At 37.2% G+C, this 130,803-nt stretch overlaps 1 protein-coding gene across 3 annotated transcripts; it reads right to left on the reverse strand.

The window, feature by feature from the left end:
- Window positions 1-3,260: 3,260 nt before the first annotated feature.
- Window positions 3,261-95,137, reverse strand: SYT14 (synaptotagmin 14). Of its 3 annotated transcripts, XM_074817975.1 has the most exons (9): window positions 95,049-95,137; window positions 83,348-83,395; window positions 68,317-68,481; window positions 61,699-61,917; window positions 35,571-35,839; window positions 33,184-33,633; window positions 17,183-17,372; window positions 14,032-14,088; window positions 3,261-12,901 (listed from the first exon to the last, which is right to left on the reverse strand). In XM_074817975.1, the coding sequence occupies exons 1-9, from the start codon at window positions 95,059-95,061 to the stop codon at window positions 12,588-12,590; spliced, it is 1,725 nt and encodes a 574-aa protein (XP_074674076.1). In that variant the 5' UTR covers window positions 95,062-95,137; the 3' UTR covers window positions 3,261-12,587. The 3 variants fall into 3 exon arrangements, with proteins under 3 accessions (XP_074674076.1, XP_074674075.1, XP_074674074.1); XM_074817974.1 differs by lacking the exon at window positions 61,699-61,917; XM_074817973.1 differs by lacking the exons at window positions 14,032-14,088; window positions 68,317-68,481; window positions 83,348-83,395; window positions 95,049-95,137 and adding an exon at window positions 66,092-67,040.
- Window positions 95,138-130,803: the final 35,666 nt, after the last annotated feature.

A 130,803-nucleotide genomic window follows, 5' to 3' on the forward strand; every position in this document is an offset into this window, starting at 1 on the left:
TTATCCTGATCCTTCAGTGACTCTTGTTGATAGCAAGAATCACAAGAAGGCTGCATAACTAAGGTATTCGGCATACATATTCAGCATGTTTAAGCACAAGCAGAAGAGCATTCTTCTGAATATAATACCACATGCAACAACTTCTATATAGTAATGCTTTAGAGAGAGTATTTCATACTATCCGTCAAGAGAAGAAAAGACGTACATCGGGTTTACTGATTAACTGAATAGTATGACAAGTCATTTAGTGCCTGGATATATCAATGACATGGAGGAAAATGGGAATTCTGGCAATAAGGGCCAAGTAAATCAGCTGAGGCTACAAAGCCAGTCTGCATCAAACGTGAAATTAAAGGGTATTCCTGATTCCCTGTCTCATGCTTAGAACAACAAATATCACCACGCCCTCGCCCTGCTTTACTGACAGGTATACTCAAGAGTCTGGGAACAGCCCAACTATCATTTCCCAATCAATGCTACTGCTTTACAATATATACTGGTGCTGCCGATGACAGTAGTTTGTCTTCTCTGGCAAGCCTTCTGTGAAGAAGTTCAGTTAAAAAACCATGTGCTTGGAAATAAGGAAACATATAGAACGACTTCATCCCAACTGTCGGCTTGGCTGTACACAGAACAGATGGTGAAGGCTGAATGGTTAATGCTATTTCTTAGCCTACTGGCCTGGCTTGTGTGCTCCAAAGTGCTCTACACTGCCTCAGGAAACTGCAACAAGCTTGTGTGATGATTTGCCACCAAGGGTTACTTAGATCTAGCTACATTTTCATGACCTTTAGCCTAGCTGACTGATTTGGAGCTTTTTAAAATAGCTGATTAAAGGGCTTTTCTTTTTCCTGCCTTTTTTTTTTTTTTTAATATATATAAATATGAATGATCTCTATGTTCTATATCTCCCTGATTTCCTAAGAATGCCAGACATTTTCTGGTGAAGGCATTAATTAGCAAAGGCTTGTGTGACTGACATTTTAGTCTATTGGTACTTTAGGTCTTTGCGTAGGCAGATGAAAATGCTGTGATATGGAAAATGCGTACTTAACTCTAATAAACAAATGGGGTACAAATCAGTCTCCTTTGGTGTGTTTGAGCCTGCTCCCTTTCTGAACTGTTGAACCACTGCAACAAGAACTGATATGACAGGATATAACTTAAGCTTTGATTATTGACTGATTATTACCTTTTATTCTCTTATTTGTTACATTTATGAAGTTGAGTTGGCCTGGTATTCTGAATTTCTGTTTACAGCTAACCTTTAATTATGAACAGTGGGCTACAGAGATTGAACTATCTGCATCGCAGTTCTTGAAACCAGAACTTTCTCAACGAGGAATGAAAAGATGATCTGAAGTTTTTTTATTTCACACTAGCAAAATCAAAAGCAGAATGTCTTTTTTGCATAATGCAATGAAAGAATATGAAAGGCTATGAGGGGAGATTTTATTCTGCCTCTGAAATATACATATTAGTTCAACATGATCTTACACAATTTGACAAGAAGATTTTCATTATTAATAAGATGAAATGTAAGGCTTCTAATTAAGTGGAAAACAAACCAGTGTAAACTACACTCAGAACACACAAACCTATTAGGGTTTTGAATTTAATAATAAATCATTTATCTAAAGCCCAGCTGATTTGTTACATGATCTTACTTGATGAGAGTTTATTTCATTTCTGCAATTTTTGCTTTCTTCAATCCTTACTATTCTTAATGCTGATACAACAGCAAATTTGTTTTTTAGAACCTCTGTGCTGAAATGTAGCTACTCAAAATGATTAGCAGGTAACAAAATGCCTTAGTAATGGTCTCATTAATTTTGGGGAAGTAATTGATGACTAAAAGGAAATGTCTAACATGAATTGAACGCTAAATTAGAACCGCACTGCTGGACTGTAAAAACAAAAATACTAGAGAAAGAAAATGCATGCTATGAATTTCAGCAGGAAAAATGCTAAATAGCCCTTACCCACGGGAGTTTTTGGAAAAAAGGAACTAGTGACTTCAAAGCAATTTTAAATACTATCTAATGCGGAATTTGCCACATGAAGACAACTATTCAGAAAAAACCTTTGACAGGTAAAGCTGTACCTGCAAAGAAGTGATGTAACTTGGGTTTACCTGTCTGAAGCAATTACTGTTGCACAACAAATATTTAACAACTATGAGCATTACATGTAATTCTGCTCAGCTACATGCATGAAACATGGGTGACTGAAAGGTGCCACACATGAATCTGAAAGCTGAATTTGATTCAGAGGTGTATTAACTCTTTTTTTCTGTGATCTTTGAGTAGACAATGACTGTTCATAAAAGATGAACTATCACCATACATATAACACATCTATTTCACTTATTCTGCCATGTTTTCACAGCTTCATAAATCCTCACTTTTAAAACAAATAACTAATAATTCACATTAAAACCTTTTAACAGATCTCATATAACCTGGAGAAAAACATTTGGTTTTGTTTTGGTTGTTTTGTGCTGGGTTTTTTTTCTGATAGACAAGGGTACCAAATGTCTTGCGACATCTAAAGAACATGGACACAACGTTAAGTGCTCCTCTTGAAGTTTCTCAAGTACTAAATATATACCAGTCTCCATATGGAATGATGTGTTATTTTTAAGCGTATAGCCTTTTGAAAATGCCAGCCTTAACAGCAGCAAGTAACACGTCATCTTATTTGTAGAAGTCCTAGGATTTGCACAGATGATGAGTCCAGATCATCAGGATCATATAGCAAAGAAATGTGCCCCTCTCCACTTTCAGCTGGTAAAAGTCACTGGGCTATGCTCCTTTCATCTGCAGAAAAGGGAAGACACGACAGAAGCTTTTTATATTCAGTCTTCCTACCTTTAGGATAGGAAAAAATGCTTTAATTGTTGTAACAATTCTTTTTTTCATGTACGCCCATATGTATTAAAACGTACATATATTCAGGCACATCCTAAAGCAGAGCTGCCATGACAGCCCAGAAAGTTTTTTCTAATACATACCACAAAAATCATTAGAGGATAGTATAGAAGACCTAAGCTGGACCACAGTAAAATTGTAATTGTTACTTACGGAAAGTGTTCTTTCATGTTTAAATCAAACCTCAATTATTTCAGCCTATTTATTCTGTAGAAAGTGGAAGAGAAGCATAAATATGTTAGATTAGATCTTCTCTGAGAAATATATGTGGGACAAAGAAGCAGAGGGAATCGCAGATGACCCCAGAAGGAAATTGTATAAAGTCAATCAGAATGATCACCTGAGTGTGTCTTTATTTGCCAGTATACACATCATATTTGTCAGAACGTTATCACACTGGTTAATTTAAAACTCTCTAAGTAGAAGATTCATGATATCAACAAAGACTGTGAGGAACAGAAAAGGAACTGGGGAAACTTAGGAAATTTGGAAACGGAGCCAAAAAGTGTGTAAGGGCTAGGATTAGTTAGCTGGCCTAAATTAAAAAAGTTTTTCTTCTCTTTAATGCAGACAGCAGTTCAAATGGTTCACCAAGCGTTACTATCTTCCGAACAGTGAAGCCTATTACATTTTTTTACAATCTAATGAATTCCAAAGGAAAGTGACAACAACCAGTTTTAAAAGTGATTTTTCCTTTTTTTCAAATACTTTCCAGCAGTGAAGTTCACATGCAAAAAGCTGATTCCACGTACAGAAAATACTTTGAAATAAGCAAAGGATATCCATTCCAGTCCTCAAACTGACAATACATTTCACAGAGTAATCAATACAAATAGAGAGAACAAACAAAACACAAATCCACAGCTGCAAAGCTTTAGATATGCAAAATGACCATTTTAATGTTGTGACAGATCCATCATTTGAAAATATACTATAGCATGTTTTAATCAAACTAACATGGCATTAAAGTTACCTGTGCTGTACAGGTAAGTATAACTTAAACCAGCTGGTGGCATTCTGCCTCTCCCCAAAATCAGAATAGTAATGGCATGCATGTGCTGAAAGTCCAGCTTTTTTTACAAAAAGAGAACTGACAACATTAAACCAACCTTGCATACTGGAAACCCTCAAGATTAATATACAGTAGCACAAAATGATGAAAGTAGTTTTTTGCTAGGTAATAATAAAGAAAACAAAACAAAACAACAAGTATCTGGCGACACACAACTGGAGATACTGTAGATACAATGTGACACTTAATTACAAATCCCTCTGGGGATTTACAATCTGACACCCAATATGCAGGATCTGCACATTCATCACCAGGACTCCCGTTTTCACCTGCTGTGGACTGAAATGCCATGAAGCATATGCCTTCATCTGGATTATGACAGTTTCAAACAAAGTCCTAAGACTTTAATAATCTGCATAAACAGTTGCAAACAGTCATTTGCTCTAATTATGTTACTGACAAAATGTAAAAAAAAAATATTTTTTAGAGAATTTTAATTACTGCTTATTCAACTTAAGAATGTAGCAGAGAAGCAAAGCAAATCAAGGAATTCTGAAAATAGGGGTGAATTCAGTCATGGACATTAATTAGGGGCTCCAAGGTTCTGTACAGAAATTAAAGTATGAAAACAAAATAAGCAAATTCAAGAAAGGAAATGAGCACTGATATTTCACCTCTAAAAACTTTAGCAAAAATGCTTTTTTTAAATTGCATATCATTAGGAGCATGGTTGATAACGTGACTGCAATAGACCATTTTCTACAGCCTTTGATATATAAAAATAGTTCTTTTGACTTCTGTGCCAAACAGGACTTGCAAATATAACCTATTCCCATTAAAACTGTGCTTGGTGTCTTAAATGTTTAAGGCTATACATGCACTGAAATTTAAGGAATTTCAAGTTGAAACAGTAGTTGAAAACTGTGTTATATTACATAAACTACACAACAAAGGGATACTGGTAGGAAATGTACATACAATGCAGCATGAGTCTGTTTCTGTAAGACCAGCATACACTAGACAGTTATTATATAATATCAGGACTTCAAACACAGAAAAACTGAATCTGTTCTCAAAGTTGCACACTTCAGATTTAGGTATAAAATGAGTAAAACAAGCTACTTTGACAGCACTGGCCGACTTATATTTTTGCTTGTGATGGGAATTTGATCAAGATGCACAAAGAAATACAACTCAAACACTTTGCTACTGATACAATAATGCACAACCAGTCAAAAAAAGAGGTATCTTGAATTCTCAGCTATGAGTCACATTTACAGAAGCCTATTTTATATTTGTTCAAAAAGATCCGTTATATCATTTCTGTCTTTAAGTAACAGCAAGTCCAAACATCATTTGTCCAAAGAATTAGAAACAGACTTGGTTCTTTGGTTAACACCATGTGACTTACATCAGACACAGGAATCAATTAAGAATAAACAGTCATATGAGGAGGTTTCTTGGAAAGGGGGGCAAGGAAGGAAAGGGGAAAGCTTCAAATTCAAAGAAATGCATTGTGTTAAACTGAACTGCCGTTTGAAACCTCCTGTACTAGGAATAATCAGGTTAAGACATCTCTTCAGTTGCAGTGACATTGCTTATACACCATAACTTTAGTTTTCCTACGTATTAGTTTTATACAAAAGAAAGAAGGCACCGAGTGCATCGGTGGCATACAGGCAGTATAAAAGTATGCAAGAAAATGCTACATACTGTATATTTCATACTTTTTAAAAATGCCGTGAATGTGTGCTATCTCTATGCAATATAATGCTTCACAAAACCAATTCCTTGTATTCCAAGAATGAATTAAAATGTGAAACACATTTTTAAAATCTTGCTGATAACAGCACAATTCAATATTTCTATTCACTACGATCAGTTATTAGCTTATAGTCACTAGAAAGCAAATTCAAAATTACTGAAGATCAAGGGAACTATAATCTGTAACTATACTTCTGGGACAGAGCCAGCAGCCTTTACTGATGACAGATGTCCTGCTAAGGATGGAGAGGAGGCTCAGTTTTACCACTGTTATTCATGTTAATAGTGCCTTTCTCTGCGTCCTCCCGGAGAAAGAGAGGGAACTGCTTACAGGGAAAGGTACTACACAGCATGAAAGACATGTGGTTAAACCAGGACCTGAGTAAAAGGCAGTAGGTTCAGGCCCTTAGTCGTTATATTAGCACTTTAGATTGTGTAACAGTGATATAGCTTGCTCATAGAGCATTTAATTTTACATTGTTAAATCATCTTATATAAAAATAGGTAAGAAAGCTCTGTAAGAAAGTATATATACTATATAAGGAGAAACATCTCCTTAAAAAAAGCAAAGAAAGGGAAAAATTGAATAAAAGGTTTCTCTAATTACACTTTTTCATGAAAATCACATTAAAAACAGTTATTGTAAATGAAACAGTACTGAGCACTAATGAACCTTGTGGTTTACTGGAAAGGACAGCAAACTAGCTGTATAGTAAAAAAAGATCATTGTTCTATCTCCTTTTTGTAAATATTCCCTAATACATTCAACTGCTTAGAAATTTCTTAAAACGTCATAATAAGCCGTTTGAAAAATTTACTATCAAAGCTTGTTCAAAGCCCTGCTCCTTGCTTGCACTATGGCCTAGAAATTACATCTCAAAGCTATGATAATGCTTCCAGTTAATTCTGTGAACTCATTCAAACTCATGCTTTGGAGATGAACCAAAAGTTATAAAGCAATCCACTTTAGACCCTCGGCATACAGTGAATGTCCACAGGGGAAATGTCCACAACAAAAAAAATTAACTTGATACAATGGGCAAGACTCTTGTCCTCAGATATATGAGAAAACAAGGATGACATTAATTACATCCCTGAATGTCCATGAGGTATTCCTTCAGCGGTATACTATTACTGCTTCTACTCTCCTGAGCAGGGTCCTTGGAGACAGGCAGCTTTTGGAGGCTTTATGCCAGCTCCACCAGTAGATGCTTCCAAGGAAGTGAATGAATTCTTCTTGCTATTAGGCGAGCCTTGCCCATTTTCTGGGCATAGCTGTATCCTGCTCTTCATCCCTACAGGAGCAATACTACCCAGTTTCCTGACTCCTGGCACATTCCTCTGCGTAAGGATCTTATTTCTGTATTACAGCAGCATAAGCCTGCACGGCAAAACCTGATCCAGCATGTATCAGACCCATTTATTCAGTCACACCATGTTACGTATGAGCTAAGCTTGCTAGCATTAATATAACTGTGCCATATGCAGGTAGGCATAATACAAGCAGATACATTGGGTGCACAAGATTTCTGCATAGTCTGCAGAAAGCAAGAAACCCTGCTTGAACTTAAGCAGGGGCAGTGATAAGTTCTTAAGGCTAAACTAATCCATGTCACTGTAGGCCAGTTGGTACTCATCCTAGGCAAATAAACAGCACCTACCCTGCTTCCATCTGTAAAATACACTAGGTTGGAAGCCATGGAATGCCCACACAGGCCGGTGCTGCTTTGAATGTATAAACTCCCACAATTCACGTCACGCTTTCTCTGAGTAGGGCCCTCCAAGGGCCACACGGCTTCAAGAGTGGAATTTGAGTCACTGTTGCTGCCACTGTATGAAGCCATCTCTAATTTTAATGCTCTCACTCCCAGATGACAACTCTTCATCAGGCATTGATTCACTGACAAGCAAATGCTCCTGTGACTTTCCCCTCAAAAACTACCATCAGAACAAAGTAGTCTGAAATCCAGCTGTGATGCACTACAAAATCTGGCAGTTGAGTTAAATAGACCAAAAATACAGAACATTCTTGATGGCTCGTTCTAACAATAAACTTTGCTGAATGTTCCAGTTAAAAGGATCAAGATGTTTGGGGATTGCTTCAACATTTTTAATATTAAGTTTTGAAAATATTTCAGAAGCTGAGGAAAAGAAGAAAAAAAAAAAGAGATAATGATTAAATAACAAGTTTGTGACAGCATCCGGATATTTTTTTTTTACCTCCATTCATAATCGAAATCCCATTTGATTGTGTTGCAGGTGCCATGCTGCACCACTGCTCTAACCCACTGATCCTATTGCACTTCACACCTTCAGGGTCAGGGCTCCTCTCATTAACATTAAGGGCAGGCAAGCATGCACATCAGTGTGAGAATTAAATGGATGTTTAGCTGTTACTGAGAATTCAGCTTCAGAAGGAAGTCAGTCTGCCTTACAGGTGACAAGCCATAATTTTAAAGACTGCTTTAAACAGGACAGCTTTTTTTCCTCCAGAAAAGTGTGATGAATAAGTGAACGGCTCAGTACAACTCCCAATTAAATGAAAGGGCATTCTGCTGTTAGTTTCAAGGTCGAACAGCTCAGGCCAAAATGTTTCCCCTCAAACCTCGTTCTCTGATTTTACTGAAGACTTTTTGTTAGAACTTGCATGTGTAAGAGCAATCTGTATTAAATTCCTACATTAAAGTATCTCCCTCAAAGAAAAATACTTTCTTCTGCTTCACTATATTAAAACATTTCAGAAATCTTAGGGAGTTGGACAGGTTGCAGGAATTTTGCACCAATACCTTACTGTAAGAGGTGCAGAGTGCCCTTGACTTCTGAGGTCCAGGGACTGCCACAGACAGCTTCTCAGGGTGCTGGGGAGTTTGCAGGAGCAAGTCGTTAGGGAGAAAAGAGAACAAACCAGTAACACAAACACAAATTAGACAACAAAAAAAGTTGCTCCAAAGGTGTGAAAAATGGGAAGATACTGATGCTGGCAGTGCATCTGCCATCAGGAATGGTTGCAAAAATTTACAGGTGAAAGTATTTCCTACCGTGAGTGCCATAAAATCTGTTTTCAGCTCAAGTATTCTCTTAACTGATAAACAATGTTCAGCTCCAGTAAGAACACACACAGTCATTCCAAGGGCTCACTGTATTTCAAAATCTAATTATTAATGAAGTTAGAGGACTTTAATTGGATTTAGAAATTATGTCATATTTCTCCAGTAGCAGCACTTACACCTTGCCTAACTTCTGTCTCTGCAGTCAGACCTCACAGAGTGGTTACAACGTGGATGTCTTAAGCCCTGAGCATGAGGCAGCACCTTGGGGACCAAGCTTTGAATCTTACCAGTACTATCCTCCTTCCCTGTGCCACCTGGCTGAACGGGGAACAGAAGCATGGCTCTGCTGTCTCCTTGCCTCCATGTATGTGGGAGACAGTGATGTCCTGCAGACGCTGTACAACCTCTCATCCTTCTGCGCAACGATTTTGTGCTTGCCTGTACTGCCCTTGACAATCTTGCCCTTACCACAGAAAGGAACTAACCAATTTTTCATATTTATAATACCTTAAGAAGACCTATGTGAAATGTTCTAAACATTATATCAAATAGATCATATGCAGAAAGGATGCAATATTTTCAAGAATAGAATCTGTAAGAACGTCACTGTTCTATAATTATTTAAGGCTACACTGACAGGAAACAGATTCAATTCAAGAATTGTATCTCTACATGGTATATTGGCACATAGCAAAGTAATTAGTTTGATAAACTCTTCCAAGCACTTACTGTAATTTTGAACAAAGGTGAACAACAAAAAGCTATGGAAAAAAAAAAAAGCACAGACAGCTCTGAGGAAAACACAAATGCCTCTGATTTTTTTCTGATACTTTGTTCTTTAGAAATTCTTCTCCATGCCTAAGACCTAACTGAATGGCCAAAAACATACTGTATGTATAAGTCCTTATGCAGGATTTAAAAGAACCCAGTATCTAAAGGCAGATTTCAAATACACAAGTATAGGTTTGCATAAAGCAATAAGAAAACAGAATTACAAACAAATCATAAGAATGGGATCTAGGGAGAAAAAATAACATGAAAGCTATTGATACTATAACTAACTCATAAAAATCCCAGGGCAAATCCAATTACTGGTGTGACTGGTTTTGCATGGCAAATCCATATTATACTGCCTCAAAATTTAACATTCATTTGCCTTCTTTATACATTCAGTTCCCAGCCTTTGTACAGTATAAATCCAAGCCAAACCTCTTTCTGTGAAGCACAGACCGGACCCAGATACCTTGGGAACATGATCTAGAGATTCCTCTTCCCAAATGTGCCCAACACAGACTACTATAAATCTCTGCTGTGTTTAAATTAAGATTTCAGTGCCTTAGAAATCTGAATGGTTAGATGTAAAACCAAAGCAATGCAACCTAGTTTAGTTTGGTTCCATAAGAGGTTATTTGCTGCACCTTCCAAACATGACTTCTTCATTTGTTTAGTGGTGATGTTAAGTATAGTCTCCACTGGAATTATTTTGCTCAGTTCTTACTGTTAAATACTGTGCATTATTTTACAAAGCAAAACCTGTACAAAGAGACAACTATCAAGAGACAACTTTCAGCTTTAGAAAAGAGCATCCGAATATCCACAAACAGAATGAGTGAAAACACCTCCACATCCACTGAAAAATTGCTTTTGAACAGCTTCTGAGTCAGTGTTTCTATTATATGGAAAGCTGAAAGAATTGGGAAAATCTGAGAATTTTCCTTATGCATATAAAATTAATGTTCATTTTTTTATTAAATTCTACACTCAACATTACATTTCACAAACTGAGCAACAAAAAGGACTGAGAGAGACAACTTGTATTGTATTACTGCAAGACCATTCCTGTTTAAAGAAAGTTTCTGCATTATTGGTATTTAGTAAATAAAGCTTCTGTAAATGAAGCAGCAGCACAATACCAGGAAAAAAAAAAAGCCTGTAATAATGTTTTAAATCTTTAAATCAACAAAAACTGAAAGTCTAGCTCTGCAAATAAACCCCTCAAAAGGCACCAAATAAACCAAGAAATGGAATTACAACATCCTTTAAAAAGGACTTAATGAAATTGTTAAGTAGTGTGAGAATTTGAGAACCATATGAAATATCTTTTTCATAGCATACTCACTGTCTCCAATCTCACTGTACTTGACTGTCTGTATATGCTAAAGCCAGGATGGTTCAAAGGTATTATAAAGAAATTCAAGAGAAAAACATATGTCCTAAGGAGAATGCTCTAGGCCACAACTAATTCTCTCAACAAAATCCAAAACTTCATTCTTCTACCCACCAGTCAGTGAGGACCCATATTAATAAGACACCACCATCATTTATAAGAAAAAAAATCACTTGCTTTCCATACAGCAACAAATAAAAGTAAATGAAACTTATATTTACAGGCAAAAAGAATATTTTAATTGGGAAGCTTTTTAAAAATATGTTTACTCAATAATCCACAATTTCAGTAATATGAATTAGATTCAGCAATAAGTAAATTAGTGTGATTCCAGTTAAAGTATTTGGGACAAATAGGAATCTCAGAAGCACTGATATTTGCCTAATTTTGGTGGAAGCCATGAGTGTTTATCTGATGGCAAATTTTTTGGTGATACCGCGGCTTCTCAATCGTGTTGTTAGAAAGCTGTATTTCCCAACTTGAACATAAGTAAAGCAAACTTCTATTTCGGGTGTGAACATTCACTCAATTGCTGGCAAATCACTAGAAAAATACCTTACTGATGTTCTCTTCTCCAAGAAGAAAGGTAAAAACTCCTGGTCTGCTCCCAACTTCCAACAAACAGCATATGGTAGTCCCTAAAACAGCTCCAAAGAGACTGAAACGGATATCTACTTCAACAAAAGCCATAGTATTTCACATTTGTTCAGAGCAGTTCAACTGTTGCCGCTTCCTTTACAGTCTTTCAACCTAACTTCCAACTGCTGACATTTTAAAGAAATCCGTATTGATTGTTTAATGAAAATATATTTTAGTAAAGTCGTGCTCTATGAGCTTCCTACATTGGAATACATGAATACAGGAAGTGCTTTCAACAGAAAGTTACATAGTTTTACAGTACAACCTGTCTAAGGAGATTTGGAAGGGACCAAACTAATGATCTGGTCTCTTTGGATTAGGCAGAAGTACAGGCAAGAGGGAAAACCCCAATTTATGCCATATATAGAGCTTGCTCCTGTCACAGATTGAAGAAACATTAGTTTGATGTCAAAGTTCACCTGATGCCCAAATGCTAGTATTTTTCAAACCAACCGCATATCAAAAAATGAAAACTTACTTGCACTAAACTCCTGAAAAGAAACTCAGTGTAAAACAACAGCATATTAATATTTGCTATATCACTAAGTGTTCTCCACCAGTGGTGTTTTTTTTTTTCTTTCGTTCTACAGATCATTAACTTTTTCTCAAAGTGCAAATTATTGACCTTTAATCTGAATGCAGGCAGGTCAGAAGCTACAGTATTAGAGCAATACAAAAAATACACAAGGAGGAGTTTACATTAATTTGGAGAACCTTACATAAAATGTTTGAATTGAAAACCACAAAACAAAACCGAACAAATACAGCATCAGGTGGATGGGGAAGGAACTGCTAACGTATCTGTGTACAGCAAGGCTTCTCTGACACCAAGGAAGTGTCTGACACTAAGCGAAGATTATATATTAAATCCCACCATTTTGCATTTGTGCATTCTTTACGATGGAATGTTGACCTCAATTTTTGTTTTTTACTTCCACAACAAATCTGTTGCTTGTGACGGGGGATGATCATCATCTTGAGAGACCAAACTCCCTTAAAACCACAACTGCACTTTAAATCGTCCATTATGATTCTAGTAAAGTATGCCATCTACATACTTGCTGTCCTTTAGATTCTTTCATTTCAGTCCAGTGATTGAGTTCATCTTCTCCTGAGCTGTTGAGACCTAAGGAAATCCACCCTATCATCTCTTTTCGTTTCATGCTGCGCTTATTATATACAGACAGTATGAGCGTCACATCTGAAAGCTGAAACAGTGCCACTTGGAAAACGAAGGTTTCTTTGTATACTGGATTTGGCTGTCCTCGGCGGATTGAAGTTTTGCATTTGGACATTTCTTGCCCCATCGAGTTCAGCAGTGTTAACTTAACATATGTATCTACAAAATAAATCATATTTTGGAATGTCAGATATCTTAGAACAAAAGTTTTAGAGAATGAGGTATTTAGAAGGTACAAGGATATGGTGTATACCAGGCTGACTGAACAGAGCTTAGTTTGGACACATGGAAAGATGACAAGTAAGCAAAATATCACAAACACACTACAAATTAACTAGCTTCAGTACTATGTAAATGGGTTAAAGGTATACCTCATAATCCTCTTCCCGTTGTCCCCCCTTATTTGTTCAAAACAAACTTTAATTGCATTAACACTTAGCAAGCTTCAACTAGCCACAACACTGTAAAGCATACCACTGACTTTTCAGAGAATAAGAATAAACAAAGTGGAATGAAGGCAACTAATGAAGAGAAAAAAAAAAAGATATGCAGTGATGATATCAAAACAGCCAGAATGAAATGCTTATGAATAATCTCTGCATGGATGTGGTTCTCACTTTAGGCTTTTCAATTTTATTTACTTTTAAGACCAAAATATAGCAAAATGCATTCAAAGGTAGAAGTTTACACAATCCAAAACCCCTCTTAATTCCTAGATTCATGAAGGAATACATTTAATACACCTTTAAAGAGAAATAAGTTTTTTCATAATTCAAGATGGTTGCTTAAAACATAGTTTGTACAGTGCTCTTGGGAAGTACATTTAAGAAGCTGGTGCAAGTAAATGTGGTTAGCACACACTGGGTGTTAGTATTTGGGTGTAAACCCTTATTCTTGAAGCTCTGTTTTCATTTGACCAGAAGCACCAAACAATGCTCCCGCAGAAGGATGCGCATTAAGGTAACTGATTTTAAGAAATATAAAACTGTATAAAACAATCTAGTGTTTCATTCTTTATTCCAGTTATATTCATGTTAATGAATAATATTATTAAAAGATTGGAGTTTATGTAAAAAGAAACACATCGAATATTTTCACTTCGCAGGTACGCTGAAATCCCAACATCCATAATCAGAGATAAATGCAACTTTTGCATGAGAGTGTGCCACAAATAATAAACATATACTTTTATAAACCAATATGGTAGGCAGCCGTGGATAGCTTTACTGCTGGCAAGTTTTCTTTTGCATGAAAAAGACAACATCCAATTAGTTTCTACAGGAACTCACCTCGGATTATATAAACCTGTCCACCTATCAAGTGTTTTAGACAACAGAACAGTCCGTCTGACAACAGGGGGTGGAAAGCAGTAAAAGAAATAATGACCAGATGTCAATAGTTGGGTGAGAGAGGATCAAAGGTTAAAGTTTAAGAGGAAACACTATTCACTGGAGTGGAAGAACACAAAACCTTGGCAGCATAGATCAGAAAAAGGATTGAACAGAAGGATTGCTGGGTAAAATTTAATGAAATGAAAATTTTGTGCAGTTTTTGTGTAATCTTTAACAAAAATTACACCACTTACATAATGTGTTATCTTAGCACTAATAGCTACTGGGTTTTAAAGCACACTCAACATAGAAAGAATCATGCAAACGATTAGGTTATAAAAGACTGGGAAAAAAAAAAAATCACTGTAGCCTTTTTACCAAACCTTATGCTTTTTCATGCAAACTCCAGCATAATAAGAAAAACTGCACACAATAATAATACTTCATATATTAAAAGCAATAAAATGAAAAATCACTGAACTGAAAACTAAGCTGGCTTTGCCTTAGCTTTTATAGTTACAGATATTTGATTGTAATACTTTAGTTCTTGAGTAGTGATGGACTTGGGCACGAGAATGATTGATCTAATCTCTAAAAATAGCTGAGGGATGCTTACATCTGAAATTCAACTACGTCTCTCTAATCAAAATGTAAAGATCTCACTTGTTAAAATCCATGTATTTATGGATTTAATGTGCGTGTGCATGCATACACATACATGCATTTAATGTGCAAAAGCTCGTACCCCATTTCAACAAAATTTTAAAGAATACTAAGAAGCATCTTTTTCTCAGACAAAATATTAACTGTCACACAGGGAAACGAAGACACGTTCTAACATCAACTATTATCACCTGCAGGATTTGGCCTATTTGCCTGTACTCTGTTGCTAAATGAGTTACTATGTAACATATAAATATACGGCAGAGGAGCATGTACTGTGAAGAAGCAGAAACGTAGGACTCGAGTCATATTGGCTGCAAAAGCGTTTCACAAAAATTGCATAGGTTCACAACCCCTAGACTACAGAAAGGATCGCATGTGGGAAAGAATAATTACTTCCATTTCTATCATAGTTTCTCAGGACCTGAATGAAAACTGACCTGTGCATGTACTTTGCAGTACTTCTCAGGACTCTGGACCACTGATGGCCCAAACAACAAATTTGATCAGAGCATTTTACCATCATTCCTAGAGGCCTTAGTTTCCATTTGGTAGAAATGATGGCACACAGAGAGGCTGGTATGTGTCCGCGATGTACTTGACAGGGAGTTAGGAAATGGCAGTGGTATGGACCTGAGTCCAGGAGTTCACAAGAAGGTGCTACCACTGCTGGGGGGGAGGGGCACAGCACAAAACATCCCACAGGAGAAATTCGAATTCCACAATATTCTGTGCACAGTCTTACTGGACCTAAAAAGTGCATTAGTTTCCAGCTTTCTAGAAACAACAGAACTCCAAACCCGCATTCATCTAAACAGAACTGGACTATCATTATTACGAATATCAAAACTTCCCCCTATCCTTCACAGGGAATGACAAAAGGTAACACACAAGATCTTCCCTCTAAAAAAGGTCAGACAGAACATGGTATTACAGGGCTATATGCCATGTTCTATGCCTCTTTCTTGCAATCTGAAACAGATTTTTGACCCCAGTGACACACACAACCGTTAGCTAGACAGCATGGGCCCACAGAGCACATTTTGGGAATTAACATACCAGGGAATGAACAGATCTGTCTCAAAAACAAGTACTGAACCCCCGTCTAACTTGCATATTCCAAATATTAAGAAAAACTTGGCTTTCTCCAGAGATTCCAGAAGGATAAGCATAAGCCACCTACCGTTTTTGCTTTAAGGGAACACATGGTCCCTTCTCTTCAGGTCTCCTCTCCTGTTCATTTCTTCCCCCACCCCAGTGTCCTTGGGCCTTCCTGGCTTTCCCCACTATTTCTACACTTTGTCTCCAAATAGGTGACTCTGGGGCAGCTACCTAATCATATAAAAGTATTAGAGATTCTTCTTTCACCTTCCTTCTCTGGCCATGTTAACAAAGTCTGGCTCCATCAGTGTGAAAAGTATAGAGAAAGCAAAGCAGAGTAAGGATGAGCCAAATGTAATTAATAAAATAAAACACGGGTCAAGAAAGAAAGAGGAGAGCATCAGCCTCCATTCGTTTGGCTTACTTCCTGAACTCTGAAGACTAAGTGAGATGTGCAAACCACTTATAAAATGTTGGCAGCCTGCTACATAATCTAATAGTGCCAGATAACCTGCTAGCGGCATACAAATCTGGGGATTAAGAAACAGAAAGAGGGACTAAAACCTGAGCTTCCAGACAAAATCAAGAGGAACAGGTAGATATGTCTGGCCAGACTCATCGTCTAAAAAACAATAAAAAATAACTTTTTAAAAAGTTAATTACTGAACTTTCTCAAGCTATATCAAAGAATTAGAGACAGTAAAAACATTCTGTGTGCATGACATTCCATCTGGCTCCAGTGTAGAAGTATATAAAGTTCACAGATACTTCAGACAAATGTATTTTTGAACAAATGCTTGAATACACAGTTCAAGTCCTTTCTGATGGTGAACATTCCTTCTGCACAGTAAATATGTCAAAGGTCTCAATTTGTTTCTCCGTTGTCTTCACTGACATTCCCAAGTTATATATATTAATACCACATATGCACAGACACATAAGCAATTAAAGACTGCAGTATCAATCTCTCTAGGAAGAGCAATAACTGTTCAGAGTGTTTATATTAATATTAGCTGGCATGTACTTTCTCTTTAAACACTAACTTTTTATTCTTGGCCTGTGATGTGAGGCATTAGTAATTTAGCAATTAATCATTATGATAAAGGTAATTTATTAGTCAGTCATCATGAAAAATTAAAACAGTCTTGTCAACTTACAATTAATATTTTGAATTTTAGATTTTGCTATTTCCCAACTGACTAGAAATGTAAAACATGAAACAGATTAGTTGATGATTGTTCTATTTCATTTTGATTGGGTAAAACTAAATGATAGGATTGAAGTCCTTGCTACCGAGAGCCCCACCAGTACAGAAGCATTAGGATGAAAAAAGATTTTCACTCACTGGGTGGTCTGTTCGCTGCCAAGTTTTTGAAGTGGCTGCCTTTTATCACTTCTGCTGATAATCTTCCAGTTGTAGCATTATAAAGGAGGCCAATGAGGATTTCTGGAGCTGAGCCATGTACCAGAGACTGACAGGAGGAGGTACTTTCACTGCAAGACACTTCTGACATGCTCATTTGGGAGTCACAACCCTATAAAACAGATAAAAATATCTACGTATTTTATGGAATGATGTTACTGGGAAGTCAGTTTTCAGAATAACACATAGAAAATTAGGAAAGCAACTTTACTGACAATAACAGAAGTTCCGTTCAATCACCCAATAAGAAATGTACATCCTTAATATATACTGAGTTGACACATGTTAGAGGTAACAAAGACTAAAGCGATTTGGAATTAAAATAATTCTTAATTTTGTGTTTCTGTTGCTTCCTAATTCAGGAGAAATAATAGCAGAAGCTGAAGAGCAGCCTTTATGGTCCCTATTTACTTTAATTGCTAAGGTAAGACCTGTAACATGATTTGTCAACATCCTGGAGCACATTAAACCTTGGATCTTTTAATTTCCAAAAATGGAAAACACTAGTGGAACTTTGAAGATAATAAAATGCAGGAAATTCTTATTCATCCTTTGTAAAGGTTGTTCTCTAGACTGAGAATTTATGAGTAGCAAAATAACAGAACACATGCAAGTAGAAAAATGCACTGTCTAGAATAAATTAGCTTACAAGGAATTTAATTGATCTAGGGATACAGAATTGCAATAGACCCTTTGTCTTGGGTGGGAAAGGAAGAATGCCATCCTAAAGCTCACCAAGTGATGCTTTAACTTCCACCTGAAAGCTTCCAAAAAATTCAGATCTCTTATGCATTCTTACCACATCACATCTTTGACAGGAGATTCTAATATTAATTTTCATCATTTTAATCCCTCATTATTGGCCTTAAAAAAAGAAAAAAACGATGCTTTCTTTACGTGGCCATGCTAATCATAACATAGTTCCTACTTTCATTTCTTGCTTTCATGAACTGGCACATAGAGTTGCAGCACTGAAAACAAGAAACTGGATGGAATCTAGCCAATGTCACAGCAATTTGCTTGGTAGCCGAGAAGAAACTTCTGAGAGAATCATAAAGGGATGTACTGATAATTCAGAAAAAAATGTAAATTGGATCCACAGATTTTTCAAATATGGCTTGACTCATTTGGGAATCTGGCAGCACTCTTTCAAGGAGTTATCATGATTTTGTGAAGCTGATTCTTCCAGATTCCAAATGTCTCTATCATTTCCAGCAACAGCTGACACGGGTGCAAGATCAGTCCTAAAACCTAAATAGCACAAATCCTCATCAAGATAAAAGTTAACTTTAAAAGCAAGTAACTTAATCTGACATATAAATGCATTACAGAATCTCACATTAGAGAAGACATGATAACTACTAGAAGAAATGATGAACCTACAATAATATCCCTCATACTGACATTTTAACTAGTTCTTCTCTACAGAACATTTCCAAGAAGTTTGGCAGATGTTTCAAGCAGCAATCCACTTCCTCATTAATAAACATTCACTTTTGTTAGCAAATATATCCTTACTACTAAAGAAGGACCTCAACAAAATTCCCTGACTTCCATTCCCCAAGCTGAAAATTCTGAATTTTAAATCTTTGGTTATTTCTCCAGAAGTTCTTTATTCAATTCTAAGAATAAATTTCAAATGGGCTGCAAATTGCTGAAAATGAATTACAAGTATACATTCATTCTCTGATTTTTGGCACTCACGAAACAGGAAACTTTTGATTCCTAACTTCAACAGTAGAATACAAAATGGAAAGTTTAAAAAAAAAAGATAACTTGATTCAGCAAAGTATACTGCACGCTTGAAAACTTCAGCCTGTCACAACTGCAGCTATGACATAAGCTTTCTGGTCTTTTGAAATTGTAACACTTTATACCTATGGTGCTTATTCATCTTACTATTTTGTCGGGCCAGAAATTTAATGACAGTCAACCTGACACTGTTCAAAGCTTAGGTCTCAAGTTTCATTCTGATCATGCTGCAAGTCCATAAAAAAGACATACAAAGCAAGCAGATAGGTAACACTCCCCCCCAAACCCTCAGAGGGCTTTGACATCTGTACTGAGAGAAGGTAATGATAGCACCTTTTCCTAATTGGGACATATTTGTGCAATTTACTGATCTTCTAATAGCGACTCAGTGTAACTCAGTTTGTAACAGTTAAACTGATTACAATGGGTATCAGAATAATGTTTAGAATGCTAAAAATAGTAAATAGGGAACGAGTGATGACTGAGTGGGAATGAGTCCTGAAGTACCTTGAAAGGGAAGACAAGTAGCTTCTGTGTGATATAATAAAGAATGGGGAAAACAACTGAAAAATGAAACAAGTGTGATACTACAAAGCTACCTAAGGATGGGCTAGAAATATAATTCCTTTACAGCAGAATCCTGAGTGGATGTGAGAAGGACAAGACTGTGTTTGACAAGGCCAGAGAAAAAGATCTCACCAGCTGAATGGTGGGATGAGAAGACCTTGGTCATGCTTCAGATCTGTAAGTGGATGGAAATGCAACTAAGTGGCTGTACCTTAGAAACGTTGCACAGAAAGAACTGGTAGATGTAGCCTTGATGAAAATCTGGACAGAGGGTCTAACTTAAATGTTTTGCTACAATATTTTCTAAAAATATTTTGCCTCTTATTTTGAGACAGGTGGTAGGTTTGAAATAAAGAAAAGCATGTTGTTTAATCCTTAGGGTATAATAACCTTATGAATCTCCTTCCTACAAAATGCTCTGGTGATAGAAGTTTAAAGACATCAAATAAAGCAACCAAATTCACTGGAGAAACAAACTAAACAATATTTTGTTTCCCATTTCATAGAAAAAAAGACTCCAACCCATTTTGTTTCATGCTGACCCAAACATATTTTAAAAAATGCTTTTCAGTTATGAACTGGAAAATTCTAATATAAAAGAGAGACACTAAGAAGAAAAACGAAGCAGCGAGGTGTGAGGCAGATTAGAAAACAGACTGATGTTACTGAGTAAAAACAGTGTTGAACTACATAAGCCAAAGTATAATCTCTGTGTCTACTATAAGGGAGAAAACAAGATAATTTGGGGGCAAGTAGGTAAAAGACATAAGAAAAAGGGGAAGGTGAGGTTGCATTTTAGCAGTTTTCTTTTGAGAGAAAACAGAAAGATCCTATGAGGAAGAGAAGAAGAAACAGGAATCAGGAAAGGTAACGAGAGCGCTGAGATCAGCAGGGCTCAGATCAACAACTGTAGAAAGACTTTTCATTGCAGGACAAAGTTAAAAATCAGGGATATTGAGTATGATTAGATGGCTCCTCAGAAGTATTTTCTCCAGCAGAGTTTATTGTTCACACTGTGGAAATCCATTCATTGTTTTAAGTAAGGTGTTCTTTGATAATGACGTCTGTTGGTAAGTAACCTGATTGTGTGTTAAATCTGTAAGCTGCACTAGAATTGAAAATAACAGTTTTTCAAGTCTCTGTTTAGAGGGGTTTTTTTCTGTTTACATAGTCCAAATTCAAGAGTGCTAACAAACTCATCAAGAAAAAAGCAAGACAAGAAGTTACATTTTTACCCGCTCAAAACACAAGCTTCATGATCACGTGCCAAATTGTAAAATATTAACACTGAAATTGCTAATTGGTACAACATGAATATAAACTTAGCTACAACGAAGTTTTCATCTCATGACAACATCACAGTGCTACCAGATGCTTTTCATCTCCATACAGATCTGCATTCAATCTATCTGTAGGCCACTTTAATACTGCAGCTTCACTGTGGGGAACGTAATATTTAGACCAAAAGTTACTATTTGTTTGAAATAATCTGTCTACGTAAGTTTATTTTTATAACTCTCCCCTTTCTTCCTCTATAAACACTGTGTGGATTTTAATAAGCATGGAAAAAAAGAACTAAGGTTCCATAATAGCAAAAGCCCTTCAAGGTCAGTGATGCACCAGAATAGTCTAGTAAGAACTGTTGTAAAATCTTAAAATGATTTTTTTAAGAGCTCTGATGAACTGTTAAGGTATTGATGATCTAGCCACAGTGCAAGGAGCTGTCTCTTGAGGTTGTCTCCAGGATATTAATGTTAAATCTCTAAACTCTTGTTGTCAATTTAGCCATAACAAAAATAGATTATTAACAGTAAACACAAGCAAAAAAAAATCAGGTAAAGTTTATTCCAAATACTTGGTTCAAAGGCTTGTCTTACTACATTAAATCACAAATCTTCACCTTTTTGATTTTATAACAGTGAGTTTTGCACAAAGGACCTAAACCTTTCCTATATACACCACAGCATAGTACTTTATTACAAAGGTAGGTGGATTTTTGATCGGCACTTAAGACAATCATTGCTTTTCACTGGCTAATATAAGTAGTATGTGCTACATTCTACAAAAACTTAATCACTAATTCTTCAAACTATTGTCCTTGATGAGTTCTTTGCATATTTTATCTAGGGAAGAAACACCACTTGTTAATAAAAACATTCCCATTAAGCAGTATTTATATTTCACATGTTGCTATTGCACAAAAGTTGGCAAACAAAAAAAGAACACTCTTTTTTCCCTACTACCAATGGAAGTGAACATACACAATGCAAATCAGACGTGAACCCCTAAGAAATATTTTCAATAGTCTTTTTCTCTGCTCTCTTATAACATAGAGAATCCTCTATTTGCAACAATGATGATACATGTAAAATGTATTTTAATTGTCTTCCTTCAACAGAATTCCATGGAAACAGGATATTTGTTACTTACATATTCATCTCCTACTGTTATTTTTCTATACCCTGAAGTTCTGCTTATAGATTCTGCTCTTAAGCCAACCGGGGTTAATCACAGGGAATAATGTGGTCATGCTCTGAGGGCAGTATAAAAGTTCGTTTTCCTCAATGCACAGGTTAAAATCATGTGTCTGTAGGCTTACGAAACAAGAACATCTGATTCTCTTGGCTTTTCAAAATATACACAAGAAAGATGAAGCCTTGCTGACAATCCTTCAGCAACAAAAATCTGATTCACAGCATGTTACTTGTCAAAATGTCTCTCTCAAATTTTAAATGTTAATGTTATACCACTAATCTCTTAAAGAACTTTTTTGCACATTATTTTCTTTTACTTCTATCTCAATACAACTGAGAGGTTAGGGAAGGAAATTTGAATCCTAGTAGGCAAAAGAGGGAACTGAATCCAGGTCTCCAACATTTTAGATAAAAGTATTCATCTCTCTTAATCACCAGCCCAGTGCTGAACCCTGAAGCTACTGTTCCACTTCGAGGCAAAAGCTCACTGAGGTGATGAGAGCACCCAGGCACCAAACAGGCTCCAGATCCGCTCTTCGCCTGGAGCCCATCCTCTACTTCCCTGAGAGCCAGAGAGGAGGAGAAAACTGAACCTATAGGCTCCACATTCCTCATTAGTGGCTTAAGCTCCTTATTAGGGGCTTAAGCACTAGATACTTCATAAAAACATGTTTCAAAGCTAAAATATTTTTTTTTTTAAAAATCAAGATCATTCCTGGGAAAGAGAACTTAAACCACCTGACGAGCTGAGCCCTGAAAATAGAGGGATGTAAAATAATCAGGAATGTTAAAGAACAGAGGTTTATAATTTTGAATTCTGGCATCTAAATCCCACTTACGTACTATACTGGATGCTTTGATGCTTTTGTGGAGATGTTTGCCTCAGTTCCTCATCACTTTCACTTCTGTTTCCCTTAATTCATGGAAGAACTCTGAGGATCTATACACTTGAAAAAAGGAAGTCCTTAAAACTATGATCCTGATAACAGAACAGTTCCTTAAACTAAACAACTGATACTGTTTCTGTATACTAATACCTGCAGGAAGTATCAACTTTTTGTTTCTAAATGCAGAACTCAAGTGTTACATAATGCTCAAAACAATATTAAATGTTTGAAATAATAAGATTCTTATTATTAATAATAAAATTTAGCAAAATAAGAATTAAATGAAGAAGCAAGTGCCAAAGAAGGTCTTTTTTGTTGCTGTTGAAAGATTTCTTTCTGTACTGTATGCCACTCTCATTTAGAGGCTTTGGCAATTTAAAAAAATATCTGATTTTAAATGGTGTCAATCTGGATGTTCTAGGGGGATTTTTGTTCGGTTACTTTTTGGGGTTTTGTTTGTTTGTTTGTTTTTTTAAAAGAAAACCAATACTTTTGAAATCATACAAAGCTACCTATCTTGACAACAGGTTAGGGAAGAAATTCCAATTCTTATCGTAGCTGTCTGTCCTGCATAGTAAAATTAACAGAACATATAGTTATCAGTATTTTGCTTTAAACTAATAACCTGAACCTGCAAACACCGAAACATATAGTTTTAGGCATCTCACAGATTCAAGTTTAGGAAAGCATCGTTATTTATGACAGGTAATAATTTGGGGTTTTTTGCTTAATAGCTTCCTTGAAGCATGTTCCAATTAAGTATAATGTGCATTTTTATTCAGGTACTTCACACTTTACAGTATTAATATCTAAATAAATTTAAATCACAAACATGAAAGTAAATATTCTAATAATATTTCCATTATGCAACTTGATTTTAGGAAGAAAACCCCATATTTATTTTTGGCATGCTTTAAAAGTTATCAGGATTTCCTATTCACAAATTCCAATTTAAAAATCTTTAGCAAATAAATACATTCAACATTGATGGTATTCACATAAAATATGGAATGGTTTTGATTATTAAACTGCTATTAATGTAGCTGAAAATGAGATTATCTGAAGTAATAAAATTCATGTTTCTCATCAGAGGCTTCTACTCTACCTTGTTTTTTATTCTTAAGAGAAAAAAAACTTCTGGATGTAGAATTTTACAAAACACATTGTTTTCTCACAGATGAAACACTGGAAAATGAAGATCAAATGAAAAACAATAATTCTTTCATTCACTACAGTCAAGGGACTAAAACCTTAAAAATTCTATATGCAGCTTTAACTTACCATAGCTACTATAACATACAGAGCTATAAAACCTCCTTAAATACATGATTATACTACAGAAATTTCAATTTTGAAGTAATTTAAAATTAATTTTAATAAAAATTAAAACCTTTGTAGATTTTCTAATAAGAATACAGTATTATTGAAATAATGTTTGTTTTCAAGCTTCAGGATATCATAATTTAGTCATAAAATTAAAATGGCAAAATAAAATGCATATATTCTTAACAATGGCAAAACAACATTTCACTTTTCTGAAATATTTTGAACAAGTTCACAGCGAGACTTCCGCTTTTCATATTTCAAGAAAATTTGCTGTTAGTACTTTCTGCCTAAAAGTTTTTGAAGTTTTCAGCTCTGCAGAGCAAAACATTAATTCTCTATAGAAAGGGAAACATTTAAAGTTTTCTATAACTTCTATTTGTCTGCATTTAAATTACAGCTTTGGCTTTCTTGCCAGATTATGAAAGGTCACTCTGTTGTTACATAGATTTAATGGGCTTGAAATTTGCACAGCAAACCTGACCAGCAGTGGAGGCAATTGGAAATGAATGGACAATGCAATTTACAGCATTTACAAAAGTGCTGTTTTTACATTGCAAAAGTCTACCAGCTTTTTATATCTCCATGGGCAAGAGGACGAAAAGAGGCAAGATGCCTTTTATTATTTAATTCTGTTTTCTGAAATAAGACATGTAGCATCAAGAAACATTCAAGCACTAAAAGCTGTCAGATGTTTGCACTAGCAATTTAACTAAGAACATCCAACACAAAATACAGACATTTTACCTGCACTCCTGATGAAGCTATGCTAACAGTTCCTACCCAGACTCACTCACACCTCCCCCTCTCTTTACTCCCTGTCAAACATGTAAGACCATGGAGATGTTACTGTGGGACAGCTTCCAAGACCACAGACTTCTTTAAATTACAATGCTCTGTCCAGATGGAGTTACTCTCTATGCTCATTGAGAAGATCAATGGCAAATAATTTAATTTTTCTCTTTTCTCTCGATTACACTTTTTCAAACTGGGAAAAGAGAAAAAGATTTGGTGACCAAACAGTAAATATAATTTATGAGTAGTCAATCTATGGACTAGTATTGGACTGCATAGACATTCATGCAATTATTTTTTCACACTGGACAAATCCATTAACATTAAAGGTATGTTTATAAAGCATTTGTCAGTTAAACTATTTTCAATTAACAGTTCACCCAGTTCTAATTTAATCTGCTAGTGACTAGTTCACCCTTTTGATTTGTTCAGGTCATGTTTAATCTCATAATCGAAGGATCACCAGGTGTTTGCAGCTGAAAGGGATCTCTTTCAGTTCTCAGAGCTACCATACACACCACAAAGAAGGGCAAGAGGTGGAAATAAACTGGATTCTCCTGGGCCCAGATGACAGCTGATTAAGCGCAACAGAAAGACAGGAGCTGTGAAAGATGCAGCTCAAGGTCAGACATGAGGGCCAAGCCTGATAAGAGGCTAACACACTGAGACTAAAAAAATCCCTTGCTAAAGGCACCCTATGAACAGAAATGCTCATCTGATACCAAATACAGGCTGCTTGAATATACAAAGAAGTGATTACTTGGAGATCCTCAAGTCTAAAATGAAGAACGCTAATGAAGAACACTTACATTATAGTGCAAAGCCCAGAAGAAGAAGAATCATCCCATAAGTAAACCAAAAACTAAAATGAAAAGTTCCACAAACATGTAAGTTATAAATTTGCAGACTAAGTAACTTCATCTGTTTGAGCAACATCTCTGACTAGGATTTCCCCCAATGGAAATAAATGGGAAGAAAACAGTGCACATACTTTTGCTGAAGGGTGCTCAAACCTGCAAACAGAACTGTTTCTGTGTTTTTCCTTTTTCCTGTTTCCTTGAAAGACAGTAACAAAAGTGAGATGATGTTTGTGTGTACACCTACATGCAAACAAGAAAGAATTCAAATTATAAGAAAATAAACTAGTTGGGAAACTCAGTATCTCTAAGGGAAACAGAAATTTCACTTGGATTCATAAGTTAAAGAATGTAATCCCACTGAATGAGTTGCTTAAGGAAGATTTAAGCAGCAGCTTGTAGTCTTCAGAAGTAGAAATTTCATGCTAGTGACAACCTTGATAATCTTTACTTGTAACTCCTACAAAGCCACTTCTGGGAAATTTACAGTATGACTATTTTCCTTACTGCTCTTTGAAATTGCAGTCCACGCTGGGAGATGATGCTTATGCCACAGAGAATGATAGTCTGAGAATCTCACAGATACCTGATGAAATTCTCTTTTCTAGCTTTATGTATTGATGAACTTTTTAATTTTTTTTTTTTTAAAGATGATCAAAACTAAACATACAGTTCTAGACAATATGTTTGTCACTGATGGACTCGCTTTCTGAGGAAATAAGGGTATTGCTCAAGTGGATTATGTTGATTTAATCTAGAACAGTCATTCACAGCCCATCATTTTAGAGACTGAAAAGCATCATCATACACTCAAAATAGTAATACCATGTCTGAAACATAGTTTCCATTATTTGCTGACCCAAATCTCAAAGATTGTAGGGATCAAACCAAGTAAATAACTTTTTTTCAAGCAACTCATTGATTAAAGGCAAGATACCAGTTTTTAACTGTTATTTTACTCGGTGCACAGATATTAAGATAGAGAGACAGCAAACTATTTATTCTGACTACCTGATCAACTGATGATTTTGACAAACAGATGAAATTTTTTACATTGCTGATTTCAAAGAATTCTCCCAGTATCCTACATTCAGGGTGATGGTAATAGATCTAATTACCAAAGTAGGAACTTGCCTCCCATCTGGGTATCAGCAAGGTAGCTGAAAATTGATGTTAAATTCAAGTTCTGGTTTTGCTAATGTGTTGAAGAAAGCCCTGGTGTTATGCTGGTACTTTTTTTAAACCTCTAAAAATTTGAAGGCCAGGTGGACTTTGATAACTCTGCCATGGCAGCAGCATGTACATTCAGAATGCTCTGACTCTCCACATTGGTCAGCATATCTCAGAAACGGTATATAAGTACCACTTTAATAGCATTTTTATTGGCTCTATTATCCATGACTGTCACCAATAACTGCAATAAAATTTTTCCTTCTTGTATCTTACAAAAAAGTCCATCAATAAAGGCTAGAAACACAAATTAATTAGAAACATGGTGAATGTACAAGCTTCAACCAAGGGCTCTAAGAAGCTCATAAGAAGTCAGAAGCTTGTTTCCAGAGAATTAGGGGTTTTTATTGGGAAAAGCTTTATACTCTTTACATTACTGACAGAACAGGAATCACAGCCCTAGTTAGCCTAGACATGGCAGAATGACAAACCCTGAATTGTGGCTTTGTAAAAAGCTTCCTGAACTGATCTTGGTGTAAGGCAGAGAATCCTAATGACAAAGATCCTTCTCTTGATTACAGTGGAGATAGCGAATAACCTGTGAAAGGGCTGAAGTACTGAGTTTAGTTATAGAGTTTAAAGCAACTTGCAAGGACTATTGCCTTTTAGTGTGGGTTCATTCAAACAACTGGATATGAATTTCTGTACAGGTTGAAGAAACATTCTAGTGCTTCTGGATTGCTTACTCGAGAGGCTTGTTCAGTCTGTGACAGAAATAACCATATCACCCTCCACAACAGTAATCAACTATCAAAACCAAGCGGCATATCTTGAAACTGGTCAACCATTTTGCTCCCGAGATGACAGAATGGCTGCAGTCACCTGAGACAAGTTGTGATTGTAAAAGAAAAAATTATTGAAAACTATCTAAAAGTATTCTACAAAGTATCAAGGTTATTCTATATGGGACTGAAACAGTCTCTCAGTCTCAATGACTAGTCCAGTGCTTCTTGGATGAACAGACTAATTATATGCCAAAATTTGCCATGAATGATTAGACATATGTACATAAGAAAAAATCAGGAGCAAATAGCACTGATCTGGAAAGCAAATTAATTCTTAACTTATCATCTGGTCAGATTCTACCTGAGTTGTTGAAACTTGCATCTGTCAGAACAGTACAGACACACCACTGGCTTTAGAGCACAGTAGCCACAGCTGTCTTTGGGTTCTTTCCCCTCCATATCCTGATTAAGACCTGAGCAGAGCAAGCCACAGCTTAGCGCCTATCTTCTCAGCTGCCAGGAGCAGCGCTTGGTGAACACCACACAAAGAGGCACACAACTTGAGGCAGTCATGACACCGAGAAGACAACAGCTGCTTCTTGCCAATACTGCCATGAAATGCTGCACAACCAGCCAAACACAGGGTGACTGCTTCATTTGCTAGGCACTGTCAAGTTCTCCTGCAGCCTCAGTAACATGATCACCATTTTCCAATCACCTAATGATTTTCTTCAAAAAAGAGTCCTCTTTGTTATTGTGTCAAAGGATTAATTCTGATCTTCCATGTTTTACACCACTAACTCAAATTCAGCAAGCTATTCCCAAGATAAGAATGTGCTCAGTGTTTAAAGATAATTGCCCCTTACTTTGATGAACATAATTTTTACAAGCTAACTGTTAGGTAGAATTCTAGTTAAATAAAATACTATGAACAAAATCTTTTGAGTCTTTTTTTTTTTTTTTCCCTAGACAAGTCTTAGTAATTTTTTTGTTAGCCATTTTAAAGTATCATACCGGTACTTAGTAAAGAGCTGTTCGTACACATGAGTTTTAGTATTTAGCTTTCCAAATACAATCCTGAATAGACTATGCCACAAGAATACAGTTGTGAAGTCACCAAGGTATCTAAAGTATAAGAATTTGCACAAAACCTGACAGCTAGACTCTATAATGGACAAGAATTCCCAAGAAATAAAAGCTTTTTTTCTGAGAAGTTTATAAACTGATAAACATCCATTACAGAATACTGGAGATAGGCCACACATGAACGGCAACATGGAACAAATGCCTTAAGCACAATGCATAAACCAAAGTATACTAGATGATTAACCATTGTCCTCAAAGTAGAGAGAGTGCACACGTGTGTGTGCAAGAGTGAGCATTTTCATACATTGCATCCATAAATGCCTTCGCTCAAAAAAATCATAATTGAAACAATTCTGACACTCTAGATATTTATAGTAAAGATATAGAAAATAATCCTTTAAGCACATATGACTGCCTACACCATCCATTCTTTGTTACAGGGATCACATCTGAGAGTTCAATATGTTAGAAACGGAGAATGTTATAGAAAGAAAGAAAAATAGATTTAATTCTCCACAGTAAACATCTTGTTATTGAAAATACATAATGAGCAATTACTAGATTTGCTTAGCAGGAAGAGGTATGCTTTGGTCATACAAACCGTACTTCCAAAATCAATCAAAAAATAAAAAAACATTATTGTTTGCTGTTATTCTACACCAAAAAGCAACCTATGGGATGGTGAAGAGGATTACACTTGTTTTTTTTATCTTTTTCAAACAGATTTTACTCAATAAACTGCTTATATGTTTTTATAATCACATAATACTGGAGGCTGTTGTTCACTGTCAGGAAAATTTTTTTGGGTGAAAAGAACAAAGAGCAACTAAAAACAGGTCCACAGGGACCTCCCGAAGAAAAACAAACAACATTGCAATAGATTCTAAACTCTAAGACGTGTGAACAAAAATTTGTCTACTATTGTATGAAAAGGAAGATTTCCTTAAAAGCATCAACAAAGGTCTTCCTAAGCAAACGATACTCACACAAAACCACAGTGTACACCCTGCTATTAACTTTTGATGCAGTGGACAAAATTTGAAAGGGACAGAGTCTCAGATAACAGCGACAACTGCACTATGGCTAGCCCATATCGGTTCTTTTGCTTCCTTCTCACTCGAACTTACGCTGAACTTGGAAGAAAGTGTGTGATAAATAAGGGGGCTGAGGAGGAATTCCCTGTTACGTGGGAGAACTGTAACAACACAGGACTGTTAAAGACAAATCGCAATAGGACTGGGGATAATAGCTGCCAATGCAAGACACTGCACGCAATGTAGGAAGGTGAAGAACAGGGTAAAATCTTGGGTGAGAAAGATAGTTTGTGAATATATTTGTAAATTTGAAGCCATGTGTAGCTTTGAAACCTATTTAAGGAACATACTAGTATGCACTCACCATGAGAGGCACTTGTCCACATTTAAGAACCAGAGAGTTGCAGGCCCCACTCGTGAGCATGCACTATGTTTGAAAGGCACTGAACTTGCTGGTCTACCTTTAACCAGATTCCCTTCTGAACAGCTTTAAGGTATAACTGAAAAAATACTGAGCTTCACAGGATACAAACTGTTCTTATGTAATCAGAAGGCAGATGATTAGCTAATAAATACATTAATATAATATCAGGCACATACAGAAGCCAATAAAATATGTTTCTGCAGAAGAGATTAGCATAGATGTTTCAATGGATTAGGAAGTTTCAGTGACAGACGGTATATTTAATATATAAAATCCATATAATGAGAAGCAGTGGAAAAAATAGGACAACTGCCATGTGTCCAAGAAATATCTTTGTAAAAAAGCTGTCAAATATAAACAGTGCTCACCAACAAAACACTCTGGCAACTGAATAAGACAAATTTAATTCAGAATTTACAATGTACCTCATTGTGGATTTTATAATTACAGATATCCCTGAACAATTGGATGTCTCCAAATTAAAACATCACTTACCTTCTCCTGTTAAATAACTCCTGCCTAGCACTTATTAGTTGGACATAAAGATTGTTGTTAGTTTATTCTAGCAAAAGGACAGTTGAGAAGTATAACCAATGTGTATAAATAGACCCAGAGGCAAACAGCTGAGAACGGTAAGAACTAATTAAGCTCAAGGATCATGCCGGCATTAAGAACAATTGGTAATAAATTGGCCATGAAGAAATTCAGGTTGGAAACAAAACAACCTGATGTTTTCAGATGAAAATTCACAAATTTGTGATCAGGATGACCTGGCTGTTTGCAATAACAAGGGCCTGAACTCAGGCAACCCAGGATGCCCCCCCCACTTCTAGTCATACACCCTAAAAACACAATAAATTTTAACACTCTTGCAAAATAACTATACGTTAAATCCTTTAATAAATCTGCTCACTGAAAAAAATATCATAATAATAGAAAAATACCTATAAACTCAGATGTGAATGAATTTCCAAAGACTTAAAAACTGATTTGCATAGTTCAAAAAACCACAGATCCTCATTCAAGCTACTGAGACTATGAAGGTTCCTTTCCAGCAACAGGCAGGGCTAAGATAAATTTGCCTAAATCCCATTACAGCAACACACTCTGGAAGATCCTTTCTCTTCCTATCAATATTCCTTATTCTTGTTCCCTCCCCCAAAAAATGAGGGATGAAAATGCAGATGTGGCATCCCTTACCATCACAGAAAATAAATAGCAATCTTCTGATCTTTGATGCCCTCTGGAATTTTTTTACTCTCCCTGCCACAAGTGCTTGAGAAAATAGTACATAAGAATAACCAATGCACATATGAGATACACCAATCAGTCAAAAGCCTGGCCCATTCATTGGCCTCCTTCACTACTTTGGTAAATTTTATACAAGAACCTATCGAAAACACACATAAATTTACCAAGTACATTTAGAATACTCAATGTTTTGTTTCATGGGGTGCTTTTTTCCCAGCTGTGAAACTGGCAAACTGTGCTTTAGGAAAGTTCATACTAGGTAGATGAACCACTTTATCCTTGGAATAGACTGATTTTTACTTCTAAAGGAATCATAAAAAAGCTGTTCTATTGACAGTTGATCCTCTATGGAAGTCAAGTTTTAGTCTCAGCTTTTAATAATTCTCATTAATATATTTTTAGTCATCAAATATGATGGCATTTTGAGTGTCTTTTGTAGTACTCATGTTCAACAGAAATGCCATTTCAGTTGATCCAAACTTTTTTTGAAAACGCAGAACAAATTAACTACATTGTTTCACCTGAAAAAATACTTTCCTTTCGCTGCCTTCTCCTCCTCTTTTTCTTTTATTGATAGTTTAAAAAACCCACAACATACACACGATGTCCAAATAAGGATGCCCTTGCTAAATCACCTTCTCTTTCCCCCAAAAGTCCATTATTTAGCATACATGCAGCTCTTAACCAATGAACATTCAAGCACTCCTAGTCTAGAAAGCCCTGACCACAACATCACAAACATTCTCTTTCTGGACAAAAGTATACTGAAATACAAAACAGAAAAAGGAGATGCTGATGACTGCCCATATAGTGATCTCCTGTGTTTTTTGACAGTGATACTGAAGTTTACCCTTAATTACTGTTGCTTTATTAAAAATATTGAAATTAAATTATTTTGGATGACAAAAAATTTTGTTCATCAGGTAGCTTTTTTTTCAGCAAAGAGAAATCCTTTTCAGTTTGAACTACTTTTCACACTATTTTTCACTTCAAACTGAACCAGAAATCAGTTATTTACTGGGTTCTAATCTAAAGTTATTAAAAACGGCTTTGTACTCTCAGAATTCCTCCTTCCTATCTCTCTTTCTTGAAAGGAAAATACCTTTTGCAACCCAGATAATTGCAACAGAGGGAGAGCACTTGCTAGTAGATCTTTTTTCTTTTTTTCTTTTTTTTTTTGTAGTGAAATGCTGTGGGTAGCAGAGTAAAGATTACACTATTAAATATATATATGTATTTGCATGTGTACATATATGCATACATTTGCCACTATATCCCTATTTATAGACTGGAAATATCTAAGTAGTTAAAAGGAAAAATATGGGCAGCTTGTCCAGGTGGAAAGTGAATGTACTTACAGAAACTCTATGGAAATTATCATTGTGCTAATACAGTGCTACGACTGTTGAAAAAAATTGAGTGGATGTGATGACTCTATAAATATACACACTACTATTCTTACAAAATTCAGGACACTGTATATCACTGCATTCTTATTCTGCCTCATTTAATACTCACAGACAGACTGTAAGAAGGTTCCAGTATCACTGGCACTGACATCTTCCCTTGAAGATTCAATTTTGTTAAGTAAAAAATCTTTTCTCCCACAATCCTCTCTTTTTTCACGCGACGTACACTGTACAGTCTAAAGCGAACTGCATAATTCCCAATCATCTCAGACTCAACGTGATTAAATTTGAATGTCTCTGTGAAGACAGGGCACGGTCCCCGCTGGATGCTGGTTTTTGCTCTCTGCTTCTTTATAGGGAGAAGAACTAGGTGTACTTGCCACGAGCTTCCACCTGTCCTGCTGTATGTGGGAATGTCTGTGACAGCTGTCACTGTCACCAAAAGCTTCTGTTCCTGTGAGTCATAGTCAAAAGTCACATCCAGTGTGCCATATTTAGCTACTGGCTCAGGATCAAAAGGTTTAGGAAGCTGTGAAGATGATCCTCGAGCTGACATATCCTGAAGAAGAAGAAGAAGAAAAGCTTTTTATTTATTTATTTATTGTATTCTATTATTAAATCTAGCGTGGAAATATATGGCTTTCTCTAAGCAATATGAAGGGACTATGATCTTTTTGTTCATTTCATAAACAAGGTAATTAAACACCAAAAGCCGGAGGAGATGGCTGACTAGCAGCCAAGAGGAAATCAAAAGACTTTACCTAGCCAATACAACCAAAAGTCAGGAGCCAATCGGAGCTCAGATTAAATTAGACTGTATTTATGATCTATTCCTCTGTGTCCCACATTAAAATGTATGTATGTTTGTTACAAGATAGAACTACCTTATTTCAATGTGAGTATACACACATTTTTAAGTTAACATATTACAGTGCTTTAAGAGCCAGCTACTGATTGAAAGCACAGTGAGATGCCAGCAAAGAATACAGGCATTACAGGACCTGCATGCACTTGCATTACAACACTGCATGTAGCTCTTGTTGCAGTCCACGAGGGTTCTATGAATGTGCCAAAAATTATCATGGCTTTAGTAATGTAATTTTACTGGAAGTGTGTAAGATGCATCTGTTTTGAACACATCTTCCAAACTTTCTGTAAATGGCACCAGACTTAAACCTGTATTTTAAACTTAATTTTAAGATTGTTTATTGTCACTTCAAATTTTGGACAAAATCTTGATCCCCTATATTGTTGCAACAGCTAGCTTGATAGTGATACCGAAACATAAAATATTTACAAGTACAGGTCAACCTACTGCTCATATAACAAATTATTCCAAGTATGTAAACCAAATGCATTTCCTGTGTATTTTCATATTATCAAAGATATGCTTGTTCATGCCACAATAAAGCTTTCTGGATTAAAAAAATGTTATGTTCTTATTTTAAAGTGGTTGCTACATAGCTATGGGAATTCATTCCTCTGAAAGTTTCACTCTTCAAGTTGTTGAGTGGCTATAAAAAAATTCTGGCAGTATTCTCAGTTCTTATTGAGTATGCTTACATTAATGACTGGTGTGACACAAAACGGGAAGAACTAGGATTAGATTTGCTGCAATCTGTTAAGGTTCGAGGGCCATATGTACACACTATGTCTTCACCAGCAATGAACTTCACACAGACTGTGGTCCTAGCTTATCATCACGTACACGTAGACAGCTAGCTACTGGACAACCTTGCAGCTGGGCCTTCCAGCTGTTGCACTAACATGCCAGGTATGCAACATCAATTTACCAGGAGGTCTACTAAGACAGAAACAGATGTTGGCACATCAAGACTGAGCCCTAATATGCACTTCAAAACTCCAGGTAGAGACAAAAGACAAATTTGTACCAAAAAGAGCCTCTTCTGCACATGACATCACTAATGTAGACTTACCCATAGATGTCAGTGCAGTAACTGGTTGTTAAAGACATTTCAAAGAAATGTGTCAGAAAAGATTTCTTCATAGTAAAAATAAATAAGTATCTTTACAGTTTATAGCAGAAAAAAAGGAAAATTAAGTGGACCAAATCTCTATATTACCATCAGCAATTAAAAAAATTCTTTGGGTTTTTTTTTTTTGGTAAAAGATGTTCTACAATATTGGGTGTTCAGTTTGAAAAGTGTTAACGGATTTTTTTATTTGTGTTGTTTGAAAAATTATGTGGAAGAAGAAGAATTCTCACTACAGTCCTTATAGTGAGATGAAGTTTTCTGAATGGTTTAAAAAAATAATTCACTCTTACTGGGAGCTTGTTTGAAAGTAAAGATACGATAAAGATAACTATAAAGAACAATCTGAAATCCTATTGTAGTACCTTCTCACAAACTAATTTTGTTTTTAATTATCTGCAGTATTAGTGTTCATATAACTGTGCATTGATCTTTAGATAAAAAAAGCTCTATAAATGTTGCACTGCATGATGTTTCAGAACACTCAACTGTTTTCATTTACCTCTGGACTAAGGACAGCTGTACTATCACTTGGTACATCCTCTTCATATCCTTTGTTATGAAAGCTTTCTATTTCGTGTCCCGTGCTTCCCTCACTTGGGCACTTGTACGAACATCTTGGACTGTTGCTACACTGGGAAAATTCACATTTACTGTCTCCGACTTCAGAAGGCGTACATGAAAGATGAGGAGAACCACTATCATCCTGGTACGGAGGCGGCTGCAGTTCATCTAGCGGAGGTGTTCTTCTCATCCTCTGAATGCAGTTCACTAAGAATAAGGGAAAATTCTTTACTTACTTTCTAATTATTTACTGTTGAAACAGTTCTGTGGAAAACAGTAAGTCTAAATATTTGGACAAAGTGTTTAAAAATCTATAAATGTCTTTATATTTCAAACTAGATAACAAAAATTACAGAAAAATATTTGTTAAAAAATAGAAATGAATGATCTCTCAGATTAAAGAGATTTAGATAAAAACAAAGTATTAAGTCACAATGGATTGTGTAAACCATATATAAATAAATATCGCACAAATATGACATGACAAAAATTCTAGGCTTGAATTTGAGATGCTTACCTTACAAAAACCTTTGGATATCTTAAGTCAGATTCTGTGCAGGCGGAATGTAGACCAATTAAAGAAACAAAATACTCTCCCTAAAGCCATATCAAACTTCTGATTACCTCCCATGCAGTTGTTCACCCAGGGAGATATTAAACTCTGAAGACAAAAAAGGTACTAATAAAGGCAGACACAAGCCTTTTCACACAAGTGAACTCTGCTCACCAGTGAATTTAACAAGCGAAGCAGCATCTCAGATTCTTTGTTACTCGTTAAGGACAGCTAAAGGGTATGTATCCAGTGTCTAGAAGTTAGACACTAGGTCCAGCCACTGAAGACAGTGGAAAAGGGATCGTGAGCTATTTTGTGTTTGGGATGAATACTTGACACTGACCATATTTGCTTCTCACACTAGACAGACAGACAAAAATGTGGTTAAACATCTCCTCGGAAAATAAACGTGATGCATAGCTACGGATATAGAAAGTTAATTCAAAATAACTGCATTTCAATTCTTGATCTCATATTTTACTATGCAGTATTACGCAGTTGACTAGAATTGGGAAAAGACGGCAAAGCATGCAGCAGCTGAAATTAAAGGAATACCATGGATAGGTAAAAACCTGTATCACATTTTGTTTACATCTTCTGTAGAGGTTTTAATGAAGATTTCAATGCCCCTCACACACAGAATTAACTTCTACACAAAAATTTCAAAGCAACAATGTTTCTGGTGTCAGACATACCACTTTCACTCACAGAAAAATCTACCAAACAAGGAAGTTAACAAAAGTATTAACAGAACAATATAAGCTTTGATTTCAGATTCATCTAAGAAACAAACTGATCTTCTTCCCCACATGACAAAGGTGGTACATTTTAGTTTCATCATCAAATTTTTGCATACAGGATTGCCCTGCCTGTGTCCTAAATTCTCACCAAGTACATCAACCTTTTATCTGTTTCAGAGGTAATCACCAGTTGTTCAACACAGCACATAAACAAACAGAGTATGCATAAGAGTTACCCTTTATGGAACAAGGCTGAAAACACAGTAATGTGGCTCTCCTGGGAAACAAACAGTCTTAGCAAAAGGCTCCCTCTTGTTCTCCTTTCCTTTGGAAGTCTGAGCTGTATCTGACTGTGGCATACTGGAACATTTCACAGCATCTGGGACTTGATGTAAGCCCAAACCACCATGGTTTCAGTGCACACTGTCCGTGGGAAGCAAACCCAGACACGTTGGCTAGAACAGAGGCAATGTGCATTGCAGATCCCCAAAGCTGGGTAACTGAAGGCCGGGGACAGGACAGCTCATTATGGAGCACATCTACTGCACAGATAAATAGAGGATAAATATCAATGATAACTGGGGAATGTAGGGCTCTTTTCTATTTCACCAGGCTCCTAATGAACTCCTCTTAGCTAAAGCTAAGGCAAATGAGTAACTAAAACACTCCTACAAGATGATACCACTGTCAGGAATCCTCTCTTCTCTGATAAACCCATCAGAGCCAGCCTACCATTCAGAGTGATTCCAAATTACTGTTACAGTGCTCCCACAAAAGCTCTTCTGCTGTAAGTTAGCCCAGTGCCACTAACTCTTGAAACTCCAGTCCCACTGGGCTGGAAAGGAAAACGGAGCAGGCAGGGAATCCTATATGCAAAACATAGTTATCAGTCTAAAACCACAGAACCTTACATACGAAAAAGAGTTAAGTGGGACAGTCAGAATCTTGAAACCACCATGCAGGAATAGTGAGAAACCATTATTTGCAAAACAGAGAGATATGGGAAAGCACTTTTTTTTTTTTTTAATATTAGGTAACTTGTGCCCATGAAACTAGATAGACATAATTTTAGAATCTAAACATATTTTAATTACAATAAAATAAAAATAAATATCCTTTGACTCTCTATACCATGAAAACAGGACTTCCTTTTCATAGCTTAAACAAATAAATATTCTAGCAAATTTAGAGCAACACCATTTCTGCTCTTTGTTTCTGAAAGGCAACAAACAGAATTAAATGAGACAGTAACCACCATGTATCTATGACTTGATTTCTTTCTTTTCACATGTAGTCAGGTCTCCAAAGTCCCAGCTTTTCCACAACCTAACGAAATGAAAGCATGTCCGGGTAACTACCAACACCATTATTGTCTTACATGAGTAAATAAATGACTGTGTGACTCACTTTTTTCACTTTGATGAACTCCATTATATGTCCCTATGGGAAAACAGCACAGGCTGTGTGACAGAAAAGGTACTTTTAATGTAGGCGGGGAAGAAGTGAATAAAAGAAAACTCTTATTAACCAGCTGTGACTCAAAAATCTCAGAAAGTGCTGAAACACTGGGGCAGGTTTTAACTATTATTGAAAGTTTAACTTGGCAAACAGAAATAGCATGTAAATTTTTAAAACAAATATCCAGGTTTAAAAACCTAAGGACACCTCTGTCTAAACAGGTATAAACTGGTTTTGAACAAAAGGTTTCTCTACATAAAAAGATATCAAAGTTTTCAAATTTATTTTTAAAGTCTCATTTTAATTCATTTCCCCCTCCTCAGTAAACGGTGCAATAAAATGATGATTTCATGTTATAGCTCTCTTAAAATACTGCAAATTTTAATTACATGAAGACATTCTAATGACTGATGATATCAGTGACAAATGGTATCACAGACAAAAGTGAATACAGCAATGCTAAATATCTGATACCAGGTATTTTCCTGAAAAATTACACAGAAGTAGCAACTACAACAATCAACCTATCAACAAAATTTTGCATATGTATCAAAGCTTAAAATAAAAAACCACTGCTAATCCATGCTGGACTATCACTCATTGTATTGGAGAAAACCATTTGAAGCTAAAGGAAAGCATGTTCTGAAGTGTTTGCATATTTACATGTACAAACACTACCTATAAATACCTTGTAACTTCCATTTAAGGTGTAAACTTAGATAGAGTTACTCTTGTGCATACTGGTATACTGTGACAAAGCCAAAATAACTTTCAAAGACCACTGAATGTGGCTAATAACATCTGCTAAAGAGTTACTCTTAACAAGCAAATGGTTACAGTGAAAACCTAAAATTAATTGTTGCATCATTTCTATGCAAGCTTCCCAAGAAACTTTCTGCTCTCAAACCAGATAGAAAATAAATTTTGCCAATTCCCCCAATGAAATTAATCATTTTAAATTACCATACCAGTTTGGACTAGACAGGGTGTAAAACAAGGCAACATATATCCCAAACCTGGAAGATAGAAATAATCACAGAGAAACCAAATTGGGTTTAGTCTGAGGTTCCTATCAGCCAGAAAATGCCAAAGCAGAGGAGAGAAATAGAAAGATCGCGCATTCAGATTTTCACCCAAACTATGTGAAAGTCGTCTGCATTCTCTAACATGAGTGAAACTCAATTGTTTGTAACAAATATTTAGTAAACTCTGAATTGAGAATATAGTGTATTGCTGTCAATAGGCAGATTTGAATAACCAAACCTTTAATGATTAACTGCTTTAATTAAATTTTCATCCATCTTTAGTGGGCTGGGAACACACTATATTACTCATATAGTAATAGTAAAGTCCTTGCTCAACAGCTGAAGAAAACAGAACTTTAAGTGAAATACCCGACAAAGAAGCAGATCAGCATTTTGCTGGTACACTCAGAAGTTACAGCACGCAAACTGCCACTAGCACATCCAACTCAGAAGTAAATAGATACCTTCGTTTTAGTACTGTTTGTTAAACAATGAAGGTTAATCTGATTTCATAATTCCTGGTACAGGAGACTGGTTGAAAGCCAAGGGGAGGTGATACAGATCTTGCCATCAACATCAAGGGACCGTCAATAAAATCTGACACAGCAACCTAGGCCAAAATGAGCATTCCTAGGACATACAATTGATAACTACGACAAAATACACAACATTTTCACTCATTTTGCTGAGTGGAATCAAGTTTAAAGATACATGATCTTGAGTTTATTATAAATAAATGCTTTTTCTTTAGGTTTTCAGTTACTATTTGAACTTTCTACTTTCAATGCTCCTCATTTCTGCCCTGTGGACCATGTTAGGCTGTACAACATTTCACCATCAAGCTGGTGATGTTCCTTTCCATGTTTACAATATTTAGACTTTGCTGTCTTAATTTTCCCAAAGGTCGTCGGCAGCAGCAAAACCTAGCTTTCTTTAGCCCGTATTTCCTGAGTAATTCCAAGAACATCCATCTCTCAACATACAGGAAAAGAAGCTATACTTGTGGTTCTAATTCCCCTGTCTCATAAGCAGTAATTAACTACACTTTTGCAACTTCAAGTTTCTCATATATATTACTTCTTTAAATATTCATACTATTGTGGGAGGCAGCATTACAACAAAACTTCTTTGGGAATCTGGTTTCCAGTTCCTTTAAAACAAATAATCACTATATTAATTAATAATTTTTGTAAGTCGTATTTTGTAATTATCAGAATATCTTCATTCTCAAAAAGTACCTTTCTTCCTCTAACGTATTGCCACATACACTATGCTTCATATTTATTTTTTTTAATCTAACATACATTTCAAGTTTTCAAGCCTTCAAGGGGTTCTATGTAAATGTTAAGACAATTTAAATAAAACATAAAATGAAATATGTGTTTAAAAATTAAAGAAACCTTTCTTATTCTGAATGATTAAATACCCTTAGAGATTTCTGATATGTAGCACAGACAGTCCAAATGGAATTTTCGTGTTTGAACTTTTCTACCATCCAAAAATATTATGTTGACTGAATTACCCCACATTACGAGGGGTATAAAATATAAACATTAAATATTGAATGAAACCTCGGGGCTCTCCTTCCTTTAAAATGAAATGCTTATATGCATTTTTGTGAGGGGGAAAAAAAAACCACCATTATTTCACAAGAAAACAAATCCTCTCTGCATTATTCTATCTCTTTTCCAAAAGAGTTATGGCACAAGTCTTGCTTAATGAAAAAAGGGCAATATAGGGGTAGTATGGGGTCATTATGGACAACAGACAAAAAAAAAAGTTATCAGCTTTCTTTTTGCATTTGCCACATTTTAGACTGTTATTCACAATTGAAATGTGAATAAGCAATCCACCAGTAAACAAGAAAAGTAATCATATCCGTTTGGGTTTTTTTTTTAGTAAAATATAGTTCTCCTTTTTTTCTCCTAATATTTAGAAAATTCCATACACTATGAGCTTGATCCCAGACTTGTGGAAATCAAAACAGCATTGCTGCCATTTACATCTGATGCCACATGAAGCTCTTAATACTGCATTTTCCTCACCTTTTAAGGCTAATTCTTCTGAATATTAATGTCATAAAAAGGTTCTCTTGTTTTTTAATAAAACTAATCCAAAATTATTGAATTATCTTTACATCCCATCCTTAAAGCTTCAAGTTTCTTCCTCAGGAAAGGTCTAAGACCAACTGAAGTTACTTGACGCTCACTAGTATTTTTTTTTGTATTGTTATTTGTCTATTTACATCATGAGCCTGCAGAACTACAGCTTGGTTTTGTTCGCTGACAAAAGAAATTTGCTCTTTTCTGCACTTACGGAGCACCTCTGGTTCACAAGAATTTATGGTCTGTTTTACAGAGCAATACAGAAAAGCACTGCTCTGGTGAAAAATTCCAACCTTTCTCTTTCCAAAATTAGCCCAAATTAGAACATTTAAACTACAAATACATTATTAAAGCATTATACTGAGCTAACTGTCAAAAGACACTCTTTTGTTTCCTTCCCAAATATTTTGGTCGTCTTTCAATGAAAATTATACATTAGCATCTCCTGAATTCATTTTCTTTCAATTTAAGTATCATTCTCTTTTTTATACAGTATTTCTATTAATTTGAATAGGAAGGAGTTCTGCTACCTGGTTCTGTATTTATACTTTCCAACTGTTCAAAATACATCTAAATACTGCTTAAACATATTGGTTCAGCATTTTAATCTCTTATTGATGCAAATGTCAATAAATCAAGCTTTCCATAACTTCGAGGGGTTTTTTTAAAATTATTTTTAAAAGGAGACTTTAAAAAACTCTTCTTTTGTGAGACTACATCCAGCCGTAAAGCTTTTTGGAAGCAGTGATCTTTAAGAATTGAAATTGTAAAATTGTTTGCCTTCTCTTCTGTAATTATATTTCCTTAGGTAAAGCATTTGTACCAAGTATGTTCATTCAACTTCTTAGGTAGAAAAACTTATTTCCTTTTCCATTTAGATGCTGGTTTCACTTTTACTGTTTTTATAAGCACACAACTTTTGTTTACATTACTTTTCAGAGCACTATGTTGGCTAACTTCATAAATGAACAGGTATTCCTCTGCATCTCTGTTCGCTTTTTCCAAGTTATCAAAATTGTTAGAAAAATACCAATTCCAGAAAGATAGTAAGTTAAATGAATTAAAATCTTCCTCCCCCCCCCCCTTTAAAATACACTAGAAGTCCTGCTTGCTGAAGGTGATTGACAACCAGCTTTGAAATCTTATGAGTGTCTTGGTGACAAGGAAATGTCTTTTATCATCTCTGTGAAAATGCACCCAAATTCGGCTATCTCACCAGCATTTATGGATGCTTAACAGAAATTCAGAGCTTAACAGCTAAAAGCTCTGAAAACTCCACCCACTGTAAACCATCTCAGGCCCCTGAGAATCCCCATTTCTGACCACTGTGCGCTTACTAGCATCCTCTCATACCTCTGGACCGTAGCAGCTGGATATGGGCTTAGAAAGTATTTTTCTGTCATTGCTATCCTTCATTTGAGTACAATTTTCACTTTATAGTTCAAATTCCAGTCCAGTTTAATACAACTACAGCTGCAGTATCAAGCACAGGAGTCAAGCAGTAGGATAAAGTGCTGAAATGTGAAAAAGATCTCACAGAGGTCTAAAATCAATTCCCAGTAAAGTATCTGTAACACACAGCTAATATTCCTGTAATGTTCCTGCTCTCATTCTATTTGTTCTCAAATAATGAAAGAAAGCATGATTAGAAAGCAAGATTAATGTGTCATGTGTAACATTTTCTTCAACATTACAATATTTTTGCAGCTCATTTCAGGCACGTTCATTTTTTATTTGACAAAAAGAAAATAATACAAAGTTTTCTAAGTGATATAGAAACCCCCTCTAAGATCTCAATAATTATTCATTTGATGATATAAACAAGATCCATTCAGCAGTATATACTGTACTTAAATGCGTTCCTTAACTATCAGAATTCCATCATTCTTTTTTCCATACTTTTAAGTAAGATACAATTAATTCCTTTACTGAGAACTCTTTCTGCAACTTAAAATGCAATAACTTCATGGTTTCTTAAAAACTGCTTCACCCTGCTAGCTGCATTTTGTAATTTTACCCAAAAACCTGTGTAAAGTTCCCTAGTATTTTAGCTGTCTATTTACTACTACACTTAACTGGTGAAAATGAACCAGGAAAGGTATTTTCTATCAAGAACTGTTTTCAGAATAGGAACACGAAGCTTGCTTTGATTCCTTTGCCTTATTTTCACAGCAATTTTGAGTGCAAAGGATACTCCGTTGGAGTGAGTCACTAACACAGAGCAGCACTACAATGATTCTGCATGAATCATTTCATGAGACCATGGATTTTCTGCCTATCTACTCAAGATATCTATGTGATTCCAATTTGGGTATCTCATAACTGTTTATATATATAACCAAAATATATATTATGGTAAAACTATAATAGAAGTTAACATATCTGGCATTTTACAGATGGAGAACTAAAGCACAGGTTTAAATAAGAGGTAATAAAGATTACTGTGAAGTAATTACTAGCTCAGAAGTGCTCATAATCACAGAAAGCTTCCAATAAAGTGTGGAACTGAAACCAAATTTTTTAAGACAAGTACCCTAGCTGTTTCTTCCAGTTTTGTTTTGGGGTTTTTTTATTATTTTTACTTCAAACCTTGTAAATTATTATTAATCTAAAATTCACCTGAATTGTGTACCACCACCAACACGGAAAACTCCAAGTCACTAGCTTCTTAAGAGATATACCCCCACAGAATTTTCCATTATCATCAGCTCTGTAGTGGAAGAGAAGGAAGACAAAAAATAAAATATTAGGGTGGGGAAAAAAGGAGCAAAAAAAAAAAAAAGGCAGACGGAGAAAGTAGGTGCAATGATTCAGAAAGAGTGATAGGTTGTTGGTATATGAACAAAGGAAAGAAATAAAAGGAGAGAAGCTTAGTAGATCTGAACAGAAAATGAGAAAAAAGCAAAGAGAGGAATAAAGAACAGACAAGATGCAAACAGGAATGAAAAATTACAAACAGGTAAAATAACAAAGCAAAAATGACAGAGGAAGAAAGGTGAAGGAAGGGGGAAAATAAAACAACACATGACATGCAAAAAAGTGGTTCAGATCTGAGAAAAAAGCAGTGTCAACAGAGCAAAGAGATAAAAGAGAAATCAGTGATGTCTGATGGGTGGGAATATCTGTATTTGTAGGTGAAAATCTGCACAACCTAGAGAACACATCTAGTTACATTCCAGGAAAGGCGAGACATATCCCAGAAGAAACATTTATTTTTATATTTATATATTAGATTTATTATTATTTTTCGTTTTGAGTGGGGAGATGGTGGTAATTATTTATTCAAATCCTGAGATTCCAAAGGACCTTGATTTCTCTTATCTGTTCAGGCACTTTTTCCCCTTCTTTCATTGACACAATGGCTCAGTTGATTTACCATTGACTTGTTTTGGTAAAATGGACTGTATTTCCTGCAGTATATCAGATTATTCCTGTAAAAGGATTCTAGAAAATTCAGATTTTTTTTTTTTTTTTGCTTTTGAAACAGCTCTCATAACTTTATCATACAAAAAGCAGTTAGAACCCAGAAAAATCAAGGATGATATCAGTTTGCAGGAGTATCCAACAGGTCAACAATAGAAGAAAACTGTCTACACACACTCAAGAACTCCTCTGAAACCTTTCAGGTATTTGTGTCTGTAGAAAGTATACTTAGAAATAATGGCACTAGTACCACTTTTGGGGCCAACTGTCCAGAAGAAGAAAGGCAAAATAGACACTGCAAGATCACAGGAAATGCATATGTTTTGAAACTAAGGTATGTTCCCTTCACACACCTGGTAAGGGAGCTACGAATTCACAGAAAAAGCATGGATTAGGCAACAGGAAGCATGTCGGTCTGTTCCAGCCACTTCAGCAAGGCCTGTAACAAGTTTCTCCAGGCGTAAAGTTACTCAAAACTAAATTTCTTTCACTTTGTGGCGCTTCTGAGACCTCCCACTGTCATAGACAAGCTGCTTTACTAGGCTTATATGTAATATATGATGTAGTTGTTGCTATGTTTCCGTAGTTGTCATAGAACGCACAAAACAGGTAATTTTCTGCACTTTGATGGGACTAAAAGAATACGAGTCTGGCTGGTGAAGATATTTTCATTCAGCTATAGCACCAGTCATAAGAGCTATACAAGAGCTTACAAGGATGAGACAACAGTGGCCAAGCTGTATACTGCATACAGAGAGCTCATATGGTCTACAGAACGATGCTTCAGCCCTCAACAAACAATAGGAGAGGAACTGGTCTTCCATGTCATCCACACATAGAAACAATAACACTGAACAGTCAAGGAGCAGAGTGCAGCATATCATTCTCAACCCATTTAACTTCCCAAAACACTAACCAGAAAATCGTGTTGTCATGAATATGGTGTTATACCTACAATATTAAACTTACTAGGTGTTGTGACAGAGTAAAAACATGTATATCCATCAAAATTTGTTTCTCATACTAGCAAAGATGTATACACCTTATTTGAAATTACTGTTTGATGCTGCTTGTTGAGTAAGAGATGTAAAGGTGGTGAACAGCAGCTAATTAGTAATCAAAGTCTGACAGCTACAGCTGCAAAATGTTTGTATGATAATTTTAAAATTGAAAATTATTTATTTCACTCTACATTAAATTAGTGTACACTCATTAGAAAGTCAGTGATTATCTTGAAAAGTACTACTGGAACATTTCAGTAGCTTTGCTACAACATCAGAAAGTATACAACATGTCTCCAGACTATTACAATCCCACCCTTCCTCATAATTTGATGTCAGCAGTTTTTAGATCTTAACATTACAATTGAAAATGTACTCAGCAGAATGATGTTTAACATGGTTCATAACCGGAATGCTAATTTTTTCAAATCTCAGCATTAAAGAGTTTAAATTACTTTATTCATAAACTACTTTATTAAGCTATATATAAAACTGATGTATAACTGATATACATGCACATTGCAACAAAGGAAATTCTGATTAAATATAAGGAAAAAAACCTTTGAAATTAGAGTGGCTATAGACTGGAAGAGGTTACCCAGAGAGGTTGCGTAATTGACAGCCTTGAAGGTTTTAAAAGCTCTCCTGGCTAGGGCCCTGAGCAGCCTGGTCTAACTTTGAAATTATCTCTCTTTCAATCAGAAGATCAGACTAGATGACCTCTACAGGTACTTTTCAACCTGTTACTCACTGATTCTACAGTATATATTAAAAATCTCAATTCAATACTATAATAGCCAAGGATGGGGATCATCTCAAATACAAGTATCTCAAATATCTATAAAGCTCCTTCTATAATACAGCAGTTTAACAATTAAAAGGCAAGTATAGCTCCTCTGCATATGCTAGTTACGTTGCTGCATCCTGCATTAAATATAAACCCACCAGCATAGTACTTTCATTGTTAAAAACAAACAAAAAACCCCACCGAAAACCACCATCACCACAAAAAATCCCCAAACAAAACCCAAAGCCAACTCCAAAGAAACAAATAATAGAAGGAGCAAAAGAGATTCAGAATACTTTGTTAACTGGTGACGTTCTACTGCAGTATACCTTGTGGCTGACTAGCTTTAGACAACATAGTATCACTGAAACCTTTATGCTGATAAAATGAACATGCCAAGATACAGACTTTTAAGTTAAAAACATCCCAATAATAGTTTACACACACACAGAGACATATATGTAAACACACATATATACATACACATGCCCCATGGCCATGTATCAGTAACAGGAACAATTTAAGGTTTATGAAATATTAAATATAATTAAGATTACACTGAGAAAGTAATATCCATTACAAAATGCTGATGTTAGACAGCAAATATTGACCTTTATAATTTATCAAGTGAAAAAGCCTTAATTTGCTTGTTATTCAAACTTTAACAATAAGTATATAGCTTAGATGGCAGAAAGGGAAAAAAAACCACCACAGCATTTGCTATCACTTCGCATTAACATTTTGACCAGTCAACAATTCAGCAGTGATGAAATGTGCAGTTTGATTCAAAGTAAGACAAGGCTATTTAAATAACTCAAAATAAGAAATGGGTATTGAAACATTAGAATTTTGATAAGCGATCACAGCTGCACTAGAATTAGTTTCTATAGCAACAGAGGAAATAATGTGGAGAATTGCACTGCAATACAAGATGGATTCCTTACAAACACTGCTGTTCAAATAGAAAACTTTAAAATTATTCACTGTATTAAAATATTTCTATTAAAATGGTTATTCAAATATCCTATACTTTGTACTTCATACATTGATCTATTTTTGTTCTCCAGGATTCAAATCTAGTCCATCCATTCAAGTTTCATATTACATTTTCACACACTCCCCCATTGCTTACCTTCCTATTTTAAAATTAATTAAAGTGACTTATTCTGAAAAATACTATAACTTCAATCTCAAACTAATCTGCATTTTCAATCATTTTTATTATCCCTACATAGCAGCACTCATCACATTTATTTTTCCAGCAGTGCACTTGTAAAACGTAAGAGAATGCTTTGCACATGCTATTCATAAGAAGCTGCATCACAGCCATAAGAATTAACATCACTATGGAACTTCTGAAACTTGTAGTCATATGAGACTTGCACTAGCTTTTATCAGTGTGCAGTCTCATGTCCTAAGCATGATTAAGAAACCATAGCAAATCTGTTAGTATTCATGGACCAAATACCCATAAGATGGTAACATAAAAGCCTTTCAGTTGAGCACATCTTTAGATTTCAAATGTTGCTCATTTCTAACACTAAGAATTATTGTTTCATTGCATCGTCTCTGATTCTAGCTATTTTTGGCAACTAATTAAAAGCATATGCCTGAACCTTTTATGTATTTTGCCCTTATAATGAGACCTATTACTCTGGCTTATTCTATCCTTTTGAGTTCCAAAGTATCTTTCGAGTTACCATGGATACAAGTGATATGCTTTCTCCCACAACTGCTTTGTGTGCCTTATCAAACACCAGAAAACTGACACAGTAGGAATCTGAGCCATCTATACAGGCTGAATATCTAACCCCTTGGAAGTGCTCCTCTTTCCCCCCCCCGCCCCCCTCAAAAAATTCAAGTATGCCATATACTAACATTTGTAGTGAAATAAACAAGCCAGTTCTTTTCTATCTGAAATCTACTACTGTTGCTCAAGGAAAACAAAATGAAAAAAGGTGCAGACATAAAGCAATTTAATCTGATCAACCCTGAAACTGTGTTAAAATGAAAATGGGAGTAGACAGAATCATTCCAAGTTTGCTGTTTATTTTGAGTTGACAGAGTTTAAGTGTTTCTAGATCAAAATATCCACTGAGATGTAAAATGCAGCAAATTTCAGCAAGCATTTCAGAAAGGAGTTGCAGAAACACTGTATGCAACTCCGAGATTACACACAAACTAGAGTAAATAAAACTCCCTTAAACAGAAATTGTTAGGCCTCTTTATACCAATTTATTATGGGCATTTTCAAATGCAAATTGCATTCCAACAAGCTGGGAATAATTTGTACTAATCAGTGAAGAAGAGGGCAGTTAGTAAACTGATTTTCCCATTATGCTTCTGTGTTCTGACCTCTCTTAAAAACAAAAGTCTCTCTCCCACTCACAGAGCAAAATTTACACAGGATTCAAAAACCGAGTGCTGATACTAACATAACCTGAAATAATGTATGAGAAGTTAAGGGGAATAACCAGAAGGAAAAATAAATTATTGCAATAGGAACTTGATATTGACTCATTCTGAACCATCTCCCAACTTTCAATGCATTAAATCAATGGAAAGACATCAGCTACATAAATGAGTGCCATGAAGACAACTGAGAACTAGAGAGCCAGAGAAGAATGGGTAGGCAAATGCTGCTCTTGCCCCTTTTCCTAGTTCTCCAAGTATTACAGCAAAACACTCAACAATAAGTTACCTGACTTGTTCATATCCACAAGCTCAGCTCTGCTTTAAAATACAGAGATTTTGAAATGTAATAGCTGAGCTAGAGACACAGAAGCATAAAAACCAGACTCTTACCCTTAATTAAAGTGCGAAGTGGTATTTTTAAAGAATAACTACCACTGTTACCATCCTTCATCAAAAGGGTTCTTAAGTTCTTCCTTTGCAGAATCCCAAAGTTGTGTGGAAATTGCCACTGTTGTTCCCTACACTTTTGAAGCCAACAGATTGTCTTTAACAGTAATGACAACTACTGTTGTCATTTCCAGAGGTTTTCTTCTTTTAAGGCCCCTTCTTGTTAACAGGAAGGAAATGGCACCAGGAAAAGCAGGTGATTCGGAGCACTGGTTCTCATTGCCAGTGAAAGGAATTTTGCTCTCAAAACAAAGATAACAGCCATTATTAAACAGGATGATGAGTTTCTCTGAAGAAGAGCATTAGACACTAGTCTCTTAACAGATTAATTATTCCTCAGTTAAAAGGGAAAATGACCATCAACTCAAAACACCTATTCAAATTTTACCAGATCTACTCAAGAATTATCTATCGGCCAAATTTTGTGTGGAAATATAATTTATGATCCAAGATTTGACAGGAAAAGAAAAATAAAAGATATCAGAGTAGTACAATCAACTTCATCTTCAAGAAAAGCTTTTAAGTCATACTTGCAAATTTTCATGCAATTATTTCTATACTAAGATGTAAGCAAATAAACACTGTAAGTTCTGGGGAAAATACATCATTATTCTCTCTCGTTATTCTCCTAATCTAAAAATAGCTCCATCCTGGCATTATGTACAGAATTGAACATAGCCAAATATGAAGCACTCCAAGCAAAATAATTTTGAGAAGGTAGTTACAAATTATTGCAAAATTAGAGTAGTTTTCTGGTTTGTATCCATCAGATCTTGAAAATAAGTGCAATAGATTTTTTTTTTTATTTTCACTCAACTCAAACTGCCACAAATGCTACATATGCAACAGAAACACTTTGGAGTATAACAAATCTTAATAAAATGTAACATAGATGGCATTGTACTTTTCATTTCAAAGTTGTCTTTTTTCCTATTAAAATTCACAGCAAAAACTGGACAAAATTCTAAAAAGATATTATCTGTTTTAAATCTTACTAACACAGTGGTTTTAGTGCTAAGGATTTAAAACCAAAGTTTCCTAAATCATTATACCTACTACCAAACTACAGACTGCTAAAATACAGAGATAACCAAACACAGATCAGACATAACAAAAACAAGAACTATGAGATACTGGAAGCCACAGAAAGTTTGAGCAAAATCAAGTAACATTCTAAACAAGATTCCTTGAAGATATGAAGAAATCAGTCTAATCACTAGTGTTAATCTTGACCAATTTAAACAAGAACAGATACTGCCCCTCCTTTTTGCCAAAAGATTAGAGTTGGCCCTGACCTTTCGGTTACGAGTGTGTTTTCTGGTAAAGATGTCAACTCTCTGCAGTAAACAACAGCAATTGTGTCACCTGTTCAAGTCACACGCATAAACTGTATTTGTTCAGGCTGAGCCTTTTCAAAGAAAAGAACATCACACCTGAAGTCAGCCTCTTGAAGAGATGAACCTTTTGTAGTTTCATTCTCCAAGATTTGGATTTTTCAGATATACATGCTCTTATCAGCTCTATTTTTAACCTGCCGCTCATATAGGATACTTAAAATTCTGAACATGTTTACATTATCCATCCAGCAGGCTAATGGAACTGCATACCAGACAGTCATGCATAATTCAAATCAATATCCTCAGGCTTGCAACACTAAGTCAAAGCTGCCTTTAAATAAGCTGGGTGTGACTTTAACATGAATAAAATGTATCTAATTTTTAACCTTTATCTGACAAATTGATATATTTGCAAAGGAATGTCATAAATCTTCTTTAAAAATTAAAACAAATACAAAATCACGATAACTGAAAATCTCTTAAAAAACACTTTTAAGCACAAAATTTGGAATGGTTCAACAAGACTGAGAGCAAAGGTTTCAAATAGAGAGCTGGGTAATTTTTGTTTTCTTTTTTTTAAGCAAAATGTACAAATATATACATAAAAACACATGCTGGCAGAATATTAAGTGGTGTAGAGGGTGAATGTAGCAGAATTCCTATTTACAAATTTAAAGATCAAGCTTTCATTGAATTGGGCATAGATGACTCCACACAGAAAATCTTATACCCACTTAAGCATGTCTGCTAGCTTCTCTCTAAGGACTGGAATCAGAATTTCCATAACAAAATAATTTTCCCTTTGAGTTTTCCTATGTGCTTTCATGAGACTGTGATTCCATCACAGCAGCACCAACACACATTCTACCTTCAGCCACAATGAAATGACCAGAAGCATGGCAACAACACTAGCAATGGATCTATTTCCAGCTTACATGTAAATACAGTGGAGGAAAGGTAATTGCAAACACATTCCCCCCCCCCCCCCCAACAACAACCCCAACACCCACCCCACCTCCCCCCAAAAAAAAGGACTTCAAGTTGCGTAAGATCATGCTTTCCCTTTCTCCCTAATGAAAATATTCCAATAATTCCTAAAAGTTAGGACAATTTTATAATACAAAAGTATTGTAAGTAGCATGTTAGACCTTATTTTAACAAGAAAAAAAAAGATGGATCTTTGCTCCATAGAAGCTACAGACACAATTTCACGCTGTTTACTCAGGATACAGTCCCAATAAATAATATACACAATTAAAGTAGTTATGAAAACAGTCATCCTAACAATAAAATACATGTTATTAGATAAAAAATGGTAACATTGTTCATCTTATACAAGGACAAAACATTCATTAAATAATTCCAAGAGAATACTTATGATATACTTATAGCATATCTATGAAATTGATACATATGCATAAGGAAAATAATCTACACTGACTAGGTAACAAAACAAAGAGTTCAGATACAAAAATAACCTGTCATTCTTCTTTTACCAGAGAGACAGCTAAAATGTAACGTGATCAGATTATAAAAAACAGTCTTAATGGTAACTGGTCTTTAACCTAGAAGGAAGAAGCACAACTGGGAGGCAAACATTAGTCTCTGACTAGAGTTAAAAATCTTTTGATTTTAACCTTTACAGGTAAGAAGAATGAACCATTTATCCACAGGTGCTATGGAGGAAGAACAGATAAGCAGATATAAATTCTCATGTAGCAAGTACCGCTCCATTCCGCTGACCATGTAGCATGACTATTCTCAGCAGGTACTGGGTGTATGCAGGGTAGAATTCCTTTTTCCAATGCACCTAACAAATTGTCTATGCAGAGATTTCCAGTCTACTGTTCAATCCTGTTTCTTAGCCACTCATTCCATGGTAGAGCCATGGGATCTCTGCAGTTAGGGTTAAGATTGACAAAAACTGTACCTTTTTTTGTCCATTCTGTGGGGGTCTTTCAGAACAAGCCATGTCTCATGGTATACATACATAAAGATCAAAGAAACTGGTCCCCTGTATCACTAGATAATACTGTAATACCAAGAAAAAAGAATGCCCATACCGAATAGCTTTTAGATCATATTAGTACAAGAAATACCCAGTTTTCAACGCGAACTCTTGGAATCAGCAAAAGCACTAAGTTCATCAAGGAATTAATCTTTTCTGCTGATAGAGTACTACCTGTTGTGTTTACATCACATATCAGTTCTACATTTTATTAATGTAGAACATCTATATCAAATACAATGCCACAAGGAACTATTTCAGCCACAAATATTTATGTGAACTTCTCCCAGCTAATGACAGATCTTGATCCTTTCATAAACCCCAGATTCAAGTAGATGAGAGACTTATTAAAATAGGAGGTTTACAATAAAATGGAAACTTTCCTGTAATTATTAATGTATGACTTACATCGCTTCAGAGACATCACACTGCTAAGGGTGACTTTCTTGAAAGCCTTCACCTCAACACAAAGGGTATTTCTTCAAAGACTTCAAAATGCTGGCAGGAGGAACCTGATTTCTGAGATTGCTTTGCTCACTTGTGCACATCAGGAAAAAAAAAAAAAAGCCGTTTTTCCTACTCTGGAGCTGGTCCAGCCAGAAAAGGAATTTTCCTGTTGAAAATCTTATCATCATCACTGACTTCGAGTTTTGTTTCTAGTTTTCTCCTCTCAGCAGTAGATGACATGCATGCTTCAACAATCTTCTTCCAGCATCGCTGCTGTTAATCATGGGGTAAATCCATGATTTCAGAACTACGCAAATTCATTCTATCAAGCACTTTCATGTGTTTCCTTCTATTATGCACAACTTTGATATCATCTATCTGTCTTTTAAACTCAAAAGTTCTCAACGCAAATTCATTCTCTCCCAAACTGTGTTTAAACTGAGACACAGAACTCCTTTGCGTTTAAATCTCATGTTTATATTTTACCACCTCCGTAATATTCCTCAAGAAAATTACAAAAGTAATAGTGAATTACACATGTACTTTCTACACCTACCTGTGAATTCTGGCCATTCCCGGTCTCCCAACCTTGTAAACGCTATACCTGTCTGGCATTCATGCAGGTAAAGAACCAGAACCACAACATAGCCTAATACACGAATTACTTACATGAAAAGTTCCTTGCTATCAGGAACTTTTCAAAAGACAAAGGGTAATTCTTTTTTGGGAAGTAAAAAATACCTGAATTCCATAAAACTGAATAAAAGACGGAGCAAAAATTAATCTTTAAATCACCTTAGTCTCTACAATGCTCAGTTGACTATATTTTTGGAAAACACACGTCATAATTTCAGATACTTAACAGAACTCTCTTCCACTATATGGAAGAACAATAGAGGACTGTCATAATGTACTAAGAAGCTACTCTGAAACTCTTAAAAAAAAAAAAACAAAACAAAAACTACAAATCGAGTTAGCTCTGGACACTATTCTGCAGATCCCTGAACTATCAAAGTATCTCTTGTACTACACAAAACTATCCCTAAAACATTCCCTTGATACAGCTATGGATGGAACTGCTACATTCCCCAGAGGCTTCAAAACCACAAGAAATTCTGTTTCTCTAATTTTTAAGGGCTTGGAACCAATGAAGACTCACTCCAATTTACCAATAAATAAGAGGCAGACAAATATAATCAGGGATCAGAACCTTGTATCATTAGTATTGCATCATTGCACTTTCTCCTGTACTCCATGAAGATTTTTAATTACTCTTAAAATAAAAAGTGTCAAGGGTAGATGCCCACATAATAGAAAACAAGCATAAGGAAGCTGAATCAACTAAAGAAATATTGTAATTTAAAAAAAAAATATCCCTCTTTTCTCTCTCAAAAAAAAATCTCTAAAAAGTGCATCAAGGATAATTTCAATTGATAGTACACAAGTACTATCAGCTGAGATACACAAGTATGGAATATCTCATAGCTGTAACATGACTCAGCTTTCAAAATACACTCTGAAACATGTGGGAAATACTGCTCTGAAGATTACTTAAGAACTGTCTTACGTTTCTTTACTGAAGACCCTTTCAAAGTATCTTGATGAATGTACTATTTGAAGCCCTAGGTCTGTGCAAAGGCGCAGGCCAAAAAGAGTATTTTCTTCCAATATGTATTATACCAGAAAAATCTCACAGGTAACCTGATAAAGACACATCACTGAAAAACAGGTGGACACCTTCTTCCTAAATACTCTTTCCATTGTATTTCTAAGTAATTTATTTAAAGCACATCAGAGCAAAAAGAAGAGAAATAACTATTTAAGTTATGATACAGTATTCAATTGAGCTTTCAGTCCTCCAGTCTGAATACTAGTTGACAGTTCTTATTTCACGTAAGCCATCTTCTTTACCCGTAATTCTTAGCATCTGAAATGTATGGACAGATAGACCAATTCTGAAAGATGTTTGTGGCCTTATTTTGCTGAATACAATACAACCATACTGAGGCCCTCGCTCTACAATTTTGAAACATTAAGTCTTCATTCACACTTGGCTTGAAAATAGATCTACTTATATGCAAGGAATAACAATAGAAACTAAACTGGAAAATATACAGTTATCATGGGATTCACCAAGTGGTCCATTCTTCCTCTCCCAGACTGTCCAGTGGCTTTCACCTTAGCTTGACAGGTCTGAAGAAGTAGGATCCTGTTTTACAGAAGGTATTTACCAAGGAAAACTCCCACAGGTTGCTTTAACAAACTGGGGAGATTCACCTGTATACCAGTTTTGAGGTGCTTATGAAAGAGCTTTTGGTGTTCATGTTGGGAAGATACTGAAAGAAAATCTCTAGATATACTTCAAGTAGTTCTATGAAGAGACTTTTCCCAAGACATGAAAACTAACAAGAGAGAAAGAAAAGGCAAAACGCTGCATAAAGAATCAGATCCAAGAGATTCCAGAAGAACAGTCGCCTTCACGTGCAAAGATTGACACTGAGGAGCAAGGCAAACATATGTCCAACAGACACATCAACATAAAGTGCCGAAAGCCTAGAGAAGAATAAAAGTGGAGAAGATAAACTACAAAAATAACATCATACTCTACCTTCACAATATGGAAAAGATGGATAAAATCCAGTAGCATATGCCTGCTAGAGCAGCAGATTCTCATTTGAGAGAACTTATGTTTTCTCACTGCAGTCTTTTAGTGCTTCCATATGTTTCAAAAAAACCTTGTGAAATGTAAGGCACTTGGGCCAATCTCAGAAATAGAGCCTCTGAACAAATATGTCTTCAGCCATGGGGCTTTATCAATTGAGAAGTTAGAAAAAAGACTTTAAAATAGGCTGGAGATAGAACCCGTGGTTGTATGGAACTGGTAAACTATAGCTAAATAAAGTACATCTGAGTATGCTAAGTAAGCAAGCGAGCTTACTGCTTTTTTCCATCATGTTGTCAGTTACTTTGCCTCAGAATTGGGATCAACCCCCCTTGCTTGCTTCCTAATCTGGAATTTTGCACAGCTGTTAAAGAGTTGATTTGGGCAAGACATGCTTTAAGAACATCAAAATTCAGCTATAAAAAACCCAAACTATTTTCTTCCCCTCTTCTACCTTGCTCATCTCATGGGATTCAGAGAATCTTGATTTCAAAAGCAAAGAAGAACCTACATCTTTTGACATCTGCCTGCAAAACTGTAACTTAGATATATTTACCCTAACATCCCTAAGTTTAAAAACCTCAATTTTTAGGAATTTAAGGGACTGCTTCCTTAAAGAAAATGTTTTGTACTTGCCTATGAAGCTTATAGAGATAACAAAGACAAAACAACTTGCCTATATAACACCTGAGTTTTTAAAGTTCAGGAAGTAGCCACTACTGGAGACAAAGAGGCTAGTTTAATCCCGTTGTACGTTTTTCTGAAACTGAAGTTATTAAGAAAGCATGGTCCATTTAAGATCACAACAATAGAGATGCTAAAAAATATTTCCAATTATCAAAGTACAAAGAATAATGCCAATTTTAAATTTAAAGTTTGTACACTTCCTTATTTAGATCACTATTTCAATTCATAATCTTGTTAGCAGAAAAATCTTATGGTGTTAATTTTGCTTTTTTGTTGTGTTTGTTTTCCTTACTTTTGTTCTTTATTTTCTGAAACAGATGTGTAATGCCACAGCCTATATTAATCCCCTCTTCCAAAATATTACAAATAATTGGAGCACATAAAAGCAACACTGCATATTCGACAGGATAATAACAGCATTTGAAATGGTAGGGAATAATACAAGAAGGAGGATGCACATGATAAAAAATGAAAAGGAAGTTTTATCAGGATATGTATCAGGGAAAAGGAAAAAAAGGTCACTTCAGGCAGTAGCCATACTTTACTGGATAACATGAGAAAGAACACAAAGAATATTGTTCACAAAAATAAGAACTCAAACTTTGAGCTGGCCCTAGAACTCTGGGCCTAAGCACAAAGACCTGGTTAAATCCACACATAGATACCAAGAAATACTATAATTCTGCAAGTTTCTCTCTTCTGTGATTAACAGTTTTGGGTCTCTTATGCAAAAGTTGGAAATTTCAGGTGTAAACCTATCTTCTGTACCATTTTACTTTGCCATCTGTACCATTTGTTTTTCCATTCTGTACCATTTTACTTTTGATGATGATATTTGTCATCATCCTGATTTTCTAATGAATTAGATTTTCCTTTAGAGATACACTGGAACTAAGGCTGTCCATGAGGAGCTCACTGCAAGAGTTATATATCTACAATAACATGGAATCTGTAGAAATTATTTGCATCTAAGCACAACATAGTTTTTTTTTCCCCCATTTAAAATATATACTATAACTCATCAAAATCTAAGTGCATCAAATGCACTATACAAATATATAAAGTAGATCAGACACTGGTCATAAGCAGGTATTTGTGAACCAAAATTTAAAAACGTTAATTTCAAAGAATGAACTGAAGTGCTACTAGAAAATTCCATCATCGAAATACACCAACAAACCCCACAAAATATATTGCTTTCTTCATTTAACTATTAAAAGCATTACAAAATGCCATGTCAGTTCTATATAAATATGCTGAAAAGAAAGATTAATATGGCCATCTAGAGGAGAAAAGAATGATGTGAAAATGTACCACACACATTTTCAGGCTTCAGAATAAAACATTTTGAGAGTCATGTAGCCAGAAAAGATGTAATAAACTAATTATGTAATTGATAAGTGAACCTTAAAATAATATGATCAGGAGTTTCGATGGTCTTAGTAATGAAAACATATTAATATTATACATGTTTTTTGCAATGCAAGCAAAACTTACAGGGTGCATTAATAAAGAAAAGATTATATTTTTGTCTTGTTAAATTTTGTGTGTGCATTGTTAAGTGCAGACACATCTAAACAAATTTAAAAAGTGAAGATTGAAGTGTAAACAGTTATTAGTAAAACTGTTTATTGACTCCTTTGAAAACACACAGCACATTGTTGCAAGATACAACATGTGACAGATTAACTGCTGCAGAGAAAATAATACAAAATTTTCCAAAAATGAAATATAATTTTCATTGTTCATATTACTCTACCTCTGACAAAATTTTTAATGATATCATCAGAGGCTGATTTACTAGCAATGAGTAGAAGGGAAACAGAGATGAGAGAAAAATGAATTCTCTCCTCTCATCACTTCACTGTAACACTATCAAGTCCTGCTCAACATATGGGCTGATCGGTGCCTTAAGCTGGAAGTACAGCCGAAACGTTTAAGTCTCAGAAGTAGAAATGATAAAGTACATATGAAGAAACAGAAGTACACAAAGTCAAATATATTGACAATTGTTTCTCATATTAAATAAAGTACATAGGAATATACTGCTTGCTCCCCCTCCACTACAAACAATCAAAAAATGGTTCTATCATTTGTCTTCACACTTCATATAAAAATAATTCAACGGTCATAAAAACCAGGTATTTAATGAAAAATTTCAGGATTCCTATAGCATCAGACTTCTACGGATTTATTTTGCAAGATTAAGGAACAGTAAAGCTTTGAATTTTTAAAAATGACACTGAAACATCTAGAAAGTTGGAATCGGACATTTTTAACCTCAACTGCTCAGTGAACTGCTTCTCTGAACACATATGAACTGTTTGATAGCGATAACCAGTCTCTCAGTTTTGACTGCAGGCTTCCCTCGTGAGGCTTCCACTTCTCTTTTCATCAAAGTTCTAGGTCGGGCAGCTTTCGCTCTGTAATGATCATATAACATAACAAGGCATACTCTGTCTTTTCCTCTGTTCTAACACATTTTTATCATTGTCCAAAGATCCTTTTATGTCTGAAATAATTCAGGAAGAACATAAAAAGTACTAGCTCTAATTATTCTAGTGTGCCACCTTCAGGTCACTGAAAAGTAAAAATTACTAGGTTGTTAATCTGTTGCCATATCCAATACCACAAAACTCTTTCTAATATTATTGAACATAATTTTCTTGAGATTACTGGATTACAAAAATGAAACAAAATCACCAGTCTAATTTGCAAGCATTTTACAGAAAACGTAGAATGATTGCAGGCTACCAAATAAATAATATTGCTGATTCTCCACTCCTTGTAAAATGTGGGAAGAGAATGCTCTCACAAGCTGCAGCAAAAGCAAAATACTAACAGTATTAAAGTTTTTTTGCAAGCAGAAGTACGTGGTTAAAAATTTAAAATTTTCTAAGTTAGAATATTTTCATAGTTTTTGCTTTAAAGTGGGTTTTTTTCAAACCCTGAATGTTCTTTCATTATAATAAATCAAATTTGCATACTAATTTTAGAGTGAATATGTGTGTGCATATATAAAAATGGGTTTTACATCCAGCCAGCTTCCTGAATGGAAAAAGCATTGAGAAGGGATAGCAGCTGGTTACAGATATCTTTAGCAATAGAAGAAAAACACAAAAAAGGAGAGAGGAAACAATTGTAACTTTCCTGATGCAATACTTGAACTTCCCAATAGGGTTCTTTTATCTTAGATTCTAACCATGATATAGATTTCCAGACTAGAGTTCTCATTCCCCAGAAGAGGATAAAAGTCAATGACTATGAATTTTGATGATCTGAGAGGATGATAAAGAAGACAATTATTAAAAAAACCAAATGAAAACAAACTGGATACAGGCTACAACAAGGCCTTTGGAACTTAAGTCTTATAGGGCCAAAGTAAAAAGCTCAGATGAGCTTCTCACTCAGAAGATGAACTAGGTAGGATAAAAAAAATTCTAAACAATTGTGAAATAGAGGAATGTCACATGTTCCTTTCAACATGAATTATTTTAGGACTATTTCAACAACTGGCCTCAATAGTTTGAAGAGAGACAAATACTTTATTCTGGGTATCTGAAAGTAGTCTTCTTGTATAATTTGTATCTGGTATTATCTGCTAATAAATACAACTGAGTCTTCCACCTCCTGTTAATATACATCACCATTCTTTCCCAACAGTGACATAAAGTATACACAAAATTAGTATTTTATCTTTCATATTCCCCCCCCCCCCCCCCCAACACTGTTGATAGATCTCAGTTAGATATAAAAACCAAGCATCATACTTCCACTATCCCCTCCTCCTTGATGTCCTTCTCCATCACAGTGTTTTAGCACCTGACATCACTTCTGCATCTCCTTCCCTATTCACTGGAACTCAGACTCCCAGCATTCCTACGATGTAACAGCAAAGGAAAGAACTGAAATTTCTGATGATCAGAGAAGAACCTTCTTACTCTGCAACTTATTCAATTATGGCTTTCATGTCCTTTGTGTCTTAACTTGGAATCAAGAATAAGTATACACTAATTTCAAATTTCAGTGGCAAATAGACTTTTATATAATTGAATTACATCACATAGTAGAAAGTTTAATTTTTTTAAGCACTTCTGGACTGTATAGAACATTTAAGGACAGATATCTTTTAATTACATGCATCCACTTTTTATTAGAAAATATCAATCACTAAAAAACCTTTGCATTTTAACATATTAAAGGGAGACCAACAAATAACTTACTATAACACAACATCTATATTAGAATCTGACTTTTAGGTAACTTCAACAAAAGCTTACTTTTCATGCTAGAAAATGGCTACACAGTTCTCACGTACAGCTATTTTCACACACAAAAAGCATATCGACAAAATATTGACAGCAAACTTCTCAGCCTCTATGTCAGGTTGTCACCCTAACTTAAAATCAAGAAATATATACCACAAAAGAAAACATCTATTGTTTACATCCAAATTTTAAGGCCATGGAAAAATTGTATTAATCTAATCTTTGTAATAATTTCTTTCTGTGATTTCAAGAGAAGAAAAGACACAGAACATTCCAGTAATGCACACTGCAATGACCATATGCACTGTAACCAATAACCAATTCCATTTACTTTGCTGTTATGACAGCTTATCAATAGTGGAATAACAGGTCTTCTTTGTATTTATAATACCACAGAATTCATCAAGAGTTACCATGTTTCCTTCCTAAATCAAAACAGTTTAAACTCCCCAAAAAATCAAATGACTAATGCTAAATTGTATGAAACTTAATATAACAAGATATCATTTGCAGTATTTCCAGAAGAATGTGCACAAGTCTGAGCCATTTTTTTTTTTTGAGCATGCACAAATATAAAAGATATCTGGATATTTCTTGCAGACATTGACTATTTGCCAGTCAAGCTGTCCTCATCTAAAACTTACATATCCAGAACATAATTCTGAAATTTGGAATAAAAGGAATGCTTTTAAATCACTCTTACCTTCATCTATTGAGGCTTCACTACTGTATCCATCATATTCTGCAGACAGGGGACTATATTTTTGTCTGGTTTCCCATATATAGTTTTTTTGCTGTCTGCCATCCACCACTGGCAGCCTGGAACTCTGGGTTCTAGACAAGGCCTCATGATATTTACCCAGTGCTTCATCTTCACTCTCAGATGATGAACCATGCTGGTCTTTACTCATATAAGAGTTGTCTGTTTGAATAAAATAAAGCAAATCGACTACAGCTCAAAATAGCATACAAGAAAATAACCATAAGAGGTTATCATTGAAGATATTTAAGCTATTTCAATTAAAATTTCTGTAATAGTTTAAAAATATAATCCTGTCGCAATGATAAGTATTACATGATTTTGTAATTGATGAGAGCTATTTTTATTTTCTAGAAAAACTGAAAGATCATTAAGCCCCCAAAAAACATAAATCTTATTCAACAGAAAATGGATCAATTTATATAAGGCAGCATACACTGAAGGTCTTGAAACCCTTCATTAAGAAAATGCTTAAAAGAATTTATGTGAAGTAAATCCAACACTGCTGCAATATTACATGCAGATACCTAACACATCAAAAAGGCAGCTCCTGATCCTCCATTCCCAGCTGATTTTTGCTATGAGCATGGAGTATAACATAGAAATGAAACTGATTTACAAAGAGAAGCCTACAACAAAATCGTCTCAGGATATTTATGTCAGTAGTGCTTAAACTCACAATAGCAAATGGGCAAATGCTAGTGAAAGATGTTTGCATGCACAATTTTATTTAACTTACAATAAACAGCCCCTTGTTCAATAACTGAAATTAATGCAGATTCTCACTACAGACATCTGGCAACAGCAGAAATTGCACAAAAGAATCTATCTAGTTAATTCTTTTATACCAGTTCTCCTATAATGGCCCACTCCTGTGGCCAACTTCTTCCAACTACATCTCAAGTATGAAGCTCCCACAAGTCAAAGATTCAGCTGCATTTTTATTTCAGTAAAAGGAAATCTTCTTCCTCCCTTTTCCAAACCTCAAATGGTTTCTGTCTAAATTTAACGTGCCATGCAGACATTCTGTAGATCTCAAACTCCAACAGGCATTAAAAGAGTTCACGTAAACTCAATAAAGGTCAGCATTACCACGACTCCATGAGCAAGACTACAGTGTATGATTTGCCAATGGATTTCCACTACCAGCAGAGCTCTGACATGTCCATAATGCTGTTTTTCAGCTCCTGATTCTGAAAGGGAATATTGTCTAACATGCTATGCAGCCACACTCAACTGTTTCTCCCCTCCCTGCTTTTATGTCCTCCTCCCAATCCCTGCCCTTGGCTCTGGTTCTGCATTTCCACTCCCATTAGTCTCTGCCTTCAGGCACAGTCAGTCTCATGCCTCTGCCTGGGTATTCTGACTAAACGAGGGATTCAGCTTACTTTAATTTAAAATGGCTGAATTTTAGGTAACTCAACCTATGCCAGCGATCTAGGCCTCTTTCAGAGTCAAGTGTTTGCCTCTTCCAACTACAGAGGTCCTTCCTTTCCACTATCAGGTAAGCCTCTAGAGCAGATGAGTAAAATCACTTACCATACAGGTCTATTTCTCCCTGGTACTCATACAGAAAAGCCTATGCTGCAAGTTTAGGTAAGACATCTTTTGCAAAGTTACATTTATACAAGTAGTACCTTATCATAAGTTACTGTCTCTCAGCCCCATACTCCACATTCCTGCTCCAAGTACCCACTTTTGGTCTCTCATGGGGGATTTCCTCTTTATTCTGTCTGTTCAATCCCAAATTCTCTTTACTTGCATCTAACCAACTACTCATGTAACCTTAGTCTTTCACCCTTAGACTCTCCACCCTCCTATAATGTTATCAGTTCTCTCCAAAGCTGTCACCCATTCTACTTCAAATCCGTCTACCACTTGCATCATATCACATTTGTTCAGGAAGTTTCTGTCCTCACATAAGTCATGTTTACTCTCAGTTCTGTTCAAACTTCCAGTGTCTTTCAGTAACTGTCAGTATCAAAAGCAGGATAAGACCTACTCTGTTCTTCCACCCCTACAGTGAAGCATGTAAGTGCACATGGGAAGGCCAGTGAATTTAACAAGCAAACGATAAAAAGTATTTACTACGCCTTTTCAAAAAACAAAGTTTCCAAAGATTTACAACTTGGTCAAACTGACATGTTTTTTCACAGAAGAACATGGGCAACTCTGACATGGGAAAAGTGCTCTCCCACATTTCAAGTACATACTTCAACATACAAAGGTGCCAAAGTATCTCAGTGAAGCAGATGTGAAATCTAATTTTTTCCACAGATAACCAGCATGTTTTCCCCATACTCTATTCCTGGAAACAGCTAAAGATTTTAAACTGTACCTTTAAAAAAAAAAAAAAAAACAGAAAAAGATATTTCAGAACGAAAGCATGCCAAATTTGATCCCAAGTATTTCAAATTTGGCACAGTTTTAAGAAACTGAAAATATGGTCTTGAAATGGAAAATGTCAGGAAACCTTAACTGCAGACAGTGCTACCAGCTCTACATGCAATGGGTATGTAATCTTAATTTAGTATTTATAGGAAAACTGGTGCCCTAAAAGACTGCTAATGAGCAACTAGATCTTGCAACTTTAGGCTATCAATTTTAATTCAAGTGTAACGGATATGGTTCTTCTAGTTGTATGGATGGCTATAAAGCAAGTTCAATTTCACTGATCACTTACTGAAAATATCACACCAAGTAGGATATATTCTGGCTAGCAAACTCACTGCAAGATGCTGCCCAGAAAAAGGAGCCTCCTTAGCTGGTACACAAAGTAAAACCAGACATCGGTATTAGATGCATCATTTATCATCACAAGAAATGTATCACAAATATGAAATTAGGTTCATTAATCAGTCTGCATAAAGAATGGAATAGTTAAAACATGGTAGCAACATGTTTGAAAGAAGTTCTGAAAGTTATGCCTCTAATAATACACTGATGTTTGTAAGCATCCAGTAGTTCTCAGTGATACCAGATATTTTTTCTCCCGTTCCTAGCATAAAAGAAAAAGAATGAGGAGGTATACTGGCATTACGAGTCATGAAACAAGACCTCTTCAGAGGACTTAAAAACCCCATTAAAGCTAAAACATACAACTATTCATGCAAATATTTTTTAAATGAACAATACAAATCTGTTTCAGTTTCTTGGGAAAAAAATAGATTCTTGCACATTAAAAAAAAATCCTCAGGGTTTTAAGCCTCTCCTTGCCACTTCTCTTTTCATTTTTATAACTTAGCTGGAAACGTGCCTAAAAGAATTCATGTTCTTATTAAAAACTATTTTGCTAACACAGGTCACGTGTAATTATTGACCTACAGAAAGCTATTATTAGAGCTAAAATGCCATTTTTGATAGCAAATATACTTTACAAATATTGTATTATGTGAAGAAATAACAGATAAGATGATAGTTTATCATATAAACATGGAAACCACCTCCTAAATCAAATTTAAATTAAGAAAAAAACAAACAAACCAAAAAAACAAAAACCAAAAGAACTAATAACTGACATTCTCAGATAAGGGAAAACACACACACTGAAAAAAAATAATATTTATATTATGAAACCATTAATTTCTCTACAGAAACAGCATCACCAGAAAAGCCTGTGTTGCTTTCTAAAAATTCACTACACAGCATGCAAGACAATTGTATAAAAATGCAAGGTTTTACTTCTTGTTCACAAACTATCATTGCAATTCCACTGTCATATTGTTTAAGACTGGATGTTGAAGACGGCACACACAGCATCCATATCAGCAACACATAGGTTTTCTTTGTAAGACTACAACTATAAGACAAGCTTCATTCAGTTCTTTCTATACTTACAATCACTTAATTGCCACTTTTCATTGAGTTTTGGGTTTTGAAATTATTAACTCGCATATCCCAGAAATATATTCTGAAGATTTACTATAATGTAACAGAAGTTTTTTTTTCTTTATCTTATCACGTTTTATGCAATATTTTTAAAATACATAAAATAAAAACCACTTTTATAGAACAAGTGTTCGTTTCCAGTATTAATTATAGTTTTCAACAGAAACCACACAAGGCACTGCAGAGAAGGTAAGAAAAACTGTATATAGAAAAAGAAAAGTTAGAACATAGGACAGGCATTTATTAATCAGTTCCTTTAAGTAATACTTTAAAAAGTAATTAACTTCCAAGAAATAGCAACATAATTAGAGAATGAAGCATGGACAACACAGACCTACTTTCATCCACAGGAAACACTATTTAAATGTATAAATTAGGTGAAAAAAGTAGGAAGTATCATAAGTTTCAGGAAAGGTTGAAGAATGCAGTTTGCTGATGGACTCCTCACCTTTTCCTGCTGTCTTCTTATTACATAGCTCTCTTTCTGATTTCTTTGAGTTTTCGTTTTTACCCACTATTGCAATTGTAGTTGACACATCGTCCTCATCCTTTGATACGGATTTTCCTTTTCTCAAAAAAAAGGTTTCAGATTTCTTTTCTTTGATTTCATTAACGCAATTGGGACGGTCATTGTGCATCTTCAAGCTGGAGTCTGATAACTTTTGCTTCCCCACTTCAACAAGCTTTGTTTCTAAAGCTTGGTGAACATTCACATCGTGCACGTCTTCAGAATCCTTAAAATCAACTCCAGGTGACTGTGGTTTGATTTTCCTATGCAAATGATTCTTAGAATTATCTGATACTGCATGGAGGCAATTATTTTCTTCCTCAGTAGATTGCTCCATTGTAAATTTATTACTTTTCAGGTTACTGTCCTCCAAGAACTTATCATTTACAAAACACTCATTTCCTCCTACTGCTTCCTTTTTAAAAGGTCCTCCTACAGTGTTTGAATCCTGAGGCACTTTTGTATCACTTAAGTGATTATTACTATCTGTGCCTTTTAACTGGCACTGGTTTTTGTCCACGACATGGTCAGATACTCCATCTTGACTTGTATCTTTTTTTACAAAATCTATTGAATTAGAATAACGAGTCTCTCTCTGTTCTGCAGTACCTCTCTTCGCTTTCATATTCGTTTCTTGAGAGTGAGTTAATGACGGTGTATGTTCCTCTCTCCCTTCCACAGGTTTACCATCCTGTGTTTTGGAGCTTTCATCTTCTGCACGAAGGCCATTTATCATGCTTGTGACTTGTTCTGTTACTGAATCAGCTACACTGTAGCCAACCTCTCCGACAACACTGGTCAGATCATCCACAGCACTGCTAAGCGTGTCGACCAGAGAAGAGACAGAGGGAAGGTTCAGATTTTGGTGGAGGTTTCTGAAAAATGCCATTTGTCCAACCTATTCTGCAACAATTTTTAATACTGAAAGGTCCTCTGTTTCACGAACAGATCAACTTCATTTCTCCAAGTTCAACTTCAGAGCTATTTGCTTTGCTATCTCAAACTCAATACATTTACCAGGGGAAGTTGCAGCTTCACTCTTTCCATTCAATATGCATTGAAAATAATAAGCAAGCAGCTAAGCAAATATCTTGAAATGAAGCCACAATCAACCAGCAAAACCATAGTCTTTCATCAACTGCAGCATCAACTAGCCATAATGAAATTCATTATTTTCAGAAATAAGACAACTGTGTGAGGTGGAAATACTTTTTTTTATTCTAACCTGCAAAGAAGAAGTTGTGAGACGTTTAAATTATGTCTTTTCATCAATGTCACGCTAAAACAAGCTTTTAACATAATAGCTGCACAAAAACACGCATCATGGAGACTTCTTCACCCCAAAAATGTTTGTTGTCTTTTACATAAGGTAAGATATTTCAGAACATGAAGACTTGTTTTGTAGCAAAAAGAAAGTTAAGATGACAGACTTCATTTCCAGGGGGAGAACTTTTTCCGTCTCCAAGAAAATTGAAAATAAAAATTTAGCTGCACCTTTTAAAGAGGCAGAAGGGAAGAAAACCTCTGAAATTTTCCATTGTTCTCTGGTGCCTGTCCCTTCCTCTCAAGTCAGCTAACAAAGCCCATTCAATTTCCACAGTCCAGAAGTAGAAAAGGGTTATTTTACCAACCCTCAATATCTTTTTTGAGGTCTAATTTTTTTCATTTCACATTATCCTTAAAGACCTTGTTCTATCAAAAATGTATAGAAATAATTTGTTAGTCAGAGATAAGACATCTTCAGTTTCTAATGTTTTACTACTTTAAAATTATTTTCCAGGTGTGTAAATGCAAGACCTTCTCCAAAAGGTCAGTGAAGGATTTTAACAGTGAAAACCAAATAACCCCATTCACAAATTTACTTGAGAACATTTAATTATACACAATTATGGAATGTTTAAAATATGTTCAAGTGTATTCTCATAATGAAAGAGAAATATCTTCCCATAAGTAAATGTCAACTCTTCAGTTATATAGCTGTTGAATTTCTGTGGCTTGTTAATACAACGGTTTCTTCCTTTCCCCATACTGCACAGTCACGGGAAAAGTCAACATTGTGTGTTTTCATCACTTGAGTAAAGTGATTATTTGTGTATTTTTATATATCCTTGTAAAAACGTCCATTCTTATAATTAAGTTTAGTACACCATATTTCAGATACTTACAAAGTTTATCTTGTGAGTTCTTTCTTGTAGTGTATCCTGAATCGAGATCTGGGAAACCACTAACATTTTCAAAACACATCTTCTTATTAATATATAGGAAAAGTAGCAACATGAGAATAATGAACACCCCAACAGCAGACAGGAATCCAATTGCTTCAGGAGATACTAAAAGAAACAGAAAGAAACACATTTTTAGAAGTCCTGTAAAAGTTTAACTCGTAAAAGCTATAGTATTTATCAGAATTGATCATTAATAAATACTAATAAAGTTCCAAATATATATGCAAGATGTAACTAAAAAACCACCATTTAAATCTGGGTTAATATTTAATCATCTTTGCAAAGAACAGAAAAGTAGTTGGTCCTAATCTAAGGGAGGACTGACATTGTGAGCAAGAGGTTCTGCCAGAGTACTGGACCCCATAACAAGACAGATCTCTGCAGAAAATGGGGATATTATCCGCAGATGCCAAAAGGCTGATGATTTTTGATGGAACATCTGAGAGCATGAGCACTGGAAGGATGCTAAGAGCATCCCCCCTTCCTGGAAGGGGCTGGAGGTTTGGCTACCTGGGCTCAGGGCCAACTCTGAGATAGTGCTGCTGGGGAGGGACTGAGCCCTTGCTGATGAGGCCACTCCCTCTGTCAGACCTGTTATGCTCAGCTCCTGACTCCTCTTACCTTCGGGACCAGCTGGCCCTCACTGCTCCCTGACAAGTAGCAAAGAGCAAAAAACAGAACAAGAAAAAGCACATAATGGTATGTTCCTTGCCCTGGTACATGTGCCACTTGCATATAAACCAAGAGAGCGCTAAGTGGAATAGAGATAAAGCATACTTAACCAAAACAAGGTAGAGGCAAAAAAGGCTGGAGTAGACTGATGTGTTTAGAAAGTATATAAAATAAGGATATGTAATTGCTATTAAGCAGATAACTGAAAGGGAGTATCGGGCATCTTTTGCAGGGCTAGAATCTTGCAAGTCTATCTGTACCTAAGTAACAGCATCAGTAATACCATTTAAAGCCAAGATTACCTTGGATATGGTTTTAGAAATACGAAATCTGGGAATGGATATAGCAAATTGGACCAATGGGGAAAGAGTAACTAAGGGCCAACTTGCTTACTTGAAAGGAGACCGGGCAGAGAAAGAGATATAGAAGGGCAGCAAAAAAAGAGGGTTTAGAAACATAAGAAATAACGAGCAAGTTACAAAAGCAGTTCAAGAACAAGAGAGGGCAGATCTTTGACAGAAGGAGTGCAGATGCCCACAGACTATAATGAAGCTGAGCTGCTTTATTAACCAAGGCTGCCAGGATGTCAGAAGGAAGCCCCTTGGGCAACTCACCGGACTCTCCACTGGGTCTACATCTGAAAGACTTGATGTGAGGAGTTAACAGTGACAGAAATGCAAATTTGTTACTAAGTAGTGTGGGAGGTTAAAGTGAACGGTTATAGAACTAAAAAGTAACATTTGGGTGCAATTTATAAGAAAAAAGTGATAGAACTCAATAATTGCATGCAATTAACAATGGTGTAACGCATTATAGAACTGTGATTCAGTCATATGTTTATTAGTTAATTAATCTGTTAACTGGTTTATTAGTAGTGTGCTGATCAGTTAATAAACACTATAGCCTCTTATATCAGTTACATCTCAAACCTGCATTCTAAAGAGGAAGAGTAAAACCTTGAGGTAACAGACACCTTAACACTTAAGAGTGGTTTTTGTGGCCTCAACACACAGATTTGCATCTTTCAGGACTGAACACAGATGCATTCATCTGGATGAAAGCTAGGATTTCATACATCCCTTTCTTTCCTCTTGTCTTTTTTGCTAGACTAAGTGTCCCTCTACTCACTACCATAAATCCCACTCTTGGGGGTTGAATTTTTTCTATTTATAAAAAAATTATGAAGATTTATCAGATTTATGAATTCCATTTGCCAAGATCTTGGCACTTCACTTTAGGAGTATAATGCTGTGTGGCAACATCTTTTACTATGTAAAAAGGAGCGGGATTAAAAGTTGGCAACAGACTCTGCATTCTCAGAGACAAAAGGACAAGAGGCAAGAGTCCGAAGTAGCAACAAGAAAAATTCCAGTTGGACATGAGAGGAAAAAATTCCAGAATAAAAGGGGTTTGTCACTGGAACAGATTGCCTAGATCGGTTACAGAATCCAACTCGAATGTTAGCTCTGTTTTGAGCAGGGGGCTGAACTGCGAATTACTTTCCCAGAAGCCTTCCAAATTAAATTATTCTCTGAGTCTACATATGTCCTTTGTAAATCTGGGCTCATACATCTATGTAAAAGCACTGACTGGAAAACACATGCAGTTCCACAACCTCCTCAGTTTGTTTTGCAGGATGACAGGAGTCATTTGTGTTTGTGGTGCTGTTGTTAAATAATTACACAGGTGTGTTTTAAAAACTGGAAAAGATCAAAAGAAATGCACCTTCCATCATCTAAAAGGAATTAGTCAGATTTGCACTTCTGTTTTGAGCTGGACATCCAGACCTATATGAAACTGCAAAAATTATTTTTGCTTCACTTTTTATCTCTGACCAGAAGAGATCACATAACATTGTGCCTAAAACCCTGAAAATTTTCAGACAAAAAGAAAACTAAAGAAATATCAGAATGGCAACCAAAGAAGTCCCAAAAGGATAAAACAGAAACCCCAATTAGACTAGAACCTCTAGTCAATATCAAACTTGAGGAAATTTTTTTCTTGTTTTATTAGATCATACCAGAAAAGCTAGGAAAAACATAATCAACTCTCAACTGAGTTAAGCTTGGGACACTGTCTTCTGAAGAACTGAAGGCAAAGCTAGAAATAATTGGAAACCTTAAAAATCTGACCTTCGCCTTCCAACCCACTAAAGTCCAGGAAAGAACAAGAAATATAAGAACACAGTATAACTGCTTAATAGGGCCAGAATAAAACAGTGCAACAGGGAGGAGCAAGCACATGGTATTTTCAATTTCAGACAGTACAACAGAAACACAAAGAACCATAAAGTTACAGAGTTCCTCATCAGTCCTTCGGGATGAGATATCCTGCTGCATCAAGCAAAGCAACCAGGTGAGAAACATGGAATTCTATTCTGGACCAGAGAGGAAAGGAAGCCAAAACATTTTTAAAAATATTTTCATTATCATGAACAAAACGAAGAAAAGAAACAATAATCTCTTTGTTCACAGAAGACCTTGGTTGCACATCCTATTAAGATTACCTGATATTCCCTTCACAAGTCTGGAGTTGCTCATAATTTCATTAAAATCACTTGTTACAGCTGAAGTTTATGGCAACTCTGCCTCACACTGAAGCGTTTTTGCTTGTTTTTAAGATCAAAAAAAAATAGTTAAGCCATGACCAAGAATGAGCAGAAGAAAAAAAATTACCACTATAGTGGTGACTAATTTATTTTTTTTTAAAAGCCCTAGTGTTCCCCAATCAAGAGCAATGAAAATTGTCATGTGTCAGGTGTTCATTTATAATTTGTCAGGTGTCCATTTACCATTTTCATGGAATCTTCCTAAATATGGGAAAGATCTGAGATTTGACAAAAGCCTCAGTTTGTGTATATTCATTTTTAACCTCAAAGTTTAACAGATGAAATTTCCCAAGGTTCTGCTGGCAGTAGGCATGCTTCCTCCCCTCCCAAGACTGCATATGGATAACTGAGAATGTCTGGGGCTATTGGAACAACATCCAGTTTTCTTTTAATTATTGTTCCTGACCCAAATGAGACTAGAAACCGGGCCAAGAGCAGAAAATCCTCATTCTTCAGTAACTTCCAGTTCTAACACCTATCAAAACACAGAGGCAGTGGCAGAAAAGGTGAGAAGAATAAACTGTGATTCACCAGGGCACAGGGACCAATAAAAGTGAGAGTGAAGTGGAAGGTGGCAATTAGGCACAAGTTAATGATGTCCAGTGAGGAAATGGAAAGTATGAGTTATGAAGAAGGTGCAACATCAGGATGGAGTGCACAGAACAAGTTGGAAAGTGAAGGCAGAAAAAGACGACAGATTAGGAAGACTAGACAGATAAAGATAATGGGACCACAGACATTTATCTATGAGGATAATTGCTTTATGATTGAAGCAGGTTGTCCTAAGTAACTTTGCCCGAATTCAGTGTCAACATTGGTTTGAGTAAGGGATTGAACTGAATTCCAGTCGTTCTGTGATTTACAAGAAAGGACAGTGAATGTTTTAATAAGGTAATTAACTGTACAACACCTTCAGAAAAAAAGTGTACTTTCGAGTATTTCACATTTGATCTTTTAAAACTGTAGGTTTAAATATTTTTTTTTTTTTTACTTACACTTATATTCAGCAAACAAAACTGCTTTGATCCATCAAAATATGTGCTTAAGGAGGTTAACCACAACCTAAAAGCAACTTGAAAACACCATACTTTTTTTTTTCCCCCCCTCGAGTACTTCCCAGATACTAATTAGTTTAAAAAGTCACTGTATGCAAACCGTATAGTTCTCTATGGAAACACAGTATCTGATGACATCTTTCTGGAGTGAAAAAAAAACATTGACTGATACCTTACAAAAAGAATGAAACTTTAGCTACAGCAAGACTAATTAATTATTTATGTAATTCAGTGTGAACATAGGACTTGAAAATTATATTTCCATATCAATTTGCATCCCATGTAAAGAATCTTAAAATGCTTGTTCACAGATTAAGTATATTATCAAGTTAAAATCCTTTAAGATATTACCACTATAAAGCCAGGAAAAAAAATTGTACTTCAATTTTCCACATGCAAATGCATACAGATTCCCATCTATGAATAGTTTTATATATCACATTAATCCTTCAATTAGTTTCTCACAGTTGAAGTGTCAAGCAGTTACACTTCATAGACAGAAAAAAAAAGTTATTTTTTGCATATAAAAATACATCTGTGCCACACGCAGCACCAGAATTATTTTGATTCAAAACACGTTGTTATAAATTCTGATTGGTTTGGGCATTAATTGTACCATGCAAAGCATTTTAAAAACTCTGAGGTTCCCAGTGGTTTCTTCTACAATTACGGAGCAGTAGAAAGGCAACACCTTCTCATAGTCATATTTCAAATTCAAATGTCCTACTTTTATAAACTTCATAATTATCCTCATTTCTTAAGAAAAACAACAATGAATGTTTGAAATTCATAACAATGTTACACAGTTTTAGGAATACTAAAAGAACAAATGTCTTACTGCAAAGTTATTAAGACTAATTGAATTGCCGACTATGGAAATGGCATAGAAAGTTATAGTCATTACAGAAGTATTACATTAACATCACTTTAATTCACTTTCATTATTATCATCACTAGAATGAGAATTATAAGAACACAGAAACTTACCATCTCTTCATCTTACATATCAAATTAGCATCTCTTTCTCAAATAATAACTTCCCTGTTATTAAACAACTTTTATTTTCCAAAAGATGCTTCAAACTCTTCAGAAAATGGCATCTTTAAGAAAATATCACCAAAACAACAAAAATCCTCAGACATATTAAAAAGCATTCAATGTTTTTAATATGTATCTACCCACCAAATACATTAATATCCAGTCAATTGTTTTTGGAACTCTCACACTCCACATCATACTGTTCACTTAGCTAGTAATGTACAAAGCCACATAGTTATCTTAGTGATGTTTTAATTATTCATTTACAAGTGCTATACTATCTCTTCTGTGCACAAATTAGGGGTATGATCCAAAGAACCTCAATTACCTTTAAGATCCTAGCACAAAAACATCTGAAATGAAAAATGTAGGCTTGTTTTTATTTATAACCCTTTTTTTTTTATACAACTTGATCTAAGCCATTTTAGCCTTTTAAATTCTTTTAAATAAACAGCACTGTTGTTTTGTATTTAGTCCTGAAGAAGTATTATTTAGTTATTAGTTTTTACACCACTACATCTTGACATTACATGAAAATAACCTGTGCTGTCGATCTCAAAAATACTTTCATTCAAGTGCTATTCACTGCTGCTTGTCATTTCATACCAACTTTCCAACTTGCACAAGATATTAACATATTTTCAGAAAGCTGAACAGGTTACTGAACCACAAAATAAGATTCATGCCTTGATTGCCTTTTCTCCATGCTTGAATTATTTATCTCCAAACAGCACATATTTATTTCTCACCAACAACTCATGTCATAATGGCAAAAAAATAACAAACAAAACCCTCTGTACCTCAGAGTCAGCTCGGAAGTAAAATACTTTGGTCTGACTGATTACTCAACAGGAATAAGAACTGTACTTTCTATGTGTCAGTTTATATGTAAATATCTTTTTCTTTTATGACTACTTACATTGGATGGTCTCTTTTCTAGAAGTGACTGAACTTGAAGGCTACCTAAGACTTTTTAAACAGCTCTTTTTAAACAGCTTTTCTCTGACAGGGTAAACTCAATACACAATATTTCACAGTAATTTAGCAGAATTATTATCTTCCTGTTTGCTGGAGTAGTTGAAGAAGCAATCACAAGTAAATAGAACCTAGTTTACCTACACAAAATGCTACACCTACAAGGGGCAAAATTTTATCCAGTGTTGTGTTAGAAGACTTAAAAAATTAAATTCCTGACTACCTGCACTGTTTTACAAACAAGATAAACTCTATGTGGCAGCTCCTATTATTCTTAGAATACTTTCCCATATAAAAACCAGAAGGAACTTTACCACAAAAATGGACTAGCTGATGTTTCTGCTAAAAATCAATGACAATGAACTCAGAATTCCCTCTAAACATTTTATTAAACATGTCAAGAGACAAAATTCCAAACTTATTTCCTATGCTTCCTGTTATATTTCGTATTCATCTTTCTTCTTCCTCTCATATAAAACACTGAAACTATGTAATTCATTGCTACGAATTGACCTATTTATGTTTTACCAAAACAAGCATCAAAAAAAGTGTTTTAGCTCAATTTAAAGCATGCAATTAAATCTCATCTATTAATGTTTTTAATTTTTTAGCTACATATAGGCAACGGTAAAACTGAAACTCTTCTGTATAAAGATGCTGCCCCCATCAATTCAAACTTGTTATTTTGTCTTTCTTCTGCAGCAGATGCCTTAACTTAGCCCACTACTAAGGGCTACATTTGTCAGCGTATTATGTTGAATACCTGTTATACTGCTAGTCTGATGATGTTCCTTCCTATGTGTTTGTTTCTCCTGCATCTTGCACTTTGTTATACAGCAAGTTTACACACTCTCTGCTACAAATTACAAGCACATGCAACATGAGCCACCTGTATTTCAACACTTTAAACATCTATATCCAGTATATTACTCTGAGTGATATGCAATTTTAAATTAACATAAACCTGAAATGTCAATTGAATTTCAATGCAGAACTCAAAAGACCATTTCCTAAATAAGAAAATTATTAACAATTTTTAGTAACATGAACCTTTCAGAAGTTTTGAAAGACTGGCAGAATGAAATCAGGGTGAAAGGGCTTATTTAACTATTTGGAATAACAATACCCTTTAAAAATCTGTTTATAAACATTTCCAAATAATACTGGGGAAAATGGAAAATTTATATTATCTGAAGTGATACATGATGCCATTTAAAGGTTAATTTATAAAAAACCTCATACACTTAAAGTAAAAAATAAATGTGCTTGTTTACATGAAAAAATGTACTGGAATTACTGTAACAAGACAGCTACACTGGTCTAACTCCACTGTCACTTTTATTCCAGTGGAAAGTTATCAGAAACAATGGCAACTTTTTTCACCATTTGGTTTATGTCACTTCACACTGGCTGAGGGATAATCTGCACTGCTACAGAGATAAATCAGAACTTCTTTTTCCCCTCATTTTCTTAACATCTAATTACAAGGACTAATAAGAAAAAATACATCCTAACATCTAGATTCCAGGACTTCCTTCACACAGGAAGAAAGTCTAGAATGTATTTTTATTTAAAAATTCAATTTATTTAATTTTATTATGAGCAATTAAATTACTAAATATTTACATCAAACAGAGTTCAATATAATTCATAAATTATAGTTTGCATTAAAAAGGGCTTGGTTCAGCAAGTTAACTAATCACATACATAACTGCACAAAAATACATGTAACGGCTCTAGTACTGCCTCTGCAGGTTGGCATTTACAGGATTCCTTTCCCTTTCTTTTAAAATACCATGCTGAAACTGTCTTTTGGAGATAAATCTAATTACATGAAAAAGAGAACCCTGGGCTCCAAAATATCACTGATCTAAGAAAGAATTCAGGAATAACAGAAGCCATAGTCTGAGATGGAGATTTCAACTTCTGACAGAAATCTTTTAATTCCTAAATCCTTGTGGGCTGAGGAAGTTGTCAGCCTGCCACCCCTTCTGATTTACCAGTCCCTCAATGCCTTTTGTCTCTCACATGGAATTCATCTCCTATTAAGTAATATCTCACAACAGAAATCTCTGAAAAGAAACAGCAAAAGCAACATCGCATTGCTACTTGGAATAAACATAGATCATGGACTCATCTTGATTACCTCCAAATCCCAATAATCTTTTGCAATTACACAGCATATTACATGACTGTATTCTCCATGCACCGGGTAAGAGAACAGCAGTGATCATAGATTTTTTTAATGACACCCTCAAATAATCCTCGCAGTGCAAAAGTATTAAAGACCTGCAGGGGTCTAGAGACTTGATGTTCAAAAGTTCATAGCTACTGCAAAGTAGCTCTCCACTATTGGGGATAAAAAATAAATAAATAAATAAATTATGTAATAAAAGTCTTTTAAAACCACATTTTTCCTATCAGTCACTACAATTAACAACAAAGTGTGAGACAATCCAGGATCGAGATTTCTGAACAGCACAGTGATTAACTAGGATACATAGCAAAGTACTGTGCAGTAAAAATGATTCTATGACCATTTTAAGTAAAGAAATGCCAGGGTTTGGATATAGCAGAGTTCTTACAGACAAAACTTACTACAGAAGAAAAGAGACTGCAATAGTTGGAGTTAAGTGACCCCAGTAGCTGCTGCTTTCCAGAAGACTCCAAACACAGGACAACACACAGAAACATAACTTTGCTTCCTGTATGGGCATCAATAATCTCCAAGAAAAATATTTACTTCATATTAAAATTTTCTCTAGTCCAAAATGTATATAAATACAGGTTAGCTTTCCAACAGAATGCAAAATTTAGTACATATTCCAGTGTTTTTAATTCTAACATTATTACTTTCATTTTTTTAACATGTAGCCATACTTTATAATATCTCCCAGATGTATTAAATGTAGTGTTCATGGGATAAAGGACACAAAATTTCTTCTAGCCTGGAAAAAAAAACCCCATGTATTTGTCTATTTAAAATTAACTAGTGCACAATTATGAACAGATTAATTACTATTTTATCCGTATATTATTAGTTTTAATTGTGTATACTTTTTAATGAAGCTTTTATTCCTCTCTGTAAGAAGAGAAAATGCACTTTACTTTGTACTGTCCACATCTGAGCCCTTAAATGAGTAAAAACAACATATATTTATAATGTTTTACATTAATGTGAGGTTACCTAATTTAAAGAAATTTGCTACCATCTGTGGTATCACCTTTCTCTTGACTGAGAACAAGAAGTTCCAACCAACTGGATGACAGCAGAGAGAAAAGGGAAAAATTATTTTGCTTCTTTTTCAGAAGCACTTACTTAGTGTTGACTATCATAAAAACTAATATAACTTGAATATCAGATGCAGTTGACTTCCAATGAAATAATGTTTCTACTTGTAAAATGAAACTCATGAATAAACATTATTTTTTTTCCATTTGAATTAAATGCAGTTGGCAACTTAACATTCAGATACATGCAAATGGATAAGGATAGTTGACCAGAACATTAAAGAGGACATAGTTCTACTTAAAATATACTTCTGACAAGACAAAAATTCATACCTTCTTATCTTTTCAAAATTATTATTACAAGTGACATTTTTCATTGTCAGCCAAAGACACTGCCTTTTTGCAACTTCTTTCTTTTGCATATTAAAGAGCACTTCAGTTCCTTTATTAGTCACAAAGGCAGTTTGCTGAATAATTTCCTTTGTTTGCAAGACTGCCACAACAATAGAAAGAACACCTTGCAAAAGAGAAAAGGACTTAAAAAATAATTTTAAAAATCTGCTCAACTCAGACCTTACTCGGATATTTCATCTACATTTCCATGGATTAAATACAAAATTCATTGCTGAGTTAGAAGTATCACTTTGCATTACTTCAAAAACATACAAATGAACAAAAGTGAGAGACCTAAAAACAATATGGCCATACATTTCCTGCTTTAAGTCACTTCCATGCCCTACAATGAGTATTGTACATATCAGAATATATTAAAGAGGGTTTTTCTTCAGTTACAGCTCAATATCATGAACACTCAAGTCTGTCTTGTCTGTACCAACAGAACCTGAAAACAGCTTTAATTAAAATATTAGTACAGTTAACAACAGCCAATTCCAAGTTAGACTAGCAGCCTAGCTACAGTGCATTACAGACAGAAATGATACATTTTCTGAAGTCTGATCTCAAGTTCCCTAAATTCTTTTATGTCTGTAGTAAATAACCAAATGAACAACTTAACATTACTCTCATGACTCTCTCAAAAACAACTGTGTGTTAGGAAAATAGCCAGCAAAAAGGCAAACCTTTAACTGAATAATTTCAGAAAAACCCTGTTACCTTCTTCTGCTGTCAAGAACAGTAAGTGACTGAATGAAATGACTCAGTCACTACTAACTAAACTAAGCAGGACTCTTCTTTCCTTAGCCAAGTCTTCAATTTGTATTGTCAGAACAGAAGTAAGAATTTGAGTATGTGTGTGTACATAAAATAAATTTGCATTAAATAGAAGTAAACAAGCAGCTCATTTATAACAAAAGCAAAAATAGCTTTTCCCTTTTTCCAATTTTCAGAATTCAACAATGAGTAAATACAAAACCACACAAACAGCTCAACCACTTAGCGATGTTAAAACACAGGAGTCAAAATTTCAGTGCTGTATTACCAAACTTCTGTAATAACTGATCATATTCTTTAAAGATCTTTTCTATAGCTGGAAAGTGACTTGTTTGTATTTTGCAGCTATTAGATGTTATATAACATCCACAAAATATGCACATTTTCAGGACACACACCCCCTGTATTTACGAATTTATAAGAAGCCTCTATTTAAAAATACATACAAATTAGTTGCTAAGGCTTTCCAGAAAAGCCTATCAGTCTTCTTACTCCTGACCAGCTCTTTGCAGATTCTTCTCAAAAATGTATGAATCTGCTAAAAGGAAACAGAACAAGCAAAACACTGTAGAAGCACTGTAATCCTTCTTGTGCAGACTAGAAGTGGACCCACCACAATCTATCTTGGGCAACTATAAAGCTATAACAATATTATGTGACATGGGAGCAGGCCCTGTGCTAGTCAATTGCTACACCTCTAGTTAGCAAATCTGAGTTCTGTACTGATACTGTATTGGTATCATATTTACACTAGAATTCAGATAATCTCACACATTCAATAAGCATTGTAACTGGTACTTGTAAATCTTTGAGTCTTAGAAAGCTAAAAATAAATCTACAAATCAAATTAGTTTTACTTATTTCAGTGGAAGCATTGTTAACATCGAAGATGCTTTAATGATGCTTTTGAATGAAAACGCAACTGTTTGCAGTCCCAGTACCGCAGTCTAGAGTACCTAAAAAAATTGAAGATCAGGAATGTAAAAAAAACCAACCCTCCATGGTTTTGGCTAATTTGAGAAATGCAAACATCAAAAAAAAAAAAAGAAAAGTGAACTTTCAAATTATTTTCATTGTAACAGCTGAACAGTCTTAGAGCAGACATTTCCTTTTTAAGCTTTGGGGTTTGCTTTTACAGTTACATCTTCATATATAGATATGAAGTTTTCATTAAATAATTTGAGCTAAATGGTGTGGTCACACATAACCTTGCAGACCTTCCTGGTCTCTTTCCACATTTCATCATCTGATACCCTAAGGTTCCTTTTTTCCTAGCAAAAATGAATGGGCAGGCAAGAAAAGACAATTTAGGAATGTGTTGCTTTGCTAGCCAGAAAGAAAAATTAATCACCAGCAACAGGTGTTCAAGTCGTATAATCCCCGTGTAAATTCTAATTACACTCCATCACTTGAAACCGGAAAGTTTTCCTTTGCATTATTCATGGAAGACACATGCTTGCTTACTTGCTTTTCCCTTTTCCTTATTCAGTACAGGACAAATAAGATGGAACATCGTTGTTTATCAGTTGCTTCTCAACAACAACGTACTTGGAAGGACTATGAGAAAGATGGACAGACAAGCAAAGCACAAAAGTACACTGAACATCTCTAAGAACTCTAGTTAATTATGCTGGCTACTTACTACTAATCTTTGTTTCAGAGGTTCCACATAGGCACTCTAACTACAGTCACATGGCTGGAAGCATCAAAGGCTTTCAGGACAATAGCAAATGCAGAACCATTTTGTCAAACACTGTACCAGCTCTCAAAGCCTCATAGTCAGCATTTGATGAAAATGAGTGAATGAATGCTACGAGGTGGGGTGTACTATCCTGGTGCCACAGCCACCAGTGAAAAAGGAGAGGGGGACAGTGCAAACTTACCTGGCACCAGACAAGCTACAGGGAGTTATCCATGTGCCAACCTCAATACTTAATTTGTCCACCAAACTTCCACAGTGAGTTCACAGACCAAAAAAGGCTTGGCTTTCATGGCACAGCCAAGAGATGGTGAAGAGGAAGACCTCTGTGCCACAAAACTTTTCAAATCAATCCTGTATAAGCTTGGAATGAGTACCCAGTGGCATTTAGGACAGAGCTGGAAGGTCTGATTTGACCAGCTCAACTGCTGGCAGCCAGGAATTCTCAGCTTGGAAAGCCCTTCCTATTCTGAGGAGGTCAATACGGATCTTGAGCATGCACTCTGATCCTGGCAAACAAGCAGGCCTGGGCAACTGGCAAAGAAAGTAATCCTTATGAGCCTGGCCATTGGTCAGACCATAAAAACATCTTGGATGCATATCAGATGATGTAAAGTCTCAGAGGCCAAAATACTACACGACTGGAAGATTTGTAGTACGATGGCAAGCACCTTCTGCCTTATATGTACACCTCAAGTAGGGAGAGAGGACAGACAAGAATGCACCCACTCCACACACTACAAGGAGAAATTTGTCAGTAACGTGGCTGGGCACAGGGGCACACAAGGTTAGAATAAACATGGAACTCATATGAGGAGAAAAGGAACCCAACATATTGCAGGTATAAATGGCACTAAGAGGATACTTCTCTTTTAATCACACTTACCTCTAGGCTAATTTATAATCATCAATGCTAAAACACAGGTTGCATGCCACTGTTATTTAAAAAATGTTTATAATATATCAATGACAAACGGAGCTTAGAATCTAATGTTCAAATATAACATAGAACCTTAAAAAAAAATGCACATCTTTTCAATTTAGTTTCCCAGCAATAACATTAAAAACCATACAGCACTGCCTCCAAGAATGCAGAAAAATTGTTTTTCTTAAAAATCACTACAATACCCTGAAATAAATAGGGATTAGCAAAATTAATAGATTTTAAAACTTTATCAGTAGGCTTCTGAACTTCCAATGAGTTTCATAATTCAGAAAGAAAAACAGAGCCTATCACAGAAGGAATACAGAGCACTATGTGTCCCGACTTATCCATTGACAGAAAAATAGAGACAGCAATAAAGAAGTTTTTTCAAAAACAAAACACCTCAACACCAAAACATAAAAAAGTAACATCCTCTCCAAAATGAGAAGGAAGTCATTAAAAAAGCAAGAATGAAATGATTCATAGTTTAAAAAGCAGAAAATTGTTTTTAATTACAATACTGTCAAACCACACACAACACTTAATTATTCTTTTAATAAATATTTGGAAAAGATGCCTTGTGACCATAAAACTATTTTTCACCTTAACTGATAGACTTAATTCTGAAGTTAAGGGATACTAAGTACATGTTTTAAAAAAAACCCTGATTTTACTAAAACCTTTAAGTAAATGCAATGGAAACTAAGCTCTACTCAGAGGCCAAACAAAATTTCTTCCTACTAAGTATGTGGCTGGACAATACTACTGAAGCAGTCTAACAGTTGCTGTCAAAGGAGTCTTGCAGCCCTCCTCCCACCACATTTTCTTGCTCCTTTCCTTTTGAAAGCACTGAGACACTTCTGACCTAACGGTGAGTCAATTCAAGGAACTAATCCCTGAAGAAACTATTTTTTTTAACATTAGCTTTCAGATCAGAACACAGAGATTCAACAGCAGTGCCACAGAAAGGAACATAGGGCTGGCAAAAGGGACAGGAAACAGAAATGTATGTAGTCATTATATCAGCTGAGCTGTTCTGTCAAACTCCAATTTCAGCCATTGTAGCTCAGCTTTAAACCTATAAAAGTCTTCTCTTAAGCACAGGTCTGTTTCATGATCTGTCAATTACTGATTTTATAACTGATACGGTAGTTTTCAAAGAAGCTTGAGTCATTAGGATTCAACTTAAAACACAGGCAGAGATTGCCAGTCCATTACATCAGTTGTTTAAAATACCCTCACAACTTTCTATTACTACTAAAAATCAAATCATCCTACAAGTATCTGGACAAGGCAAAGATCAAGTTTTTGTGGTTTCCTATCACAGCTGAACAACATTAACAACTTCCATGTAAGGCAGTGGATATCGGAAGTGCACATTTTTCCTTCTTGTGAAAAATCAAATTTCATTTTGGAATTTCACATATTTTTTTATTTTATTTTTCTTTTTTTATTGACAGTGTCAGCATCAAAAGATTTTGCAACACAAAGATGCAACACTAAGGTCCAGAAAATGTAAGATCCTAACACGAGGTAGCAGATTTCTCACCAGTACTATTCACAAACTAAGAAGTTCACTTCCACAAAGCATTGCTTACCTTTTCTAATGCAGATTAGCTCATGTACACCGCAAGTTCGTTCTCCACCTATGTGAAAATAAATCATTAGAAAATAGTAGAAAATAAAATGTATTTGTCTTTTTAATAAGGCTTATAAACAGTGTAAAAGAAAAAGCTGTAAAACCATGTCATTTAATAAAAATGGAAGATTGATTTAACACATTTTCAATTTATACATGACATCCTTTGGAGAAAACAACAAATGTTCCTTTGGCTTAATATTGTTAATGACAGTGCAGTTTGAAGAGTATTACATAGAATTTATACAGATAAAACTACAAACACAAGCAAATTAACTGAAGCCATACTAATCTTTCCCACATATAAAACATAATTTCCTGTTCTGAGGGATCTACTATCTACAGAAGAATTCTCAAAATATCGAAAAATATTTGTAACATAATAGAATGCCAAAATAATGTTATGATTATCTTCCACAGTAAAAAAAAAAAAAAGAGAAAGCCTGTTACTAAAGGCTGGGTTTACCTGGAATTTCTCCTTAAGAGATTTTTTTTTTAATTAAAAAAAGGCTGAATAGTGTTTCAGACATTTATATGATAATAATAAAATTGTTTCTGGAAATATTAAGCTTTAGTTTACATTTTAACAAAAAACATCTTAATGTTAGAATTACAGCTAGTAAATAAAACACCAATACATTATATACCTAGTGAGGACAGTGAAGAAATCCACAGAATACATTCAGTCAACCATATTGAAAGAGGAAGCTGTGATACAGGGACAGGACATGAAACAAGCCATTGCTAAGCCTTATAGAAGGAGGAACAGACAAACTGTTGAAGAGAGTCTTTTCATGGTGTCTAGAAATTACTGGAAGAGTTTATTTTTTTATTATGACTATTTTATAATGAATATGTTTATAGTATTCATGATCCTCTTATCCTTTAAATTAATATATTTTGGAATGATATGCCCCGTGGTCAAACCTTGAAATTCCAAGCCACACCAAGCTATGGCCTATCTTAACCATACCCTAACACCCACTAAGCCTTTTCCCACAGACAACAAAAGACTGCGCGTATATTAATACAGAACTGAAGGGAACTGCCTACGTTTTCATACCCAGTTCTCTGCAATCTCATGAAAGTACAAAACAGACAGTTCCAAAAACTGACAAAACATCTATTCCATATGCGTTATTCACTACTGGGCTCCGAACACTTCACAACACACTGAAACAAGCTTTAGATAACAAAACTCTTTCCATCTCAAAAATGTGGAAATACATTATATAGCACTTATTACTCCATTCCATAATAAAGGAATTATGCCTTCTAATGATATTATAGTATCAGCTCACATTTAAAACTCATAATTGATAACACTAACAGATGGTGTTATAAATGTTTGAAGAAGATACCTGTATTTGTAGTTAAATATACATTTTAAAGAAATAACTGTAGGAAATGCAGATATTAGAGGGAAAAAGGATAAAAAGGATCAAATACATGGAATAAAATACAACTCTTCTAAAAGAAAATGTATGTGAGGTATGAAATTAAAAAGAATCCTCATTTTTTGTCAACATACTTTTTTTTCAGTCATATGAAATACAGGCCTCAAAAATACTCCTGAACAGGAAATCAAGTATCAATGAGTCTGAGGATCCCATCAGTTTTGTAGAGTCATCACACTTACAAAACCTAGTTAGAACAGCAATATAACTGCCTCTTTTCAGTGTGTTCTAGAAGTTGGACAATGTAATTTTCATTCAGAAAACATTCTGGAAGGAAAACACAAAAAAAACTTAAGTAAAAAAAAAAAAATCTGGTTTTACGACAACAAGGTGTTTTAAAAAAACCAAACTGTGGGAGAAGATTACAATCATCTTTAAAGTCACTGCAGTCATCTTCATGCTACAAAAAAAGAAACCAAAAGAGTGACTGAAACTCTTCTCCCTAGATTTTCTTCACCCAATAGACTTAAATTCAGCAGCAAAGAAAGAATAAAAATTGATGGAAAAAAAAAAAACTTCTTTTCATTACACAGATGCTGGACATTTGGTTAAAAATAAAGATTCACCTAGAAATGACTGAGAGAACAGTGAGTAGCATTAGATGCTAATTAACTTTAGGTTTGGATTTTGCATTGCTACCAATTGTTTTCCACAGAAAGATACCTTTTTTCCAATCATTTAGATGTTAAAATATGATGGTGTTCCACTAAATAAAGCCTTTACATTAATCCTCATGTTACTTTTTATTGACCACAAGGCTACATAATGAATTTATACAATTTAACAACAATTCAGGATTTTAATTTTTCCCTTTTTATTTTGTTAGAAAATGCTGAATGCTATTTCTTATTAAATAGGTGATTAACCTATTACTCTTTTTCCAAACTGCATTTGGATGGAAATAACTGACAAATACAAATACAAGTGACCTACATGCTTTGAAAATAAAGTTGAAGAAAGTATCTTTTAAATTTTAAATTAACCAATTCATTAAACACATGAAATACTATTCTCAAGTGACCTGGCCAGATTCTTTTTTCCCCAGTGCTCTTCAAAACTGTGGAAATGATACACTATTGAAACCTTGCTTTTACCCACAAATTAACAAACGAACACAAGTTTTTCTGTCTTTACAACTCCCAAGAAGTCTCTCAGCTTTGAATAACCTAGTCGTTAAAAGAAACTAAACTGAAAATATGAAAACATTCTGCATGACAGCAAGATGTCAACTGCTAATTTAATATTTCAGTCTGAAAAGAGTGGTTTTGTGTCAGTTAGCCCACAAATCCCAAAGGTTCTGTGGTATGACCCTCTTAAATTTAGTCTTTAAATGTTACTTTAAAGTAATTGATTTTAATATAGTGGTAGTTCACTGTACTTTTGTAGTTAATTAAAAATTAAGTTTGATTTAGATACAAATTATTATTAATTCTATTTCATCTCGACTGTGAACATGATCTCCTATTTAACAGCTTAAAGTTTTAAGTGAGTTTGCATATAAAACCACATAATACTTTGTCCAATATGTAATCTGAGAATACAAAAAACCCACCTGGGGACATAAAGCTTTTCATAATTTCAGACAGTGGAAGTAAAATGAGAAATAATGAAAGATTAAGTAATTTCAGAATTGCACATTCAACAAAACATTTGATTTTTCTAGAGCAAAAGGACCACCTAGTGGCCCTAAAATCTAAATCATTCAAACACTTAGCACAAACAGAATAGCCAGATGTTTTACAGAGGCAGCTGAAACACCTGATGAAGTTTAATTTTCTCAATTTAAGACAGAGATTTTGTATACCAAGGCTCTGTATGCCAAGATGACTGTCTCACCACAAAGATGAAACGTTGTACATCAAAGAAGATAAAAGCACCACCTGAATTTTGTATTGATTGAATTGTAAAATTTTATGTCTTTCTAAAACTAGTACAACTCACAATTCGAAGTTCTACTATGTTTGGACTTTAGCTAAAACTCCACTACTAGGTGCTGAAAATAACTGGCAAAGAAATTTAACATAGGCATTATCATAGAGTGATTTAGATTAGGAATAACCTCTGGCTCTCTGAGAGACTTCAGAGCAGGAGCACCTTTACATGAGGTTCCTCTGGGCCTCAACAACCAAGCTCTGCAAGGACCAAGATTCCATGACCTCTTCAGGCACCACTGGTTCCTAGGGGAAATCAGGGAAGGTGTCACCCCTCTCACTGTGAGCACTTCTTCCTTATAGCCAGTCAGGATTTCCCTTGATGGAGCTCACACCCATTGCCTCATGAGCTTTCACTGGACACCTGAAGAACTCATCTCCATTTCTTAGACCCCCTTATATTGCAGCCATTCACTATAAGAATCCCCTTTCAGGTTTCCCCAGACTACATAAACACATTTCCTAAGCCTCTCCTCATGTGCCATGTACTCCAGTCCCCCACCAGCTTAGCAGCACTCAGCTGGAGCCTCTCCAGTTTGTCAGTCTCTCTCATACTGGGTTAACACAGCTGGATACAGGTCAGAGGCACATAGCTGGTCCACATTCAACTTGCTGTTCACGACAACCCTCAGGTTCTTTTTTGCAGAGTTGCTCTTGGCCAGTCTGTCCACAGCTTGTAGTGCTGCACAGGACTGGACTTTTCATTTGCCCTCCCTTCAGTCCATATTCCTTCAGCTTGCCGAGCACCTGTCAGGTAGCAGCCCTGCCCTCCAGCTTATTAACTGCTCCCCTATGTGGTATCACTCACAAACTCAGTGAGGGTGCATTCCATCCCTTCAACAAACACATCCCATAGTCTCATAGTTCCAGTATCAATACTGTCGTACAACTTAGGCTCTGTGTATAAAATACATTATTCTTCAGATCAGCAACAAATCCATGTTAGTAGCTGCAACAGACCATTACACCATTATCACGGAAGTCTTTGTCATCAGGTATAAGTTTTGGGACGTACTTTTTATATGATAAATTACTTTCCTGCTGAGGGCTGTATTGAAAAATTAGCATTTTCATAAGTTTGGACTGCATTCAACAAACATTCACTTAACATTTTATTCAACAGTAGGCAACTATTTTTTCCCTTGATAAAGCCACGAAATTCCAGTGCAGAATGACAATACCACGCAGGTTGAGTAGCACAAACAGGGTGAGGGGCACAGCGTTCGTTACAGCCCTTGAGAGCCCACCTTGTCAAGTGACAGAGTAGCAGCTGCTGCTCACAGACAGTAATGGCAAGGGACGTGCATTTCAGCAGAGCTCCTGCACTCCTGTTCTGTGACCCCACGTCAGAGACAGTCATAGTCAATCTACAGATCACAGGTAAGGCTGGCCACCTGCCTCGAGCATGCAGGATTGTCAAATGAGAAGGAAACAGTGCTGTGCAGCACATGCATAAAATAGAGGTGTTATGGTGCAGACACATAAAATGGGATACAAGTGATAAAGCCTAACACAATGTTAATATGTCTGAAGCATGCAGAAATACTAATGCTTTCACTATGAATACAAGATACTTAGGAAACCCATTCCTATGCTAAGCCATTTCATATAATATACCACAAATTTATTCTAGAAAACAACTACAATTAAAGTGCTCTGGCTTACATATACCAACAAATCCACTCCTTGGAAAATTACCTCATACTATGAACCGAATTTAAGGAAGAATCTGGTTTTAGATGAACAAACAGCTAACTGTAAAGAAAAATAAACAAAGCTGAAAAGACTTTCACTGAACAGCAACTCTACAGCTGGCATCAGTATGGTGTTTTTCCTAAAAAGCTTATATACAATCATTAGCCCATCCTCACCCATGGTGTAAAATCACCTCTACATTCCTTTAGTACCCTTTTTACAATTTTAGTCCACAAATGATATTGCACATGCAAAAGAATTAAATGTTTAAAGTTGAATGCTTGGAAGTAGACAAAAAGCAAACTAAAACCAAACAATGTTTGGATTTATTAGGAAAGAGACAGCAAGTTAAAAAAAAACCCCAGCAAATTTGCTCTTTTATATACTTATTACGTGCCCACATCTTGTATATTTTTGCAGTTCTGGTCTCATCTCTGTCCTGCTACCTCTAAGAATAAAATAGAAGCACAGAAGTCACAGAGAAAGGAAAAAAAAAAAATCAATAAAAATGGTTAAAACATAAATGGTTTCCATATGAGAAGTGATTTAATAGACTAAGACTCTTGGACCTGAAAAAAAAAAAATACAACACACAGTGGATGTAAGCAGGTGAATAAAGAACAATTATTTACTGTCTAACCCACTAATAAGAGAAATAAGTATCAGATTAAAGAAGCAGCAGATATGTTCAAGACCATAAGTTTTCAGGAATAAAAGTTAGAAATCAATGTTCTGGTTTTATACTACAAATTCCTACTGTAAAGACTGTCTTCTCTGCTAGCACCATCTAAAATGATTGCTATTGAGTAATTTCTTAGCCTAAGGATAAGGTCATCTACTTGTCTTAACTTAATATTTTGTTTGTTGTTATCTGACCACAAAAGTAGTAACAAACATTAAGACTTTTTTCACATGGAAAATATTTAATTTTGAATCATATTTGTGATCAACAGAACAATGACACTCATCATCAAATTAGCAATCAATGACAATTAATCAAGAATAGCATAGCCAATTCTGTTTCTCAAACAAATTTTGCATCTGATCCCACCCACACTGAAATAAACAGAAGCATCTCCATGGACTTACAGAAGACAAAAAGAAATGGAGATAGCACAGATTTTCTAGGCTGACTATCTCACAGAGAAGTTCTCAGGGACCTTGGCCCTCCATCATGAAAATAATATTATCTCAGCTTCATTTCTACCCAGAATGACTAGATGCTTCTCTTTCCTTACTCTTGAATCAGGCTGGGAATAAGGTGAAGAAAAAATATGACCTAATGGTTAAAGCAGGTGAAAGTTTTCCAGAAAACAGAAAGACTCTTTCCTCTCTTATAGATCCCCTTTATTTTGATGGGCGGTAATATAAGCCAACATTTTTAATCATGTAGCAACTGTGTGTTTGCTTTCCTGCATGCCCATCTTGAATGCCAAGAGTTCCAATTTGCAAAAGCACTAAAAATGAACAGAATTCAAGAAGAATTTCACTCTGAACACATCAACTGTTCTTATATCGAGTATGATAGTTTCATCTCAGCCCACAGGGAGCTTGTCAAAAAAAAGTCTGTAGAGCATTAGAGGCTAGATCCATCTTTTTTTTAAAAAGTAGCCCACTGTATTACCTAAAAGGTGATAGAGATGTAATGGCTTACTTTATATCAATAGATCCGTAACACAACAGTGATGATGGTGTATCATAAATCCAATCAGGAAATTGGTAATTTTGCATACGGCACAAGGTTTTACTGTCGTCAGCAAATAATGCAGGGAGTCATCCTTACAGTGACAATAAAAAATTTAATACCAGGTAACACTCACAGAATAGTTTCCACTAGACAGTGAATGATTATAAAACAGCATTAAACAGATTCTGTGTGGCTGATCAAATCTGATACCCTGACATTTGGTCCACCCCACATTTAACAAATGTGTTTAAAAGTGGGCCCAAGTACAAAATACGGCTTCTTATGTTTAGGCTTTATTTAATACTGTGGCTGCTGCTCAATCCCTGCCCTGGCTGCACCAGCTTGGATTGAGAAGCACTACCTCCAGTTCAGGTCAGTGCTAACTTGAGGATCTCCGTGTCATCTTACACCCTTATAGTACACACTGCAGTGACACCTGAACATCTCAGGTAACCTAGAAGTCAAGATAAAAACTGTTCCCTAGGCCAGATTCAACCTAAGAGATACACGTATGATGCTCCTACCTAAGCACTGTATGCAGCTCGTTGCTCTTTTGTTTCCTTTTCCGGACTCTGGAAATTTGCAACCGGGCATAGTTTTCACGTAATCTGTATGAAGCAGTGTTCTAAATCCTCTGTCTTATATCCATAACCAAGAAGTAGGTTCTTTCAGTAATTTTCGTCTTTGTTTCCCAAGGAAATGGGAGTTATATAATTAAACAGTTTCCTGCCCCATCATTCCATTGCTTACAAATTCACTGGCTAATTTAAGCCAAAATTGACAGAAAGTTTTAAGAACTTAATATTTTCACGATTCTGTTTCATAAAAAATCAGCTGTCAAAGACAACACAAACACAGACCCCACCGAACACAGGGACAGCCAACCAGCTGATAAAGCCCTGCACAGCACACACAGCTGCAGCTGCTTGCTCCCAGACAAACAGCTGGCAGATGAGGACAGAGGGAGAACAATCTTGTCAGAAACATCAGAGAGCTCAGGACACTTCAGAGACACTCAGGAAATGCAGGGACAAAATGAAAGGTATTCAAAAGCCTAGATAAATGACAAGGACCTTGGCATACTGCACCAGGAAGGGCAAGTGTTACACTGGTAGGATCGGGAAAAAATATGGGAAGCCATGTTCATTAGCCTCATTACTCTAGCAATAACTAGATGACAGCAACATCCGGCAATTCTTTCTTCTCTATTAGATTCCTTTTATCTGTAAGGCTCGTTATTCTCTTTCATACTACTTCTCAGTTCTTAACACTAAACTCCTCACAATGGAAACCACAGGAAAGAGTTTAAGTTCAAAAAGAATTAACTCGGTCTGAAAAGGTTCACCTTTAAATGTATTCCCCTCCTTGAGAAACATACATTTTTGTACAGTCTATACCATGTTACAGCATGTTCAAGTGCAGCCCAAAAACCTGGTAAAGGCAGGATGAGGATATGCAAGATATGCAATTCTGCCTTAGGCTACAAAGCATCCCACTGCAGCCTTTGCATTTCTTTTCCCTCCTCCATGCAATTGTAGTGTGATTTCCATTGCCAGCTCCTCACCCAGACTTTAATTCAACAGAACTCTTAAGGCAGGTAACGAAGTTTTGCTATTGCTCAGAAGAGGAAAAGCAGCATAAAGAATCAAATCAATGCTGCCGTGAGGAACATTATCACAGCAATGCTAAAGGATTCTCAGAAGTAACTCCTCAACTCTCTCTCCTCCCAATCCCAGCAAACTGCCACAAGATCCTAGGCCAGGGCAGCTGTAGGTGAGATCTTAATCTCAGGCTGCCTACCAGTCTGGATTTACTACTGCTTTCAGTTTGGCCTTACTCTCCACCCTATTTGCCATCCTCCCCATTCTGATACTCTCTGTATTAGATTAATTTAACCTTTCCCTATGAAAAAGTGGAAATATTAAGCAATAAATAACCTTACATCTTAAAATAGAGCTCCTACTTAATAGTAACACTAATTTTGTTTTGGAAGAGAAATATACAGAAATAAGAAGTGTAAATACAATTCTTTAATCTAATTTGAGCCAAAACTTTTCCAATCACATTGCCCTCTGCTCTTTCCTCACAAATTTGAGATCGCCTGACCTATGCTAACTATATACCTGATGTCTTTATAAAGAAATAAAAAAGAACATGTTTTAACATGAAATTAACTTTCTAAAGAAAAAGATGTAATTGTTCCTGCAATCACTAAATCTGGGCTTTGAATTTGGTCACATGAAGAATACTTGTCCTTTAAAAGTCTGTCAGTGATCATAACACACAAAAGTAACAAAGCATTGTCGCTGACCAAAATGACAATGGTCATCAGCCATGGCAAACGGCTCCCTGGTTCTCTATATCATTTGATAAAATAATCCTTACTTTTACAAAAACTTTGGGCTTTAGTGTTAGAACCAATGTAAACTGGTATGCTGACAAAGTGGCACTGGAAACGGTACTTACAGATTTTTAACAACAGCCTAAAGCACTTATTTGTTGCAGCTAACAAATCCTATTTTAATTTGAACTTTTAAAATTTTGTGCACTCTTCACATGTAACTGTGTATGTCCTGCTTTGAAGGAGTTTTGAACTATTTTATATTTATTCTTCAATCAGAAGTTCTCAGTCTTGCTTATTTCCCACGCCTTTACCCAAAAAAAAAAAAAAAAAAAAAATCAAAGAGATCTGGACAACTGCAGTCTCTTTAAAACTGAGCAAAGTATTTTATCTGTTTACTTAAATACATTTACAAATTTATTTGGACACAATGTAAATTCTGTATTTTGACACTTTAGACTAGAAGTCCTGTGGTTTGATCCTGACTTCAAGAGTTAGTATTCACCCAAATAAAAGTCATGTTTTTATACACTGCTGACAGTACAGTCAAGGCAAGGTACTTTTACACAAACAGGAGAGAGAGAACACCAGATGAGGAATAAAAATTGTAACAGCTACTAGCAAATCTACAGACATCAGCTATTCAGTTGAAAACAAAGAGGATGCTGCATGCCTACTACAGACGACAGCAGAAAAATGCATTGCATTTTCTGTCTTCGGGAAGAGTACTAAATCAAAACCTAGCAAGTCACTTTCATGATTGGATTTTTTTTTTTTATCCCACCTCACATTTACTGTAAACTACGCACCCAATTTTCTCAAGAGCTTAAGTCCCATTTTGGCAATTTCGCAAAAGTGTCTACAAGACAGTTGGGCTATTTCTAAAGAGTGACCCTAATGAGATGTGTTGCATTCTTTCCAAAGGCTAGATTGCTTTATTCATTCATGAGTTTAACTTTTAAGTAGTAATACCCTAAATCCTCTGAAAATATTAAACATGAACTTCACATTTTGTGAATATTTTCAGGTCTAACAAAATCTCACAGATTTCTGGGATAATGCAGCCTAAAATGAAAACAGAGACAGATTTCAAAGGACTGATAATTTTATTTATTTTTTTTTTACTGAGCTTGAGTTATGTAAAAAGTCCAGAGCCAGCAGATATTTTTGCTATCTTCTTGATAATATGAAGAGGGCTTTTCATCAGAAAAGAACCTAGCCAACTTAAAGCTGGTCAGCTTAGACTCCTGGTGCACACGGCTTCCAAGACAGGGTGAACACGCAGCTTTGCTTGCGCAGTGCAACTTCTCCTTACAGAGGCCTGAATTACTAATTCAAGGAACCTGACAGCACAGAAGCATCCCACACGCGAAACAAACACGAACAGTTTGGGTTTTCCCCCCCCTCGCTGTTTTCCTAGATTCTGTAAGTTATAACAACAGATGCTTTCAGAAAGAAACACCACGTTCGAGGAAGCAGCATACCTTAGGACCTTCTTTCCCTGGAAATAAAGTTCTGAGATTTATTTGTTTTTAAAGGATTTTTAACGAGGTGTAAAATTACTCTCTCAGAATCCAGAGGGAAGGTTCCAAAACAAAGCTCAGAAGTCCTGCGTTTTAAGATGACCATCTCCAAACAAACCCAACAAGTGTCTAGTACATCTCACTCCTTTGTTGTTGTGGTTTTAAGTGATGACTAGAAAGATCTGCGGGCACAAGCTTCCATACAGCCTGTTAGCTCTCAGCAGCTGGGCAACCAGCAGAGAGCAGGGAGCCTCCCTCGCCCGGGGAATCAGTTTTGAGAGACTTCAGGGCCAGGAGGGACGATTACTTTTAAAGCAGTTGGCAAAGTCTCTGCGGGGGGGATGGAGAAGGCTGCGCACGTTCCGCGACTGACATCCACAACCGGAGTGCGGGTCGTTCCGCGACGCCCCCTCGCTCCAGCGCTCTCCGAGCCGGCGGCGGGCACAGGCGGCCGAGCCGAGGCGGCCCAGCCCCGGCCCCACAGCCGCCGGCCCCGGGGGCAGCCGCCCGCGCCCGCCTCCCCGCCAGAGCAAGGGCGGCTGACGGCGCGGGGAGGATGGCTTCGTCCTCCTCAGCTCCCCTCCGCGGCGCCCACAGGCGCACGCCCGGCATCCCCGGGGCAGGCGGCGGAGGAGGAGGGAGAGGAAGGATGCCGGCTCCCGTCATTATTTACCCCTGCCCGACTCCGAGGCGCGGAGACGGGAGGAGGGAGCAGCGACACTCGCCTTTCCCCCACGCACGAAGCAGCCCCTCCGCGGCAGCCGCCGGGCCGGGCCGGGTGGGGGGAGAGGGAGGAGGCGCCCCCCTGCCGCCCTGCTCAGCCCGGCTGCGGGCACCGCCGGGCTGGGGTGCCGCTCGGCTTCGGGGCGCCCCCCACCCCCCTCACGCCACAGTGGGAGCCCTCCCCCCCCCCCCCAGCCCCCCGGGGCCGCCCCCCTCCCCGTGCCCGGGGGAGGAGAGGGAGAGGAGGGGGCTGGGGGAGGGGAGCGATTCGGGGCGAGAGGAGCCCGTTATTGGCCTACTTACCATCAATCGCCATGATCCCCGGGGTGGGCCGTACCAAGTGGAGCGCACGCAGGAGAGGCGCTGGCAGGCGCCGCGGCTGCGAGACGGGAGCGCCGGGCGGGGGCGGCGGCGGGGAGGGTAAGGGGGGGGGGGGGGGGGCGGGCCAGAGGAGCGTGCCGGGGCGCGTGACTCCTCCCCGCCGCCGCCGCCGCCGCCGCCGCCGCCGCCGCCGCCGCCGCCCTGCGCGCGGGCGCGCTCCCGCCCGCGCTCGAGCGGCGGCCGGTGGGAGCGGGGGGGGTCTCGCCGCCTGGCGCGCGCGCAGCCGCCCACGAGCGGGATGGCGACGCCCCCGGCCCGGCCCGGCCCGGCCCTCAGCGGCGGGTGGTGAGGGGGCTCTGAGCACCTCCCGCGTTTGGGGAGAGAACGCTGGTATTCGTCAAGGGGAGAGCCCATCACTTCCCATGGTTCTATTTCGTGGGTTTTCTTCCCAAAGCTATTGAGCGAAACAGAAAACACATCTGTTAAACCACTCGTTTCGGCCAGGCTGTGGTTCCATAAACATCTCCAGAACTTCGGGCGATCGGCACCTGCAGTCAAGTGTGCGCAGCTTCCTTGTGCTCACACGGGTACGGCCCCCTGAAAACACTGGAAAAAAGTCTTAACTTTTGCTAAGTAAAGCAACTGAAAGACACGAAATGTCAGCATTAAAATTACCCCTGCAGCCTTCGCTTGCTCCGCAGCACAGGTAATATACATCATGAGAGTGCCGCTGCGCCGTCACAGACTGGTTTTTTTCCTCCCATTGTACCTCTTGATGGCTTGGTGCACAAGACAGATGGCATTTGAGAGTGAATCAGGAGCCCGTGGTGAATATAGATACCATAAATCTCAGGTTTGGTGCCTTACGTTTCTAATCGTAACATTCTGTAACCGTACTGTCCAATTTCCTATAGTTTTGGGGGTGTAAAACTAAAATAACATTCTGTCATGTGGAGCCACATTCACAAGCACGCTATGTATCTTCAGAAGGGCTTGACACCTTTGAATTTATAGGAACCTTCAACAAATGCTTGAAGTTAATTTAATGCTAAAAGGGATTTGAAGAAATGAGAAGGGATTAATGGATTTGCAGTACTTTACACAGGGGGTTTTTTTGGGTGGTGGGTGTTTTCTTGTTGAAACTTGGCTACAGCAGGCACCTTCCTGTGGCTACACCTGTTCATTCCTCCTTTCCAACCCTCAGGTCCTGCCTCTGTTGCTACTCTTTCCTCTGTCCCACCCACCACAGGTCCTTCTTCTCCCTTCCATGCCTTTTCCTCAGCTCCCTCACACTTGGACCAGCCTCTCTTCCCCTGGGAGTCTGCAGCTGTTGTCCCACCCAGGACATCCTTCTTCTGCGCTCTCCTCCACGCCTCCCAGAAGCTCCATGCAAAAGGAGCAGCACGGTGAGCAGAGGGGACAGGGTCTCGCAAGGCCCCACGTGTTTACCACAAGGATCCTGGGAGCCAGAGGGAAGCCTGAGCCTGACCATGCACGGCTCCTCTGACTAACAGACAAAACAGCCAAGCAGATCGGTTGTGTTATGGATTTTATATTGTGAAAGACAATGGGATGTGCGTAAAACTCTTGCTGTGTAGGAAAGTCCCGCTAGCATTTGGAGCTGTAAGGAAACAGAATACGTAAGTACATGCAAACAGGTTTTTTGGACACGTATGGACTGGCCAAACAGGAAAATTTTCACAAGATCGTCAGGAGGAATATCTTTGGTACCACTGTAATCTTTCTGCCAAATGTTAAGACACTGTTCAAATCCAGGAAGCATTAATCTCTTTCAGCCTAGCAGCCTTCAGAAATGTTTTGTCATACAGAAAAATCAATGTGTTTTCTCAATTTCATTCTTCACCTCAGTTAGAAAAAGCAACTTAAAAGCGAGGAGTTTAAAAGCAAAGTCAGTTTGAGCAAAATGGCCACCTTGGAAAACACGAGTCCCAAATGAACAGACATTTGTCCAGACAAGAAGCAACTGTAAAAAGGATCTTAAAAGAGAAAATGTCAGCAAAGCTTAATGGCAAATATATTTCTCTGTACCAGCACTGACATTTACCTCAGATACCCCAAAGATTTTCTGTTCGTTCCTGGAAAGTGTTCCAGCCCTGAAGTTTTCTGTACAATTTGTCTTGATAGCCATCTTTCTGATGATATTACTGTATTGAGCACAGGAATGAAGACTCCTGTGGGATCAAATACATAATTAGAGTTGTTATTATTATTCTCTACCATTTTTTTTTATTTCTCCCCCTGCCTTTGGCAGCATCCCCATACGAAGGAACTACCAGGCACTGATGTCAGCAAAACTTCCCAGTGCACAGACGTCCACCCATACAGAATCCCAGATTCAGTTTGTGAGATGTTTAAAAAGTCATCTAATATTTTTGGAGAGCCTCACATGTCATCACATTTCTATGATTCATGTATGCAATTAACATAGTGGGATGCAGAAGTTTGTATCATTGGACAAACTCTTTTGAAGGGGGAGGAATGAATATGTGATTGTGAATTTGTAACATTATGATTGGAACTCTTAGTCCAGGCTTTTGGTTTACAAAACACAAAAGAAACACATACTTTCTACCAAAGTAGTGATTTGCTCAGTTTAGAAAAACAGTTTCAGGACACGAGGAACAAACACGTTTCTATATCAACAAAGAGATGGTATGAGAATTATCTGTGAGGAACCAAAACATGACTTTTCAGAGCTATGCTGAATCAAATCAGTTCTATTTGTGCTTTAGTTTCACAAGCACATGTTTAAAATTTCTAAGCTTTATTCAAACATCAGACACTCCTGCCCACCACCATAAGCATCTCATTTTTCAACGTTACCAGGAGGAACAAATCTTGAACAAACTTTCCAAATTCAACTATTTTTGTTTTGTTCCCATGGTATAATTGTGACAGCATAAGCTATAGCTTCATCCATTCCCTGCGGGAAGGAGCACAGCTGGTCAGTTTGGATGTGTCAGAGGCTTTCTACTAAATCCAATGGACAATTCATTCCCCTGGAAGCATTTACATGTGATCCTGCAAGTCTGCCATTTGCAGAGAAGGACAGCTGCGCACAAACGCGACTGCAGCTCAACACAAGACCTTAAGTAACGGTGGTATCCGTAACGTACAAACAATTCACAAGTTATCAAGAGTTTCCTACCAAAGGGAAGAACTATCACTTGCTGTGATAACAAATTTGCCAACAGCAATACAACTAACTGACACATATAGGATAAATTTTATCCTGTAAGCCCTGAAGTTTTCAACAAACTACCTACACAGGAGAAACTTCTCCTACTGCACTGATGTGAAGCCACCTTGGCAAATAAAATTGAAAGCTGCTGGAAACTTTGGCATGAGGGCCATAGGAGGATAAATACATTAAAGATCATGAAGGTCTCAGTTACTGGGAAAACAAGTACAGTAATAGAATATTATATAAATATATGTATGAGATACAGTATAGTTATATATATAATGCAAAATAATTCTATCTTAAGACCAAGTCTATTTAACATATCTTAGTGCCATTGTTTATATAAATTTTTTGTGTGTGTGTTCATTATATACGAATGTTTACTTTTTCTGAGTAGAACTCTGCACTGATTTTTCTCAAAACCAGCAAATATTTCCTGTAAGGTTCCCTCATAATTCTAAGTTATCCGATCCTTGTTATAAACTGATTCTTTGCACATTTAAGGCATGATCCATGCCAAACCTATTTGGATTTTCTCTTCCACCTTAGCCATAACTTTAGTATTAAAACAGATATGATTAAAGAGCCTATGCTTAAGAAGACATAGAACATATGAAAACCATAGCATATATGAATTAAAAGACTAACTGAAGGATTAGAAAACAGAGGCTATCAATAACCAGAAAGGTTGAAGTCTTAGATTAGTAATCTGCTAATTAAGATGCCAGACAGATAAGCTATCTATAATTGTCATGATGTGAACAAAATGAGTTCACAATTAAACAAACAGTGGAAGAAAGCTTCAAACAGCTGGATGTCAATTTTCCAGTGGAATGTTGCCATTTCATTCAGATGTAGGTACTTTGCAGAAACAACGATTTCACTGAAATGCCATTGTGGAGGGGGGCAAAATTAAGAGCATATGCAAGGTCTTTCAGTTTAGAAAAAACTTTTAATCTCAAGCCTTTTTACTTCATATTATATTTTAATATGCTATTGACATTTAAATGAACCATCTTGACTTTATCAATATAAAATCTTTCAGTTAGAAAATGCAACCCTTTGTTGAAATTTCACTTAATGGGGTATTTCCAAGAGTGTATATGTGTGTACCTCTGTGTGTGTGTGTGCATGTGTGCGTGTGTGTGTGCATTTTCTCTGGTTGTATTTCAATCTGGAATGAAAACAGATTTTGAAAGAATGGAACAAAGCTCCCACAAAACTGAAAATCTGTTTTTTTAACCAGGAGCCTTACAAAAGTCCCAGCAAGAAGCAGAATGATGTGCAGTTCTATGGTATTCTACCCTTGCAGATTATTTGTAGGAATGCAAAAAAATCTGGCGCAGCAATGTTGAAACAAGGAGACAGACAAACTCAAAAGCTCTCACCCATGATGTTGAAGTTAAAACATGACCTCTGAAATATCTTCAAGTGATATCTCCCAAAGATATTATTGCTCCAGTAGATGAAAAGATGGTTAAGAATTATTAACGGTGCTGTGCCTTAATTGATTTGGGATCAGTTTACAACTTTCCCTAAGAATTTTTGGTAGTAATTTTGTGAACACTGCCAATCAGATTTGCAACTTAACGTCCATCCAGATTAGTTTCTCACACAAAGCATTGTTTATTAGGACATTAAATACCTGACCCTTCAATATTAAGATTCACATTATCAAGTTGTTGGCACTAAGTGAATAACCTGTGACTCTTACTTAGCTTCTCATAGTTTTTGAAAGCTAGGAAAGACAGCCTGGGCCCTCTGACAGAAATTGCATAGCTACATCTGGTAAGAGCGATCTACCAGATACCCTCAAGTCTGCAATTATTGGAAAAGGATCATAAACCTGCCTCTTGAAGCAAATGATTTGGCCAAATACCACTCAGTATGTAACTTTGTATTCATGAATGAATGATTGAGAAACTGGAAAAGAGTATTTCCAGCAGCACATTCCTTCTGCCGAAGTTGGGACTCCACAAGGTAAGATTTCTAACTAGGATACAGTCAGAAAAAGGCCTATGAGCTAAGGCAAAAAGCAGAGATTTTTGTTCAGTTTCGCATTGTTAATCTATGGGCAACACATTTGCCACAGAAATAAAAACTGAAAAATAGATAAAAACATGATTTTGGTGTCTAATTATTTTAGGTGATGTTCTGTTAGCCACGAGTCATATGCAAACTTCAGAGCTAGATAAATTAGATAACGACTCTTACTGGTACACTTGTGAAAAACTTAACTGGCTCAATTACTAACGTAAACATTATTCCACTGTGTTGCTTTGCACTGTTCCAAAACAAAAACATCATGAAGATACAGCTAGGACTGTTAAGTGCAATTCCAAAGAAATGTGCCTATCAATGAGCATGTGTGCTCATATAAACCACAGAAATCACAAACCAAAACTGTGCCAAAAATTCCTGTGCCAAATTAATTCAAAATCCATGTGGACATGCCAGTTTTCCATGAGAAGCTGAACTAATGGAGTGGGTTTCTTGTGGACCTAGTTCTTTACCACTTACCTCCATCCCTCTTCAGTGGGACATCCCTCGTTCACCCCCATCACATCCTCTGTTACACCCCAGCGATACCAGCACACGTTGCAATTATTCCAGAGCTTTGCACATGCTGTTTGAACAGCCACGAAGCTGCCAAACAAAAAGTATAAATGATGAATTGTCATAATTGATGAATTCTCTTGGCCGTTTCTTCAATGGGGGCACTAATTTCATTCTCTTTCCTCTATAAAGAAGTTAGTTTCCACGAAACTAGAAGGAACCTAATTATTTCTGAGACTCTGATGAACTTGACCAACCATTTCAGAGCTGAAGCTTCCCTCAGCTTTGACAGGTAGAAGTATTTGACAGAGAGCATGTTCACATAAGCCTCATTTGCTTGGGAAATCAGGCTAAAAATCTCAAAGCCCAGCCAATGGCCTACACAACTCTGGCAAAATATGAAAAATGAGCCATTCAGCTACACTTGCAAAACAAAACATACAATTTAATACAAATTAACAACAAAACCCCCACTTGCTTTTTCAAAGACAAGTATCATATATGAATCTCTCAACATACAAGTGGATGGGAATTACTGTACTTTCTTACAGAACAATTATGTGGACTCCTAATTAGAGAAACCATAGCATACAATAATGATATGAAAATGGGCCAATACATAGTATGAACAAACAGCCATTCAGGAAGTCGTGTCTATTTTTTAAACGGAATAAATCATCTTCATCAAAAAGCCATCAAAGTTAATAGCATGGAACAAAACCAAATTCAATTTCCGTTATTCATACTTAAAATATTAAAAGGGGATGAGAAGACATGATCCAGCTCTCCTGGAGGGCTATTTTCAGAAAAAACAAGATCCTGGATGCTAACAGAACCTACTGGTCTGGTTCATGCCAGCACAAAATAAATGACCTTGCTCTCATGACCTGATCTGATAGAGATGAGAGGCTGCAAATGGTTTGAATGGAGGCTGAACCGCATCAAGCTGTAAAACCGTAGCATACACAGAGGCAAAGTTGTCACAATGTTGGCTACTAAAACATTTTAATCTCAAATTGCTTGAACAGTACGAAGGTTTTTCTGTCAGGGTGTTCTTAAAGCTCACCAACTGGTGCTGAGAACACGAGTGTGGGAGAGATTTGCCTCCCTGTGGCCCAGGTAGCTCATAAAAGTGGTGCAAGCTTAGGCGGCGGTGGCAGCACAGGGAGTTAATTGTCCTCCCAAGGAAGGGGAAATGATAGCAGATTCACAAAGTGGTTTATGGTGTTAGTTACTTACAGCACGTACGCCAGTCCTGTTTTATTGACTAGCCCTGGCCAAATCTACCCACAGTTGCTGTTCTTGGCTAACCTTGACGAAGTCATTCCCGTTGCCATGAAACAGCTTCCTTCGCTCTCACTCTTCATCTCCCTCTAATTGCCTTTAGCGCACTCTCTGATCCTCTGCTTTGTTCCTCTGCCCTCCCACCTGTAACCTGGTTAGCTTGAAGCCGCCACTTCTGGATTGCATGGAGTACTTTTGTGTAGCTGCTCTGCATGTAAAGCAGGAGAAACTGGTCTCTGTAGAGAAGGATGACAGTATCTATTAACAAAAGAAAGTGCTTGACAAACACTGTCCCCTTAGCAACCGGATAAGGCTGTAGCCATAGCCAGACCTCTTAGGGTGTCTCTGGAACGAACTGGTATCCTTAACCATTCCTACCGGGAGGCTTGTGCAGAATACATAACCTGCATTTAATTTCTTTCTAATTGCAGTGATTTATTTTGTATATGCTCCTGCACAGCTGAGAGCTCAAGCCTGTGGAGTACTCAGTACTTTCCCATTGGACTTAGCCCCTGGGAGCAGTATTGTAAAAATTATTTTTGAAGTAATAAGGGTTTGAAATGCAACCATCTAATTTCATGCTTCTTTTTACTGATATAAGATTTAGCGTGCCTTTTAATTATTTCAAATATTCCAAAGGTATACAGCAACATATGATCTACTCTGATTTTTGGCCTTAGCAGAGCTGTTCTTAATGCTGTTTCTGAACATATGTTCTGTTCTTACTTCTAAAATAACTACCAGAATATGTCATTCATTCTGATGGCACCACAAATATTCTATTGATACATTAATGACACTACTGAATCTAAAGAAACATTTTTACTATAAATGTATGCAACCTTCAGAATTGTTAAAATCACTGTTAAATGCAGGAACCTATTTAAATACATTTTTTGATTAACATTTCTATTGCCTTACTAGAAGAATTCCTTCCATGAAAAAAACCACATTTCATGTAAACTGAAAGTATAGTCCTGGTTCTTTTAAAGATTACTCCTTTATACAATTACAGCAAAATTAAGAATTCTACAGAAGAGCCGTAGAGTCACAAAGTTAAAGTATTATTTGTATGAAGTACTCAGGCTTTATCTACATCTTTTAAGGTAATTAATAAAAAGCTACTGAATTAGTTCATTAAAACCATTTTATATTTGCTAACTTAAGCATGTGATTTTGAAAATTGCCCAACTGCCAGTCTAGCTGTTATTTAGCAGAAACTTCCACAAAGATTTCTGAAATGCAAATATTCCTCAACGGGGAACTTCACAGAGGCAGAAATGATAAAAAAACCAACTTCAGTAACAAACCAATCTGAGGTTAGTTTGTAACTGAAGTACATAAAACAAGCTGTTTAAAAACCAATTAGCTAACCTGTTTTCTCCTTCCCCAAGACCCAGCTTCTTCCATTAGAAGAAACAAAGTCATATATATTGTAGTGTGACCTCCTTAATTCCCTTCCAGCCTGAATTATCCTCTGATCCTACCAATACTCCATGGTAAAAAAGAAGGCAAATACTGCAAACTTACATTTAACTGAGGAGGTTGTCTACAGAGATATAGCTCCAACCCGAGAACAGCAGCTAAGTAAACATGATTCCCCTGGGGATGTTGGCACTAGGCAGAGCTGCCAGGGCATGATGGCACTATAGCGGGATTGGTTTGGTAGGGGATTGGATGAGGTGCGTTTGTAATGTGCAGAAACATATGACAAGGACAGTACCACATTAGCCATATAGCTTTAAAACCTTTTTTTCTGATTGATGTGAGTTTGACTTTGGCATAAATTTACTTTAGCCATCCAAATGTTTTTCACAAAAAGATGTATCTTAATTTCTCTGCTTTTCAAAAATCTTAAGGTAGACATATTGAAAAGGAAGCAGTGTTTAATTTCAGATGTATTAAATGTCCCTGTAGTAGTCACATCTTTTCTAAGAGAGGTAGATACACAAGTACCTTTGGGAAAAAACGTAATGCAAAATTCAAAGGAAATGTGAAAAGTATTCACAAATCCACTACAAAATTTTTTTTAAAAAAATCTTAAAAAACAAATTACTGTGCTGGGTTTTTATTACAATATTGTTAAAACTGTGAGGCAACGGCTGTCTAGAATAGTGCTGTCTAACTTTCTGCCTTCTTTGTCCCTTTCCGATATTAAACTTATTTTTCATTCTTTCCAGCTACATGTTTCCCCGCATCTGGAACGTCTCCACTACTGATCTCAATCTACACAATTACTTTGCCTTGGCAATGCTTGTTGGCTTCCAAAATTGTTTTCAGTCCAAGAGGTGGTCCAAGTGAAAGCTGTATTCTCCACCACCATTTTCTCTGCCAATTCTCCCAAAGTCATTGGTCTTTGTTGGTGGTTATTATCCATGGACTTTATTCCCTCTCCTCTACACACACTTAGTGTCCTCGGTAGGTCATTCTTTGGCTCTGTGTTTCATTTGAACCCGCTCCCAAGCCTCACCTTTGACATTCTTCCAACTGCAGCCTATGTGACTCTCCAAAAGAGAAAAGTACTCCACTGAATTATACCACTATAGTTTAGGACAGGATCTGGCCCTCCTTTAAATTATTTAATGAGATTAATCATTTGTTGCATAATAGATTATTTTAGTCAAAGAGAAATCAAGTTTCTTTGTTTACATCTTCATTGTATTGACCCCCACAATACTATTGCAAGGTAAGGAAATGAAATTTCCTTTATTTTACAGATAAATAACAGTGATATAGAAGCTGTAACCGCATTGCTCAATAAAACAGGACCAGGGACTCTCCTGTGGCTCTGGGGTCAGTTGGCACAGCCTGGATATCTCCATACTGTGTGTGACCCTGGGTTATAATTTGGTCTTGTGAAGTGCCTCTGTGGTCCTAAGATATTATTATTGTATACTTGATTTTTTTCTACTCAGAATGTCTCAAATAATGTAAGAGCTACATGCAGTCCATCAGAGTGCATATTCATGGCACTTATTGATATGTGGGTAGGCATTGCATGCCATTTGGCATGGTACAATGGCACAAAGAGGTAGTTAAGGGTGAAAACTTTGCTGGGAATGTGTTGGAAAACTATGTAGGGTATAGGGACCTGGTACAGGTTTTGCTGTACCACCCAGAGGCAATAATTTTGGTATGACAAATGGCTTACAAACTTTTTGTGAGGCTAAGGAGTGGTCTTCCCTGAAGCAGGGTTCTGTATCCATTAAAATAAACCTACTGTGTTGTCTAGATGTACTATGGTCACTTTGCCCAGCCATGAAAATCCAATGGAGTAGATTTTTCTTACACTAATCAAATGCAAGGCGCATCTCTAGGATGTAAACTTACACATGACAAGTTGTATTTCAGGGTATGGATAGCACAATGACACTGACACTAGCCAATTCATAACATGGAAGATGACACCATTGTAAAACAATTTGGCTTTTTTCATTTTCTCTATGAAAAAGTTGCTTCCATAAGCCATTAGAGAGTTTATTTGCAAACAGAACTCATCTTCAGCAATGTTTCTCTGGTGGCTGAGTTCCCTTGGGCTAGTATTTTTTTATGAAAAGTGCACTGGTATTTCTATTACATGTCTCTAGCCTAAAACATGGTTTGAAACAGAAAAAAGTACTTATTCATTTTGCTATTAAAGTTGATAAGATTCACAATTCATGAACTGTGAATTAATATACAAACTGAAGTAATGAACTTACAGAAATTCATAGACTTACGCTAAATGAATTCAAATACAAACTGTAAGCAGAGATAACATATGGGGCCTGATGCTGCATGGAAACACTCAACTATATGTTAACATTGCTATCAGACACAGACAAACAGAAATTCAGCATGTTCGATCTAGCAGACCAGTGCCATCATTTAATCCATGCAAATGACTAGTACTACTAGACCTTTTCTTTGGCACAGAGTACAATTCTCTCAGTTAAGGCAAATCTGCCTAAGTCTAGACAGCCAGGATTCACATGGAAGCTTTTTGCCACCATGATAGCACAGCTGCTACGAATGTAACTTATTGTTTCAGTAACGTTCATCTATTAATGCAGTTACTGAAGCATAAGCAGTGGGGGTTTTTTTTCTTCTCATACTCTCTTAATTACAAAAAGTGCCTATTAGGATTATTTCTTCCCACTGGTCACCAGCTTTATAAAACTACCCTGCTTCGTTTTATCAGCATACTGAAACTACAGCTCACTGAAGTCAACGCTGTTGCACCAAACGAGAATTAGGAAACTAATTGCCTTTTGCAATAGTGACACAATAGAGGACAGCTGGTCACAACAAAATCACGACATACCCTCCTGCCACTCATAATTAACTTTTCCTTGGAATGAGAGGAACATGCTGTCCTGTTCCAAAAATAACAGTGTGCTTGGTTGTGAGCCAGAGTCAGTGATAAATACATTTCTGATTACAGCCAGCAACTTAATTTACAAGCGTCTGATTAAAAAAACCCAAACCAACCAACAAACAAAAACCAACCTTTCAGAAAATACAGCGATATAAACAAGACAATTGTCATCTAATGCACTGAGCGCAAGGCTGGAGTCATAAGACTTGGTATTCCCTCTGCTGCCACTAACCTGCCGTATAAGCATGAGCAAGTCGTCTATCTCAGTGACTGTGAGCTGGTAATTAGCTACCTTTGAACACAGCTTAGAGATCAAGGCTTCAACTGTGATCTATGAATGAAGTGTCCTGTTTATATAGAAACAGTTTCCATAATTTTAAGGAGAGATTTACAGTTTCAACAGTTGAAAGTCCTTAACTGAACTATACCTTGTCTGCAGGTATTTATACTGGGGAATTTTAGCAGAATTACATACCCACGTGATATGATTAAGGCCAAAGGAGTGGAGATAATCCAGCTTTATGCAAAATGAGATCCATGCTGTACGAGTCCCACTCACATGTTTTGCCACAAAATACACTGGTTTTCTAAAAGTCTGCATGTGTTTCAAGCCAGCATATTACAACTGTATGAGATCAGTCAGATCAGCAAAATGAATATCGTTTATCTTCTGAGTTAATGATCAGACATTTATTTTTAAAGATAACGTACTGCTCTGTGTCCTAATGATCCAGCAATACGTGATTGAACAGAAATATGCAATTACGTGCTGATGTTCAGTAGGCAGAGAACAGTCCTGAGTGACTCCAGTGATAAATGTATCATTGTATAAAAAAAATGCACCGAGACAGAACTTCAAAGTTAAATGCCAACCTTCTAAAACTTTCTGCTTCTGAAAAGGAAATAAGCAAACACTTGCCCTCACTGCCTGAGAATGACCATATAACCTTTTTAGTAATAACTCCAGCGGGGTGAGCCTTTTAGCACTCCATTATTTTGGCTGTGCAACTTTACCTATAGTATCTTGTTTTCCATTGCCTATTGAGTTGCCAAATTTAAAACATTTGCCCAATGTTTTCCATCTTTAGTCTTAGCTTTAAGAGTAACATTTTTGAAAGTTTAGACAAACTCTCTGCTGTTTGTGAGAGCGTGCTTAGGGGAAAAGATTGTTTCACTAACATTAACCTATTAACACTTACGTTTCCCCTGCCTATTGGCTCTACTACTTCCCTGGTTCAGTACAGGGATTTGTCACAAGCCAAAGTCTAAATCCAACATACTTTAGTGGTCGCCTGTGGAAGCCACAGTAAAGTACCATTTGCACAGAAGCAGCAGAATCTGGAAGTTTGCTCTGAAAATGTCAATGTATTTCATTAAATGTGCCCACATCGTTCTGAAGTAACCGAAGGCACCAAAACACATGAGGAATGGATCTCTGCTTTCCTGTGCATCCTTGTTTTCATTGGAGCCTTCTCTGATTCAGAGCACAGACTGAACAGAGCTCTTAAGTCAGAATCACGCTTATTTTTTTAAGGAAGGTTTCTCTTAAATCTCATATCCTTTATTCCAGAAACTGTAAGATGCACACTGTAATAAATGAGGAGCTGTAGGGAGAGAACAAAAAGTTTTCTCAATAAAGAACTGGGCAGGCATTGGAGAGCTGTGTTTTATTGCCAGCTCTACCACACGCTGCTCATGCTATGCTAGACAAATCAACATTTTTTAGACAGATATTTCTTATACAGCTGATAAGGGAAAGAAAACATAAAGCTCATGTTTTCTTTTAAAATTGTTTGTCAGAACAGTTTTTCATGGGTTATCTTTCCAAATTTTCTCGATTTCAAAACCAATTTTTAAAACATTATTGGAAAAGATTGATTTTTTTTTTTTTATGCTTTGGATAGGAAAGAGACAAGGAGAGAAAGAAAAAAAGCATGTTTCACTTTCATATGTGCATAAATTAAGATCATAAAGCAAAAAAATTGAAAGGATCTGACTTTCAAGCTTTCAAACGCATTATCCCATCTGGCTTACATTTTGCCCAAAGAAATAGATTCTACTGTCTGGGGACAGGGAGAGAACAACACTTAGGAAGCATGTTCAGCAGAGTCTAACCAGGTTTTGACCTGTGAAGCTGTGCTCCTACACTGATCCATGATGACAGTACAAAAGAGTGCGTAGGAAGCAAGAAGAGGCGTATGGTTGATGAATCCATGCCAGTGTCATTCCACTGGCAAAATCCCCTCTCGGGGAAGGGAAGCTGTTGCAGAAGCTCCTGCACGCTGAAGGCTGCAGCTGTGTGCATGGAGTACTTATGCTAATTTTTCCCAACCTGGGAAATGATCGGGGGCGGCTTTATCACCAACACAGTATATACCTCTGCTAAACACTCTCATTCTTGCTTGGGGCAGTGAACAGAATTAATCTCCAAGAACGGAATCTATTAATATGAATGGAGAGAAATAATCAGTTTATTTGCTACCACACAACTTGGAGATACCAGTTTTTTCACTGCGTTTTAAGGTTCTGTTGCCATAGTAGGCATAGAAGTTCAGAATAGTGAATTGCTGTTCACAGAGGGACTGGCTCTGCAGAGTTACAGAACAGCAGTTCAAAAAAGGACATAAAGGCAATTACAGAGGCTGCAGGGAAATGAAATAATTTTTCTCCTATCACAATGCTTGCAGTTTCTGTTTTGACACTGGTGGCACAAGAATAATGCCAAGGAAAGAAATTTAATCTACATTCAAAGAAATGTGATTTTAAAAAGACAGATCAAATGGTATTCTCAATACGTGGTGACAGTGTTCTCAAAATCAGGGACTGCTTCATGTAAAAATAGTCATGGATTAGACCTACCTCCTGAATTTTATCCTAGGATAATATTTTATAGAACTACAAAAACTGATATATTTTTATCTAAAAAAGAAAAAAACTGTTTATCTGATAGTTCTCGTTCAAGGTAATTAATGCACATAACAAGACACTACGTCTTCAGATGCTGCTTTCTTTCGAATCATCTGTTACATAGCTTTATAGAGTTAATTTCAATGCCTGGCAAGCCAGGAGAAACTGCTATTAGGGGACCCTTTTACAGCTTGGGAAGACAAAGTTAACACACATGTAACTTCTAAATACTTACACAGGGAGACCATTTGCAAAAGAATTACATAATGCTACATTTGATTGCACTTATTCTTAAAAACATGTGCTTTTTTAGACAGTGGTGCTCTTCTAGATCCCAGACCAGAAGATCTTGTTCACCCAATGCTCAACAAAATTTTGAATCTTTAACAGAAGAAGGATGGGATCATTACTATAAAAGGATAAAAAAACCATATAGACCTTTGATTCTGGATATATTTTGCATCACTGAAGGTAAATCTGCTTTGCAAAAGCAGAATGAATATGTCCTTATATTTCTGTCAACACCCACCTTAGTTTACTGCTGCTAACAGAGAGGCTATCACAAACACCGTGGTTTATAATATAAGAACAAAAACCTCCTGGGTCTCTGGGGTGGGGAACTGCAGTAACAGTTATCAGCTTCCAATCTTTGTTCTCGTGAATTGATGCGGTGACACATATTTGCATTTCTCTGATAGCAAATGATAGGGCATGCTAATAGCTATTTAATAGCTGAACAATTATTTAAATTCAGGTTAACCCTAATTACATTTTCTATTAAATCCAGGGAATCATTTCCCCACCTCCAATGGAAAGAACCACGTGGTGAGGCTTACATGCAAAGAAGGGTCTCTAAAGCTTTTCTTATACCGGTTCCTGAGGGAGAAAGTCCTGCAGACACTGTGGCTTTTGAGTTCTTGCCTCTTTCCCCAGTCCTAGGAAGCTGAAGGATCAGAAAGCATCAGGACAGTAACTGTCCTAAAGAACAATATTTAACTTCATTGATCCTCTTTGGCCTGACAGCCCACTGGACATCTTCACCTGACCTAACCAATAAAAATAACCCAGGACTCAAACTCTGCTGTAAAAGCTGGGTGCAGGGCAATTAGCAAGGCTGCAGGAGAGGGCACACCACGATCTTTTTTGGTGGAAACTGATATGACCTGATGAAACTGATATGAAACAGCTGAACATGAGCCAGCAGTGTGCCCAGGTGGCCAAGAAAGCCAATGGCATCCTGCCTTGTATTAGAAACAGTGTGACCAGCAGAAGTAGGGAGGTGATAGTGCCCCTGTACTCTGCACTGGTGAGGCCACACCTGGAGTATTGTGTCCAGTTTTGGGCACCTCAATACGAGAGAGATATCGAGGTGCTGGAGCGAGTGCAGAGGAGGGCAACGAAGCTGGTGAAGGGCCTGGAGAACAGATCCTGTGAGGAGTGGTTGAAGGAGCTGGGACTGTTTAGTTTGAGGAGGAGAAGGCCAAGGGGAGACCTCATCACTCTCTACAGCTACCTGAAAGGACATTGTAGAGAGGTTGGTGCTGGTCTCTTCTCACAGGTAATTAGCAATAGAACAAGAGGGAATGGCTTTAAACTGCAACAAGGGAGGTTTAGACTGGACATTAGGAAAAAATTTTTCACAGAAAGAGTGGTCAGACAGTGGAATAGGCTGCCCAGGGAGGTGGTGGAGTCACCATCCCTGGATGTGTTTAAGGGTCGTTTAGATGAGATGCTGGGGGATATGGTGTAGGGGAGAACTTTGCAGAATAGGGCTGATGGTTGGACTCGATGATCCCAAGGGTCTTTTCCAATCTGAATGATTCTTGACCCTTCAGTGGAGAGCTGCCCAGGCGATACCAGATCCCCGGTGCAGAAGATGTCTGTAGAAGCGTTATCTCCTAAATGGCATGAGGAAGCCAACAAACCCAGAGGACCTCTTCTGCTGAGCACAGGTGAGGGGGATTTGCTCTTCAGACTCCCTTGCTTATTTTTGTTCAGAAAAGAAGAAACAAAAGCATATAAGTAAAACCAAATTCCCCCTGCATTCCCCCAAAAGATTAAATGATTCCCTCACATCTTCTGAAATGTCGGCCTTGGTTCTTCTTTACCCTCTAATTAGTTTATTACTAATGGATAGTTATTGAAACCCATGCATGGTTAATCTCTATTATGTAAGTAAAGGTTTTATTTGGGAAACCTTGAGACAGTGTAATTGGAAATGCAGCCATTGTTCATTCTTACTGTTGACTAATTTCATTTAGCTTTAAACGTGTGATTAACTTTAGTACTATGGGAAATTAATTATGTTTGTGTTCTAATGATCAGTATTAACCTAATTAGTGACCATGAAAATTCCCAAGCAAAGCACTTAATTATGTTAGAATTAAGATTGTAAATATTTTCCTAATGGAAAACTTCCAGTAAAACACTAGTGCGATCAAAGGCTACAACCATAAGAAAACATGCAGCATTTGTAAAATGACTTCCATAACCAGTTTCTGATTTCTAACTCTGCCACACAAGGTAACAATGTTTGTAATATGATGATAGAAACGTATCCATACATCACAAGTAAGCTCTGCAATACTTAAATCAATGCTTTTAAGCTTCAGGTCATCAGATATAGTAGAATCCTTTTCAAGAAACAGTTTCTCTAATACCCAGACAGAAGCAGTACCCTGTCCCTATCCCCAAGGCCACTGAAAACTGTTTTGGGGACAGGAACAAATCCTTCCCTCAACGTACTTGTCATTCACGTGCAATCATTTTCTTGCTGATAACTCCTGGGCGTCCACTTCCAGGCCCCCTCCCATTCACTCCTCTGTTTTCCACTCTTCATGTTTTCTGTAGCATTTTTATGCACAGCAAGTAACTCAGAAAGGAGCGGCTGCACCCTGGAAAACACTGGCCAGAGATGCAAATTAGATTGGTAGAACAGAAAACGCCACTGACAACTGTTTTTGCAAATAAAAGGACAATCTCCAAAAAGGCAGCATTATCTTCTGTCTTCCAGGAAACATATGGCCTTCCTAACCTAGGCACAAGTCTATATTAAAGAGCTTGTGTATACAGTGCCCACAGAAAATATCTTAAGTCCATTTTTTTTGTTAAAAAAGTTATGCTCTGCTGTGTTACTGTACACAGCCCTTCTTGTAATTAAACCCCACCAAATAACCAAAAGAATCATTAGTTACCCTGGAATAATACAGTTATTCATACCTGAATCTGACCCTCCTTTCATTTACTTTGTTATAAAAAGCTTTCTTTTACATTGTTGCAAGCACTGTCCCAGGTATAAGCCATTTTGTAATACTGGGAACATATTGCTTAATATAATCCCCACAGGCTGCCTAACATTCCCAGGTACTGGGATCATTGCAATTGAAGTATTTATTTAAGATAAAAGCTTTGTATTGAATTAGAAATCAGTCTTCCACTTGACCAGATAGTATTGGTTTATGTATACAGGTCTCTTTTGACTGCTCTTGCATCTGTATGCTGCTCAGAGTGAGTGAGTGAACCTTCCCCAGACATGCTGAAATAATGCTTGGAAATACAATTCCCAGCTTTTGTGGGGCTCGGGGTGAATGGGGCAGGCACTAAGTCTCTTGTCACCACCCAGCTCTTGGTTAAACAATTTATCTCAGTTACCAACTGTATGTGGAGTGCCAGAAATGTATCAAGATGGTATTATATCTTATTAATTATGTATTGTCTCCAAACACAATACAGTTCATGAGGTCTAAAACACAAAGCAGAAAAACAGAGAATGTGTTCCTCCAGAGCCACATCATACCATTTATGCACAAGATGGAGATTTTCACTCTGAAGTGAATCCTTGTCTTTCCTTGCAACTTTTTCTGTTTTTGTCTTATCTTATGGTTTCTAATCCAAGTTACGTATTAAAAACATAGAGACAACTAATCCATTAAGGAATTAGTGGGCGTGAGATCCTGAGGAGATGCTGGCTCCAGTAAACTGATGGTTTACCCTGTGAAAAATTTTGTGAGAAATGTTTTTAATTTCCTACTTCTTTACATCTACATTAGTTATATTACATATGCATATGTGCCTGAGCTCCCCTCTCCTGGGTAGTAAACACACCTGCACTCCTCAGTGATATTGAAGGTGTTTATACATGTGGATTCTTTAATGGATGGCTGCATTCCAGTGGATGCCATGGGCTGTTTTGTCTTTGCTCTACTAGCTTCAATACCTTGTGACAGCATATCACTGATGGTAACATTAATGCTAGAACTGTCCCAGGCTGAAAAGATCTCTAGTAAATGCTTTATGGAGCGCAAGAAATAAACAAGTCTTCAAATAGTATTGATTTCTGGGGACTGATGTCTTAAAAATCTATCAGTTTTCAATATCCCAGAGTATCCTGCAAAATATACCTATTTCAGGAGGCTTGTATCACACTAATCTCTACATACATGGAGGTTTTTTCAGTCACCTTTAGGTACTACTGGTTGAAATCCATGCTTTGGAAATAAATTTACCCTCACGTGGAAAGCCTGGGTTGTTTTTTTTCTAACATACAGAACACAAAAAGCTGCAGGTACTGTGTAGGCAATTCACTTGTGCAATAAATGTGTTTGCTATCCTGGCTCTTTGTAAACCAAGAGGTTAGGTCATTAATCATTTCTAAAACTCATTATCATGATGAGAAATAAAGGAAAGACAACTTTTTGGACTGATGGAGATTTATTAATGGAAAGCTTTTATTGCTATATACTTAATTTTGAAGCTACTGACATGAAATGTTCTAAGTAGAATATATGACTAAATTAAAATTTCATTTTAGGTAGTGCCAGTCCCTAAAACCTCAGTCTGACTCCTTCAATCACACTCTACAAGTTCAAGTATCAGTTTGACACCAGCACAGCATTTGTATCAAGCTCACATGCACAGGTCTAAAAAGAAAATCTTCCAAACTCATGTGAAAAAATGGTTTCATGTTTGCACACACTAAACTTATACAGTTGATATCTTCAGTGAAGATATCAGTAATAAACTCATAATTACACCTTGGAAATGTAACTATAGCATATCAATTTTGGTGTTATCATTATGAAACACCTCTCACTTCATTTTCCTCAACCACAAAAACTGTAACGTCTAGACTCTTAACATTTTAAATTCAAGTTATATGTCCAAAAATGGATGAATACCACATGAATAACTAAATGCACAAGCAGAAAATGGGAGGGTTAAAGGCATTATAGAGCAATGCAAACACAAAGTACAGCTAAGATATGGGACCTGACCTACCGTCTTTGTTCAAGAAAATTTTTCAGAGGTAATCAGGGTTAATACAGTAAATGCAGTACAGACTCAAAGGAGTGTATTCCTCCTCTAGACATCAGTGTATCTACTCTGATATACTAAAATAAACCTCTGTTTGCTACTGAACACAAAATTGAGCACAAACATGCAAAGGAAGCCTTGTGTTACCCTGCTAACAGAGAGCGAACGAATGGAGACATGTTCAGGGACACAGCTAGGACATTTTTGGGCCCCACCAGACCAACTACTTGTTTACCTTTTCAAGGCCATTTGCAATGAGAGTAACTTAAAACATCTCTAAATTATTCAGGGAGACTAGACCTGCATGCAGCTGACAAACAACTAGGGAGCATTAAGTTTACCTTTGGAGGCTTTCTATAGGTAGCCCATGGGGTGTCTAGCAGGACTGGATCACCAGGACTGTCAAGCTGCTCCTCTTCTCATGAAGTCCGTGGGCCAATTCAGAGAGGAAGCTGAATGCTTTCCTGTATAGCAAGACTTTCAAAAATAATTTTGCACTTCATAAATTAAAGCACAGTTATTTCTAACTGTGAAAAAAATGAGGTTTTGCCAATTACAAAGAAAGGCAACAAGTTGAAGATGTTTTTGAATGTTTTTGTTCTTTCATCCAGATAGAAAGAACAGCTTTTTAAATTAATTCCACCATTATTTGGAACAAACCCAAACAAATATAATGGTATATATAAATTCACCTTTGAGTCAGCATCTCGTGTTTCAGCACTCCTAGTCACAGCATCTTTCAGAACAGTACATCATCCATATGTTTCATTCACATCTTTTACCTTCTCAGTAAATCAGAAGATAGATGCTAAAATCCAGAATGCAACCTTAAAAATTCCCTTGTTTTTTTAGCAGGTTTTATTGATATTGCTGGTCAAGCATATTTTGTAGTGGGAGATGGTAACCTTTCCCTTATAGTTCAGACAAACAATTAATTGGAAATAAGAAAGAGGTTATCAATCAAGGAACATTTGCAGTAGCTAAACAGGAGTATTCTAAACTAATAGTGAAAAATAAAATATATGCAGATGCAATAAAGAAGAATAAACACCTTTTCACTATAATTTGTGTGAAGTATGAGAGAGAGGCATGAAGGCATCACATGAGTCCCAGTCCCTCAGGAAGCTCAAAATGATGCCTTTGTTTTAAGGAATAATGGGTGGGGTTGGGTAGGGGTTTTTTTTGGTCAGGATTTTTGCCACTGGGAAATAATCTCAAAATCAGGTTTCTCATAGAACATATTTACTTGATCAGTAGCTAGAAGAAAATGGAGACCAGACAGGAATCACTATGGATGTACACAGTAACTGGTATCTTTGTGAGCTTTTTAATCCTCATCCTTTGAGCTTCTATTCCGATTAGTTCCTTCAGATTAAAGGAGCATAACTGACATTTTACTAAATGTCATATGGTGCATGATCAAGCCCCTTTACTTTGTAACACTCAAATAGCAAACATTTATGGGTTTTAGGCCTGTAGCTGCCAATTTACCTGTGAGGACTACAATCCACACATATTCATAATGCATAATAACTGCATTATTGCATGTCTCAAGGGTCCCTCAAAACAAGTGATGACATTCAGTCCTAAACCACCCCCACATCCCACGAATGTTATGACCCCTCATTTTTATCATAAGAATATAGCTAGCTGATAAAGCAAAATGAAGAGAATGAGAGCATAGAGTCATTTACATCTGGAGCTTGATAAGAATGTTGTGCCGGTAATTATGTCTGTTTGTTTGGGGGTTTGTTACAAAATTGATATGAGCATCACAAGCTGAGTTAGAGTGTGCTAATCATGCTACTACTCCCACTGGCTTTCAACTGAATTTGAGTATCCACAGCCCTCCCAGACCTTCAGAATCACAACTTAATGCCGTAAACATACTTTTCCAACTGTATTCTTACTCAAAAATCATGTGCTTTGTACTCACAGCTTGTCCTCTTTACTAACTGCATCTAAGCACCCTGGTATAAACCTGACCATTTCTGTTAATGTTCTATGGATAGTGAATGCTTTACACTTGACATTTTCAGGCCTTCCAGAGGTCAAGAAAGGAGGAGAATTTGCTGTATTTCCAAACAATCCCTCTGATGACAATTGTAAATGTTAATAACTAGATGTAAAGTTATACCTGTTTTTGCTGAGGATTCTGAATGTAATTAGATTTCTTCTTTCCATTAGGTTGGGGAGAAAATTACTCCTGTAACTCATCTAGTGAATATGAACTTTAGGAGCACTCTCAATTTGCAGTCTGTGACTGGACTAAAGGGATGACAGTTTTGAAATGTTTATTCTCATCCAGTCCAGCCCAGTCCTCTTTATTTGACTTTCATCTTTTATATTAAACAAACACATTTTTCAAGGTGCATTTTATAAATTAAACAAGTAAATGAATCTGAGGTATGTGATCTAAGTCAATTTATCTTACCGTCTAAAATGCAGCTGTGGGTCCCAGTACTCAAATAAGACAGTTTCTTCATCATGTCATTCCTTCAGTTTAAGAGCAGGGATGGCATAAATTTGCCACAACTCCAACCCCTGGACCTGACTGCAGTAATAAGCTACTTTAAAAAATAATTATAGCAGTAATTACCCAGATTATGCATTTATTAAGCTATGTAATATTTTGTAAGATAAACAGGAGTATATTGGAATAGTTCCTCCCAGCAGACAAATTTTATCACTTAGAAGAACAAAGCAACTGCTTAGCAAAAGAGGCATGTATTATATTAACAGTTTAGGGCAGGAATCAAATAATGTAATTTCCAAATAAAGGTTCACCCAGAAATCAGGCAGGCAGAAGGTGTCTTCAGGAGCAGCACCTGGTCTTTACACCACACACCGGAGCAGCAAAATGTTCCGCAGACTTTAGGAGGAGGCAAATCAGTCTTGAGCTGAGCTGTGAGTTGCACAGTGGAAGGCTCCATCAATCCTCTTGTGTTAAAAGCATCAGTCTCCTCTTTCTCAAGACATATTTGTAAGTGCGTAATTTCTTTTTATATTACTTTTGGTCGACTTTCTATTTCCACACAATACAAATATTTTGTGCTTGTTCACTGAAATAAAAATATGTAACTATAGAATTTGTATTAAAATATCTTTCAGATAACTTAATATAAACAATCCAGTAAATTTTAATATCACTTTTGAACATTTGATCTCTAAAATAGCAAAAGAACATCAAGAAATTTGATTTCCAAGTGTAATCTCTGAGGGGACCCACTGACATAAGCATTTCTTGTATAGTTTGCTTTTGCAGCACTTTGACCCAGAAATATTAAACTTTTTTCTTCAGATAGATGCTGGAATGAGAACGTACATCCTCTCAAGCTGCTCCAGGAGCACTATTGCTCTCCCTTCACAATGTCAGCCCACCTTGGCAGAGGTCATGAACTGCCTCCCCTGATCAATTTTATCATGATCATTCTCAAACAAAAAAAATTAATCCTCACCTTCAGGACTGACAGCAGCAAAGTGAACGTTAATTTCATAGCGAAACAAGAAAATGAGATTTACCAGCTTTGTGGGACTCTTTCTGGACACTGTAAGACACTAGAGCTGCAGCACTGGGGACATCTGGAAAACTACTCTGGAGACAGCACTAACACATACAGGGTAGCAGATGATAACGTCTTTCATGTCTTTCATTTTTATTCCTAGTGGAGGTACAACACCATCCAAAGTCTCAGACAACCGAACCTGCAAGTTACTATGGCAACTTCTCCTCTACACCCTGGCCAGTGATTATGGCAGCCAAAGATGCTGCTCTCTTTTTAGTCAGCACTAAAGCTTTACAAGATAGTGATTTCTTAGTGGGACAACTACTTTTGATTTTATTCACATAAAAGTCTCCAAAAACCCTAAATAGATAACAGGACTTAGAGGGGAGGATGAGTAATTCGGTGGGTTGTATTTAGTTAGTGAATAATGATATCCATGCTGAGAGAAGCATGTTTTCTATGTTTATTCCTCAGTTGACAGCAAACTGCTTGTAATTATTATTACTGTACAATTACAGAGCAGGGGGACAGGAAGGGGTAGAGTTGATACCTCTATTAGACTTCTGGTGGACACACAAAGAAACTGTGAAGGCAAAGAGCTACTCAGATGGACAAGGTGACTGAAAACTAGCCTTCAGTCCTCACGCCAGTCCTCATTGCCCTGGCTTCCTGAGGTCATCTGGTTTGGTCTAAACACTGATCTGTGCCACATATTAAGCCATTTGTTCGCAGTAATGCTTGAGTAGATGCCACACTGGGTATGATGGGTTGCCTGGCAACTTAAATTCATTTAGGAAAATGTAATTTCCTTTATATTATTGCTTTTATTCTATACGTGCAGGGCTGAGTAACAAATTCTTACATTTTGCTACCAAGAAAGGATTTAATTTGTATTAAAACTTTCCTTTGGAGTGAACATAAAAGCAACCAGAAGAAAGAAAGGAGGGAGGGAAGGAGGTGCAATATAGACCAACGTTTTGACCTAGCTTTAAGTTACAGTGAAGCAATAGAATGTCACAGTATGCTAATTATTTAATCAACCCACATCTTCTCTGCTGTTCATGTATTATTCTGACTATCAATCGAACACCATCTGCCCTCACAGAAAAATGTTCCTGCAACATACAGAATATTTAGCTGGCAAGCAACTATCACCATGTTCGCACTAGAAAGTCATGAACCCAGGAAAGCTTGAGGAGCTTTGGGACATTCAAAACATCTCTGGCTATTTCTTGGCCTTCCTCTGGAGAAATTTAGTATTTCCATTTAAATTTCAAATAATGAAATAGTTTCATTAATGGCTCTGAATGCAAATAGGAAGTTGAGCTTTGGAATCCAGCATTCCTTTTAATGAAAAATTTCTGACACTTGGAGAAGCGTGGGAAGCAGCAGCGAGGAGAGGGAGAGGGAGAGGAGGTGGCTCTGGCTCCTCTTGTCTGCTCTGCTCAAGCGACGCTTCCCCCCTGGGGTTCCTGGCCGCCTGCTCAGGCTGGCCCTGGTGGAGCTCTGGCTGGCAACTAGTGCTCTCCTCCCTAGCTCCAGGGAGGGACCCTTTCGGGGACCTGCCTCATATGCCCTGGGAGAAGGAGCCTCCCACTGTATTAGTGTTCATCCCTTACCTGGACAGCAAGTCCTGGCAGGGTATGCATTTTACAAGGTAAAGAGATAGTTCCTGTGTCAAGCAGGAGAACAACTGTTTTTGTCAATGAGATCCTGGTAAAACACTCTAGGGAAAGGATTTTGGAAAGGTTGTTTAGTAAGTGTAGATTATAAGGGGATGTTTACCTCAAATAGATAAAATGAAGTAGAAAACGTTGCCTATGCCAAAGGAGGATAGTATTACTTACCTAGTTACTTTTTAAAAAAAAAAAAAAAAACAAAAAAAAACCAACTACTAAATAGATAAGACAATTGTTAAACTTCATCCTAAATTGCTTGATTTGGAAGTGCAGCACAGTTGGCCTCTTCATCATTTTCCAGTCAAGCGCCACCTGTTAAGGAATCCTGACCAGCTCTCCAAATAAACAGGTACAAGGATTGCGTGTGCTATGAGAAACACCAAGTGCAGAGGCAGTCAAAATGTCTTTGGGTGCTATTTAGAAAGAGTTTTTGGAAAAAAGCCACCATCTTTAGTTAATAGATCAGTTGTTAGTGGGGTAATTACTAGATGTTGAGTCACTCCCTCTTCCCCTCTGTCTCAAAGCCTGGCATGGAGCACATACGTCCACACCTTACCTGCCAGAACAGCCAACAGCTTTAGGGCAATGTCCCGTATACTGGTGAAGAGCAGTTGATAAGGCAGGGATGGATCCACCTACCAGAATAAAAACACTGGGCCCCGATGTCTCTGTTGTCCTTATCCTGGATTCCTTGGAGTGGGACCAGGGATTTCCAGTGGGACTGGAATTTGGCCCAGTGTGCCACAATCCCATAAAACACAACTGTCTATTGGTTAAACAATGCCAAGCGCGTCTCAGCCAGATGCCTGTTTACTGACTATTGAGAGAGAAAGAAAGCTCTCAGATGCTATTGCTTGGGTTTGCAGGATGTAGGACATATTAATTATGAACAAATGAAGTGATCACAAACAGAGATGAGGCATATAACTTGGTTTGGCTGCAATTCTTGGTATATGAAAAAAATGACAGCATGGGGCAGGATGAACATAAATTCTGCATTAAAAATAAATCATTTTGTTATCTATTTGCTTAAGACAGTAGTTTGCTTTTTTCTGCTCTATGGAATAATGAACCATAAAATTGGTTAAATTATTGCCCATTTAGCACAAGTGCTTTCTGCAGTAAAGGAAAAAGCCTGGTTCATTTGATCAACAAAAAGCTCTTCTGATAAAAATGTCTGTTCTTTCCCAAAAGCAAAGAACTCCAACAACGTGAGGTGGCACTCACCTGGGAAACATTGCGGCGGCAATAACAGCAGGTGAGTACCTTAAAGGGCGGCCTCCCCTGGGGCTTCACCCAGCTGACTCAATTCAAAGCCCAAGCCTTTCAGGTGCCCTTTGACAAACTACAGAGCAAACCCAGCTCTGCCAGGCTGTGCCACACCAGGACACCCTGGGACCACCAGGGTCCGTCCCTCCCCTGGGGCCCTTCCAGCCCTGGGGCACCCATGGAGGACAGCAGCGGGATGGGGAGCTGAACCCCGGGGTGGAGCAGAGGTGGTAGAGCCTGATGGTGCCCTCAGAGCCCTGACCAGTCTCCCGTTTCTCCCACACACTGCCACAGATATAGTTTTTCTTCCCGTGGCAATGCGTGCAGCAGCAGTTTTGCTTCCATTCATGCCAAGAAGACAGCAAAGTTTACACAAATGCCACCTCCCTGAGCAATCGGTTCCCATGTCTTTGTACCATCTCCATTAAAATGTTTCTCCTAATTTTGAACTTAATTTTCCTTGTTTACCCTCTCCACCATAAAGAGCGGGTGTTCCTGCTCTCTGCAATAGGATTTTATGTATTTGAGGACCTAAGCATTTCACCTTTCAGTCACCTCTTTCGTTTTCCAGCTTCCCTGGACTAACTGGCCCGCACCTGCTCTGAATACAGTGTCCCAAATTAGATGGATATTCTAGGCCAGACAGAGTCTGATGGTTTTGAGTAAAGGGATGGATTGCTTCAAAAATCCTAAAAGTTATACTTTTATAAAGGTAAACAACTCTGAATTTTATTTATATTCCCTCAGTAATCATCATACTGTGGACTCCTGTTTAATCTGTGGTCCACTATACTACCTTCTTGTGTTTTTTGCAGAATTTTTTGTTAAGCAATGTATTTTGTTACCTTGTATCGTGCATTTGATTATACCAGCCTACAACCATGATCTTGCTCGTGTTTAATTTTTTTTTCTTTTTGCTTTCCAGGTAATTTTTCCTATTTGTTGATAACATCATGAACTCAAATCCTGCTCTTTAAAAGACTTCTGAAGCTTCTTATCATTTACAAATGTAATAAGCCCAGGCCTCTGCCCAGCAGTGGCTATTAACAAACCCATTAAAAGTCTTGCTCCAAAACAGACTGTAATGGAAAGCTTGTGATGTAACGTCTGCTGCCACTGCTGCCCTCCAGGGATGCCACCCATCCAGCTTGGCATCAAACCCCTCCCTCAGGCCTTTCAGTGTTTTCCTGGCTTTTCTAACAGGAATGTTGTGCCACACTGCAGTAGCCCTGCAAATCAAGATAGAGAGCATCTATGGCTTCTTCTCTGGCCACTTTTTGTTTAGAAGGAAATAAGCTTAGTGTGGTGTTTTGTTTTGTTTTGTTTTGTTTTTAATGAGTCACTTCTCTTGTAGGTGCTTTTAAACTGTTTTGGGAATTTGTCCTAAAAGTTTTTATGCAAACTGCTTTATAATTGCCCAACTTTGCTCTGCCTGCCCCCAGATATACCTCTTAAAGACAGGCACTATCTTAGCTTTTCCCAGTCTGCTGGTACCTTGCCTGTCTGCAACAAGCTTTCAGAAATCCTGCATCATGTTTCTGTGTGTTCAGGGACACAGTCCACCAGGCCTGGTCAATCTTAAAACATTCTGCTTAAGTCTTAAGTCTACCCTGTCTTAGGCTCACCTCATCCCTTAGCCTCTAGCATTAGCTGCACTAGCCATCTGTTCCTTGTAACTCTCAGTGAGCACAAATGGAGAATAGGCATTAAACACCCAATTCCTCTGTGTCATTTGTAGATAGCACTTCTTCTCCACTGAGAAACAGGCCAAACCTTTTCCTGGTCTTCCTACTACTAATGAGATAATGACTTTTTCTTGTAGCAGGTATCTTTTAGTAATAGCAGGGGATGAAATATGACCTCCAAAAGACCTTTGGAAAACCCTCCTGAGAGCTGGTTTCAAGGGAGACTATTTCTTGAAGCCCTCAGCTCAAGAAAGCAGCCTACAGAGGTGAACAGAGCAAGGGATGAGCAAAACAACTGTTTAAAACTCAGACCCTGTTGATAAACTCCTTCTCTCACCAAAAGCATGGAAGAGGTGAGAGAAGGTCCTCAGTGTAGCCACTTGCCTGCTCCCAAGGCCCTGACTAGAGGCCGGGAAAGTCTCCAGAGCACATAGCCTGAGCCACAAGAAAATATGAAAGAAAGAGTTTGTTTTAAAGATAGTAGAAGGGGAAGAAAAAAACCCGCACACCCCCCCTTTCTTGAACTTTCCTTAATGACAGTGAGATGTTTCTTTCCCAGCACAAGCTAACTGCTACTCTTGACACGCCTGATGTCAGCTGGAGGAACAGATGGCTCAATGGTTCATTTCAAACTGTTCACTCAGCCAAACAGCACAAATTGCATTAATTGCCTCACAGTACGAGCAGAGAATGGAGCACTTCGTGTGTCCTAGCCGTGAATCACTGAGACTTCTCATCATTATTCACATTTGACAGGTCAGTCAGGGAACTTATCCACTGCTGGGAGGGGTGGGGGTAGGGGGAGCACAGCACAAGAAAATGCCTGAGCCACACACTCTTCAGGTAACAGAAGATACCCAAGAGCTGATTTGGCCTTCAACTTTTTGCCTTGGCATTAAAATGGTTTCCTCAGCACAGTGCCACTTTCTGAAATAGAATTTCTTAACATGAGAACATACGCAGTAACACACCTACTGACTGGCTCCAGGGAGCAGGATGAACAAGATCTGCTTACTGACTTCCTTCTCCATGTCCACGCTGACACCAGGGACACCTTAAATGCACTGGAGGCATTTCTATAGTCTACCCCTTGCTTTGCCCTTTCCTGTGGCAAAGGTAACTTACACACCATTGGAGGTCTTGGCAGGTCACCTAAGAGAAAGTGGATGTCCCAGAACCTCCTATCCAGAGCACCTGGGAAGGAAAACCATGAGAAGAGACTTTCCATACAATCCTGAAGAGGCTCTTCAGCAAGCTCCTGTATCCAAGAACTGAAAAAAGTGACGGAGCCAAAGAAACAAGTTATGCCAAAGATCTCTTTTTTTTTTTTTTTCCCCTATAAGCTGGGAGCCTTGTGTATGTCTAATTTACTAGTACACATGTGCACAAGCCTCTGAAAAGTTCATGCAGAAGGTGAGTCCAGGCAAAAAGCTCTCCTTTAGGTTTGACTGCTCTAAATCTTGTCTAATGAAGTGATTTATTAGATGCTCCATATCCTGTTGAAAACTCAACAACTTTAGTAAAATACAATACCGAGAAAAGACTAACCTTAGTCTCCCACAAGCTGTTGAGATTCCTTCTGCAAAATGTCCATGCAAGTTCTGCTGCTCTTTCCTCCTCTCTGCTTTAGAGGAGCAGAACCACTGTGGTTTTACCACGGGGGCAAAATTTCTCTACCACATCTCTGTGCATTGCCAAATCCTGCTTGAGCCTCTCCTGCAGGAAATGAAAAGAAAAAGCAATACATATAGAAAACCAGACGCCTCTGCTGTGCTGTAGCCCTCCCTAAATCACAAGTTGTCTGTAGGTCTGAATATTGTAAATGGGTGACAGTTGAGGGGCAGTTCTTTTGCTCCATCCCTGCTTGGTGGAGGCTCTGTCTGCACAGTCCTTCCTAGCTCCTGTGCTAACCTCAGATCCCACATGTTTCTAGAGGAGAGAGGACCTTCACTGTTTTTCTCTCTTAAGCGTAAGTCAACAGAAGGGAAAAGATACCTAATTGTATCTGACTGAGGAAAAAAAGATTTCAGGGCTCTGCTCATGTGAAAGTTACTTTATACCATTAATCACTTTGCCTTTCACAAAGTTCAGGGAAAAAAACCCTGGATCTAAGTTTGTTCCACTCTGCACCTAGTCTGTATCTCTAGAAGAGTGCAGCAAAATCCTTAGAGTCAAGTCTTCTCACCCTGGGAAGCTTTGCTCTTGGTGCTCTGTACCTTGCTGCTTCGGTCAAGCTGTCTTGTTTGCTCTTTGTTTACAGTGATGGCTGTTTCTGCACCTCCAGAAACACCCCATCACCTGGTGCTCGCAGCACTGCCATTACTGTGGGACCTCCTCCAGTAACTGAGACTTTCCCTAGTATGTTTTCCCACTCAAAAGTAGCTTGTGTGGTGCATTTAGGTGCTCAAATTTTGAGCACTATCATTCAGACTCACTTCTTTGGAAATAGAACCTTCCTGTGCTGCTGCTATCTGCCTCAGTTCTTCTTGTCCACGAGGACAAGGTGGCCTCTTCCGTGCCTCTGGGCTCCCCATCTTCCATGGACTACTTCCACCAAATGCCCAGATTTCAGGTGACGTGACTTGTAAGCTTGTAAGCACTCAGAGAGCTTCTGCACCACAACATGATCTCTAAATTATCTCTCTTTCCTTTGGACTTGAGCAGGCAGCCTCTGAAGTTACTGGAAAGCTTCCAGCTTGTAGCAGAAATTAATTCAGACACTAATTTATTCCTTTGGGTCTTCTTCCTGGTTTAGCTGCATTTTGCCAGCATTTAACTGCATTCCACCCAGTTCCTCTCAGAATACCAATGCAGGAGAAGGGGAGCAAGAACTGAAGTACAAAGCAGCCTGAAAGACCTGGAATGGCAGAAGGAGATGGCGTTCATTACCACCGACTCTACCCCTACTATGGGCGAGGATAACAGGCAGCGGAGCAGCAGTAAGTCAAGCTACAGACCTGCAACCTCCACTGTTGTTTTTTCAGTTAATTTAATCACGTCCTTTAATGTAACAGGGAAAGAGTGAGACTGCGCTTAGGAGCAGATAATTTTAAGTCATAGCGCTGTGTTCAGTGATGTCTGAGAAACATGAATTGTCAGAAAATCAGGCTTATTCTCCATTTACTCAAGTTTTCTGTCAGCACTAGCTGTGCCAGAGGAACCCAGAATGTCTCTTTTAAAAAGGGTACCCCCCTGATTGATCACCCATTGCTTGATGCGCCAATGGTCTTTTCTGGACAGGTCTACCATGTTGACCCCAGCCCCAAACAGCTGCAAGGCCAGGTATGGCCCCCTCCCTTCAAACTCTTTCCCAGGCTAAAGGGGTGTTAATGATGTGATTAAGCTAATGAATAGGGGAAGTGCCCAGACCAACACACAGAATAATATTGGAGAGTGAAATTTATTAGTTCATGCTCTAGAGAGGGTCAGTAGATGAGATGGCACTGAAGTAATTTACAGCCTTTCGCTGTGATGAGCTGCTATGATCCTTCCAGCCTCATCGAACACTTTCTTTAGAAGTCACCGATGAAGGAACTTCTTGAAGCCATTGTAAAAGTCCAAATAAATTGTATTAACTGGTTCCCATTTATCCATTTTTTGTCCATACTCATGACTCGGTACAAAACTGATTCAGCTTTTCCTGCTTTGATTAAAAAAAATAAAAGCATTTTTAAAGCTGGGGACATTCCTTCTTTATTAACCTATTAATTAAATGGCAACTAGGGCTTTTGAAACCTGACACCCAGGGCTAGTAAATAACACAGAGCTTGCTGCTTCTTACTCAGTAATAACAAGGTACTGGCAACAGTGTTTCAGTTATGGCCCTTGCTACCAAATCCCCTTTTTGTGAGAGTGAAAAGAAGGGGCTAATAACAGACCTTACGGCATCTGATAAACCTCTGTTTTGGCAATTCTGGGGACATCTCCTTAGATTTATGCCAGTATCAGTAGTTTGACACTGGAAATGTAACATCATGTGCAGCACGTAAGACTTTAGTGTGATTTTGCTGTTTTGTCTAAAAGACTAAGGCCAAATTTCTGCTTTCAGTTGCAGTGACATAATTATGTTGTCAACTGCTCCAAGGTTACCATCCTATTTTTGTCCTCTGTCTTGTTGTTTCTCTGTACCTTACCTTGATCTCTCTCGTGTCGTTTGCTGAAGATTTCTTCATGTCTCTTCCATAATCAAATATTTATTTCTTACATACCACTCAACGTTATGACCATTTCAACATCTCCATTGCAGGTAACTAATTCACAGTACCAGCTCATGCCTCTTGGCTGTTTATCTATCCAAGAGGTGGTGGTCTCAGCCCAACTCATAGCCCACCCGGTAAAACAAGCAACACCCAAGCACAGCTGAACCTAATAGTTAATTAAAATGTAACCAGCCCTGTGCTGATTAATTATCCTTTACCGGCAAGTTCAGCACAGAGGATGAGATTTAAAGCCACAGGGACTATGTCTTAGATCCAGTGTGGGCAAAAGCATCCTGTTCACCAGGATGAGAGCTGGCTACAGCAACACACACATATCATCAGGTCCGTGCAGTGTTTTGCAGTCAGGCTTCTGGCTTTGTGCCCGCCTAGTCCTGGGCTGTTGCATGGCACGACTTGTCCAGCATCAGTGCCTGCCTGTGTAGCAGCAGCACCTTCACCTTCTCTACGGGATTAAAGGTCACCTGACATCTCCAGGGAGGGGAAAAGATGAAGCTTTACCCCAGTTACCTTCCCCAGGGCACCTGCTTCCTTCGCCGTGCAGAACCCATGGGAGCTCTCTGAAGAGGCCGATACAGGGAAGAGAGGCGCCCTCTGCCATGCAGGTTGGTGTCTGGGCAGGACAGTGGCGGGGCAGCCCAGCAGGCTCTGTGACAGAAGGATGGCCATCCTCCACTTGCTCCCACCCCTCTCCCTCTTTGCACAGCCCCCTCATACATCCATGTACGCTTTTGTGAACGGTCTTTCTGAAACCCCCGCCACAAAGCAAACTGTTTCATCAGACACTCTTGGATACCGAGTCCACAAACATCCCAAGCCCTGGAGAGTAACTCCTGGGGCTGAGGCCATGGAAGTATGACTAACACGGAGTTGAGAAACTGGGAGCCTGTGACAGCACAGCTGTAAAGTAATTGTTAATTGTGCTGTTGTTAACAAGAATGCTCCAGTTTCTCTCTCCCATGATTCGTCCAGTGTCTCCCAATGACTGCTGTAAAACAAACAACCTGGCTCCTTACAGGAGGCAGCTCCCCAGCTCCTGAGACAGACTGTCCCTAAGTCACCTTTCCCTCCCTCCTCCACATTAATACAGTCAGCAGCAGAAGGCTGGCTCCTATCCTACAAACACATTTTCAGGAAAAAAAAAAAAAAAAATTGCCTTTTTGTCATCTTTGAAAGGAGCAACAAAACATAACAAACCTATTATCCTGATTAGGTTTTACTAGTGAATAAAGGAGGTGTTACAACATGACCTCATTAGCTGGAACAACAATCTTCCTATAAACAGGTAAGTCTTTCTCTTGGTCATCAATTACTAGGATTTCCCCAGAGACAGGAGATGCTGAAAAGAAATTCTTGTTTAACAACTTAATCCCAGCTTATTTTTACCCTTGGGTTTGAATTCCCAAAAGCTAGCTGCTAATGCTTCAGCACTACTGCACATTAGCAGCTGGTGCCTGGAAAGCCGCCTTCCCGATGCCACTCAGGCAACTCTCACACCACTTTATGATGCCTTTCACAAATAAAAAGAATACAGGATTAGTTTTCAGTATTCAGAGATTCTCTTGAAATCTCAACAAAAAAGGATTCTAACGAAACATCATCACCCCCTTAAAGGTATGGTACTGACACCAAAATGATGAGGGTTTTATTTCAAATTTATTTCCTCATGATAAGTACTCATCATTGGTACGTTGTGGAAAAGTTGCAAAAAGGTTGCCATACCAAGATGGCAAGCTGTCAAGTAAAATAGATCAAATACTGTACTTGCTAACATATTTTCTTATTCCATTTGTGTCAGAATTTAAACTTTTTTTAAAGTGTTGAACATTTGAAAAAAAAAGACAAACCCCAGATGTACATACTCTCTTTCCAAAATTGACTAAGAGTATCCACAGGAATGCATTAGGTTCAGCCACCTCTCTGAAAGCTGCATTATTGTCAGGAAAATGCAGTATAAGACGGGGTCTTAAGTAACTTATTTGGAGCCAGCAGTTGCCCCAGGAAGTGAAGCGTTAGTATTCATGAACATGCATCCAGGATGGGCCAAACTCTGCCCTCAGCGCTTGCCATTTCCCAGTAACTCACCATCTTCAGAGCCACTCTTCGACAAACCGCTTTGCAGGGCTGTGAACTGCACCAGGGAATTGTTTAAAGTAAGATAAAAAGGGGCAAAGGAAAGTTTTAAACAAGACCAAATCCTCTCCCCAGTTCACCACCGTTCCACTGTCAAGTGGGCCAACAGCCCAGCACGGATGTAGGAGGAAGCTCCAGGCCACAGAAACTCCTTCACACCAGTACAGAGACAGGCTCCTGTATCACCAAACCTGCCCGATCTGCTAGCGTGACCTCCTAGGCAGGATTTCTAGCATTGGCTTATGAGGCTCCCTACTAAAGCAAGAAAGACTTTGCCAGGGCAGAAAAGTCTCACGCACGAGCTCTCTAAAGGCAAACACACATCAATTTTGCGCCTGTATCTCAGAGCACTAACTGAAGGCACCGAAGAGGCATTTTTACACACTACTTTGGAAATCAGTGAGTTTCAATTAGTAATCAACATTAAAAATGTAATACTGGTATATACATTTCAAACTTTAAAGTATGCTTATCTTAGGAACAAACCCAAGTAGTGGATATAAAAATTATGAGGGTCTCAGACTACAATTCGGCCCAACACCCATCAAAGCACTTTGCTATTAACTGCAGTGGGGGCAGAAAAATCCTTGCATAGCTAGGCTCTGGCACAAAACTCTTGCTGCTTCTTTAAACACTAGCTGCACTGCATCATGTTCTCTCCCTAAGTAGCTATCCCACTTTAGCTTCCTCAGAGGTCAGCTATTCATCTCTCCTAAGTACATCAGTGAAGAAAGAAAATTCCTTAATCCTATTTTGTGTGCTTGTTTTCATACGCACAGACACAATTCTCCCACCTCGAGCCTAGGCCATACAAGAAAAATCCTTGTTTGCCTCTACTGCTGTCTCTGCTGTACAGCAGACAGATGTTCACAAGGAGAACTTTCCTGTGGCTGGCTCTTAATTCTTGTGTCCTATGTCAGAGGTACACAAAATTAATATAAATCCTTACTTAAAATGCGAAGCGAGAAACTGCATGGATTTGCAGGTCTAACTGGTTTCAGGACTTTAATTACTACCTGAGTTCACAGTCTCTGAGAAATATAGGAATCAAGGATACGACAAAAAATTGGCTAAAATTACGTGCCTCATTTTGGTGTATTTACTTAAGCCTCCCAGACAAGAGCTCCCTCAAAGCTTATCATAGGATGGATGTTTTCTTCTTGCATTTGGGCTTACCTACCCCTCCACAGAACACTCTTCCTGCAATCCTAGCACATGCTTACAAAAATCTCTACTTTTAGCTCTTTTTAAATTAGGCTTAGCTTCCTGGAAGGAGAAAAAAAGAAAGCGACCCTTCCATGCTGTCCATAAGCAATCATTAAGAGGAAAATACAAACCAACCAATCCCATCCATGGTGCAAGATACGAGACCACAGGTATTTGCAACTGCACCCCCTGGTTTTGTACGCTGCCATAGGGCTAGGCAGGCCTAGGCTCGTCTGTCTGCCAAGTTCAACTCTGTTTTCCTTTGAAAAAAACTTATCCCCACTAAATCTCACTGGTCAGAGAGGCTGTTGTAAACAGGAGGCAGAGATATTTAGGTCACTCAGTAAAAAATGCAAAACTGTGGCTCCTACCCCAGCACATTTAACAGATTCTAATTCTCACAACTGTCAAGTTGAAGCA

Source organism: Strix aluco, chromosome 3 (assembly GCF_031877795.1).
Source record: "Strix aluco isolate bStrAlu1 chromosome 3, bStrAlu1.hap1, whole genome shotgun sequence".
Lineage (NCBI taxonomy): Eukaryota > Metazoa > Chordata > Aves > Strigiformes > Strigidae > Strix > Strix aluco.

Coding starts and splice junctions, on each gene's coding strand:
- SYT14 (XM_074817973.1), bottom strand. CDS start 67,040: ATGGCATTTTTCAGAAACCTCCACCAAAATCTGAACCTTCCCTCTGTC. Junction 61,918..66,091: donor TAAGAAGACAGCAGGAAAAG/GTGAGGAGTCCA, acceptor TTATTCAAACAG/ACAACTCTTATATGAGTAAA. Junction 33,634..35,570: donor CAGCTGTCCTTAGTCCAGAG/GTAAATGAAAAC, acceptor CTTCTTCTTCAG/GATATGTCAGCTCGAGGATC.